Raw genomic sequence first — 144,179 nt, forward strand, 5'->3', positions numbered from 1 at the left:
TTCTTTGAGGGTTTGGTCAATTTCCTCGGCCGCTATCACCTTTTATTTTAGAAATTCTTTTGAGGAATCTATAAATTCTTTCATTTAGGACGTTAAATGGGATGGATCAGCAATTTGTAAATCTAGGCTATATAGCTAGAAGTAGTAGTCTCTGAATGTGTGGGCAATTTTTTTCTTGGGGGGGGGGTCATATACTTGTTTTCCTGTTTAATTTTTTTTGAGGGTTATCTCTTAATTTTTTGCTGGAACGAAAAAAAAAAAAAGGAAATAATACTCACGTGACCGCGGCGCCGCGTCCCTCCTTCCTCTCTGCTCCATTCACACTGACTGACGGGCGTGACCTCATCAAGTCACGCCCGTCAGTCAGTGAGGAGCGGCAAACAAGACCAAGCCAGAAGAAAGAAGAGAAGAAAAGAAAGAATCTAACAAAAGGTAAGTAAAGAAGTGGAGAGGCAAGGGGAGGGAAACAGAAAGGGACAGTGCTATAAAGAAGAGGGAGTAAAAAAACAGGGGAGAGAGGCTGAGAGTAAAAAAAAAAAAAAGGGGAGAGAAGCACTAATTAAAAAAAGAAAAAAGGGGAGAGAAGCACTAATTAAAAAAAAAGAAAAGGGGAGAGAAGCACTGATTAAAAAAAAAAGGGAAGCACAGAGTGAAAAAGAAGGGGGGAAAGCAGCATGGAGGGCGCAGTGTGAGCATAAGGGGGCACAGTGTAGTTGTGATGAAGGGGCACAGTATTGTGTGTGTGTGATGGCACAGGGGGGCTTGTTGCAATGTAGTGTGTGTGTGTGAGGTAGGTGGTGGCTAATTAATGGGCGCTATTTTGTTTGTGGGGTGATGGTGGGGCAATTTAATAGTGGGGATTATTAATTTAAGATGGGGTGGTTTGGGGGCTATTGAATTTGGGGGTGAGTTTAGGGAGAATGAGGTCTATTTATTAAATGTGACTATGAGTTATTTAATGGCAGTGATGATTGCGGGAAATAGGTATTGCTGTTTGCAGGAAGGGAATAGGTTTATTTATTAAATGTGAATACTATTATTTTATTGTTGGGGCTGGAGGAAGGCCTAATTATTAATTGTGGGTGCTATTGATTTAACGCCGGGGCTGGCTGTAATTTTCTAAATGTAGACATTTTTTTTTCCAAATAGGTCCTTCAACATTCCAGGATCCGGACAAGCCGCAAATAAAGAAAGCCACAGGTGGAGAAAGTGAGAAGAACAGGTAGGAGAGAGCAGCACAGTGTGTGAAATGTTGTGATTCTAGTAGGGACAATGTCAATTTTTGGTGAATGTTGTGCCCAATGTAAGGTGCAGGCCAAGACTGAACTCTCTGTACACACTGCATTCTTTCTATACTACACTGTGGTGCTAGATGTCCTGAAAGTCAGGAGTGCTTGCACATATGGGACGCTCCGGCGAATTGAGGGCCTAGTGATTTTGATGTTAGCCACGCCCCAATGGCGCATTTGCCACGCCCCCAAATGCATGACCACATCCCCGAAAAATTTTAATTTCTAATGGCGGCGCAAATTGTTTTTGCATGCTCGACTATAAGGGGGGCCCCATGAATTTGTTGTACCGGGGCCCTGAATTCCTCTTGGTAGCCCTGCGCTGAAGTAGCTAGAGTGACTGCAAGTGTTTGGCAGTAGTATGAACTAGAGATGGTCACTGACCCCCGTGTTTTGGTTTTGGTTTTGGTTTTGGATCTGGATTACCTTTGTGTATTGGTTTTGGTTTTGCAAAACCGCCCTTGCGTGTTTTGGTTTTGTTTTTGGTTTTGTTTGGTTTTGGTTTTGTTTGGTTTTGTTTTGCTATTTTTGAAAAAAAAAAACATTTTTTGGGTCTAAAATAACCTAATTTAGTGCTCCACCAGTTTCTTAGATAAGTGAGGTAATTCTAAGGCTAATAAATTATGAAAAAAAACAGTTTAATCCCTGGTAGGCCATCCTTAATTCGAACACTTGTCTGCAAATTATACAGACAAACCTGGTTGTCTACCTCCTCCATCTTTGATTATTGGCAATGTAGCCATCGTCTTTGGATGTATATTACACCCTCCACTTGTAGTTGAATATAAAAAAAGCAGCCTGCACAGACTGTGGAACTAGAAAGTAAAATTAAATGGACCACGGTAGTTTGGTGGCTATCTATGTTCAAAAGTGTGGAAGAGCCTTGGGGTGCTGGGAAAGGGGGTGAGATAGCCAGGGGGTGCTGGGAGAGGGGGTGAGAGCCAGGGGGTGCTGGGAGAGGGGGTGAGAGAGCCAAAGGGGGTGCTGGGAAAGGGGGTGAGAGAGCCAAAGGGGAAGAGATGCTGTGAGAGGGGTGAGAGAGCCAGGGGGTGCTAGGAGAAGGGGTGAGAGAGCCAGGGGGTGAGAGAGCCAAAGGTGGTGCTGGAAAAGGGGGTGAGAGAGCCAAAGGGGGTGCTGGGAGAGGGGGTGAGAGAGCCAAAGGGGAAGGGGGTTCTTGGAGAGGGGGTGAGAGAGCCGAAGGGGGTGCTGGGAAAGGGGGTGAGAGAGCCAAAGGGGAAGGGGGTGCTGGGAGAGGGGGTGATAGCCAGGGGGTGCTGGGAGAGGGGGTGAGAGCCGAAGGGGGTCCTGGGAAAGGGGGTGAGAGAGCCAAAGTGGAAGGGGGTGCTGGGAGAGGGGGTGAGAGCCAAAGGGGAAGAGGGCGCTGGGAGAGCCGAAGGGGGTGCTGGGAGAGGGGGTGAGAGCCAGGGGGAAGGGGTCACTGGGAGAGGTGGTGAGAGAGCCAGGGTGGTAGGGGGTGCAGGAAGAGGAGTGAGAGAGCCGGGGGGTAGAGGGTGCAGGAAGACGTGTGAGAGAGCCAGGGGAGTAGGTGGTACAGGAAGATGTGTGAGAGCCAGCGGAGAAGGTGGTGCAGGGGTTAAGTGAGAGGGACAAAGGAGAAGATGGTGCAGGGGCATAGGTAAAAGAAAGTGTAAGGAGAGAGACATCTTAAGAATTCGAATGTCAGGGATGCAGCTATCATAAAACACAAGTAGTAATGAAGAATGGAAATGCACAGAGGGGACAAGTGTTAAAAAAAATAAAAAATCAAGCCTTCATACTCCATTCACTTATAGTTTCTATACCCCCACTCCTAAATTTCTGCTTCGACCACTGCCCTCTATTCCTGCTCCCGACTGCCTGTGTGAGCTGACAGCTGATGATCCCTCCTCGCCCAGCGCGCCCAGTAGGAGAACAGAACACAGGATGCCATAATCAGGTAAGTTCATATATTTTCTCGTGTGCAATATGTTTTTAACCATCCTTTCTTGAACTGGGGACACTACAGCGTATCCAATAATGTTTAACACTATGTATTGCTCATTATTGCGCTGTAATGTTTTTTGCATATTTATCTGTACAGAGATTTTTAATTAAGGGGAAAAAAGATTGCTTGTCATAAATTTTATCTGCAATTGTGTCAATATATCTATTTTTGTTTGCATTGTAAATGATGTATTAAGCTGCTCTTGGGACTCACACTCAGTATCTGATATGCTGTACCAATTTTTATTTGTGAATGAGTTTTTGTCTGGGCTTTACTAATGATTTGGGGGCACTACTATGGCATAATGTTATTTGGGGTCACTATTGTGGCATAATATGATTTGGAGGCACTGTTGTGACATAATATGATTTGTGGGCACTACTGTATGGTATATGTTTTGGGGGCACTACTATGCCATAATATGATTTGTGGGCACTTCTGCATGACCAAATATGAATTGAGGGTAATACTATGTGGCATAATATGACCTTGGGGCACTACGATGTGGCATAATATGAACTGGGCACACTACGGTGTGGCATCATATGAATTTCTGCCAAAGGCAAGTCTTTTATTGTTGAATATGATGGGAGCCCAAAGAAGTTGCTGTATTGGGGCCCAAAATTCCTCTTGTCAGCCCTGCCTGTGAGTCAAGGGGGTAGACGTCTCCAGGTAAATAATCTAAATGTTTCCTATCTAATCAAACTGATGGATCACATCCAATTATTTCTCACCCACCTCCTCTATCCCCCTTAATTTATTTACTGTGTTATTTAAAATGAATAGAAAAGACGCATATCCAATTACTGTAGTAAAACAAAAATATTTTTCTCTTACATTTTGCTGTAGATGGAAATACTTTTAATGCGGCTGTGTGGGTTCAACTGATCATTCAATAGTTATGTTTTTTTAGATATATGTTAGTTTTATTTCATGTGGAATGATTCATGAAAATTCTGCCATTACTATTTAATTGAGGGAAAAGGGTACCTGTTACCTATGTAACACCCCCCTAGTGGTGTTTTAGTTAAACCTTTACCTCAGTGAATAGAGGAGGGGTCACCTAGAGGGTAAGATAGAAGTTTCTGAAAAGTTACATAAACTGGTTACCATGGTGATAACCCAGCCCAGCCTGTGAGACTAAGTGAGAGGAAGGAGGGGCTGTCATTAAGGGGGGATAGGAACTGAGAAGGGAGACACAAGAGGAGAGTTGTAGCTGGGGACCTGGGGTGGAAGCTCCCAGGCTCCCCCAGCATTGCCTGGAAGTCTGAGCATGGTGACTGAGCCAGGGCAAGGAATGTGTGCACTGGATGAGGGGGAGAACTCCATGCCACTATAGAGAACCCAAGAGAGAGGGGGACACTTCGCATGGAAGAGGCCCTGGAGTGAGGGCTGCTACAAGAGGCCTGGTAGCTGTAGTGTCAGATCCTGAGGCTGAGAGTACACAGAGTGACGTGTCAGAGCACAGGAGACATCATCCCCGCAGAGGAGGGGTGAGCTGCAGTTGAGAGGTACACAGAGTGTGTCAGAGCTGCATGGAGGAGAGGCTGCCTGCCTATTAGCATCCATGCATGTGCCCCTGCAGAAAGGGTATCTGCAGTGAGTATGGAGTGTAAGAGAGACCAATGATTTATGTTACATAACATCTGGATAACATTAAGAACTGTGCAGGAGGAGTAATGAGATATATTTGCAACCATATTCGTATTGCTCATTAAGAACTGTGCTGGAGAGAGTAAGGAGCTGTACATATATTTCTTTATTGCTGCAACCATTATGATTATCGTGCTGGAGGAAGAGTGTAAATAAAGAGTTGAGTTTGTTATAGAGATGGTCTGGCGCCCAAATTATTGTGACTTCTATTACACTGCACCAAAGTGACATTACCTGTGTCCCACTAACTACAAAGAAACACCTGCATGTGCAGGGACCCCCTGATCATTTACACCCATGCCCATCAGCTAGCCAGGGCTTGAGAAGGAGGTGCACTGTGTACCCTTTGCACCCCACACTACACACAGTGACAGGGGGTTACACCTATATGTGTGTGTAAGTACTCTGTTCGTTGTTGCTATTTTGTGGGAGATTTGAAAAAAGCAAAACATTGTTTCCTACAGTGGCGTCTGTATAATTGGTGGTATTGCTGTAGTATGGGGTGGCGTGCTGGTGGCAATGTTGTAGTGTGTTTGGTGCTTAGTATTGCTAATAAGTAGGAGAGGGTATTGCTATAATGTGGGGGGTGACGCTGTAATGTGGGGGGTGATGCCGGTTGCTGTAATGTGGGGGGTCATGCTGGACGCTGTAATGTGGGGGTGATGCTGGATGCTGTAATGTGGGGGGTGATGCTGGACGCTGTAATGTGGGGGGTGATGCTGGACGCTGTAATGTGGGGGGTGATGCCGGTTGCTGTAATGTGGGGGGGTGATGCCAGTTGCTGTAATGTGGGTGTGATTGATGTAGTATGAGTGTGTGTGGGGGGTTATTTATTGCTGTAATTTGGGTACTAATAATGTATTGTCATGGTATTTATTGATGTAATTGGGGTGCTAATAATGTAATGTTGAGGGTCATTAGGAGAAATAAATACCCCCCCCCTCCACACACACACTCATACTACATCATGTTGTACTGCGCCAGCATCAGTGTGCAACAATATAGTGCATGGAGCCCACAACACGTGGGCCTGTGTGCTTTAAATGCCAGGGCTGAGTTTTAGTCCCAGTCCGGCCCTGGGTACACATCAGCAGAACTGCTGAAAGGGCCATTCTTTATTGGTACACTAACAGAATGCTCACGATTAGACATACCACTGTTGGATGGACTCTCCACAAGGATTGGTGTCATTTGTGAATCAGAGCAAACATTATCCTCTAATGCCTTACTGTTATCTTGCAGCTCGGCTTTGGCGCGTAACAGTAGTTGTGCACCAATTGTAGGCTCAGTAACTTTTTGGGATCTGCCACTAATAGTCAAAGGTGAAGGCCTCATTCTCTCTTTGCCACTGCGTGTGTAGAATGGCATGTTGGCAATTTTTTTTTTATCGGCACTTAACTTTTGCTCAGTAACACTTCTTTTTCGCTTCAACACAGTAATTTTTTTTTTTTGGGGGGTTTTTGGACTGATTTCGAAACACTGTGTAGTTTGACATCGCCTTGCCCAGATGACGTACTGGGAACACTAACATCAGGACTGGTGACAGAACCTGGTTGCTCATTCTGCTCATATGTGGACTGTTTTGAATCCATTCTCAGCCCAAAGCACTTGTAGTGCTAAAAATTATTTGGTAGATACTGCTGACAGATAGTAATTTTCACAGCCAGAAATATTTATGCACAATTATGGGGAACACCCCAAAAGCACTTGGGAGTGCTAAAAAGTATTTGGTAGATACTGCCGACAGATAGTAATTTTCACAGCCAGAAATATTTATGCACAATTATGGGGGACACCCCAAAAGCACTGGGGAGTGCTAAAAAGTATTTGGTAGATACTGCTGACAGATAGTAATTTTCACAGCCAGAAATATTTATGCACAATTAGGGGGGACATCCTAAAAGCACTGGGGACTGCCAAATATTGAAAAAAAAATAAAATCCTCTATCCTCCTCTCTTCTCTAGTGATTTTTGTTAACACAATTGGAATCAGAATATTGTATTCTCTGTCCCTGGTCTAATCAGCCTGTGACTACACCCTGCTCTCTCCCTCTGTCAAATGGCGATGGATTGCTGTGGAGGCGTGTATTTATAATCTTGAAGTATCGCAAGAACCGAGATCAGACGACGTCACGATGACGTTCGGCCTCGATTCGGAGCGGGCGGCAGAGTACCAAGCTACTCGGCTCGGTACTCGGATACCAACGACGAAGATATCTACAAAAAAAAATTCAATATAAACCCGACATGAATGTAATACAGACTTACCTAAAAAGCAACACAGCACATTTCTGAAGAGAGCGCTATGCTAACAGCTACTAATTCCGAGCACACTGATTGCCGGCACTTTAGTTTCACATCAGTTAACAGAGCGACATAGAGAAATGTTAATTTAAAGCGGAAATGGGATGTAGTCGAGTTAGCCATTCAGAATATGTTGCCATTCAGAATGTTGACACAATACTGTCAACAATCAGAATGTCGACACAGTTAAAATGTCAACATTTTAATTTATGACACAACAGATAAAGAAATACACAAGTGCCTATCCCGGAACTACATAAAAATATATAAATAAAACGTCAGTAAATAAATGAAAAAAAGAAAACAGTGTGCGCCACCCCGCACACAACTTACCCCTAGTGCTGCCACCCTAGGCTGGTACTAGCAAAGTCAGGGGGCTAAAAAGTGTGGGGTCCAGCCAGGGATGGAGGCATTATAGCAGGGGAACCCACAGTGTGGGGTCCCCCTGCCACAATGACAAACCAGTACCAGGCTAGATTTCCTAGGGATGATGGGGTCCACAAAAAAAAAAGAAGTAATTCCCCCTACCAAGGATACCCAGCCCTGTGCCTCAGCGCTGAGGACGTGGAAAATATTTCTAGCGGCATAATTGTGTCATTATGCGCCATAAACTTTTTCTGTAAATAACTTGTTAAGCGTCAATCTAAATGTTTTTTTATTTTACAAAGAAATGATCCTTTGGATATTGTTTGCTGGTTTATTGTTTGAAAGTTGGAAGTCATTGGCTCTATTTTGTTTTATTTTGTGGACAGGGTGGTTTATTTAGTAAACGCTTGGAAGACCTTGTATATACTTTCTTTTACTGTTTTTGACAAGTATGGATAAACTGAATTTTTACAGATGATGTAAATGAGTAAATCATTGGGTGTAAATTTATTTCAAATTAAGCTATTCTTTAAAATCGGGGAGGGGGGGGGGGTTTACATTTTGTCATGGTGCACTACAGGTCCCAGCGTGTCCCCAAGTGCCAGCATGCATGCCAAAACAGTTTATGGCAGCCTGGGCTTGCTGGGACATCAGGGATAAAATGGTGTTTTTGCTATAAAATATTTCTTATTATCCCACACTCGCCAGCGGTAGTACTGGCATTGTCGTTTTAAATTCAATGTTTTCTGTGAACATTGTGACTTTTGACATTACAACCTGTCAACAGTCACTATGTCGACATCTTAACCGTGGTGACATAATGATAACACAGAGATAATAGTGGCAGAAGAGGTAACACAAAATGGAATTATAGAAAGAAAATTCTGTCCTGACTCTGACAGCTCAGATCAAGTGGGGAGCCAGAGCCTGTTTTCAGTGATCCTGTCTGAGACAGGTGCAAGACTGTTCTCGAAGTAGAAGAATATAGGCGGCTCTAAAATTATTGAGGTAGTTGCCTTATAGAGCGATTGAACATTTTTGTGACTCCCTGTCAAAAGCAGAGAGAAAACAGGAAGTCATATGAGTGTTGTCAGCAAGTGCAAATGAATAACACGTTCTAATGTTGTCTGATTGCAGTAAAGGCGTGTTTACACAAATGTGGCTAATGCAGACCTGCAGAAACACGTTTATTGGGTTGGGACATATACTCCCTGATGATGATGACTTGACATAATCCAGGCACATATGCTGCTAGTGCGGAGGCAACACATCTCGAGATGTGTACAGCTCTGTATATGGATGCAAGTATCCTATTTTTCTATTCTCTTTTTCTAAGAGTAATTTAGTTCCATTTATCGACCTACACTGCATCGTGTAAAAACAATGTATATTTTGTTAGTATTTAGTATTAATGTCTGTATTCCTGGGTCCCACCATATAAATGTTAAGTTTTTTTATATATCACACATATGAATGAGCTAGTAATAAATCTATGGTCAAGAAAAGATGGAATATGTCTTATGATGATATGTACTTAATTATATCTGACCTTGGTTAAAGTGCTGTAAAATAATCATCTTATAAAATGCGTGGCTCCTGAAGCTTCTTTTAACAAATGTACTTTTCTTTTGGCAGAAAACTGCTCTGTAAATAAGTACTAGAATGTCTTAGTAACCAATTAGATGATAGCCTTTATTTCACCTCTGGACACACAGCACTGTCTGTTTAGTTAGACTGGGTATATTTCTATAGTACCAAGGTTCACACAAACGTCTAGAGGCTGGAACAATGACCACCAAACAAATATTGATTAGATCTTCTTCTAAGCATAAGGAAACATTGTCTAAAGTGTAATGCAGCCAGACAGGAATAATTCCAGAGAGTGTTGCATCAACTGTTTCTCTGGTCAAAACAAGTCCATGATGATAAACTGCAGAAAGGTTTATACAATTTTAGGTTGTTAAAATATATTTTTTTATCATTAGACCAAAAAAGAGACATATGGAAAACTCATTGTATGTAAAACATGAGTATCTAATGACATTTATACAATCTCTGCCAAGAAATGTACTTACAACATTCTGCGGATGTAAGCAAGCTGGGATTTAACTTGTTTGCCCCCTTCTTCTCTGCAATGCCACGGAGCACCATGGTCCCAGCCCCCACCAACTAACATGTCTATGAAGCAAATGTTTTCTATTGGTAATTAAAAATAACAATGGTTTATAATGGCAGCACATTTAATGCCATCCATGCAATTCTGCCATCTGAAGGTACGGGTCTTTTTCACAAATCACACCATTGGCAAACTGAGGAAGTAGATGCCTCATGCCTCTCTCTTGCAATAAACAAAGCCAGCGTAGTTGGAGAAAAGAGAGGGAAGTTGGGTGTGAAAAGAGAGAATGACAAATTTAGTTCAAATACAAAATAAGGCAGAACAATGATAACTACATACCTGTTGGTCTCACATCAATGGTTGGGAAACTAGCAGTTTTTGAAAAATGAATGGTTCACTATTTAGCCGAAATGATAAGACCCAAGGCAGTATGCAGTTGCTACTGGGAGTTCATTTCAAAGAAATTGGGTGGATATGTTAACTCTATAAACTGATACAATAAATCAGGAGAAAAAAAATATTGGTTTTGATTCAAAGATAGTAGAATGGATAAACGGTTGGCTAAAAGACAGGAGATAGAGTATTGTAGTCAATGGTATAAACTCACATAAAGGGTCAGTGACTAGTGAAATACCTCATGGATCAATCCTGTGTCATGTTTTGCTTAATGTATTTATTCATGATCCTACTTGTGCACAACAAATAAGATATGCATTTTGATGATATTGTAATTTCCGTAACTATTGTCACCAATAAAGATTGTCCGATGAAATTAGCGTGGTTCCAAAACACAGAGATTTAATAGCAAAAATATAACAAAGTATGACTGATGCATACATGTGTGCACTGGATCCAGTAACAGCTCATCAATCCCAAAGTCTGTGTTGTCAAAGAGACTGTTACTGTACAAGTGGCCTGTTTATATACAGTTTGGTTTGGAAAGAAAACAGTGATGATGTCACAATGTACACAAAGATAATAATAAAAGAGTTCTTCATTGATTCAGGGTTTATGAAAAACTGGTTTAAAATGACCCATTAACAGAGTATCTCTGCAAATTAATCTTATTTTAATTATAACTAGCGACCACAATGTGCGATTGCTGCTCTGATGGATGATTACGAATTCCTACTGGTGAAATTTGGATTAATATAAGACCAAACACAATGCATATCTTAGGACCTGAAACATAAATATTTTTAATATAGGAATGAATACCAATATGTAATATTAATAATAAAATAACGTGAGTTAGAAACGTTATTAAAAGTAAACTATGTACAGATGTGAATGTGAATGTAAGTGTATTTACTGTGTTTTCATATGTGATTGGTATTTAACCTTCATACACAGATGCGTATGACTTGTAACCATAAAGGTAAGTATAGTAACCAATATTTATTAATTTAATATGACTTAATCCAATTATTTGACTTCGACAATCTGAAGATTACTGATAGACCAGTAGGGATAAATTAAATGAGTAGTGATTTTGAGAAAATAGAATAATGGACTAAACTGTGGAATCATAAATATACTACATCAAATACAAAATACTGTATGTGGGACCCAATAATCTGGTAGAAGAGTAAAGAATGCATGGTGACGTACTGTCAACAACAGAGTAAAGGGAACTTAAAGTTACAGTTTCAAATAATATGAAAGTAAGCAAGCAGTGGGAAAAGTCAGAAGAATACTTGGGGTAAATGTTTTAAGTTCCGATTTCTGCAAGTCGTCGGAAATCAGCGATTTTACAGGGGAAATTTAAAGCGGTGATGGCTTGTAAAGGCAAGTTTGCCTTTACAAGACATTTACCCCTTGGTTTTATAGGAAGAGTTGTTAACAGCAGAAAACAGGAGGTTATATTACCACTTTGTAGGTCACTGGTTTTACCTTACAGTTCTGGAGAACCTGCCTCCACAAATACATAAAATAGAAAATATGCAGAAAAGGGCTGATAAAATGGTTCATACGCTGCCTAACAAAATTTACCAGAAAACACGTAACAAGTTGAACAGTTGGAGACAAAGGTCATAGGTGATATAATAGATGCTGTATCTGGTTATCAAAATTACAATAATTAAATACTAGCACAAGGAACGAATAACAACTGACATAAATATGTAATAGAAAAATTACTGCATAAGTGTTACGAACGCCCAGCCTGTCTCAGATACAGCAATCTGAACAACTGGCCGTGACTGGCATCACCTTAGTGAATTAGCAATGAATACACCTTTTTTGCCACCACAAAGGATTTACTATTGTGTTCTTATGTTCACCAAAACCACTTATTAATGTTTCATACTTAAATCACATACACATGTAGCATGCGCCTCATTGGGCTTCGTAAGTTCACAAAGAATCACGAAGAATACGCTAGATTAAATGTATTTTAATCCGAAAAATGTTTCCAAGACATAGTTACCAAAAATTTAATATCAAGACATGCAATAAGTTGCACAAATAAGTTTCAGAAATAAAATAGGAAATAAAACCACAGTCACTACTTATTAGCTAACATTTCAGTCTTGATAGATGCCCTCATGAAAATTCACAATGTAATGTCTAAAGCAGAAAATTTTAAAGCTTTCTGACATGGCTCTTAACCCCACCTTAGGAATTACATTTTCATTTAAGTCAGATTGATTCCCAAAATGACACAGAGCTTTCAAAGTAAATTATCTATCACTAAGATATATGTTGGCACCTCAGAGAATCTCTCACCTCTGTTCTGCTTGAGTGGCTAGAACTTTGGGGCTTCAAACTCCCCCGAGACGCTTATCTATCCCAGGGCCTGTGTCATGTATACACAAGAATTACCACTGACTGGTGTTGGCGCTGCTAAACTCAGAGGCGCAGAGTCTAACACACCCCCGGTGTTCACCAGGGACCCCCGCAAGGAGGTATGGGCTTTGCTGCATGAGGTGCGCAGGTCGTGGTTCTCCCAGATAGCCACCAGTGCAGTGAAATAAGCGTAGTCAGACAGGCCGGTTCGGAACCAAGGAAACGCGGGTACCACAGAGAATAGGCAAGAGAGTAGTCAGGAACGGTCTAGGGGTCAAATCCAGTATGGGCAGCAAGGTACAGAGGGAGATCCGGAAGAGTAGTCTAGGAAGCCAAGTTCAGTATTCAGGAGACACACAAGTAACACAGGGAAGGCTAGAGAGAGGTATGAACCAATACTCTGGCACCCTAATGGTGCCAGAGTGAGAATTAAATACAGTGGGAGAGGAAGTAGGAGGAGAGGAGTTTTCGGCGATCAGACACAGCTGATCGCCGGGCGAGCATCCGTTGCCATTGAACGGACCACGGCATACTGCGCATGCTCGTGCCGCGGAGGTCAGGTGGACGGAATGACGTCCCATTGCTAAGCAACGGGACAAGGATAGCGATCAGAGGGTGACCGTCTCCGGCACCCCTGAGGGGTGCGGAGACGGCGCCTGACAGTATCCTCCCCTTCTTTCTTGCGGGTGGTCTGAGAGTCATACAGAAATTTTGCCAAAAGTCGTTGGGCATGAATGTCCTCCTCATAGACCCAAGACCTCTCCTCCGGCCCGTAGCCCTTCCAATGGATTAGGAATTGGCGTCTCCCTCAAGCGATACAAGATTTCAGAATGTGTTCCACCAAAAATTCTTCGCCCCGTATGGTCCTAACCGGAGGAGGTGGAGGAGATTTGTTGGGGAACTCGTTGACAACAAGTGGTTTCAAAAGGGAGATATGGAACGTGTTGTGTATCCAAAGAGAAGCCGTTAATTGAAGTCCGTAGGTGACTGAATTGATCATATGTGAGATGGTAAAAGGCCCAATATAGCGAGGGGCAAACTTCATGGTGGGCATCTTAAGCCTGAGGTTGCGGGTGGCTAGCCACACTTTGTCTCCTACCCGTAGTACTGGGAGATTCCTTCGATGACGATCAGAAAAACATTTGTAACAGTCCGAGGACAGTATTAGCTTGGAACGTACTTGAGACCAGATCTGAGAAAAATTGCGAACCATACTCTGTGCGGCAGGTACAGAAGAATCAGAGGGGTTAGAAAAGGTGGGTAGAATAGGATGTCTACCGAAGATGGTAAAAAAGGGAGAATTGTCCGTAGATTCATGCTGGTGTTTATTATGTGTAAACTCCGCCCAGGGCAAAAGCTCACTCCAAGAAGATTGCTTATCTGAACAATAGCACCTAAGGAACGCCTCCAACTCCTGATTAGTCCGCTCAGTCTGACCATTGGTTTGCGGGTGGTACCCGGAGGAGAATTTTAGACTAATACCGAGCTGTTTGCAGAAGGATTTCCAGAATTGGGAGACAAACTGGACTCCGCAATCAGAAATGATCTCCCTCGTACAGCCACGGAGGCGAAAGATCTCTCGATTGAAGAGAAGTGTTATTTGGGAAGCCAAAGGTAATCCTTTGAGGGGAACGAAGTGAGCTGATTTTGAAAAGCGGTCAACCACCACCCAGATGGTATTGAAACCATGGCTAGCAGGAAGGTCCGTGATGAAATCCATACTAAAACTGACCCATGGAAGGTCCTGTATCGGGAGAGGATGGAGATTTCCTAGGAATCTTATGTCGGGCGCAGACCTCACAGGTACGAATGTATTTTTGTACATCAGAAGGCAACGAGGGCCACCAATACAGGCGAGACAAAAGGGCAACTGTTTTCTTGACACCAGCATGACCAGCAAACCTGGCGTTATGAGCCCATCTCAAAAGTTTAATGCGTAAGTGATTCTCCACAAAAGAACGACCAGGAGGAGGAGTCTTGAGAGAAGAATTAGTCATGGCTAAAATCGTGGAAGGATTAAAAATTCCCAGTACCAGGTCGGAAGGTCAAGATCAGTTGGAATCTGTTAAAGAATAGAGACTAGCGGGCCTGGCGAGGGTTCAGGCACTGTGCAGACTGCAAGTAGATGAGATTCTTATGGTCAGTAAACACTGTTATGGGAAAGCGTGCCCCCTCTAACAAATAGTGCCACTCTTCTAACGCAGTCTTAATGGCAAGAAATTCTTTTTTGCCAATCCCATAATTGGCCTCACTGGCCGAGAACCTCATAGTTCCATCGCAGTTCAGCAGCTAAGGTCTGAAATTGCACAGCGTATTGACCTGCAGTGAGAGAGCCTTAACGCAGTCCTAGGAGTCCAGTGGCAGCCGAGGAAACTCTTCCGGGTTCGTCAAACACCTTAAGAAACATTTCAATGAAGACCACGGAGTTCTGAAGCGTGGGGTCATCTCGCTCCCATAGTGGAGAAGCCCAGGCTAATGCTTGTGCAGAGAGAAGAGAAATCAGTTAAGCCACCTTCGCCCTTTCAGAGGTGAAATTCTCCAGAGCTAATTCAAATTGTATAGCACATTGGTTAAGAAAACCGCGGCACTTCTGGGGATCGCCATCATATTTCTCGGGAGGAGGAATGCGAAGGCCTCTGGCGGCAGTAGTGTTGGGAGAAGTGGTAGGAGCAGAAGTAGTAGATGATGTTGCAGCTATCGTACGAGTAGGCAGGTACCCCTGAAGAGAATCCAGTCGGGAGACAACTCCCTGAATGCATTGTAGCAATTGGGCCTGATTGGATTCCTGCCGCTCCCCTCTTTGAGCCAGATGTAATAATAGTTCACGGGCCACAAGAATTACCACTGACTGGTGTTGGCACTGCTAAACTGAGAGGTGTGGAGTCTAATGCATCCCCGATGTTCACCAGGGACCCCCGCAAGGAGGTATGGGCTTTGCTGCGTGAGGTGCGCAGGTCGTGGTTCTCCCAGATAGCCACCAGTGCAGTGAAATAAGCGTAGTCAGACAAGCCGGTTAGGAACTAAGGAAACACGGTACCACAGAGAATAGGCAAGAGAGTAGCCAGGAACGGTCCAGGGGTCAAATCCAGTACGGGCAGCAAGGTACAGATCCGGAAGAGTAGTCTAGGAAGCTGAGTTCAATATTCAGGAGACACACAAGTAACGCAGGGAAGGCTGGATAGAGGTATGAACCAATACTCTGGCACCCTAATGGTGCCAGAGTGAGAATTAAATACAGAGGGAGAGGAAGTAGGATGAGATGAGTTTCCGGCGATCAGACACAGCTGATCGCCGGGCGAGCGTCCCGTTGCCATGGGAACAGACCGCGGCACACTGCGCATGCTCGCTCCGCGGAGGTCAGGTGGGCGGAAGGACGTCCTGTTGCTAAGCAATGGGACAAGGACAGCGATCTGAGGGCAACTGTCTCCGGCACCCCTGAGGGGTGCGGAGACGGCGCCTGACAGCCTGGCTAATTTCAAAAGACTCTTGGTCAATTGCACAGGTCACTTAGGTCAGTCAGCAAAGCATACTTTGAGAGGTTACATAATATATTCACATTGTCATACATGAATTAAACAGAAAATAACAATCAGTTGTTAGATATACTACATAATAGTCACAATAAGGTTACCATGTTACAGCCCTGAATCAGCGTAAAAATCCCAGTTGCAATTCTCGCCATTAGAATAAGCATCACTTTCAAAATAATCTTAATATCAAGACTGCGACACAATTTCTCTTCATCCACCAGATAAATTTCAATGAACTCCCCATACTGCAGTAATAGTTTTATAGCTTTATTAAGTCTCATAGAAATAATTCACATGTAATACTAACTTTAGACAGTAAATGGCAATAGTTCTAAAGTCTAAGGGCTATATTTACTAAGCTGCAGGTTTGAAAAAGTGGGGATGTTGCCTATAGCAACCAATCAGATTCTAGCTGTCATTTTGTAGAAGGTATTAAATAAATGAAAGCTAGAATCTGATTGGTTGCTAAAGGCAACATCCCCACTTTTTCAAACCCGCAGCTTAGTAAATCTAGCCCTAAGTCTAAATGTGAACTGGATGTTCCATTAAGCCTTACATTATAACGATATGTAGCTTACATATTGCTTCTCTTATTATAGAGAAGAACAATATATATTCTATTTCAATCTATTTGCAAATGGTCATGATATTTCATACAAAATCATCTAGGAATGTGCTAAAATTCAGTTACATGTCTTGATTATATGTCAAATGTACAATATGTGGCTTACCATGCACTACAGGTATGTAGTGTACAGTATAATATATGATTGACATGAAGTTCAAACTCAGGTGGTCCAGGTAGCTGAAACAGCCAGGGAAGCAGGGGCGCACGCAGGGCAGAAACCCCTCCCCATCCGCAGACGAACTGGAGCTAAACACTGCAGCAGTGTACTGTACAGCAGCCGCGGCTCTAAGAAGTGTCCGCGGCGGTGCTGTATTGTACTACAATACAGCACTGCCGCGGATGTTTCTTTGACAGCGCCACGGCTGCTGTACAGTACAGCATCGCCAAAATGGAGCTGCTGCGCATGCGCAGCCACATGCGCAGCAGCTCGCTCTCGCTCCTAGTTTTTTTTTGGGGGGGGGGAGCAAACCCCCCCTTAAAAATCCCCTGGGAAGGAGGGTGATTCTTACTGTCAGCAACAAGACATTTAATATATTTGCTGGTCCTTGGGGCAGGGCCAGGCACCAGGAAAGAGTCCAATGCCTATTCATGTAAGGCAACAAAAAATGTTTTTAAAAATGGGGAAAATAAAGTTTAAATAAAGAAATTAAATTATAGAGACTGGTTGTAAAGCAACGGGCATGGTGTATGGTGTTACGACCCCTTAATCTAATCTATACCTGAACTGCACTTTTTAGCCATGTTGTTACAGGAAGTATCAGTGATGAAACTATATCATCTCCTTGGAAAAGTACTTCAGGGGTTAAATTCCCCCTCCACAGGGAACACTCAGGAGTTAAGTGAATTTAGTTATCATTGTTATTTCTGTTTGTTCCCTATTGCACTCTAGTGGGCTCTACAGCCAGCCAGGAGCCTGACCCAGCAGGGGTCCCCTGAGGGAAGACACCTGGGGAGGTAGGGGAGGGGGCTAGATAGTGTAAGCAGCCCACTAATTGAGATCTTTTGCAACTCCCCTGGACAGGCAGATCCCAAGGTGGGATTGGGAGGTGATAAAAGAGGCTACCCTGGGAGCTGGACGCGTGTAACTATCTTTTGGCCAAGAGGTGATGCTCTGCCAGAGGTGCGCTGTGGAGCATATCTCACTGGATTTATTTGAACTGATTTCCTCATTTGTTGGACCTGCTATCGTTACGGGACCATGTTGTATTTAATCCTGTTCTGAGAATAAATCATCCTTCTATTTTTCCCCTAACACCGTGTCCGAGTGATTTGGGAACCACGTATCTTCACACTGGTGGTTTCCAAACACCAGTTACAATTAGGTTTAGGAGTTTCCATCTAGCACATCAAAAAAATCATTAAAAAGGCCTGATGGCTTCCAAGACAATATTTTGAAAAAAAACCCAGAGAAGATAAAAGCCAGAGCTCGGTTAATCAAATACTATACATGGTATACAAAAAAAAGATGGTGTTTAAAGCATATAGGTTAGTGTAAGACCTGCATATAATGATGTATCCTTAACATTAGGGTGCAGGCTTGAATATTTTTATCAAAATATGAATCACTACCTCATGTTTTCAAATATGAGTGTTAAGTGAAAGTTAGTTGACCGTTAAATATTTTTTTATGCTACAGCTCTTTCAGTATTGAATGCTTGTCAGGAACTATTCTGAATTCAATCAGGATTAGACCCAGTTGCTGATAACCTCTATCACTGGCACCCAGTAGCACAGTACAGAATGATAAAAGCTCCGTCTTCAATTTCAATAGCTTGCAGAAGAATGTACTCACAATTGGATCAGTATCTATCGGAAATGAAGTGGACAAGCTGGAAGTAGTTCAGCATTGACCCCTGCAGTGACCTGGATTCCATGAACCAGAACAGCAGACACAAATGGAAAAGCTGATGAGCTATATACAATACTACAATAATATAATACAGCATTGACCCTCTAGTAGGATACACAGCAACAACCACAGAGAGAAAACAGGTCAGGAAGGGAGCATAGCAATAGTTAGTGTAGATAGCAACAGGTGGGACCAGACTTAGCCAATGCAGGAAAGGAGCACAGTAATAGTTCAATAAGTATAGTACACAGAAGTGTAAAGCTGGCACAGCAACAAATAGCAAAAAGATGTCCAATTACTCACAGGCTAGAGGCAGTAAATAAATCACAGTCAAACAATATATGGTCAGAATGTCAGGCAGCTAGCAGCGGTAGTCAGTACAGAGCATGGTCAGAATACAGGGAGCAGGATTGCTGGACACTGCTCTGAGAGACTCAGTCATCTAACAAGGGTTCCTTGCACTGACTGGATTAAAAACACATGTATTTCCTCCAGCACCCTTGCTGTGTTCCTTTTCGAGCCACACCAGCTGCCAATCTAGAAAAGAGCTGGGAATCATAATTACATACTTGCCGACTCGCACTCAGACTCCTACAAGCCTTCAGATCCAATATGTACTCCAAAACTTCCCCACATGCACCTCCGACCTCCGCATATGCCCACAGGACTTCCCACATGCTCCTTACATGCCTTTTAGACATCCCCACATGCCCCTAACATGCCCTTACATGTTCATTAGATCTACCCACATGCCCATCAGAGCTCCCCACATACTTATTAAATGCCTCAGTCCTCCTCCTCCCCTTACAATTGGAGCCAGAGAAGAAGGAGGGAGACAGCGCAGTGCATAGCATAGTGCACTCCCTCCTCCTCTGGTGTGCTACGTGGCCTCCCTGTGTTGTACAGTGGAGATAATGAGACACAGAACCCACAGAGGAAGAGCACATTGAACTCCCTCCTCCTCTGGTATGCTGTGTGACCTTCCTGTGTTGTGCAGAGGAGGTCACATGATGCCAAAGTCGGCTGCTCCCAGTCATTCTTATTCTCTGCTTATTAACAAATAAGATACTATGCCAGATCAGAAGCAGCTGGCTAGGGGAGCCCTGTTATCCACCACTGCTATACACACCATTCAGACCCGCTTAAAATATACTCTTCTTTCGGTTTTTGCTTTTATTGACAAAGTTCACATTGTTTTTCTCATTCGCAATGTATTTGTTGTTTGATCAATGTAACTTAACCTTTACACTGTTTTGAAAAATTTAAAAATCTCCCTAATAAAATATGTTTAAAAATAAATAAATATATATACTCTTCTTTTTGTTATTTCTGATCTTTCCCCCCAAAAAAACATCTCCTGGTCTGACCACACGTGCACCATATTACAATTTGACCTTGTTTAAACACTGCCTCTAACTGGGGATTGGATGTGAATATACTGCTCAACCAACCATATAAAGCGCAGTGGAGATCAGACAGGCCATTGAAGAGATTTTTTTTTATTTAAAATGTCTGAAATACTGCTTTCTACCATATGGGAGGCCCATAAAACCACTATTTGTAGCAAGTTGATTGATTCTGCGGCCCAGAAAAAACACACCAGACGGAGAGTTCCATATCCAGACCATTACTTCTAAACACCATCTCCAGCTAAGTAACTAAGTAACAAACAGGAATATAATTTAATTGCACTTAAGGGGTACCTTAAAACACTACTCTCTGAAAAGCTGGTTAAAAACTTGAAATGGCTCCAGCAGAAGCAGAAGGAAAGACCAGGAGAACACACTGCTTGCCTCCAAATTGAAAGCAAAATGCTCTTCTAATAGGATTAATTCAATTAAGAATAGGCATGGCTGTCTGGTCTATGAGTCAAATAAAATAATGGATGAGTTTTGGATATTTATATAACTTGTTTGACTCATCGCTGTGTTACCAAAAAAGCTATCATCTGCTATAGTCCAATATTTACAAACTTGGCAGCCTGTCCCAAATCTCCCTTGACAATTAGCATCTCTATTTCGAAATTATTACTAAAGAGACTTAAAGTCATTAAATACCTAGATCAGCTTCAGCCCTTGGTACGGCTGGCTTTTCGGCTCATTATTATATAACATTAATACTATGACATACCAGCTCCACTCTTAACATTTCTTTTTAATACCCTTGAGGATTAATACAATTTGCCACAACTCACATCCAAGTTATTTGCAAAGATTTTGGTGACTAGATTGAGTGGAATTGTTTCTTCCCTGGCATCATCCCTGGTTGCCAAACCTTGAATAACACCAAGAAGATGATAAATCTAGTCAATCATGCAAACATGAATGCAGAGAAGGCATTTGACAGAGTGCGATGGAGCTTTATACAGCAGACACTAGCTTGTATGGGCTTTGAAGTTCATTTTTAGAATGGTGTTTAAGCCATCTTTCATAATGCTTCCACTACCATCTCTATCAATGGTTTCTCGATATACCTGTTCAAAATATCTAATGGTAACCATCAGATCTGTCCGCACTGCTCACTTATCTTTTCCTTTAACATATAGCGCCTTGCAGCTAAAATAAAAGCACAGTTTCAAACAGCAAAATTGGGCCTAGTGAACACATAGTTGCTCTGTACACTGAATATTTATTGCTCACCCTTATGTGGCCTATGACTTCTCTTCCTAGTCTGTTATGGAAAATCCAGAGTTATAGATCTATTTGTTTACAAAATAAATGCTGACAAGGCAAAAGTCCTGAATTTGATTTACTAAAAAATTTAAGAAATTAATTTTAACTTCAAGTGGCAGCCCACCAAGGTCAAATACCTGGGTGTTTACATAACTAAACAGTTTGATCAATTGCACAGTACACAGCCAACTTCCCTCCATATTAAATAATACTAAACACAAACGTAACAGGTGAAATAGGCTCCTCATTCCATGGATCGGACATATTGCATCAGCGGAAATAAACACTTTCCCGCATTTTATTTTTATTCCAGTGTCACAGATACATGATTTAATAGTCTCCACAAGCTGATCTCTGGGTTTGTTTGGGCATTTAGGAAACTGGGTTAAAACAAGAACACTGCATTTTCATGCTAAAGATGGAGGCCTTAGACATTACTGTTGCCAAACGATGGGTTAATATAAAATTTACATGTAGGAAGATGGTTACAATCTCTACCTCTTTCTGCCTCCCCAAGCACCTAAGGCCCAATGATTTAAAACTGCAACCTGCTACAGCCTATTTTTATTGTATGGGGGATAAGTCCCTCATCAGTACCAACTACTGACTAATTCTAATGCGCCTTGTCCTAAATAGAACAACCCACAAATTCCTCCTCCCAATGGCTTTCTCAACATTGATCCATTGAACAATAAGATTTTAATGACACAGTTATTGGGTTACTTTCCTGACTTCCTCACTCCAATCTACACTGCTACTTTCCACCAGTTCCACAGAATTAGACATTTTTACCACTCTACAGGCCCTCAGAATACCTCTCATCTGTGATCCACATTAGAAGCACATTTTTTTCCACTTTCAAAGGTCTGATCCTCATCATATATAAGAAATTAAACTACATTGAAAGCCCCTTATAAAATTAAATGTGAACAGGAGAGGGTGTCTCTTGACATTTGGGCCACTATCCACCAGAGACTCTTAAAGAGCTCAATCTGTGTGTGTATCAAGGAAAATACATAGAATCTAGATTGCAGATGGTGTCTGGTCCCCAACAGGGTGCATGCTTCTCTCCAACTACCTCAAATTCATGTTGGTGACACTCAGAATGGCACCTTCCTTCACATATGGTAGCATTATTGTGAGGTAGCCTCTGTGGGCCAAGGTCAGGAACTTGATTCAAACTATAAATAGTGTTGCAGTATCACTATCACCTGACTTCCTCCTTCTAGCTCTCCAAGCACTTGGGTAAATAAACATTTAAATAAATTAATTAGTCACATATGCAGTGCTGCTGCATGTCCGATTATGGCATCATGGACCACCCTGTTAGGACTTGCCTCAATTGTCAATTGAGTGTGGCATACTTATATTATGGAATAGACACAATTACAAGCTGTATCCACAACTCGTCAGTTTTTTGTGCTACTAATTTCTAGCTTCCATGAGTAATCTACTACTGCATATTTGCTGGTTATTTTATTTTTACATCACTTTTTCTTGCCCTTTTTCCAAAATTATTCTGATTTAACAATTTTTAATGACGTATCAGGTTAACCAGTTAATAAGTCTTAGCCAGCAAGCCACTTCTGTTACCCATAGTCTTTATTAATTGGCTTGGCTAATGATGTTGTGGGCAAGCAGAAACATGACCATTAGTGAAAATCAACACTATAACTAGAGAAAAGTTACAGAGAGGTAAGTCATTTTTAGTGTATGAGTAGGGTTGTATTATTTATGTTTTCTTTAAAAAAGGACTTATCTTTTAACAACTGGCTTAAATAATGATTACTCTTGATTTTAGCCTTTCTGTTGCCAGTGGCAACTTGTGGTATGGCGTACCCATCCACACTCCACAACCATTGATTCTCATTTATAAAAATGTGGCCAATCTAGATAAAAATATACTTTCCCAATGTTGGCCTATCGGAAAGTATATGTTGTTTTGTGGGAATGTGGTTGAATGGGACATGATTTCAAAGCAATGGGGCAGGACTTATTTTGGTTTGCCCTTTGAGAGGTATGTACATGCCTTTTTTAATCTGTCATATGGGTATTAGGAAAAACAATTGAGACAGAAACATGTATCCATTCAAATGCATGAAACATTGCAATCTATTCCTGCATAAGTCTCTTGTCTATGTTTGCTGCTAATTATATTCACTTTATTTTTATAAAGCATATATTGCTATTAAGTTTCAATAAATGTTATATCTTCATATTTATTTAGTATTTGGTTATTTAGCTAAATCTCTCAGAGTTAGCAAGGGATGTCGTTGAAAACAGATGTCTCCTGAACACCAGATCATTTTCTTTGTAAAGGAGTTCAAACTACTGTGGAGCAATTCTCAGTGTAGAGCAGGCAGTGATTTTATACGTGTCTGTCAGATACATTTTATTTGCTGTCTAACCTGGCTTAACCTGTAACCTGATAGCAAAATCCATACACTTCTGTCTTGTGCCAATAATGACTCCGTTTGCATAAGCAATCATGCTCTCAGCTTCCTATAAGATACCTGACCTACTCTTTTAAAACACAGTCTATTCGTCCTGTCACTTGTCACTAGATCATATAGCCATGAAACATGAGGTCTTCAGAGCGTCTTTTATCTCCCTCCAGCACGAACTACACGTTGAAATGAGCAATCAATCAAACATTTTTTGGAAGACCACAGAACATCGTAGCACACACTGGTAAAAGTATTTCCTTTCTAGCAACCATATGGATCCAGGTGAAGTACAGATTGGTTGTAGCTTCATTACCCTCCCATGAATACAGGTATGACGCAAAGGCTTCGATTTGTCAGCTTCACTATCTTTGTAAAGAAAACCATATAAAATCAAGGAACCCATTTAAGTGGTAAATGACAAATGTAGGGGTGTTTGTATTTAATTACATTTTATATGTAAAATGTCACATTTATTAATAAGTCTGGGAACAAACTATTCTCTCTTGTGTATTTAGCCCCCAAAACCGGCTCTCACAGTAGGGGACTCAGGATGTGATGTCAGAGTCCACCAAAATTAGGGAAGAATGGGAGTAAGAGAAAAAGAAATGTGTTAGATGGCAGAGGTAGGTGTAGACAGTCTTCCCAGTTGCCATACCCTGAGAAACCAAAGCAAGTGTCTGCACAGCCACTGAGTTGGTTGCAGAGGAGAAAACATTGTTAGAGTGTAAAATACGTGTTTGAGAGTTCTTGAGTCAGACAGAGGAGCAGTGAGCCTCCACAGCCAGGCCCGGCGCTCCCATTAGGCAAGGTAAGGCACTTGCCTAGGGCGCCGGGCTCTGGAGGGCGCCTGGAGGGCACCACAGATTAAAAATTTCTATAAGACTGTGCGGCGACTGCTGACCACACCTTTCACGGCCACCGCACAGCTTCACATACATCCACAGGGAGGGGGGGGAGGGACTATAGATCATCATCACCACCGCCGCCTCTCTGCTCCGTCTCCTCCCCTCCACTCACTGACTGTCGGGCCGTGACACCATCATCATGGCCCGACAGTGTCAGTGAGTGGAGGGGGCAGACGGAGCAGAGAGGAGTCAAGTTAAGGTAAGAAAAGACGGGGGGCGCCGATTTTGAAAATGGGGCGGGAGGCGCCGATTTTGAAAATGTGCATAGGGCGCCAAGGACCACAGCACATAGAGGCTGAGGGTCTGATGCAGAGTGGAATGTACACCACAAATAGAAAGCAAAAGAGAACAGAAATGATCATATGGGGCACTCAAATGGACCAGAAATTGTCTGAAAATTACTGTTAAATATATCTTTATTGAATAAACTTGACATAAAAATTCTAATAGCGAAATATTAAAAAGTGTAGATGAGATACAATTGAAGAAAAAAATAAACTGATAAAATAGACAATACAAATTGTCAGGCCGCGTCACTGCTTTAAATCATATTAGTACCATATATTAGGTCATGAATACGTGTCCTAAATATTCGATATAATTATTTGGATTTAAAGCCTCGTATACTGGGAATATACCTTCTTTTGATTCTCCACTATAATAGACCCTTCACTGAGGGATTCTAAATACTCTTCATGAACTATAGAGATAATAAATGCTGTTTATTCATGATACATAAGCAGCATATAACTCATGCATTTACACATCTGCTAATCGATTTAATATTTAATCAAGGTGATCATATTGTAACGCCCCCTGCGGGGAAAGACAGGGACAGACGCAACAGAAAATAACTCACCTTGTAAACGATGGTCACCTCCAGTCCGCTTCTGATTTTCCAGCTGCGATCCGATCCCAGCCGATCCGCAGCCACCTCCAATCACGTCCCTCTAAGATAGAGGCAGAGATTACGGCCGTGCCTACCAGGTAAGGGCTGTCCGAGACTACGGCAAAGGACAAGGACACGGTCAGTCCAAGCTCCTTGCCGCCTCCTCACTTTGTTCTTGCCAAGACGCGGGGGACTACAGGCACTGAAGGCCAAGACTAATCCGAGGACTAATCCCGCCTCAAGTACCTCACACACCTGCCGGTGAGGGCCTAACCGAAAGGGGGAATCGAGCGTGATACTCACCGGGACACTCCCACTTCCGATCCGGTTCTCCTGCACCTTCCCAACTCCTGCGGATGACAAGACCACACAGCCTCCCTCTACGCTCTCCGTGAACTAAGATGGCACCCACAAAACTGGACTAACTACAACGGCGACCCGACCCTAACAACGTTCTAATGGTCGGCAACGCAACTAAGTCAACCACTAGGACTAACTAAATGTGGTGCACTAACGGAACTACTAGTTACACGCTACGGGGAACACCAGCCGGTGTTCACAGCCTAAACCGGAGGGCGGTTCCTAACCCCCTCACCCAGGTCGTACCAAGAAGCTGCCTTCTTGCTATGGAGTCACACACAGGCCCTAAGTACAGGTTCTTTAAGCCCGGCTGAGGCTCAGTAAAACAGCACACTAACCCGCGGGCCGACTGCCGCACGGAACAGCCGATCGAACTGAACCGCCCGACTGCCTGTACTCGGGTATCTCACAAGTGTCCCTACGTCCGGAACCACAGGTCCACCTGCACGGAACCGGCCTTGAGGACCCTTGATCAGAACCACGGCCGCCCCTGGAACTGCCTCAAGGTGTGCTGTACTGCCACCAACTCACTCAGCCACCCCCTCTGGGTACCAGTGTGACCCCGGGGACCTAAGGGACAGGGAAACTACATGTGTTCTCCCCTGACTATGTGTATGCTGGTACTTACACTTATCCCCCACAGCACGGGTTAGCACAGGAAAACCACAGGAAACAAGAGCCTACCTTTAATGGGGGCCTGACGTCTTGCCCCTGGACACAGTTAGAAAGCACACCAAAATACTGTAATGTAAACTACACTCGCCACACAGACAGAATAAATAGATACAGTATACAGTACCTTGCCCGCTACTTACCCGAACACACCGCTGCTAGCCAACCAGCAGGTTGCTACAGCACCACAGGAGCCTACGCTCGACCGTACCTCCTAACCACGTGTGCTCACCTCACACAGGACCGCGCCTACTCTCACGAGGCTCCTACGCCTCTACCTCTCACCACCAGGGCCTTATGCCCTATACACCATGGGTCTCTGCCCAGCTACACACAGAGCCTTCTGCTCTGTTTCCTGGGCCTCAGCCCCCTCTCTACCTCAGGGCTCTGAGCCCACTCACTAGGGCCTTATGCCCTACTACCTAGGGGGTCCTAGCCCCTGCCTGAGGCCTGTGGCCTCCCTAACTAACTGAGGGCCTTGTGCCCTTAATAACCTACAGGCTACCAGCCTCTAACCAGGCCCTCTGGCCTTCCTATGGCCTCTAGGCCCCTAACTACCTAAGGGCCTTGTGCCCTTGTACCTCCTGGGGCTCAGAGTCCCCCTCTCTAACTAACAGGGGCTTGTCCCCTTTATATACATATACTAATGGCCTACTGGCCCACTAACACGTTGGGGCCTAGTGCCCAGGTCCCTGGGCCTTGTGCCCCTACTTTATTGTGCCACGGGCCTTGTGCCCGACGGTGCCCACGGGCCTAGTGCCCGACGTTATCGTTGAGTCTACTTACCTGCTCTGCGCAGGATACTCAACTTGACACGCCGTCTTCTTCCTTTCTTCTCCGGGTCTTCCAGACCCTCCAGCCGGCGGCGCCTCTTCTCCGCTTCGGCGCTGGGTCTCCAGTTGCAGCTGGGGCGGGGGCGCTCTCAGCCCTGACAAGGGCTCCCCGCCGGCGATCTCCGCTCCGGCGGCTTGCTTGGAGTCTTCTGGCGGCAGGGTAGCTCACGGCCCTTACAAGGGCCCCCTGCCGCCGCTGCTGCTGCCTCAGTTGCTGGACGTCTGGACGAGACGTCCTCTCTCTTCCCCGCCGACGGACTTCTGCCAAAATGGCGCCACCCGGCGACTTATATAGTCGCCGGCGTGACGTCATTAGCCGGCGCGAGCGCTGATTGGCTCGCGTCGGCGCCAATCTTTTGAATGGCCGGGCGCGAGCCGCGATTGGCTCGCGCATCCGGCCGCTGATTGGCCAGCGGGGAAAGATGAGCCCTGATTGGCTCATCCTTCCCCCGCGCACAGGACCTGCAAAAAAGAAGTTATACTCACCGCCGCTGGATCGATGGACGGGTAAGTTCTTCTCCTCTTCTTTCTTGTAGCTGGGCACCATCGGGGACCTCTTCAGCCCCTCCAGGGGCACAGCGCTGCCGGATATCTTCGCCCTCTTCACGGGCACCGGCTCCAGCGTCTTCTGTCCCTCCACATTATGAGCATGTGAAGGTCTTTATGCAGCAAAAGTGTATCATCCTCAAATGGTCCCATTCATAAAGATGGATTAGATTAATATTGAGTATTATTACATTAAATTGAATTGAGGGAAACACTGTTTAGCTGTTCACATTTACACAGGCAACATAAGAATCAATAAGCAGACATGAGATCAGTCTGCCAACCTCATTTGCATGTGTTAGTACACAGATGGATTCTGGGTAAAATGTAAAAGACGTTATTCAGAGCTATTTGAGCCCTTAGTGACAAAGTGTGACTAATTTAGATCATTTAATTATGAGCCACATTGAGAATTTCAGGTCTTGTGGATAAACTACCCAAAGATTAGCATAAATATAACTATCGCTAGTTTAGCCCTCCATATTCATTTGCATACGTTCAGTCCCTTTATCGTGAGCATGATCACTTGCAATGGACACAGTGAGTTGTAAATTTCTCACTGAAATGACTGCGTGATAAATGGACAGCTATATACTCTTAACGGAAATGGTATGTTAAGGCTAGTGGGTTAGAAGTCTAAAAACGAGCTATGAGGATTTGCTGGTCATAGTATTAAATAAATTGTTTGTAGGAGCACTAGCAGTGAATGCGGCGTCCGCCTCTCTGCTCCGTCTCCTCCCCTCACTGACTGTCGGGCCGTGACACCATCATCATGGCCCGACAGTGTCAGTGAGTGGAGGGGGCAGACGGAGCAGAGAGGAGTCAAGTTAAGGTAAGAAAAGACGGGGGGGCGCCGATTTTGAAAATGGGGCGGGAGGCGCCGATTTTGAAAATGTGCATAGGGCGCCAAGGACCACAGCACCGGCCATGTCCACAGCACATAGAGGCTGAGGGTCTGATGCAGAGTGGAATGTACACCAGTTTATGTAGCTTATCATGAGTGAAATAGCTCTGTGCGTGCCCAGAAATTGGACACATGCATATGCAGACTTGCACGTATCCGCCACTGTCTTGAGAGGTGGAACACAAGAGAAAAGTGGCTCTCTTACCCTTTATGTTTCTGCAGGGATGTACAGCAATATGCAGGGCCGCCGAGAGGGGGGGGGGAGCGGGTACTAATTACCCGGGCCCGGCATGTCAGGGGGCCCGGCCCGGGCCCTTGCGCTGCTGATTTTTTTTAATTTTTTAATTTTTTTTTTCCAAACGTTTTTTTTCCTTTCCTTTTTTTTTTTTTTTTTGGCGGGGGGGGGGGGGGGTGGGGGGGGGGCTCGGTCGTTGGTGGGGGGAGCAGGCTAGTTTAAAAAAAAAAAAAACATACTCACCTGATCGCGGAGCCGGCATCCCTCCTCTCTGCTGCTCTGTGCTCTATTCAGACTGTCTGAATGCTGGGTGTGATGTCATCATGTCATGCCCAGCATTCAGTCAGTCTGGAGCACAGAGCAGCAGAGAAGACCAAGAGAGGAGAAAAGGTAAGTGAAGGGAGGAAAACGAGGGGGGCACAGAGGGGTTAAAAAACGGGGGGGGGGCAGCATGACAGAGGGGTTAAAAAATGAGGGGGAGCACAAAGGGGTTAAAAAACGGGGGGGCAGCATGACAGAGGGGTTAAAAAATGAGGGGGAGCACAAAGGGGTTAAAAAACGGGGGGGCAGCATGACAGAGGGGTTAAAAAATGAGGGGGAGCACAAAGGGGTTAAAAAACGGGGGGGCAGCATGACAGAGGGGTTAAAAAATGAGGGGGAGCACAAAGGGGTTAAAAAACGGGGGGGCAGCATGACAGAGGGGTTAAAAAATAAGGGGGGGCACAGAGGGGTTAAAAAACGGGGAAGCAGCATGTCAGAGGGGTTAAAAAATGAGTGGGGGCACAGAGGGGTTAAAAACGGGGAAGCAGCATGTCAGAGGGGTTAAAAAATGAGGGGGAGCACAGAGGGGTTAAAAAATGGGAAAGCAGCATGTCAGAGGGGTTAAAAAATGAGTGGGGGCACAGAGGGGTTAAAAAATGGGAAAGCAGCATGTCAGAGGGGTTAAAAATTGAGGGGGGAGCACAGAGGGGTTAAAAAACGGGAAAGCAGCATGTCAGAGGGGTTAAAAAATGAGAGGGGCACAGATGGGTTAAAAAATGGGAAAGCAGCATGTCAGAGGGGTTAAAAAATGAGTGGGGGCACAGAGGGGTTAAAAACGGGGAAGCAGCATGTCAGAGGGGTTAAAAAATGAGGGGGAGCACAGAGGGGTTAAAAAATGGGAAAGCAGCATGTCAGAGGGGTTAAAAAATGAGTGGGGGCACAGAGGGGTTAAAAAATGGGAAAGCAGCATGTCAGAGGGGTTAAAAATTGAGGGGGGAGCACAGAGGGGTTAAAAAACGGGAAAGCAGCATGTCAGAGGGGTTAAAAAATGAGAGGGGCACAGATGGGTTAAAAAATGGGAAAGCAGCATGTCAGAGGGGTTAAAAATTGAGGGGGGAGCACAGAGGGGTTAAAAAATGGGAAAGCAGCATGACAGAGGGGGTGAAAAAATGAGAGGGGCACAGATGGGTTAAAAAACGGGGCAGTATGGCACAGTGGGGTTAATAAACAGGGGTCAGCATGGCACAGTGGGGTTAAAAAATGGTGGGCAGCATGACACAGTGGGGTTACAAAGGGGGGGGGAGGCATGGCACAGTGGGATTGAAAAAGGGGGGGAGCAGCATAGTATAGTCTGATGAAGGGGAGCCAGATGAAGGGGGCAAAAACAGCATGGAGGGCACAGTGTGATCATAAGGCATGGCGATGATGAAAGGGCACATTATTGTAATATTGGAGCTGGAGGAAGGCCTAATTATTAATCGTGGGTGCTATTGATTTAACGCTGGGGCTGGCTGTAATTTTCTAAATGTAGCCATTTTTTTTTCAAAATAGGTCCTTCAACATTTCTGGATCCGGACAAGCCACAACTAAAGAAAGCAGCAGCCACAGGTGGAGAAAGTGAGAAGAACAGGTAGGAGAGAGCAGCACAGTGTGTGAAATGTTGTGATTCTAGTAGGGACAATACCAATTTTTGGTGAATGTTGTGTCCAATGTAAGGTGTAGGCCAAGACTGAACTGTTTGTGTACACACTGCATTGTTTGTATACTACCCTGTGGTGGTAGATGTCCTGAAAGTCAGGAGTGCTTAAACATATGTGACGCTCCGGCGAATTGAGAGCCTAGTGGTTTTTATGTTAGCCACGCCCCAATGGCACGTTTGGCACGCCCCCAAATGCATGACCGCACCTCCCAAAATTTTTGCACTGCCGTTTGGCTAGCCACGCCCCTGAATATATGACCATATACCTAATCTTTTTTGCGCCGCCGTAAGGCGTCGCAAAAAAATTTTGGGGCTTACTTCACTATGAGGGGGGCCCCATGAATTTGTTGTACCCGGGCCCTGAATTCTTCTTGGCAGCCCTGGCAATATGCAGTTATATATCATATCCAGGATGAAAATCGATTACCATACGTGGAGTCAGGAAGGAATTCATTCCCCCCTTTGAGAAAAAATGGTGAAATGTCTCTGGGGTTGTTCTTCACCTTCCTCTGAATCTATAGATCAGTAGCTCTGAAACCAGGTCACAGGCTGCTGCAAACAGGACCAGAGTGATAACTATTATTACAGAAACACTGGTTAATTTGTCAAAATGACTGCACCTATATTTGGGATTCCTTGCGGGCTGACTATTATTTAATAAATAAAACTTGAGCATTATATTTCTGTTGCACTTATGCAAATTGTTAATAAAATCAAAAGATTTTAACCTATGGAGAGAAGTTTTGCGACTATTATATCTTATGGTACGACTGGATAGAATTTAAGGACACTCCCTTGTGTACTCAATTTAACAGGTGAGCCAGATCCTCTTCCCATCTGAATAGCATGTCACTTCCCTAGAGCTACCTCATTTTTGATCCATCATGGACTGCACCCCTGGCTTTCTTCCTTGTACCTCTTTCTACCTGATCCCTCTCTCCTTCATCATTCTCACTCTCCTAATATACAGTCGAGTGATTTACTGGTTCTCGTCTATTGCAATTTATGCACCAGTACTTCAGAATTCCATCCTACAGTTGAGCTAATGTTATTTTGCATCATGATAATTCTGTATTGTTGTTGGATGTTCACTTTGTTTTGCCGAGGCTGTACTACTTTCAATAAAAACAGATTTATTTATTTTGTTATACAAAGATTTTAAAATAAACTCTGTGTGATTTTTGTTTAAAATAAACTGCAAACACTCAAACACAATTCTCCAATTAGGCAAATAATGGTCGGTCAACTGTGCTCCCTATTTGGGAGTCAGTGTTGCTGGCAGTCAGGAACAGTAGTGGGGAGGGGGATTCTTTCCTCCCCAGCGGTAACCAGTAAAATAGTTTTTTTTCCAGGCGCAAGTGTTATAGTGGATACGCATTGTTTTAAAAGTAAACATTTGGTATATCAACACTCAAATGTTCAGGTATAAAATCAACAGATATATTACACAATTCTGGCCAGAAACATCTATATATACACATAACGAGCAAAAATGCATACATATATCATATAAGTCGCTGCAGTGCTGTGCATAACCGTTATATATAGAATTAAAGTTGTATATATGTCACACGGCGGTCCTTCAGCTTCCATAACCGAGGTTCGACACACTCACCTGCCTTGCGCTGATTCCATGCTCCGGCTGCTGGCGTCCTGTCTCCGGCTCTGCGCATGCGCAGACTCTATCTGTTATGTCCTCTGCATGCTTCCTATTGGATACCCCATCTGGCTCCAAACTTTAAAAGGCACTTCCCCCTTCTCAGTGCCTGTTGATCATGTTACCTGACTGGTATTAGACGTTCTGTCTTTCTCCCTGCATGTTCTGTTTGGTCTTCAGAGCTTTTTGTCTCCGCTGTGCCACTGGCTAAAGAGCTTACGCTCCATCTGTCTCCTGTGTGCCGCTGGCTAAAGAGCTTACGCTCTATCTGTCTCCACTGTGCCGCTGGCTAAAGAGCTTACACTATATCTGTCTCCGTTGTGCCGCTGGCGAAAAAGAGATTACACTCGCTGTGCCGCTGGCTAAAGAGCTTACGCTCCATCTGTCTCCCCTGTGCCGCTGGCTGAAGAGCTTACTCAGCTTACTCAGCTTACCTTACTCATCTCTCTCAGCTATACCGCTGACCACAAGAGCTTATGCTTCATCTCTCTCAGCTATACTGCTGACCACAAGAGCTTACGCTCCATCTTTCTCCACTGTGCCGCTAGTTCTAAGAGCTTACGCTCCATTCCTTCTCAGCTATACCGCTGACCACAAGAGCTCACGCTCCATCTCTCGCAGCTATACCGCTAGTCACAAGAGCTTACGCTCCATCTCTTTCCACTGAACCGTTGGCCACAAGAGCTCCCACTCCATCTCATCCCACGGTACGGCTAGCCTACAGAGCTGACGCTCCTTCATTCCATATCACTATTCTCCACAAGAGCTTACGCTTTACCATTCAGCTACAACATTGTCTACAGAGCTTGTGTTCCATCTTCTCTGCTGTACTTTGTTCATCTCACTCCACTCATTCCCCTAAAGGGTCTCACCTGACACTCCTGGTAAGGGCCGCGACCTGCGGGCGGACACAGCTAAGACCAAACCACTTTGCTGCAGTCCCTGGTGAACAATGTCCGTTCATTAGACTCCGCGCCTTGCTAGGAGTAGCGCCAAGTTGGGCATATCAAAGAATCCAATCCACCAAACCGTGACAATATAGCACTAGAAAAGGTCTACTCCTCATTTTTAGGAACCCATTGGTAGTCACTGAAGTTCTGTAAATTTGCAGTTACTGACCCAAAAGAAAGTTCAGAAAACTCCATATCCCAAGTCAATTTAGAACTTATCAAATCTATATTTATACCAATAATTTTGCATGATTAAACTCTGGAGTTCCCTTTAGTTTGTGTCATTAGCTCCAGCAATCTGCCACTGCCATTAAGTAAATGCTAAACCCAGATTTGGAGCACACATAAGACAGATAAATCACAGTCTAACTAAATCCTCATGAAGACATGGGAAAACATTTCCTTGTTGTATCAATATACAGTATGGCACACATGATACACTTTAAACTAGGACGAATGGATGTTCTGTCTCTACATCTTGTATCAATTTAATTTTTGAGCTACAATGTACAATTTGTACAATGGATACCTCATGTTAATAGATCTGATCAAATGCACAGAAAAGCTCATATTCAATAAATTATAGCAAATAATAGTGAGAATGGTTTTAATCTGCATTTGAAGTTTATTAGATACGCTATATGATGTTGGCTTTTATTACACAGGAAATAATATGCTGTAATACAAGAAAATAAATTATATTCACAGAGTTACATAAGAATATGTTACCACTTATTTTTGTCAATTGAATTTGACATATCTGCATAAATATGGCTGAATATTGATTGTCATATTTATCAGTTCAGTTATGTAATTGTCTGGTAGATATTATTCACTGTGGGATACAAAACAAAAACACTGTAAATCTGAAGTACGTTTACAAATACATCATGAACACATGTGTAAAATGGGTGAGAAAATGGTTTGCCTCAGGAATGCCACCAACAGTGCTTCTAACATACAGAATTCAAGTCAGGTATAGTACTTCCTCTCGTTCTTTTTGTTATTTCCAGGACAGGGAATAGTCTATTGAATATATAATTGTTAAAAATAAGCCTGTAACAAGAAGAGCACTCTCACTGCAGTACACCTAATACGCCCCATGTCACTAGGTGGTGCAATTTATGAATCCGCAATACAAAATGTAATTTGAGCATGAAGGTGCAATAGGCAAAATTTGCACCCCCTCTTAGGTGCTTCCATCTGGGTGCGCAAATCCATTTGTTACCTCTAGACCAAATGAGTAAAGGGACCCATTTGTACTTCTTTGCTAGGTGACTTTGAGGATAGATATGGAGGGCCTGATTCATTAAGGATCTTAAATGAAGAGGATTCTTATTTCAGTCTCCTGGACAAAACCATGGTACAATGCAAGGGGTGCAAATGAGTGTTCTGTTTTGCACATAAGTTAAATACTGACTGTTTTTTCATGCAACACACAAATACTTGATAGCTTATTTGTACACTGAAATTTAAAGTTGATATGTGTGTGTTACATGAAAAAACAGTCAGTATTTAACTTATGTGCAAAACAGAACACTCATTTGCACCCCTACATTGTAACATGGTTTTGTCCAGGAGACTGAAATAATAATCCTCTTCATTTAAGATCCTTAATGAATCAGGCCCGGAATGCCTACAAATGTTCTGTCCAGGCGCGGGCTGGCAAGTTGCAGCCCGGGGGGCGCACAGGCGGACGCATCACATGACACGCGATGCGGCCACGTCATAATGACACGGCCTCATCGCCTGTAATATTAAGCCAATATTGCATCCCCGGGGGGAAAGAATGGGGGGCGGCCGGCCCGAACAGCCGTTAGACTGAGTGGCCTATACAAGCAGGTAAACTGTCAGTTACAGACAATTGTCATGTGCACTTTGTTTAGTAAATGACCCCAATGAAAATGTAAGCAAATAATAAATAAACTGGAATGTAAGTCCCCACTATTACATTGCCCCACCATCACCCCACAAGCAAAATAGCACCCATTAATTAGCCACCACCTACCTCACACACACTACATTGCCAAAAGCTCCCTGTGCCATCACACACACATTATTATGCCCCTTCATCATCACCATGTTGCCTCCTTGTGTTCACACTGTGTCCCTTCATCACAACCACGCTATGTCACTTTATTATCACACTGCGCCCTCCATGCTGCTTTTTCCCCCTTCACCTGGCCCCCCTTCATCACACTGTGCCATGCTGCTTTTGCTCCCCCTTTCATCACCCTGTGCCATGCTGCTTTTGCCCCCCTTCACACTCTGCCATGCTGCTTTTGCCCCCCTTCACACTCTGCCATGCTGCTTTTGCCCCCTTCACACTCTGCCATGCTGCTTTTGACCCTCTTCAAACTCTGCAATGCTGTCTCCCCCTTCATCACTCTGTGCAATGCTGCTACCCCCCTCTTCTTCATCACCACACTGTGCCATGCTGCTCCCCCCCTCTTCTTCATCATCACACTGTGCCTTTCTCTCATTCCTCCCCTCTTCTTCATCACCAAACTGTGCCTTTCTCTCTCTTCTCCCCTCTTCTTCATCACCAAACTGTGCCTTTCTCTCTCTCCCCCCTCTTCTTCATTCCCAAACCAAACTGTGCCTTTCCCCCCCCCCCTCTTCTTCATCACCAAACTGTGCCTTTTTCTCTCCCCCCTCTTCTTCATCACCAAACTGTGCCTCCCCCCCCCTCATCTTCATCAACAAACTGTGCCTTTCTCTTCCCCTCCTCTTCTTCATCACCAAACTGCGTATTTCTCTCCCCCCCCCTCTTCTTCATCACCAAACTATGCCTTTCTCTCTCCCCTCATTCTTCATCACCAAATTGTGCCTCGTTCTCCCCCCCTTCTTCATCACCAAACAGTGCCTTTTTCTCTCCCTCCCTCTTTGTCATCACCAAACTGTGTCTTTTTCTCCTCCCCCTTCTTCATCACCAAACTGTGCCTTTCCCTCCCCCCCTCTTCTTCATCACCAAACTGTGCCTCCCCCCCCTCTTCTTCATCTCCAAGCTTTGCCTTTTTCTCCCCCCCTCTTCTTCATCACCAAACTGTGCCTTTCTATCTCTCTCCCCACTCCCCTCTCATCACGCTGTGCCTTTCCTCCATTCCTTTACTTACCTTTGTATTGCCTTCTTTCATCTTTCTTTTCTATTCTTTTATTTTCTTCTCTTCTCTCTTCTTTCTTCTGTGTGGCGCTCCTCACTGATGACGTCCGACATTCAGTGCAAACGGAGGAGGGAGGACGCCGGTGTCGTGGTCATGTGAGTATTTGTATACTCACATGATCGAGGCGCCAGCGTCTACACGCACACGTTCCGAGCAAAAAAAAAAAAGACAAACAAATGAAAAAAAGAAAGATAAAAAAAACCAAAAAAAACAAACCTGTCGGCAGTGAGGGCCAAAGCCGGGCCTCCTGGCATGCCCAGGCCCGGGTAAATAGTACCAACGAACCCTCCCCCCCCTACACACACACACTCGGCGGCCCTGGGTATATGATGTGACCAGACGACGGCATTATAGGAATTACTGGAGTGTGGGAGGACACCAACGCAAATACAGGGAGAGCGTACAAATTTCACACAAATAAATACTAATGCTATTAATATATAGATACAAAAAAGTGTAGCATAAATTAAAGGAAATAGACTATTTAGTTTATCAGTCAAATAGGTGACGTTGCCTTTGTAAGGATCATCATAGAAATTTGGCAGTGTGCACGTAATCATTTATATATGATTTTCCTAGTAGCGAGTGCTGTTTTGAATCATTGCTCCACTGAAAAATCGCTGGCACGCGTTTTGCAAATGAGCTTTGTCCAGGCAAAAAGACAGCAGCAGGGGCTGGCTTGCAAGTGTTAGGCTGTGTAAATGAGACACTGCCCATCATCCTATAAGAAACATTTTAAAGAGAAGAAACTGCAGGTTGTCTACTGACCTGGCTCAAGACAGCCTAATGTAGCTTAAAAAAAGTGAAAAAGTAAAATGGTATCAGCTACTTTTGAAATGAAAACTGTGCCAACTATACGCAAAATATATTACATTTGTTTGACTTTTAGCAATTCTCGCAAAGATCAGCTATATTGATGTCTTTACCTAGATTCTAAGACATTTCAGGATCTAATGTGATCTGTCAAGACCTGCTGGACTATTATTTTTACAGCAAGGCCACTGTAGATCTGCACAGTTAGGTCTATAGTTATATGAGGAGGGGGCTTTCACTATGCTCCAGTTGCCACATATACCTCACTTCAGGTATATGGAACAGCGGACAAGGAGAAAATATCATATATCACAGTGCACCAAGCTGCACATCATGATCTTAATGCCTTGGATTTCATATCTTAAATGATCAGGCAATTCATTTATACACCTTTCTTCTCTTACACCTCTTTATTATCATCACATCTGTCAGAAGAAGGTATTATTAGTTTGTATGTTGCTGTGCCATCCTAATGCTTTGAGCACATCCAGAGACTTATAGCAGGATTTTATAGTGCTTGGAATAGGAAATAGCCAAGTAGCCCCCTGTCAAATTATGGTCACTTCAGTAACGAGCCTCATTTGTTAAGTGAAAAACAACCAAGGAACAACTCAAAATGCTCTTTGCTGGTGCTGTGCGATTTGATTTGCACAAGTTTGCCTAGAAAAAGCATGGAGGTCAGCAGTACAGACAAAGATGGTGGTCTTTGCAGAGGAGCAGAAGCTTGCACAGGCCAATGGGAAGAGTTGGGTGTTCCATGCAAAATATGTCGTTGAAGTAGTTTTGCAAAACAGTCCAAAATATGATTTTATTTTTGAGATTATTGTAAATAAGGGTTAAAGTGAGCACCTTGCCCATCAGCAGAGTAGCACATTTACAAAATGTTTTGCTGGGGAATTCTTTGCTCTAACTGGTGATATTCTTCACTAGCCTTTGTTAAAAGGGAAGAGGAAGAAGCCCTAAATCCAGCGAAAACGTGAAAAGGCTTTTCTCCCATTGTTAAATAGACTTCTTATTGACTAGACTATTGGCCTGACAGCCATTCTGAAAGGGCGCAAGTTCGTGGAGCTCCGGCTCAATCCCCCTGTTTTCCCCGTTCATAGGGCTATATTATCACCTAGAAGAGCTGTTTGCCTTCCTCTGGTGAAGCAGACAGTGCTGGGAGATTCCCCTCGACTGCGGGACTCCGGACCGCGGGAACACAGGCCGGTAACAATACCGTGGCCTTCCCTGCCTGCTGACTCCCACGCCCGGATCATCCCCTCAAGTGACTGGAGACATCTGCACCCACTGATGGCGGACCCTCTGGCGGGAGCTGTGGGCGCCTGGCGAGTTTCCGGCAGCGCTGCAGAGGAGGACCGCTGTCCATCTGAAAGGAGAACACCTACGGTGGATACAGTGAGTTGAAAAGGGCTTTACCCCAACCTCCCTCCTACACCCGCGGCAGTACATGCTGCATTCACTGCGGTTGGAAAGGGTGCTTTGCCCCCCCCCTTTAGGCGGAATAATCTACGCCTAAAGGGCATTCCGGAAAGGGTCGAATCTGCGCCCCTGGACCAATACCTTAAGAAGTTTTTCCCACAATTGGCCCCTTAGGTCCCGGAGTAACCATAGGGCCCTAAAACCCAGGTCGTCCAACCAGAATCAGCCTAGGGATGTCATTCTACGGCTTCATTTCTATACTGCCAAGGAGATGATCCTACGTGGGGCCAGAAAACTGCATACCCTAACATATGAAGGTCAAAACATACAGATCTTCCAGGACTTGTCACCAACCACCTTGGCTAGACGTTGGGAGTTTGCTCCAGTAACACAAGTCTTATGAGATCATAATGTGCGATATCGGTGGGGCTTCCCCTTCCGCCTCTTTCTCTGGCATCAGGAGCGCCAGATCTCCGCTGGCACACTCACGGAGGCTCAGGCTCTTCTTCATCGATTGGGCCTAGCTCCTGGACCCCCCCTCAAGCTCTGCTCTACCATCTACTTCGGGTACTCAGGATACTAATCCGCAACCTCAAAGAGCACCACAAGGCGAATGGTTCATGGTTCAGAAATCCTCCATTCCATGCAAGACTTCTTCTTCAGAATTTTCTGACTACCTTCCATGTTAAGGGAGCTCCTCACCCAAAGTGGGTGCATCTGGAACAGGCTAATTGTAGCTGTCTCTGCTTGCTTTCTGCCTACCCCTACTGCATGATGTCCAAGAAGTTGAAGATCTCCGATTACTAGTCCTTCATGATGTATAAATGTTGTTTTGTTTTCATTGTAATGTTTACATGCTCTAGGTCATCTGTTGTTTTTTCTTTTTTTGTTTTTGTTTGTTTAACTGTTTTTGCTCTCTCCTTTTTTTCTTTCTCTTCTCTCTTTCCTGTCTCAAATTGCAGGTTGGTTTTCATATCCGCTTCCTCAGTGCCATATCGTACTACCTGCATTAACCCCTCTTGGAATGTCATTCCTCTTCCATTGCCATCAGCAGACCTGTTTGTTTATTTTATTTGTTTTTTCTTTTCATGTTTACACTGGTATCTACTTGCATATGTAAAATTTGCCTGCTATCCTTGTTCCCTCTGGCTAGACAATGTACTGCGGTTATTGTGTGGTCCTATGTTACAATAATGCCCAAACCTGTCACACCCCCAAAGGGCCCACTGGGAGGCTTGTACTCACCTCCCCCCCCCTGTCCGCCCTCTACCTGTCGTCCTTTCGATTGGTAACTGCCAGCCATCTCCCCCATAGAGCTTGTGTGCTCTCAGCTGGTCCCCGGGGACATTTTCTCCTGGCGGACCCTAATCATTTCGTGGCTGGGCAGGATCATTGCACCAAAAATGACTATTCTCCCTCAACTTCTCTACCTTTTCAGACACTGCCTGTTAAAATACCTCTGTCTGAATTATATTCTATGCAGCGACACCTAACTAAATTTGTTTGGCGGGGCAGGTCTCCCAGGCTCCGACTGGCGCTACTTAAAAAATGAGCCGTGGAGGCCGGGGCTTTTCTGACCTTAAGGCTTTCTACTGGGCTGCCCAGCTTAGCTCAATGGTTTCCTCATTTTCACCTCCCGCCTCTTATGCATGTGCAGACTTAGAAGTTGCGTCTCTCTCCTTGCCTGACCTATCTGGTCTTTGGAGAATACCCCCTGATACTAGGAGGGCTCTAATCAAACATTTTCCAACCTTGGAATTTGCTGCTCGGATCTGGGAGACCTGTAAGCGCCTTCATACTGTCTATTCTAGCCCTCTTCCCATTACACCTCTGTGGAATAACCCCACCTTCCCTCTGGGTATGTCCCGATCTTTTTCTCGGATATGGGCCACAGCGGGTTTTCGATTTGCAGGAAACCTCCATGAGCGAGGAAGGCCCATACCCTATGATGTTCTCTGACTTTCATCCGCCTTTCTACCAATATCTGCAGGTTTGGCATTTCCTCCTGTCTCTCCTGTCGGACAGCTCACACCACCTCCCCTTCCCATTTGAATCTCATTGCCTCTCTTCCCCCTTGTGAAGAGGTATGATTTCCTTCTTGTATAACCTTCTACTGGAGAAAATGTTGCCCTCTGGAAATACACATGAGAGGGAGTTGGAGAGGGACCTGGGACCACCCCCAGAGGAGGACTGCTGGGAGACCATTAGATTGAATGTGGCCTCTAGTTCCATATCCACATTAATTAAGGAAAACGCTTACAAAGTTTACTACAGTCTAGCAGCAGCATTTAGAATGGATTGAAGTGGGGATACAAGGGTAAGGGGACTGCAAGATAGCAGGTGCTTGCAGTTGTCAAGATGGGAGAGGAGTGAATGGATAAGAGTTTTGGTAGTGTGTTGGGTAAGAAAAGGGCGTATTCTAAGGTGGAGTAGACAGGCTTGGGATAGAGACTGGATGTGAGGAATAAAGCAGAGGGGAGAGTCCACATAGCAGGCTTGGGAGACACTGAGGAGATTGTGGTGTTATTGATGGTAAAGGAAGATTTGAGCAGAGGTGAGAAGTTCTGTTTTGGACATATTGATCTTTAGGTAGTGTTGAAACATCCATGTGGAGGTAGTAGAAAGACAGTTGTTCACACAAAATAGTACAGAAGTCATATACGAGTCCTACACGAATACTCTGTTTACACGTACAGCTGACATGTTTCGTTCATTGTCCACTGACTTTTTATTAGCTGGTCACGAATATTAAAATATGCGCAATCCATGTAATTTAAAACATTCAATCCACGTTCCCATATAGGATACATATCTTGTTAAAATTATTCAGACCATTGTTTTAGCCAATTCCCTTTGAGAGATACATATTATAGAAATAAACATATTTCCATAGGATATATATGTCAACAAGCACACTTTCTCTTAAAATTATAAATAATTCATTATATATGAGTTCCAGCCATTAAATACGCAGTGGCTGCACACATATTGGGGAAGGTTGTGTGGATGGAGTAATGGAAAGATGAGGCTCCTAATTTCCTTTATTATGACCAGCAAATCAAGGGAATTCTTCCACTTCTTTTTCTCAGATTTCATGGGAGTTGATAAGCAGAATCCAATGTTCAGACGAAAAAATTATACCTCGGGGCTATATAGCTGTCAGTCAGAGCTGGATTAAGGAGCCCCTATGATATAACATGGTTATCATTTTAGACAAATACACAGGCGATACTGTGTGCACTACTGTTAGGTGCACGCAGCTCTACCATAACGAGCAGTACAGAGGGATATATCTCCCAACTGTCCTTGCAGTCAGACCAAATCCTAACAAAGCGAGACAGCCACCCAAATTTCCGGACTGCCCCACTAGATTCAGGATAGTTGACAGACTATCTTCTCTCTCCTATCTATGCTTGTCACTTTCACTACCGTGGCTGCTGGTGTCTTTAGTTACTACTTGTCTGGATCCTGGAATGTTGGGGTCCTATTTGAAAAAAAAATGGGTGCATGTAACTTAGAAAACTCCAACCACCACTGGCAACAAATCAAAAGTACCCACGTTTAATAATGAGGCCTCCCTCCAATAAATAGACCTATTTCCCTCCAACCAACCCCAGCAAAAATAAATAGCATTTACGTTTAACATCAACAGCATTAAATCAAAGGTCCCGTCATCCCTTCCTAATTTAATAGGCCCCACTATACTGCTTTCCCCCGCTGGTACCCTTATAGAGTACCTAGTCCGGGAGAGCCCCTGACAGAGGGGGGCCCATGTCACGTGCATCCCCCTTATTCCAGCTCTGCTGTCAGTGCATAGGTGAGCAAGGATATCAAAAATGATCCATTCCAGCAAGTGATCACATTATATAATTATTAAGAACCACATTGGGGTTAACAACATTATAGAGCAATAAAAAAATCCCTCAACCATTCCCAGCGTTCAATGACGTATCATGTATTAAATACACTGAAAATGGCATATACCATTCCATATCTCCATCACAGCAACAGCTTAGAGGAACCTACCACAAATACACATCTAGTACTGTTTTACTGCATGTTCTGTTGGTGGAACTAACTCAGATGAACAAGTCCTAGTGGAACTATATAAATTACAAACAATTGTCTAGTCGTGAAAATTAACTAATAACTTGCATAGTCTCTTCCACCTTAATTATTTAGAACCGTTATTTTCAGGATCCTTTGTTTTTAATATCATCCGATGGATAATTAGAGCATGTGACACTAGTACCTTTTGGGAACATAGGTATGGTTAAAGCAAGCACAGCCATGGTCGAGAGAAAGTGGAGAGTGATTGCTTTTATGTTTCTGTAAAACTAGTGTGAATGACAAACTCCTTGGATATATTGTTAGTACAGTAATCATTTTTGTCACACCCAATGTATATTTGATATGTTGTATGCCACATGCTACATGCCATTATTTCAGTAGTGACTGTTACACTATGCATCATAGATTTTTTTCCACATTTCTGCAGCTTATTGTGCAGTATTTCAGCATTTAAAAGTGTGATACAATATGATATAATACTGTAAACCATGAACATTACCTATACTGTAAAACAATTGTGAATCTAGTATGTTTTTCACAAAAATGAAAGTATAAACCATATAGTAAGTTTTCCTATCAAGCATTGTTCATATTGTATCATAGCTCCCTCTGCTGTTAGCTGTTTAAACAAGTGTCGTGTATTTTTATTAAATGGATGTGAAACCATATGTGCACAGTTTCTGCATTGTCTGAATATTTGCATTATATGCATGAATGTGTCTCCTTATGGGAAGATCCTTCAAACTCAAGATCAATAGAAAAAAATATTTTTTTTTTTATCATTCAATATGGTTTCACTAATTATTAGTCCACCCTTATAATCTTTTAGAAAAAATATGTATTGGGTTATAAAAAGGTGAAAAGACTACGTGTGTGTGTGTTTAGCCTGTAAGCCCCAATGGGGCAGGGACTGATGTGAGTGAGTTCTCTGTACAGCGCTGCGGAATAAATTGCGTTATATAAATAAATGGTGATGATAACAGGTCCAGATAATTTGGCCAACAAGATGGGTTAAGCTGGATACACACAACAAAATTTTCCACCAACTTTTTATGCTGATTGATTTTACATGCGATCGATGGTCCGATCGCTCAGTCCATGGACTGGATACACACTAGCCTTGTTTTAGAAGATAAAGGGAAGAGCGGACTTCCCTTTAGCGACTTTTTACAGCCATGTTGTCGTGAGCAATGATTGCAATTTGGTACACATCGGTCGGAAGTTTATACACACTACACAACGGAAACGAGATTGGAACGAAAATATTTAACAGTACAACCAACCAAATGAGGCGACAATTGTCCATTTGGGCACACTTTCGACCATCGTGTCACTACACACACTGACATGGCCGGATTAAGGGGGGGGCACAGGGGGCACGTGCCCCAGGCCCCCCTCTCTCCGAGGGCCCCCCGCCACCCGCAATACCCTCTCTGCTGACAGCTCAACCCCGCCGCCCACATAACCCCCTCTGCTAACAGCAGCCGCGGTGCTGCTGACACAGAGTGGGCGCATGCGTCAGTGTGGACCCCACCGACCGCCGCATCTGACAGCTGTCAGTTGCAGCGTTTGCTGTCAGACAGCAACTGACAGCAGGCTGTCAGATGGCAGATACGGCGGCCGGCGGGGTCCACTCTGACGCATGCGCCCACTCTGTGCATTTTACTATTAGAGATCCTCTGCTGCAGACTGGGTATTATTTAAAGAGTGTGTGGCATTAACATCGGAATCTTGACTTTTAATTACATTGTTACTACAAAATAATCCAATCCAGTTTGACAGGCTTCAGGTAAGTAGTGTCCTATGCTTACCTGAAGCAACTTATACCTCCATACAAAATAATGTTATAAACTATTCACATTCCTCCTGTATAGCTGTATAGCTATGTACTGTTTGTATGAGACCGCAGTATGCACAGATGCCAACATATAGAGTGGGTAATTTTTTGGCTGGCTGCTATATACTGAAAGTAAATTAACATAATATTGGAAAGTTGTCTAGTGCTGGAGTTTAAAATCTGACTTATGCCTAGTCACACATGCACTATAAAATTAATAGCATGCAGATATGCAGTATGGATCTAAGCTGAATTGTATGCAGAGCCGCTGTATAGATCTAAGCTAAATAGTAGCAGAACTGCAGTATGAATCTAAGCTGAATAGTACCTGACATGCAGTATGCCCCTGGACTGAATAGTAGCTGACATCAGTATGGACCTGGACTGAATAGTAGCTGACATGCAGTATGCCCCTGGACTGAATAGTAGCTGACATCAGTATGGACCTGGACTGAATAGTAGCTGACATGCAGTATTCCCCTGGACTGAATAGTAGCTGACATCAGTATGGACCTGGACTGAATAGTAGCTGACATGCAGTATGCCCCTGGACTGAATAGTAGCTGACATCAGTATTGACCTGGACTGAATAGTAGCTGACATGCAGTATGCCCCTGGACTGAATAGTAGCTGACATCAGTATGGACCTGGACTGAATAGTAGCTGACATGCAGTATGCCCCTGGACTGAATAGTAGCTGACATCAGTATGGACCTGGACTGAATAGTAGCAGACATCAGTATGGACCTGAACTGAATAGTAGCGGACATCAGTATGGACCTGGACTGAATAGTAGCGGACATCAGTATGGACCTGGACTGAATAGTAGCTGACATGCAGTATGCCCCTGGACTGAATAGTAGCTGACATCAGTATGGACCTGGACTGAATAGTAGCTGACATGCAGTATGCCCCTGGACTGAATAGTAGCGGACATCAGTATGGACCTGGACTGAATAGTAGCGGACATCAGTATGGACCTGGACTGAATAGTAGCAGACATCAGTATGGACCTGAACTGAATAGTAGCGGACATCAGTATGGACCTGGACTGAATAGTAGCGGACATCAGTATGGACCTGGACTGAATAGTAGCCGACATGCAGTATGCCACTGGACTGAATAGTAGCTGACATCAGTATGGACCTGGACTGAATAGTAGCGGACATCAGTATGGACCTGGACTGAATAGTAGCGGACATCAGTATGGACCTGGACTGAATAGTAGCAGACATCAGTATGGACCTGAACTGAATAGTATCGGACATCAGTATGGACCTGGACTGAATAGTAGCTGACATCAGTATGGACCTGGACTGAATAGTAGCTGACATGCTGTATAGATCGATTTCTACAGTGTTCTATTTTTGTTACTTTTTTGCATAAAACATGTGGGGGTTTAATCACTAGAACGGAAGACTCTAGGAGGTACATTTCCTAAACTACGGGTTTGAAAAAGTGGAGATGTTGCCTATAGCAACCAATCAGAAACTAGCTGTCATTTTGTAAAATGTACTAAATAAATGATAACTAGAATCTGATTGGTTGCTATAGGCAACATCTTCCCTTTTCAAACCCGCAGTTCAGTAAATATACCCCTAGGATGAAAACTTACTAAAGAGCATTTTTGTTGCAGTATACAACATACAGTATATTAACAAGCGGTTTGAGGGTAAAAATTCAAGCCGCATGCGTGGTGTGGCTGTTTGCAAACACCTAAACCAAATGCAGTGCAAGAGAAACTGCCAGAAAAAAAGGAAAAATTTTTTAGGCACAGTTTTGATAAATGAAACAGCTCAAACAGCATGTTGTTTGAGCTACAGTATCTGACTTTTCAGAACAGAGAGGAGACAACACTTATTAATTATTGGGCGATAAATACTTATTAAGGAGGCAAAATTAATTTTCTACTTTTAGTAAGGGCAATACTTTATGATGGGGGCAACTATATATATATATATATATAATATATATATATATATATATATATATATGTGCACAGGTACATATATATATATATTTATATTTATTTATTTATACATATTTATGTAATCTAATTAAAACTTTAATGTAAGTGGCAGGCTTTGATAATTACTTTAAAAATGATTAATAAAATAGAGGGTCCTGCATGATATATATATATATATATATATATATATATATATATATATATATATATGTGTGTGTAGTGGATGCAGAGGGGACCATAGTGTGTGGATGCAGGGGCACAGAGTGTGTGGAGATGAAGGAGGGCACAGAGTGAGTGGAGATGAAGGAGGGCACAGAGTGTGTGGAGATGAAGGAGGGCACGGAGTGAGTTAGCTGTAAATTATTCTTTGACAGAAATATAATAGAAAAAAATATATAAAAATATTATTTTCACTTGGATTTATGTGTATTATTTTTGAAAACAACTTACTAAGTATTTCTGTTCTGACCTAAATACTTATTACGTTATTTTGACCCAACTACTTATAAAACGGGACTGCTCGGTAATTATTTTGGAGGGGTGCCTTGAAAAAATTATGGAGACTAAGGGTGCCGCAAACTGCAAAAGTTTGGGAACCACTGCCTTAATTTTAGATCTTAGGGGCCCCCCAAAGCCTTAATCCAGCTCTGCACACTGACCCGACTTTTGAATGAGCGGTCGTATGTCGGCTGATTGAGCCGATTATTGGACGAAAACCGTGTAGTGTGTACCTAGCTTAAGTGGTAGCACTACTGATCTGGGGTCATGAGTTCAATTCCCAACCTTATCTGTGTGGAGTTTGTATGTTCTCCCTGGGTTTGTATTGGTTTCCTTTGTGCTCTGGTTTCCTCCCACACTACAAAACATACTGGTATCAGATCACTTATGGAAGGAAGGGTATCATGTTTGTAAAACACAAAAGACCTGTAGGAGAAAATTGCTGGGCATGCAACAATCAAGCCTTACCATGTAAATTAGTGTGTGCACTATGCATTAAAAAGACTTTTAATTTTGATTAAATGTAACCACTAATCATTTCTAATTAAAATGTATCCAGTGTTGAATAAAGATATGATTCATTTGGCTTACATTAAATGTTGGACACTCCTATAACCTGCTTGACCAAGCATGTAGCATTGCTAGATTTAGGCTCTTTAAAGGAATGGTGCATTCATACTTGCCAATTTTGGCAAGTTAGCCTCTGCAAGATCCGGGTGACGGTGGGTGAGGGGGGGGGTTGGCTGGAGCTCGGCAAATTGCGTCTTTTGGGGCCATAGTGATGTGTGAATCTCGACCAAAGCCCCACCCCGCCACTTAACTAATGAAGTAGCCAGGAACAAAGAGGTTGCCCTCTTCTCCCGGGAGTCCGGGAGGATTGCCAGAATTCCAGGAATCTCCCGGACATTCCAGGAGAGTAGACTACTATCAGTGTACCTGAAACAGTAATTTAATCTGAAAAATATACTAGAGTTGGCTCTGGCCTCCTGTCATTCACCATCAGCTCCGCTTCTAAGGCCTTGAAAATTTAGATGAATAATGTTGAAAAATACTAAACTCATGGTTGGAAATTAGAAGGTATTATCAAAACAGCATATGACATTTTTTCGAATAATTGGATGAAAGTATATTGATTAATATTGTTTTACAGTGCGATTGCATTCAGTACGCCACGTGTCATGATGCAATCGCACGATAAATGACGCACGCATACACTTACACATTCACTTATATATAGTTCATATTTATTAAGGTTCCAATCCACATTTATTTAATAGTAAAATGTATTAGATTGTTTATTTATGCATAGATAATACTGTAGTAATGGTATTTATGGTTCAGGTGTTTTAAAAGGTAACGAGTTTGGGCTAATATTAAAGCTTATTTCACCAGCATTAACCTGGTGTGGACAGAGTAGCGATCGCAAGATACAAGCAATATGAGATTAATACTCAAACGTACTTTTGTGTGGGTCAGTTTGAACTGGTCATGAGTGAAAACATGTGGCCAATGGTTGGGGGAGGTTTCCCCTCCCCCCTTTGAAAGGATCAAATGAACTGACTTATAACCTGCAAGGAACTGGAATATCATTAACCCTGGACCAATGAAGACCTCACTAAGTGTTATCTGTATACTATATACAAGCACGCTGGCTTTTGTTCTAGCTCTCTTTGATCCTGGGAACATGAGAGCATGGCTGCATTCATTGAACCTGGGTGAACACTATAAGGAAGATGTAATATATTCGGTGCTTTTATACTTTCCTGCTTTATTGTAACATCTTTAATGTGTAATAATGGCTTGCTGTAAAATCCTGCTATATTTTGCAAATAAATATTTTTGTGGGACCACAACAATCGCATTGGACAACAATTTATTTGTAAGCAATAAAATAACTTTAATAATTTGGGGGCTCATAGCGGTGAGGTTATGCTACCAGATGAGTCGCAAAGCCTACAGATTTCGGTTCCTCAACAAAGGGTGGAGAGACGCGTCATATACGGGTAAGAACGCAATGTGTTCAAAACATGTTTGTCATTCTGTGTTGTGAAACCGAATGTCCATTTTTGTGTAATCCAAGGAGCGCTAACTTGAATCTAGGGACAAGAAAGAGAATTGCTTCTTTGTATTGCCATTTTGCATTTTAAATGTGTTGCATTGGGTAGAATGGCATTTTGTAGCCCAATAATTACATTTTTACGAACCTTCTGATAGAGGTGAGGAACAACTTTTCTAGTAAAATGGTGTTGTGATGGAATTTGGTAACGGGGACACAAGACCTCAAGTAACTGTCTAACACCAGCTGCATTAATAGTGGATATTGGATGCAGAACTAATACTAGCATAGTCCCCATGGCGCCTGTGATCCACTTTGCGACTGGGTGACAGCTTTCTTACTTTCTTCCTCTAGCAAAAGAAGTTATTAGGCAGCCTTCCTTATGTTTATCAACTTCCTGATATACCTCCTTTAAAAATGGTATCTGGCGTAATTTCGGAGCATTGATGAAGGTAAGAGTAACTAAGGTATTTTCCAGAAGGCCGAGTATCAGGTATCTACCCGCTTTGTCAACTCTCTGCTTTTTAAGAGTAAAAGTAATTTTAGAGCTAAACAGAATGGCAACTCCGTTTTGTTTTAGGAGACCATTCGCCATATAAATTGTGGGATAATGGTTATCTCTGAAAGTGGGGGGAGTGGAAGCTGAAAAGTGAGTCTCTTGTAATGCACATTTACTTTTTGACTGCTGAAGCCAATGTATTCCTATGCTTCATTCATGCACTCTGACCACCATATGCTGCAGTTTCTCCTAAACCATCACAGACTTCTATTCTTCAATCCTTTGAAGAAAAACTCACCAGGGCTGCCATGGAGACAGGCAGGTCAAACTTCTTCTGTCCCTCTTTAAGGTCCCTTGCCCTCCTGCTTACCCACATTTCTAGAGGAGACAAAGGCGTTTCCTACAGATGGTCTAGTATTTATTCAGTATCTTGTAGCACTGTAAGTTCTCCCTGTGTGACCCCATCTCCAAAGACCCCTCAATGGAGGTGACCAGGTATAATCCAATGAGATGTGTTACTTTGCAGACTCTCCTGCTCTCTCTTTTTTTTTTTTTTTTTTTCTTGAGTTCAAGCACATACCCTTCTCCTTACAGTTATCAAATCCCACACATCAGCAGCTGTCAGGCTTGACAACATTTTTTTGAAGAATGCATATTGTCTCTCACTTTTATAACCTCTCAAAAAATAACCTCTTGGCCATCATTGGGACAAAAATGTGAAAAATCTCCTTACTTCTCTGCAGCTAAAATCACTACCTTGAGGTTCCTACTTGGGAACTGTCTGTAGCTTCTTACATGTATTTATTGTTGTGAGGCCTAACCATGACCAGATGTCCAATATGTTTTTCAGCTAGGCCTATCCTGTCGTAATCATACCTACTTCAGATAATTATGAAATTAGGTAATCCAGCTCGCTCCCTTTTAAACGAAGTGGCTTTAAACCTCCTGGTCAGCGCAGGGCTGTGCCATGTGCACACCTAAGTGAAGTTAAAATAGCAGGCCGACTGTAGCTAGGATTATCAATGTTAAATGATTCTCCCGTTGGGAGGCTGATTTTAGTAAGAGGTCGGTCCCTCATCTCGTCTCTCTTCCCCTCCCCTACTGCTGTACGAGGCCCACCTCATACTGACAGTGGATAACATACACACCATTTTATAGTGTGTAAAACTAATTTCTTACCAGTGGTTAGAGGTGTCGGAAACCAAACTTTGTCCCTATAACCATAAATAGGATGCATTTTGTACCTGCCAGCTGCACTTTTGTTAAAAAGTACATTTATAGGTGCAATGTAACCAATCAATGTATTATAAACATTGAACCACACAAAAAAATGACACAAACTATACAGTCCTGATGTCCCCTCACTCATAATTAACTTAGGACATAAATGAGGCTAAACCAGGTTATATTTAGGAGAAAACCATCTTTTGTGCTTCGTTGAGTTAGGGAATTGTGTCTACCACCTCTCTACTTGGTCTCTGCCATATTTTCAGACCTTGTTACACTCCCAGTGATGACACACATACCCATTGCCACTAAGCTACTGTATTGTGATAGGTTTCACAACTCAATTACAATGGCAGGAGAGCTATGGAAGGAGGTATAGTAATTATAAGGAAAAAGAAGGAAACAATGGATATGTTGAAATGGTAAGCTTGGCAAACAGACTTAAATGCATGGTCATAGAAACGAGGTATATTCCTATAGTAAAACACTTCATACACTCTTCCCTAAGCATTTAATGACAGGAATACAAAAGATAATAAAAAAACACAGACATAAAAGATCACTGTAATTTAAACAGCTTTAATCAAATTATTTGTTGCTCAAAAATGTTCTGTGATGAAATGCAGGCCTGTCAAAAAAGACTCCTAACTAGTTCAAATATTACACTTTCATCTATCTATCATTGTTAGTATTCTTAGGATTATAGATCCTAAATCAAAACCAAGTATCTTACTTTGGGACTACAAATGAGTTTACAAAAAAGTGCAATGTAAACAGTGATGGTTCACTATTTTAGGTCTTGAAAAGTGTACATAGGGCTAGAATTAAGCCATGCTTTTCTCATTCATTAAATACAGCCATTCTGGGTTATCAATGGTAAATCTGGCATAAACATAAAAAGCAGGTCCTATACTGACTGTGATCGATTTGTCTGTGTATGACATATACTTAAATGGAAATGTCACAAGCTCTGCCAATCTCTCAATGCTCAGCATTTAATAAACAGATCATCATCTGCCTCCTTTTTATATAACATTTCTCTCTGGAGAAGAGCTATCTAGAATATATTACTTAGACACCAATAGGTGTAGTAACATATTATATGATGACTTGTCAACACAACCAGAAATAAAATCTAGATTTTCAAGAGATAATAGCAAACTTTATTTTTGTTAATGACTCACTAAAATAAATCACAAGCCCCAGAGTGGTCAGTATAGGCTCTGTAATAATCTCCTACTATTTTACTGATGATGTTTTTAAATTATATGTAATTTAGCCATTTGTAACATTGATATATTTATGTAAACCATTAAAATTGAGAGACAAAAAAAAATAAACTGTTAATTTCTTTCAGTCTTCAATTTCTAAACAAAATATGTTATAACTAACAGCAATGAAAAGTACAGAGAATACAACCAGAATATGGCAATTTTACAAAACATTATATCATTTGGGAATCAACTTATATTGCAGCTATACTTCTCCTTAATAAATGTAAAAAAAAAAAAAAAAAAAAAAATCTTACATTTTTTATTGCAGCGAAAAGCGGCAATAAAAGATGATAATTAATGCCACGATCTGGTGGACACCGATAAATAGACCCACTAGTATTAGATAGATTTATCCCAGTTATCACTCAAATCTAAGGTGTACTAATTCTCTATATACCAGGTCCCCCAAGTCTTCCAATGGTCTGACTCTGCTGTTTTGTATATAACTACTACTCAATGGACTCAAACTTTCTTTTGGATAGAACGATGGTAGTATAAAGTAGAGAAGAAGTTGACCACTGGAGGCATCGATGGACTAGATGTATTGGATGAATCAGAGGTAAGTAAAACTAAAAATGGAATGTAAAGTACTTTAAAGAATGAATTTGTGGTAGAAACATGTTTAAATATTAACAATAAATAAATATTTTGTAATATGCAACACATTTATTTGTGCCATTTCCAATGTTTTGTTTTGTTTAAATGCATCAAAATGTTATATATGTCTGTAATCAATTTTTTGTTGCAATAATAAATTGAGTCGATAACAGGCTTGGCGAAAAGAGAGGCTTACATTAATCTGTATATACAGCATCTGGAGCATCATAACACATCAGAACACATGGGAGTGGAGATAAAAGCTCATACACATTGATTTTTGTAACCACACCATACACAATTATATTTCAGTTCTCACTTTTTTTCATATTTCTCTATATACACACATTTCAATCTAATTAACACATATACATACTAAAACGTTAAATATATTATTTTAAAAAAAAAATCTGTGCATCTCATTCTACAATCTGATAACTGTTGGAATTAAAGTGAACCTGTCACCATGTATTCAAATTTTTTCAGTCAACACCACATAAGAAACCAAGTATTAGATAGACTTTTTTTCAGATAATTTTCATCAGGTGCCTCCCATCTCACTCATGGGAATACACGTCAAACAAAAGAAAGAGGCAAATTATTTAGAAAAAAGAAGAAAAAAAAGAAAAAGAAAAAGATGGTCCCTGTCTCTAAGGGATTGAATAAAAACAACATTTTAAAACGTTACGTTTCATTGCAAAAACTTTCTTTTAGTGAAGTGACATGATGATGTTTAAGTGAAGCAAAATCACTGGATTATGCTGCACCAGCTACAAATATAGATATTCTTCAGTTTCACTGCGTTGCTGCTAGAGACAGGAAATGCCACTCGCATGCCATGTGACAAGGACTTCATTGCCCTGCCGGTCTACAAGAAAGTGGCTCCATTTGTTCAAAGACCCAATGTGATTCTGTATAGAAATGACAGATACATTTTAAAAACAAAAGCTTAACAAATGTCACAGCATTCCAGTGGCACATGACTTACAGTCTAAACAAAGAGAGGTCATACAGATCAGTGCTTAAATCTAAATAGCATAAAAAAAAAATCTGGTAGTGATCTTCACCAAAACAATAAAAACAGTTACCCAGAAATTGTACACAATTGAAATAGTTTCTGTAAGGAGGACTGTATACATAATAGTTTATAGCAGCAATCAACAATATGGTTTCCCACTGATTTAGGTAGAAAGTATTTCTAATAAGTAGTCCACTTTCACCTCCTCATCTCTTATTTTTTGAGATGACAGCTTAAAACTGGAATTGTACACATGCATATAAGGTCTAAAATGGAACTGTTAAGAATTTCTGAGATGGATGGTATGCACAGGATGGACTGGCTGAGGGGGGGGGGGGGATTGGAGTATATAGAAACCAAGAAAATGAAGAGGAAGGAAATGTCACCTCTCAATACTCTGAGCACATAGATACAGTGTATATGTACTGACATTTCTCATATGATAAATGACAGGCTCGTATATGTATCTAGTAAAAGAATATTTGGAATAAAACAGAGTTTAAGATAAGGACTACCCAATATTTATACTCAAGAAGACATATTGATTGTTTTGGATTGGATTTAGTGAAAAGAACACTCTGAAACTTACACTGATATGAAGAGAAAAGAACCACAATCATAACATTAGATTTGTGTGTTGAATTTAGGGCTTAAATTCTAGACAGTGTAATAGTTCAGTCATAGGGACAATATGCAGAATATACAATTCTGTCGAAGTATCAATGCTGCAACCTTATACTCTTAAATCAAATTCCTTTTAGCTGGGATTTTAATTTCAAGCAAAATGTTATGGAAAAACTGTTCATTTATCTCCAGCAACAGGGAATGTGAAAAGTAAATTAAGTCGATTGAACCATCAAGTAAAAAGACCATGTACAATGTAAGCTTGTTATACATAGACAACTTCATTGACCGTTACTCATGACTTCAATTCCTAGGTTTTTTTTCATGGTACAACTAGCCTGATCTTTAAAACGAAACAGGTGAATTACATCAACGGATAAAAATCTGATGTAAACACAAGGAACTGTTACAAAATCCACAATGAGGAGAAGGTCAGAGTAAGAGTGGAGAGTTCTTGTTTTATTCAGTGCTTCTCTTCCGGTTGTTCCTGGGTTGATGGCTGAGAGAAGGTAGAAAGCCAGGAGGACATGGCGGACTTTGCACTGATGAGAGCTCCTCCAACAGACTGACCTGCACAAGTAGAAGGAAGATGGGATTAGCTATATGGGCAGGAAACTAGTCAGCGGACAGCTTATATCCAGGATGGTGTTGCAGTAATGTCTTATGTAATACATCTTATACTATGGAGGTAAGTTATTGATACAAACTTACTGTAACAACAATTAGTAATAAGAAAACACACCCAAAAGAAAGGCTGCGACTACCATTTGCTCAAAGACATGGTCATCCTGTTCATCCATATAGTTTTCTCTGGAGGATATGGATTGTGGGAAAAGGAATATTGATTGATATAAAGATCTATATATAAATATGATAAGGTGGTGCAGCTGCACCAGAAGAAAAAAAAAAAAATCTTCCCAATCCCAAAATGAGAACTTGAAAAATTCCTTGGATCAGCCCAATTATGTTATTTACCAATTAATCCCTATTCCCAAATTATCTAAAGTCTTCATTCCTGAGACCACAGCTTCTACTGTCTACTGACCACAGAGTTATCAAATCACTACTCATCATTCCCAGAGAAGCTCTTTGGTGAAGAGAACCATGCCTCTGCCTACTACCCCTGCCAATGTGCCTCTTCCTGGGAGTGAGAGTACTCGCCAGACTTCCAATGAGACAGTATTGCGAAAATTAATAAATCCTTGCAAGTTCTGATTTCCACACTTTCATGCATTGTGGGCTATTTTAAACTTAATTTGCAACCCCTCTATTTGTCAAAATCTGTGATCCTCTACAGTAATAAACTTAAATGGTAGGCTCTCTCTCTCATATATATATATTGAAAATGACAAATCCATACAATGATCCATGTGGTACTTCACATAAAATATTATATAAAGATCATATGGATTGGTCCACATCTCTTTCCCTTTCTTCAGCCAATCTGTTATCTGTAACAGTATCAAATCATTCTTTTATTCTCATACTAGACATGTGTTTATCCAAAGCATGTTCTATTTTCAATATCGCATATCAGATTTTCCCTCACTAATTTTAAAGTGAGTTACGATTTTTTTGTAATGTAATGTATTCTTGAAACCCCCCTTTTTTGAAAATTGTGTACACCATTAATCTGTCCTTCTTTAATTTATCGACTAGGCTTTACACATTAGTAGCACAATGAGTCTTTCTTGGCAAATTTTGGTTGATTTTTTTTATTTTCAATACAACTCTACAGTCCATTCTGGTCAGAATCATCATGTTTAATAAAACCTACAATATTTTTTACTTCATCAGACACGGGATGGTCATTTTGTGATTCCATGTTGGCAGTTACCAAATCTTTGCTTCTAGTAAAAAGAGGAAGTGTCATAAAAAGAAGCTAATTTGAATGATGGCATGGGCAAAAAGCTCTTTATGTATAGTGCTTGCTACTTAAAGACTACTTTAAAAATACAGTAAAACATAATATTTTCCTTACTATATATTTGCTTTCATATCAAATTGTAATGTAGTCAAGTATTATTCTCTTACCTACAGCTTTTCCAGTCTGCACCATGCTTCGACTTGTGGTAACAACGGCATTGCCTATCTTCTTGCCCCTCTCACTGTTCTGTACGGAGCTTTAAAATAACACATTTTAATCACACTAATAGTAAGAGATTTGTAATCACTCTATCACACTTAAAATAACAAAACAGTAGAAATCATGAATTTGTCAGGATATATTTGTTTTGTGATAATCTATGGAAAAACTACATAAAGAACAGAGTTTTCATTGAAAATAAAACTATATGTATATATATATGTATACTTACTGCGAAAATCTTAACTTCACGTCTGCTACACTGTATTGGCCCTGGAATGGATGACTGAAAGAGAAAGAATGCTATAGCTAGAACATTGTTTGCTTATTAAAAAAAGTTGGGAAAAAATTGCAGACAGAAGCATAAAGTATAATCAGGGACCACACATTTGTACATACACAAGTTAAGAGTAATGAAAGGAGGAAGGTCTGTTGTTACCTAGATATTTTGGAAGATCAAAGCGCTACAGCTGGGTTTTCCAACCTTTTCTTTTTAACATGTACTCCATTTCCCATTAAGTGTCAAACAAGTACCCTTAAAAGCGTGTATATTAGTTTATACTAAGTACCCTCTAATTTGTGTAAATGTATCCAAAGTACCCTTTATGTGAATATGTATACTAACCCACTCCTTATGTATTTAAATATTTTGGGAATACCCCTTCTGGTTAGTTTTGTTTATGTTTATCATTGATGAGCTACCTAAAGCTCAACATATCCAAAACAGAGCTTATTATCTTCCCTCCTGCCAGAATCACCACCTCCCCTCAAATCTCCCTCACTATCAGTAACACCACAATTTCCTCAGTCTCCCAAGTCTGCTGCCTTTCGACTCCACCCTCTACTTTATATCTCTCATCCAGAGTCTCTCCCAGTCCTGTCGATTCCACCTTAAAAACATTGCCAGAATGCTCCTTTTTCTTACTCATCATGCTACTAAAACTCTATCTGGTATTCCTGACACCCATATATGCAAACTTCAAACCATCCTAAAAGCTGCTACAAGACTGATCTTCCTCTCACACTGCTCCACATCTGCTCTCCCACTTTGCAAATCCCTACACTGGTTCCATATTCTACAGAATCCAATTAAAATTACTCACGCTTACCTACAAAGCCCTTACCTACAAAGCCCTCAACAACACTACCCTTGCATACATCACAAATCTTATATCTAAATACTCTCCCTCCCACCCTCGTAGATCTATCTCTGACCTGCGCCTTGTCTCCTCTCTGGTAACCACCTTTCACTCGCACCTACAAGACATCTCCAGTGCTGCTCCCCTTTTGTGGAGCTCCCTGCCACACGCAATTAGCCTTTCCCACAGTTTTCAAATCTTTAGAAGTTCTCTAAAAACCCATCTCTTTTTTAAAGCTTATCTTATTCATGATGATACTAGTCACACTAATACACCCTCACAGGTGTCCCAATCTTCACTCTGAGCCACACTCGCTCCTCTTGTTCCAGCTGTGCCCTCTTCCACCTAGAATGTAAGCTCTCTAATGAGCAGGGTCCTTCATACCATTTGTTTTCATGCCTGCGTTTATTTTGTCTGCCTTGTATGTCCTTGTTTTAAGTATGTCCTGTTTTCCCTACTGTATGGTGCTGCAGAGCACTTTGGCACCTTACAAACCTACGATAATAATAATGTTATATGTGATATTAAACAGACTGAAGTACCCTGTGGGGTAAAAGTACTCTAGGTAGAGATTATGGGATCTACAGGTCTAGCTAAAGGACTGGATTACAGACCATTTATTCTTTCCTACAGGATTATACAATTATAGTATAGTACCTGGAACATAAAAAGTTTAGGTTTTATTAGGTAGGAGATTCTAAAATTATTACTATATTTATTGATCTCAGATTAATACATGCATCTCCAATGCATTTACAATTAAAATGTATCTGGTTACCAGCTGCTGCAGCTATTTGTGTTGTAGAGATGAGATATGAACTTATTGATGCTTTACAAATACATTAAAATATTCTTAAAACATTCTATCCTTTAAGCTCTGTCTATGTTACACATACAATACACAATGTAAACTGTGCATTTTTACAGTATTTTAACTGTATAACACACATATGAATTCTCTCAAGGTTTGTGGCTGTAACATGCAGAGTGGACAAGTGACGTTAGAACAGCTATAGGGATATCACTAGAGATGAGCGCTTCAAAATCAGAGAAATACAACAAATCAGAGATTTAGGATCCAGAGTGAAACGGAGTCATGACTCGGTTTCACGTCCCAATTTTGGATCTCACCTAATCCCTGAGCCTCTCAATGAGATTGGAGAAGGAAGACAAAGAGTAGCTCCAGGAATCAGCTATTCTGGCTTTTGGGTGATGTACTGGAGATTTGGCTGTCATTGAGGAAATCTAGAGGGGGGGGGGTTGTGCAAAAAGGGGACATCATCTAGCTGGAAGAACTAATATCTTGGCCACTAGACTTTGTCTAGCTCAATCTTCGAATATTGAATGGCAAATCCTTAAACACAGTGGCATTTAAATAGTTACCCAAAATCCACCATATTAACGGTTTGGTAGTTTAGCCTTAACATACTCTCCACTGATTTCTGCCTGCGAAATGCCCCAATAATAATAACCATAGTCTAAAAGCACCCTAAAAATGCTTTACATATGCCTGAAACTCTTACTGCTAATGATAAAACAATGCATTGAAGTGCCTGCATGCTTTTGAGGGGCAGGGCTGCTGCCAGGATCCTTAGCAACACAACGGCTTCTGTCCCTAACAACAGAGGCGCTGCGGGCCTCTAACAACAGACCGGGTTGGAAAATATTTTCCTGTTCAGGTGAACAGTCTCAAGTGTGCAAAGATGCACAAGATTGATTTTGAGGAGTGACAGAACTCTGGGTATATGTATATATTTTTTATTTATTGTGGAAGAAAAGAGATAAAAGGGTTGGTTGCCATGGCTGTAGGAAACAGGTACCATGCAGAAGAGTTAGAGGCTTTCCAGCCCAGGTGACTAATTTACTGGCATGACTTTTCTAAATACATTACTTTTTCTTTCTATCATCCTTTTGCACTTGTAAACATATTTACTATATGCATATACAGATGCAAAAATAGTTTATTACCAAACAAGATATAATGCGCTCAATTGCCTACAATGATAATTGCCTACTAATGATTAACACTGAATGGTAAGTATAATATATGACTACACTCCAAACTTGCTGGTGCATAATATCTATCATATATCGTGTGATCAATAACAGGCCCCCTGAGGAAAATTGCTGTTGCAGATGAAACGCATTGGGGAACGCCCCATTTGACATCGCACAGGAAGTTCCGGTTTGCGTTCCATTGTGGTACGCACGACACTCTCCCATAACGACAGCTGGTTCCCGATATTTGTCGTTTGCGGACATCTAGGCAACTGTTGCCCACACCTCTCCAAGGGCCCCACCGCTAGCTACAGATTATTTACCTCTTCCTCTGGAGCCATCATTTTCAGCATCAACTGCCCTATAGGGCATAAGGTACTTTAGTCTCTCTCTCTTACCTATGAATTCCGGCTGGAATTAGGATCTATCACATGGACAACGTTGAAAGTTGGCCTGTTGGACATTTATTAACTTATGATTTTATTGGTGTTCAGTCACCATTTGTAGGACATTCTTAGAGGTTGACAGATCAACTATATTTCCATTAATGCACAAGTGAACGATACGTACTTAATATTTATTTGATTTATTTAATTGTTTTTATGGTACTGATTTTAGGCTGTTCAAGTGTTTAGAACATTAATAAATTTTATTCTCTTTATCCTTATCCAGTGAGTTTACACTTGTTAGTTTGTGGTTTCCATCAACCGTTATTGATCACACGATATATGATAAATACTATGCACCAGCATGTTTGGAGTGTAGTCATATATTATACTTACCATTCAGTGTTAATCATTAGTTGGCAACTATCATTGTAGACAATTGAGCGCATTATATCTTGTTTGGTTATATAAAGGAAGGGATTCCCTTATAGTGCAGCTCTTGCCCACTTAGAGTTGAGCGCAGTAATATACTTTTTTTAAAAAAAATAGTTTATTGCACTGAAATATGCAATAATGTTTTTTGTATAGTTAACAAACATTCCTGCATGGAAAGGGTGTGATTATGCACAAGCGAACAGGTATTGTACAGGAAGTACAGTAGGTGGTGAATTGTATGTAGTTACAGGGTGGATATTAATATGATAATGGATAGCAAAAGGAGTGAGGCCAGAGAGTGAAAATGTAATTATTATGGGGAAGACACTAATGATTTGTTGGACTGTCAACCTCCAAAATGACACTTCAAAATATTCACAAAATGGACAAAAACATGCTAGGTGATAAATGTGTAAATCTGATTAGTGTCATTTGCCAAGTATATGCATATATTACAACAATTTTTAACATTTATACGTTTGCTTTCTATGGTCTGAAATCTTACCTTGGGTTCACCTCTGCAAGAGCTGGGTGTTTATTGCTGTTCCATACTCTAAAGTTGTGGGTAATTTTCCACATTCCTACAAAAGCAGAGCCATAGTCGGATAGCATCTTCTCATTGTCTGTGAAGAAAAACAATTGTGCCAATTTAGTGGTAGCATGGGATCAAAAATATTTTATAATCCTTTATATACATACACAGATACCTGCATATATACACACTTACACTACCTGGTTGTGCAGTGGCAGAGAGCAAAGAGTGCAGATAAAGAGCAAATTGTGCCCTGATCCATTCGTCTCCTCCCTCCCAGCCTGTGCCATCAAGGAAGACATCATCCCGGTTTTCAGTAACATGCTTTACCAAATGGTCAATGAATCTGAGGTCAGCAGTTGTAGGATTCAGTATCTTCCTCAGCTCAGGGTCATGAATATGAATTCGAGCCTCATCTACCTTAAATTGCAAAATCCAAAGAATATTACAGAGAAAGATTTATTTTGACTCAAGACTAATTCGGACACCATTTCAAAATTAGGCTAATGCTAGAAATAAAAAAAATCTTGTTCAGATATGAGCCAAGTAAAATACATTACTTAGTATTACCCGGACATCCCACTGCAGCTCTGTTAAAGCTTTACCTCCCCAGTCCATTACAAACAGCTGAATCTCTACCCAAATCTTATGCAGGTCAAAATTGTAAATGATACAAACATTTGAGTTCTTGTGACATATTGGCCAATCACCTTGCTATAACTGCACTGTGGAGATCCATAGGTATGATGGCTAAGGCCTGTATGACCATAACGGTAGTATTTCCTCAAATCATCTTTACTTCGCTTCTGGGATCATTCAAGACCAAATAGAACTTGATCACAGCAGATATAAAGAGCAATATATAATGTAGAGATGCATGGAGAACCATACAATGCCCTATTAAATGGCAAAGTAAGTTTCTGGGATGCAGGGTGTAATGTGTGCAGCATATGGCAGGCAACTGGTAGGTGTCTGTACATCATATGTTGTTACAACATATTATCTGGTGATTGCCATTTGCTATTTGTAAGAATGGCGTCATTGTTTGGCAAGATGTGTTCTATATGCTGTCACATACATAAATGCGTCCTTTTAAAGGATATGAAATAAATACACAACAACAAAAAAGCCACATTCAAATAAAGCCACACCCAATATTCTGCATAACCATGCCCATATAAAAATGTTGCCTGCTACATGGACCGTACTCTGCCCACATATGGACTTGCATTAATAGCCCGATCACTCCTTCAAAATGAAAAAAAAATAAAAATAATGAGAACCTATGCAGACTAATCCTTTGGGTAAATTAATGGAATTGCACAGTTTACAAAATGACAAAAACAGAATTTTAAAAAAGTGCTTTTTCATCTTAATTTTGCCTACAGTCCCCACTATAAAACATACTTAAAATAAAAAAAAATATATTTATTCTGATGTGCTACCAAAATAAAGCCTTTCCTTTTTTTCTTAATAGAAAGGATGGTATTCCTGATGCAATGAACATATCGTAAACCTGATCATGAAGTGATTAAAGTGTGTAAGGATATAACAGGGCAAACAAACTTGTCTTTTGTAAAACGCACACACACAAAAAATGCTTATTATATAAAGTAAACCTGCAAATTGTGGTAGCTCAATTTTGATCTACGAGAGAATGGCAGAATGCTAACAAATAGGAATACCAATCATTAGTGGATTGTTAGCATACTGAGGTTTAAGATTATGAGCAAACGCACAGCTCAGGAACTGGATCAAACTAAGCATATTTTTATTTAGTCAGTTTTATTATTTGTAGCCTTGTCACAATACATACTGTAAGAAACATCACATACACCAAAGTCCCTAAACTGACTCAAAAGTCATACTTTTCTAAAAAACTAATCAATACCTACATAAAAAAGTGATCATTTAAATTTACACTACCACCTAGGTAACATATCTTACTATCTGGGGCTTTGGTGAATTCTACACACAGCCACTTTTCCTGGCTCTGCTGGTTCTGTAATACATAACTAGTAAAAAAAAAATTATTAAACTGACCGACTTTACTAATTGCAGTGGAGGCGGGGTGCAGAAAGACCAATCATTAACCGCACTGTCATGATTAGTAGCTTGCGATTGGTTCTCCTGCTTAGAACTCCCCACCTCCCCTGTTTTGGGCTAGGGCTCTTAGGGGAATGGAGCAGCCCCAGCTAGGGAGGGGCAAGAACCTTAGCAAAAAAAAAAAAAAATGTTACTATGTGGTAGTGCAGCTTTAACATAAAAAGACAGACACATTTGTGAAATCAGCTGGAATATAGGTAAATTACCCACCTCAACAATGGCATCACTGAGGTGTTTCTGTTGCCGAAAGAGGATGTTGGTGGCACCTGCTACAAAACCACGAATGCTCACATCAGAGAGCAGATGATGCTGCTGCAGCGCCATGTATGGTAAACACAAGTACCCCTGTAATTGTATCATAACATTATATTTAACAAACTGTACGAGAATCATGTCTACAGAACAGCAGAAAAACAAATTGGGCACTGTGCAATAACATGTAAATTGATGGTGGTGAGATGTAAAAAAAGAGACCACAAATTCCTACTACTGACCAAGCAAAATGTACTTTTTTTTTTTTTTTTACCACCATAAAGATCAGATGCATCTTGGTTTATTTCTATTAAAATCCATAGCCCATCATCAGTTTACAAAAAATACAATATGCACAGAGTTTTCCACCCTCTGTTACAATCTATTAAAGCAGTTCTCCCCAGATTTAAATGAGTGTATGTAAAGGATCTTCAGCAAAATACGCTTACACAACAAGTTTATTTTCTTGTCTGTGACCCTTCACCAGTATTCTCTCATTTATCCCAAAATGTTGTGCACCATAATAAATGCTACAGCTTCCAAAACCGTTCGCCCAAGTTTTAGTCCTCTGGCCACATTTATGAAAAACATTTGTCTTTTCAAAGATTTGCCATTCTTCTTCACCAAGAAAATTATTTACATTAATTGTAAAGGACAACAGCAAAATAAATACATATTCACATGTGAAAACACCTTCCAGAAAGGGTATGTTCCTGAAGTCATGCTTTTGTACATGCCTGCATTTTGTCATTTTTTTCTCTCACTGGGTATATAGAGCTGAATATGGAGCGTTGTATGACTACAAACAACATATATTATTCAGCAATATTTAACCCGGGTGACAAGCACTAATTTAAAATGCAATTATGGTGTAAGGAGAAAGTGTTATCGATCTTAAACATTCCTTATGTATCTTTTGCAGGAAAATGATCACTGGCGTAAGGGGATTCCAGAGTCCCTTTCATAGTTTTCACCTGTAGAGTTTATGCTTGTATGTAACGTTTCCAATCTTTTCTATACCTTATGCCAGTGGTTCCCAAACTTTTGCAGTTAGTGGCACCCTTTGAGTCTCCAAATTTTTTCAAGGCACCCCTCCAAAATAATTATTGAGCAGTCCTGTTTTAGAAGTAGTTGGGTCAAAAAATTGTAATAAGTATTTAGGTCAGGACAGAAATACTTATTTAGTTGTATGCAAAAATGCCCCCTCTGCATCCAGGCACGCTGTTACCCTCCTCTGCCGCTGTCACACTCCTCTGTCCCATTGTGCGCCCCTGTCACACTCCTCTGTCCCATTGTGCGCCCCTGTCACACTCCTCTGTCCCATTGTGCGCCCCTGTTACACTCCTCTGTCCCGTTGTGCCCAGCTGTCACCCTCCTCTGCCCCGCTGTCACCCTCCTCTGCCCCTGTTACACTCCTCTGCCCCGTTTGTGCCCCGCTGTCACCCTCCTCTGCCCCTGTTACACTCCTCTGTCCCGCAGTGCCCCGCTGTCACCCTCCTCTGCCCCTGTTACACTCCTCTGTCCCATTGTGCCCTGCTGTCACCCTCCTCTGCCCCTGTTACACTCCTGTCCCATTGTGCCCCGCTGTCACCCTCCCCTGCCCGTTACACTCCTGCCCCGTTGTGCCCCGCTGTAACCCTCCTCTGCCCCTGTTACACTCCTCTGTCCCGTTGTGCCCTCCCCTGCCCCTGTTACACTCCTCTGTCCTGTTGTGCCCCGCTGTCACGCTCCCTCTCACTCCTCTGCCGCGCGCCAGCCATAGCAAAAAAAAGAAAGAGCACATAAACTTACCAATCCGTCGGGCGCCGGGACCCAGCAGCCTCCTCTCTCCCGCAGCTGTCACTGACGTCGATATTCAGTGACAGCTGCGGGAGAGATGAGGCTTCTGGGTCCCGGGGCCCGGCGGATTGGTAAGTTTCTGTGCTCTTTTTTTTTTTCAATGCTTGGCCCGCGGCACCCCAGTGACAGCGCCGCAGCACCCCTGGGAGCCGCGGCGCACAGTTTGGGAACAGACGCCTTATGCCAATGCAATTTATGTGTCTCTGTTCCAGCAGATTAAAACAAATGAAAACAATATAAAAAAAATAATAAGTGTACACTACAGTTTTAAAATATGGTTTTCAAATTTTGGAACTATAAGTTGTCCTCTCCTATTAACATTGCATACATTTATCAAATCCTGGTCCTCTACATCTTAGATGCACAACTTGCCGTTCGTAGGAAGCAGAATAAAATACAGAAGGACCTGGGACACTAGTCCCCTCTATCTATCTTTCCCCACATTGCATCAGGTTTCACTGTGGCAACTATGAAGTCAGACAGTCTGGTAGCAAACCAGACTAATTGGCTGCCAAATTCATAGTCAGACTGTCACTAGGAGCTCAGCTTAGTGAGACATGCATGATCAAAGTTTATTCCAATGACACCAAGTTTCACTGCTGTTTGGGAGCCATCTTGGCCTCATAACGTAACAGGTAAGTAGAGTAATACAGACAGCAATCCTGGGAGCAGGAGAGAAGAAATGTGTTATAGAGGTAGGGGAGGGATGAATACAGACCTGCCACAGGTAAGGGTTTGGGGGGAAGAAATGTGTTACAGAGGTAGAGGAGCGATGAATACAGACCTGCCACAGGTAAGGGTTTGGGGGGAAGAAATGTGTTACAGAGGTAGGGGAGGGCTGATTACAGACCTGCCACAGGTAAGGGTTTGGGGGGAAGAAATGTGTTACAGAGGTAGGGGGGGGCTGAATACAGACCTGCCACAGGTAAGGGTTTGGGGGGAAGAAATGTGTTACAGAGGTAGGGGAGGAACGACTTGGGGAAGGTATGGCACACCCCCAATGTGACGTGGCCATGCCTACTTTAGTAGCATGCGGCTTTGCTATTCTATTCCCAGAGGCACTTTCACAATCTGGAGCGGTATGGCTCAACTACAAGGATGGTTCTTTTTTTTCTTGTAGTAAATACTACGTATTTGACATTTTTAAGCAATTTATACTCATTGAAGGGGCTGCAAATAAAGCAAAACTACCAATGTGGTCCTCAGACCATGCCCCGTCTCCATATTATACAAACCAGCTTAACTTCAGTTTTAGCTTTTTAGACTATTTAAATGGGTTTTTTACATTAAGTGGACTTTGCATTACTGGATTGTACATGGCCACCAACACCTTTTACTACATATATTTTCTTTCTAGCTTCCATCTATGCTTTTTAGTGTAGTGACATTTCCTGCTTACACAGTCCTTCTACCTGCACTCGGCAGGCAGTATAATCACAAGATTCTGGCACAAGCGTCTTCGCTAGTGTCTGAAACATTCAGAACGTTTATCCTGGCTGGTGGGATAGGATCTCTGCATTTACAAAATCTGCTATGTGTGCCACTGTGTCCTTACCGTATACTTCTATAATCCGACATAGTAATTATTTTTTGCCTCCTTGAGGTCTAGCTCAAAGCTGCCCTTTGGATACAAGTGTATCTAATGCAGGGAACACTGCAGAACTTTCCAAATAAGTACAAGAAAATAAATGAATACATTGATTTTCCGTTTCACTTATGCTGCTACATGTAGAATTCCAATATTGTCTCTAGTTTCATTTTGGCATAACTAGTTCCAGGGGGCTAAAGCCTCTGAAGTCTGGAGAGAACTTTAAGAATACAAAAATTGTTTATTAACCTATCTATATAAACTAAGTGTGGAGATCTGCTAAAGGGTAGATTTTCAAAACTTTTTTTTCTTTAGCATTCATGAGAACTGTTAGGAATCACAGGAAAATTCAATGTCCCCAACCCCATCTTTCAGGCAGCAATTTTTAGTGATTTCAGTAGATTTTAAAAGGTGAATTCACCACTGATGTTTGAAATTAAAGGGCACAATGATATGAATGGGGGGCTTCCAAGATTTTTAAAGTGTGCACTATATAAATAAATGTAAAAGCTCAGTCTAGTTTTCTAGACAAATGGATTAGTTATGGAATAGTCATACATTTGGACATTATGGTGGAGATGTCAGGTCTATTCCAAATGACAGCATTTTTTTTGTGTGTTTCCATCTACTAGGAGTCCTAGCAGATTTTATCTGCTCAATAGAAATCCTGAAGTGTTTAATTGAGAAATGAATTAATTTGTCAACATTGTGTTATTATGTTGAATATTATGGTTGTGCTAACAAATCAATTAACCATTAAAAGAATTCTGAATTTATGTTGATGTGGGAAAAAAAACAATTCACCTAATGCTGGAGAGTTCTGGGGATATTAAACCACAACAGAATATTATGCAGGATCACTTGGAATTCGGGATACAACTTCAAAATCTCTTGGCCTCTCTGGATCTGTCCCTGTCTGGTTCACCTCATACCTCGCTAACCGCTCCTTTTCTGTATCCACGTCTGGTTGTTCCTCCACTCCCTCCCCTCTCCCTGTTGGAGTCCTTCAGGGCTTTGTTCTCAGCCCTCTACTCTTTTCGCTCTATACCTCCTCCCTTGGTGCTCTCATCTCCTCCTTCGGTCTTCAGTATCACCTTTATGCTGACGACATTCAACTCTACATCTCCTTGCCCGATCTTTCCTCCACCCTCCTCTCTCATGTATCCAACTGCCTCTCCGCCATCTCCTCCTGGATGTCCTCGCGCTCTCAAAATTAACATCTATAAAACTGAACTCATTGTCTTTCCTCCCCCTAAGACTCCCCTCCCACCATGACCTCTCTATCATTGTTAACAACACCACCATCTCCTCTGTCACCCAACTCCGTTGCCTGGGCATTACCCTCGACTTTTCTCTCTCCTTCACCCCCCACATTCAATCCCTTGCCCAAGCCTGTCGCTTCCAATTACACAACATTGCCCGCATCCGGCCCTTCCTCTCTCAAGATGCCACCAAAAGTATCATCCATGCACTCATCATCTCCCGCCTCGATTATTGCAACTTCCTCCCTACCAGCCTCCCCCACTCCCATCTCGCCTCCCTCGGCTCTATACTCAATGCGGCTGAAAGACACATTTTCCTTTCTCGCTGCTCCTCCTCTGCCTCGCCCTACACTGGCTCCCCATCCCCTACAGAATCCTTTTCAAACTTCTGACCATCACTTACAAGGCTCTTTTCCAGTCTACTGCCCCCTATATCTCTAACCTCCTCTCCATTCACACTCCTGCCCGCTCCCTGCGCTCGGCCAATGACCGTCGCCTCTCCTCCACTCTGATCACCTCTTCCCACTCCAGAATCCAAGACTTCTCCCGTAGTAACTTTAAACCTTGGCAAAACCATGTTACAATGCAAGGAGTGCAAATCAGTTTATTATTTTGCACATAAGGAAAATACTGGCTGTTTTTTCATGAAGCATGCAAACACTTGATAGCTTTATTTTTACACTGACATTAAAAGTTAATCTAGGACATTGCTCTAGCCCAAATATAAATTTTCCCTCACATTTTAAATTTACCTCCCCAACAATGCAACATGGTTTTGCCAAGGTTCAAAGTTACTTCTTTTTTTTGCTTTACCTTTCCTAATAAATCAGGCTCATTGTCATGAAATATAATCTAGAGATGTCACGCATAGGTCATATATGATTTTCTTAAGCAAATTATATTTAATTTTTATTGCTAGCTCCTTTATGGCTATGGGTCATCTAAAAAATAGTTATTTATTACTTATGCTTAAAAAAGGCCATTGTAAAATCTGGTTGTATTTTTTTAAATATTTTAGACCTTCTGATGTTATGACTTTGTTGCATTGTCCACATGTAGGGGCACTGAGACCCGTGAGCAGAAATCTGCATTGAAATTAGCATACTAACGGTAATAGTGTGTGAAGTCCGTGTTTCTCTCACGAGTAATGCTGACAATTGAATCCCCCCTTGAATGTTTTACTTATTTCTTATTTCGTATTCAGTTTTGTTGCCATGTGTTTTGAGAGATGTATTCATTTTCCAGAGCTCAATAGTGGCTTTAAAATGGCAATGTCAGCTACTGTGTTATGACACTGACTTATTTAATAAGTACCCTCTCCTTCGTTATAATGGTTAAATGGAAGTGATGCATGCAGGCAATCCTTTAATATTTTCAGACACTTATTTGTTTTAGCAAGAATTTCTGCATCAGTGGTTATAAACACAAAAATGTTGTTACATGCACACTGGAATTATTCATTTATGAACTTTTCTCTGAGTAGCATAAGCTTTCTGTGTCTTCCAATTAATCTGAACACAGAAACGGTTACTGTTTCCTGTACCTTATGAACAAATTTTGTTAATAGATTTATACTACTACACAGCTAACAGCAAATCTAATCCCACCCCTTGACAGGTGCCGTTGTAACAAGATAATCAATTTTATTCACTTCACCTGTCAGTGGTTTTAATGTTGTGGCTGATCAGTGTATATTTCTGAAGTAATAGCAGCTGTATATATCTGTAGTCTCTATCTTTCCCCACCCTTGTCCGTGCGTGCAGATCTATGTCACCATATCAGATTTTTTAGCTCAATTCTCTCTCAACTCCTCCTTATATATATATAACCCTTTGCCATTACATAAATACAACGTGAAAATATATAGGGTTAGAGTATTTTTTTTTTTATTACAATAAATCAAGGACTGGTTCAAAAGTGGACACATGACCAGGTTAAAGCTATCCTAGATGTAAGGGAGGAAGGATTGCTCAGTACAAGATTGTAAAAATGACAAATGCGTACAAATTACATTATGGCTATGCACACACTACCATTAACACTTTATGTTTTGTGTTTCTGGAGCAAGTTAAGCGTGTGTAAACTGAAGTGAAAATAAAAATCACTGCATCTAATGGTGTTTCGTTATATATTTGCAGGGTGTTTTTAAAATAATTATTTTTGCTTTTTAAGGTGCCCACCCATACAGATTTTCATCAAACTAGGACATGTCGGACTACCAACCTTGAACAACATCTGATAGTGATCTATGTAGAACTTCTAAGTCACTGTTTGTATTTGCCGAGAAGCTTCCTTCCATGGCTAGAGAACCAAAATTAAAATACTTATATGTACAATGAAATAAACCAACCAGAATCAGCAGGTTTCAGTGTATATATACAAATATAGAATCTTAAAAATACCTTTACTGTAAAACTGACTACTCTAGAAAAAGCCTGGCCAACCTGTGGCTCTCGAAGTGTTGTGAAACTATAAGCCCCAGCATGCTCTGCCAGCTAATAGGTTCCAGGGTATGCAGAGACTTGTAGTTTTACAATGCCTGGAGAGCCACAGGTGAACACATTCAATAGCCATGGGTTAATTTTCTTGCCTGTGGCTGAGCTTTGTGCAGTAGATCCTATTGCTATCCATACTGACCTTAGTAAAAATGGCCAAAGGCATTCCATACTTGTCTTCTTCTAGTCCAGATATTAGTCCTGGAACGAATACAGCCTGCCCTGTTTTAGACTGAGGCTGTACTGTTATGGGGACACTTCCTGAAGTTACTGTGTCCTTGGTAACAATTTCAGAATGCCCTGTCGCTAAATTCCATACTTCCACTTCATCTGTTGTAATGCACTCTTCTAGTATGCTTGGATCCAATGTCTCCCAGTCACTTTCCACAGACTCAGGAGATGTGTGAGACGGAGGCTTGAGATGCTCCACACTGCCATTAGCATCCACTTCAGGTTCAGAAACGGGAATTACTGATTTGCTGTACTCTATTAAACAGTCGTTTTTGGCTGTTCCATTGTCTTCATATTTTTCACTGGAAATGTGAGAAGGAGCTGGAGGGCCAAAGTCCTTTAATGGTGGAACTGCAGACAGTTCTCCCTCATCTGCAATGCTCTGTCGAGGCCTATAGTGTGAGCTGTCTGTGAGTCCATGCTCAATCATGCCTGCATGATGGGAAGATAAATGTATTAAAACAAGCACTTTAAAAAAAAATAGACAAATTAAACCTATTCTCATTTAAACAAATGCATCCGATTTAAAAAGGAAAAGACACTGGCCCTGGTTTACTTGGCACAATACAAAACTCCCTGGCACCTTTTTATGCACAGACATTCCCCCTCTGTATAAAGGCTTGGTTTATGTGTCAGCTTTGAGCTAGCGGTGGTCAGGTCTCTTCCTATATTTCTAATGGGACAATTTTTTGCGTCAATGTAAAAAATAAAAAATTGCTGCAAAGACACAAAAGTTCTACATGTCGTTATAAAGGTAGTCCCAGTACCCCCTAACCATCATGGTTAACACAAGACACAAATGAGACTAAACAAAGCAGTATCATAGGAGAAAACCTGAAAAGTTGTGTTCAACAAAAGGGGTGGTTCTAATCTTAAATGAGATTGTATTTTTACACTTTTGCACAGCGCACCTCTTCAGACTCCCCATCTCTCTACACAACTAAGCACATTTCTAGTTTGTGGAATCATGTCCCTAGAGTGGAGAATAGGTGTGTACTTCAATGTGTAACACTGTGTGTTAGGGCGTATTGGTGCAAGACTGCGGCATTCTAAATGATCAGTCCAGTGGGCTTCGCAAATGAGGTCCACAATGTATTAAAAGAACTGCAAAAAATGATCTGCTAAAATGTGTAAATATTGCCTGAGCGAACAGCAATACTAGGTGGAATAATAACAAAACACGGAAGTAATATTAGCCTAAATTGTACTAGGTGATGAATCTTTAATTAAAGACTGTATAATTATTATTATTGTTTATATAGCGTCAAGCATATTATGAGCACTGGACAGGGAATATGTAGTAATTGCCATCAGTCTGTGCTCCATGGGATCTTATAAGCCAAATTTCTTACCACACACACAGACTAAAGTTAATTGGCTTATGACATAATGGACCCATCAGTGTGTTACTGGAATGTGGGAAGAAACCAGATTACCCAAAGGAAATAAACACAAACAAGGGGAGAACATAAAAACTCCACAAAGGGCCCTGATCTGAATCACAGTGCTGTCCATTGTCTATGCAATGTGAAAATACACATATCATAACTCCTCAAAACAAAAATATGGTTAAATGTAGAAATTAAAGTTTTAATGACATCTGACCTGGGAAGAGAGACAAAACCGTCATCAATGCCCCCACTAATCTGTTAACGGGAGAGACATAAAACAGGACCTTGGAGAGACATGAAGAAATGTTAGTGAATCAAATGTAGCCACTAGTCAGATACATTATCTCAGACCTTACACTTCAAAGTACTACATAGTAAAGCTAGGTACACACTACAGAATTTTCCACCAACTTTTTATGCCAATCGATTTTACATGCGATCGATGTTCCGATCGTTCGGTCCATGGACTGCATACACAATAGCCTTGTTTAGGACGATAAAGGGAAGAGCGGACGTCCCTTTAGCGACTTTTTTACAGCCATGTTGTCGTGAACAATGACTGTAATTTCGTACTCACTGTTGTGGATCGGTTGGAAGTTTATACACACTACACAACGGAAAGGAGATTGGAACGAAAATATTAAACGGTACGACCAACCAAATGAGGCGACAATCGTCCATTTGGGCAGACTTTCGACCATCCTGTCATTACACACACTGACCCGACTTTTGAACGAGCGGTCGTATGTCGGCTGATTGAGTCGATTATTGGACGAAAACAGTGTAGTGTGTACCCAGCTTAAGTATAACATAACATTTTTTTGTTATCAAGTACAATGATGTAATAATGTTGCACATGCTCATTAGTTTATTAAGATTATTCTTTTTATTTTATTTTTTTCTGCTATTCTCTAAACCAGCACAGCATTGAACACAGTGGTCCTAACACCACTGCCAACTCCTTCCAAGTTGCATTATGTAAAGTAGATAAAAAAAAAAAAGAAAAATAATAAATAATAATAATAAAACAAAATTCAGACATGGTCACAGTCAAACCCTTCATTGTTTTGGTCACACATTTTGTTTGTGCAGCTGGTTACTGAATCTGTGTGCAGTTGCCACGTTTAGAGGGAAGAAGCTTTAGACATGGAAAACTCCATGTTTAAATAATATCTGTGAAAAACCATATTTGTCCAAGGATGTCTGTATTTTTGATTATTTTTTATTGTGATCCTGTAAACAATTCTATGAATCTCAGTAGCAGTTGTTTAGCTTTGTGGGTTTTTTTTCAAAATGCAATGCTAGTGGGGGGAAGGACAGTTTGCAGTGACATCACAGCACTATGTGCAATGATATCCATGTGCATGCATCCATTGTCATCACTAAACAGTATATGTCTCTATCCTCTGAGATCCCCACAAAACTGCCTGTAGCTTGGATACATCAACTAGTATTGTATCCTTCAGAGGTGTAGAGGAGACAACACAAAATAAAGTCTGAAGTGGGAGGTGACAGGCCAGGCAGTTCTAAGTATACATAACAGTATCTATTATCTAGAACAACTACACTAAACAATATTCCTCTACAAGAGGCCAGACATTAATGTATATTCAAAATGTAAGCTCATTATCATCATCTATTTATTTATATAGCGCCACTAATTCCCAGCGCTGTACAGAGAACTCACTCACATCACTCCCTGCCCCAATAGAGCTTACAGTCTAAATTCCCTAACATACACACACAGACAATTTAGGGTCAATTTGATAGCAACCAATTAACCTATCAGTATGTTTTTGGAGTGTGGGAGGAAACCGCAGCACCCCGAGGAAACCCACCCCAAACACGGAGAGACCATACAAACTCCACACAGATAAGGCCATGGTCAGGAATTGCACTCATGACCCCAGTGCTGTGAGGCAGAAAAGCTAACCACTAAGCCACCGTGCTGCCCACATATCTTGCAGTAATACAATTTTGCATAAATATATTACTTTTATTGTTATTATTATTAATAATATTATTATTATTATTGATAACACAGCTCATTGACTTGGAGGTTGAAGCTCAGCAGTATTATAACGTATCATAACATATTTGGATCCAATATATTTAAAGGCAGCCACTTGTTTGGAAACAGACATATCCTTTAACTGTGTCAGACTTGGGAGTACGAACTAACAATGTGGGGTAAAATTCTGGGGGTTGGACAAACGGCGCAAAAGAGCTCATCCTAATTTTCCCTATATATATTTGAACATCACAAATTAGAAAACTGGTCTGCTTATAAAGTGGCAAACACCCTGACGCCATAAGGAGGTTAAATGTGACTGTATCATGAATATCTTTTTAACATCTTTTTAAGATGTTTTGGGTATACAGGGTAGTTTTTTGTAGTATTAAAAAATAAATAAATAAAATAAATGCCACATTAATGACAAGTTTCTCCATCTCACTAATCCATATTTGCCAACATTTTAGATTTGGATTCCGGGAGCTGCCGAGGGGAGGTGGGCGTGCAGGGGGCGGGGCTTCGAAAATCACGTCGAAGTGGGCAGATCAGGGAGATTGCCACACTCTCGAAATGCGGGAGTCTCCCGAACATTCCGGGAGAGTTGGCAAGTATGCACTAATCTGTAATCCCTGTGTGGAGGTTTACAGTGTCTACACAAAAAGCAATTTCCAATAGGTGACCGACAAGAGAAAACAGATACACAGATAACCACCTCTATTCCATTAATATGTAATAAAATGTGAGTTCTGCACAATATTTTATCCAAACCAAAAGAAACTAATACTCTCATTGAACCTATTCTACACCATGATGTATACAGAAATGACATACATTTTTTTATGACAGTTTAAACAAAGATTGCTTATTACAATTTACTAGCTTACCTTTTTCTCAAGAAGGATTAGTTTAAACAAAATTAAAACCTGTATCAAAAGGAAACAAATAAACACACGATAATTTAATTTAATTACATTAAATGTGGTTCATTTTATTGGTGGCATTAGATTTTTAATCAGTTTGTTTTATATAGAAAGACCTGTCACTTACATACAGTGGATGCAATCATTTTGTGGACTGAACCAGTACATAGCCTTTCAATCTGCTGGTAACCATTGACATCACAGAGGCACTCCATGATTAATATGTGTAAGGCCTGCCTTATTATTGAGAATTTTCTCTCTTTAGGAACTATTCGTTCAATCCACAAAATTAATGCTTCCACTTTACTGTTGGTCAAAGGTCAACTTTAAGCTACTTTTAGTTATTTCCAGTGGTCAAAGTAGATTAGAAGTGGTGGTATGGAAAATGTAAGTGACTGAAATGTGATAGTTTTACAATCAAAGCAGTAGGAGAAGTGACTATATGGGACACCATCATATACACCCCCATTTCGACCACAGATTACTCTTACAAATATTACTGTGTCATCTATTGCATGGTGTATCCTAGATCTAGCACCTGCAAACAACAGACAACTGCCACCTCAAACCCTTGAGGCAGTGATTGTATGTTACTATTCAAATGTCATAGCAGAAGTTTCTGTCAACTGTCCTCATTTACAATACTACCACTAATTGCTGGATTAGCGCCTCTGTTTTTGTGCATAGTTATTGTTTTACCTTTTTTTTTAATTAATGTACTAAATCAAGCCTGAAAATATCTATAAGTTATGTGCATTGTGTTCAAGTCATAAATTGCCATATATCAAGACCACATGAGGAGACAATGGATAAGGACTGGAATATCACAGAATGTAAGAAATATTATAGAGTCCCATTAAAACAAGTTCATTCAGGTCTCTGCATTTATTACACACTGGTACAGAAATTAAAATTAAATAATATTAAATAGTACCTTAAGTCTAAATTGAAGTATCAGATCCCGTGGAGAAAGACCTAGAAATATGTGAAAAGCGACATTGTATGGTTTAAGCTGTGAATAACATGTCATTCAAGTCAAATTATGTGTCATTTTTTTCTGAATTTTTTTCTTCTGTGAAGATGTCTCTTGTACGGTCATAATAAGGACTGCATATCACCCCAGTCTATTGCACCTATCAACAGTGTGCAAGATTTGCTTATTCCAGTAACTGCAGCAATATAGTACATCACGGCACGTGCAGTAAATGTCATGTTGTGGTATCAGACTGTTTACATTATAAATTTTAAACAGCAAACTTACATATTTGTTTACCGTGAAAGTAGAGTGATGCTGCCATGAAACAAAAGTATTTACGTCATGCTTACTGTTACAAATGGAAAGTAAGTAAATGAAGGAGTGATTTTCTGCATGTTTACTCGTTTCTCAATGACATTTAATTAGACAAATCTGCATTGTTTGAATGGATATATTTAAATAGAAACAGGTGTTGGGTCTATGGTTCTGCATGACTGGCTAGATCTTCATTTAATCCAATGGTTCTGGGGTACATAGTTTGCTTTAATGAAATATAGGAAGAGGTTTGAAAAGATGTTTGCAATTCTCTCTTGGCTTTGTGAAGAAATTATATTTCCAATTTTACAGGATATGTACGCGAATCAACATAATGTAGGAAATAAATATAATTGATTTATAATGCAGATGTTGTGACTTTGTGCACATTTTCCATGGACAGGGATGGCCTGGAGCATTAATTAGTTTTTTAACTTGTAGTTTGTATTTTTATAATATGACCTTTAGGGATATTGTGCACTATTTAGATTATGTTTGCATTATTACTTGAATGCTACCAAGAATCAAGGAATTTTTTTTTGCCACCTTTTAATAGTAGCAGAAGGTTTGTGGAGTACAAGTAAAAACATAAAAATAAAAATGATAAATGTATTTATTGCATGGAAGTTGTACATATAATTTGTAAAGTTACTTGTCATCGAATATGCAGGGAGACAGGCAGAAACATAGAAAAGTATTTAACTGCATGATAGTCAGATAATCAAATCATATGGACAGCAGAACAGGGTGAGGCAAGTAATCTGCTGTTAGCAATTCCACAATACACTTGTCATATCCTGGTAATGGACATTAGAGATATTAATCAAATGTGGCTGCACAAACCTTCCCTAATCTTGGTTACCATGGAAAAATACTTAATTCCAACAACAGAAGAGAATTTGTTGTACTATTTCAATAATGAGAAGAAAAAAACCAATGAGATAATAGTAATATCTTTCTTTCTTTACATACTAGTTTTGGCTATTCTATAAAAGACCACAAAACACCTGCCAGCCACAATATCTCTGCATTTGTGTTTGGTGCAAACAATGCCTGTATCATGACTGGTATGATTTTTTTTTTTTTTTTTTTTAGAAAAGGCAACTTACCCAGATATAACTGAGAAACTTCCAATGAACTTCCTCCCAATGAGCCATTCATGTGTTCATATAACTCCTGTACAACAAAAAAAATTGGTATGAAACGCATTGTGTATGTCATTTCAGTGTAATAATTTGGAGACAGAGGTTAGGAGGGGTTCTCATCTTGCGTAAAATATATATTGAAGAACACAGATTATTTTATAGATCATAAAAACATTAGGACACAAATGATTTGTTAAGAAATACACTGCCATTCACAAGATACATTTAACCATGTGTGTAAACTCAAGTGTAGTGTAGTCATCCTTAGTTTTGCTGGTATATTTTTGCAGAAAACTAAAAGCCTGCAAAAGAGGAAATATTTGACAAGTCTACTGCAGTGCAACCAGGTAAATAACTCAGGCAGGCTAATATTTACTTACTGTGTTTAAGAGTCCCACCCATATGTAACCTATCACAATAAGTTGCCAGACTACCTGGATCAGACAGGAGAAGACAACAGCTAATGTATAGCACAGTAAGAAGTACATTCAGAATGTTAAAGGAGCCATGTACTGTCTGGAGACCAAATGGTCTTAGTACAGAAATTGAATCCTCTGCCAATTGTTTTGTTATCCTTCCCAGGTTCAACATATGCTAGTGCATGTGTATCACCTGGCTTGTACTGCATAATAAATACACAAAATATATTAATAATTTATTATATTAATAAAACATTTTAATAAAAAGAGAACATAATGCTGCAGACATTTGAGTTTAGCAGTGACAAATGAAAGAGAGGGGATTCACAAAGTCCCATAACCACCAGATGTCTGCAGACTAAGTGGATCTTTAAAGCAAAATTTTATCTACTTTCTTTTAAAGCTACGTTACCACCTTCTGTAAAATTTTACTAAGGGGCTGCTCTATGCTTTAGTTTTTTTTTTTTTTACACATACTCTGGTAATAAATCTTTTTTATAATGTCCATTTAATAAGCTCATACTTTGAGTTGGAGGCCTCCTAGAGATGTCGGAAAGGGGGGTTTGGCGTAGTCAATCACGTTATTTGGCGGGGCTAAAATTACGCAATTCACCACGAATCGCGTCATTTGGCTGTTGAACTGCAGGATACAAGAGACCTGCCCGGAATTCCGGAATCTCTCGAACATTCCGAGAGAGTGGGCAAGTATGAATAAGCTTACTGAGAAATATGGAAACATAGTTCAAATCTATGGCAGTATAACATGACAATACAGCGTGAAAATATATGGAATTTGCCAATTTCAGTTCTTTACAAAATTATGTGCTGCATGCAAAAATAATAGGGTGGAGCTCTGAAAATTAGCATATGATGCTAGAAGAAAAATTGGACATGTGCATTTAAAAGCATACTATTATAGCAGGTCATGATGAACAATGACATTAGTGACATTGTCCCCCACTGCACCACATCAGCCATGAGCCACAATATCTAGTTCACAGTATTTGGAGCTACCAGACACAATTTATAAAAGGCTGTGTTATTACAGCAGCTAGGTCTACACAGAATCCCCAGTTACGATTTCTCCAGTTTCCAGTAAGGGCAGCCATGCAAGTATATCTGTGGCTCAGACTGCTGCAAAACACTGTGCTTTAAAATACTGTGTGTAGGAGCCACAAGGACCGCCAGCTTCCATAGTAGGGAAATGATGGAAAAAGCTGTAGGCAGAAAAAAAGACATGCGCTGTTTGCTTGGGCACATATCTTCCATGGTGACAGATTTGTACTGCACTAAATCATGGCAGATCCCTATAGACAATGGATGACAATATAGAGCTAATAGGAGAAATAAATGTTTAGCAAAATGACAGACATCTTCCATATACATGGATATCTTCCACTAGTCTACTTTTAATACATGCATATCCTGGGCCTGATTCATATTTGGACTTTTGCCCGTTTGCATGCCGAATCTTGCGTGAAATAGCTCTGTGCATGCTCAGAAACAGACCTTACACCAACGATCGCAATTGCACTGAAAACATGTCTGAAGCAAAGGTCACTTACAACTGCATATTACATGAAGGGTGGAACAGAGACGGTAAGGGGCGGACCGGACGCAATGCACAGTATGGGTGCCGATGCGGACGATTTCAGTCATGTGTTTCTCAAAAGTACGTCTGGTTTCAGCCGTTATCACTTGCACAAGCTACAAGCAGGTGTAAGTGCCGGCCGATAGTGATGACTGACATGGCGTTGTCTTTGTTTCAAAAACTACACATATGCGTGCCACTAGTGAGCACAGAACATGTGTATGCAAGTAAGATTGACTATATTAGATTGTTGTATGTACAATATGGATTAAAATAATCTTTATTTATGTAATTAATGTGTAAAAAAAATGGATGTTTATACTATTAAAAGGAGTTACTAATTTCTTCTATAATTAGAATTATTTTTTTATTAATTTTTTATGTGACCTTTTAGTGAACAGATACTTGAGCATATACTGCAGTCTGTTATGTCTACATACAGCAAATAATGCTTAGGGAGAGTGCACTAACACCCAGGATCAAATAGAAATGTATCTAGAGATACGTTTGGATTTGTATACAGTCGACACTCCACACAGGTTCCACGCTCTTTTTTTAAAAAAAACTCACATTGTGTACAAGTTGCGTCCGGACATGAATTAGGCTCCCTTTGTGTAATTAGTCTCATTATAATCTACTGAAAATGCAATGCCTTAAAAGGAAATAAACAAAGTAATTTCAAAACAACCAAGGTAAAAGCCCTTACATTCAAAAAAATTTGAAAACATAAACCATTAAAATATTACATGCTATAGAAATCAGCAGAGCTGTTCTGTCAATCCTGGAAAAAGAAAGGAGGGTAACCGCACTAAATGAAAAAATAGTAAACTAGGTACTTAACCCCAATGTTTTTACTCCAGATTATTTTTAATATATTATAATGTTGTAACTGGAGGGTGCTCCCTTATACTTATTTATTAGAATAAGAGCCAAGGAAAAGAGAGTATATGTAGAGGCACTCCGGGGTGTTTTAATTAAAATAACTTGTTTTTATTGATATGCATTAAAAGATATCAGTACAGCTTGCGAAAGTATAAAAACAGTGCTGAGTGAAAAATAAAATGCAGATTTAAACTGCAAAATCGCTGTGTTCTCATGCCATAATACAAAATATAATTGAAATAATATTGTTATTTGTATGTTGATATTTTAATTATTGTGCTGATTACATAACACCTTGTTGGCTCGTTAGCTAATAATATTAGAATATATTAATGCCTAATAGCTCAATATCTCTGTGTAGAATGTCAGGCAGTGATAAAACTGAAACAATGTCAATTGGTATTGTATGTCTTATATTATTGACACGCATCTATACCACTCCTATAGCTAATGAGTCCAAATTAAGGTGTAGTATTGTCAGATAGTTGATTGTGATAATGATCCTATCTAGGATCCTCTAATATCGCTATATCACTGAAGTACAGATAGCGTGATTAGTTAGCATATAATAATGCCATCAAACGGCTGACCATTATCTGATAGTAATATCTATAACAGGTTGATGGTATTTATATAGTTTCTTGAGGTCAGCATAATGAGGCTGTGTCGATATAGTACAATTATATTGGTAATGTTATCAGGTAGCTAACCGTAGATGTCTGTAAAAAGTATCTGAGTGACATCTGAGGATCAATGACTAGTGTGATACAACTGCTAAGCTGCCTATTCTGGCTAAGTCTATTTGCAGTAAAACTATCAAGGCCTTGAAAAAGCACACATGCGAAACGCGCGTCGGCGTTCGCTGTGTTTCTCATGCCCTGCTGATTATAAAATGATTTTTATTTAGCCAGATAGTTTTACTGCAAATAGACACAGAGATATTGAGCTATTAGGCATTAATATATTCTAATATTATTAGCTAACGAGCCAACAAGGTGTTATGTAATCAGCACAATAATTAAAATATCAACATACAAATAACAATATTATGTCAATTATATTTTGTATTATGGCATGAGAACACAGCGATTTTGCAGTTTAAATCTGCATTTTATTTTTCACTCAGCGCTGTTTTTATACTTTCGCAAGCTGTACTGATATCTTTTAATGCATATCAATAAAAACAAGTTATTTTAATTAAAACACCCCGGAGTGCCTCTACATATACTCTCTTTTCCTTGGCTCTTAATCCTGGAAAAAGAACAGTTGTGCTTTTTACTTAATGCTACATAACATAATTAATGCATTTGAACAGTAATTTCCCATGTAAACCTCCTATCCTAGAAATGTTGAACAGTAAATATCCTTTATGGATACAGAAAGTAACAAAGTAACAGCATTTCACACATTTGCTGGCATTTAGGAAGAAGCCTGAGGACAGGATTTAAAGCTCCCCATAATATACAATTTTTTACAGCATTTTCCAGGATTCAATGAGGCATCATCCTGTGAATTGTATGTAGTTTGTACATTAAACCATGCTGAAAAAAAGGGTGTTAACCACTGACCTGCCCAACTAAAGCAGTGAATCATTTTTGTTCTCTGCCTAACGGAAAATTTGTTTAATCGTGAAAATGTGCTTTTTCTAAGTAACATCTCTTCAAAAGTAACTGGTGCTTGATCTCGGTCACTCATTTGTCTAGGGATTGCGCTGCATACCTTGAGAATTGATATTTGTGAAAAATCCTTCTCTTCAAAATAGGCATGGGTGATTAACTGAAGCTTTGCTTGAAGTAATCCATACAGGGGCTTTAAGGCAGAAAACAAAGTTAAACATTACAATTTGCAATTTCAAGACATTTGAAACATTAAATAAATGTATGTGAGTTACTAATGTCATTACTATCATTTTCCCATGATTAGCTCCAGTAATCTACTGATAAAACACTGCCCTATTCTGACTAACATTACTGTCCATGCTACCGATGCTTTAATACGGCTGAACTAACTTAGTTTCTGGATGCAGTACAAAACTAGTGTCTTACCAGCTGACTCAACACACAAACACTTTTCTGCACAGTTTCCCGGGTCACATCAGCTTGACGCACTTTCAAGATCTGTGGAGTACAGAATAAAATCAAATAAATTTCAGCACTTAGCAGTAGCTGTTTCAAACACCTAAATGAATACAATACAAAAATAAACCATCAACATGAGTGTGTACAATTTGTTAATATGTCCATGCTTGAACACATGGGAATGTAATACTCATTTTTCACACACATGAATTTTGCTGGTACATGGAATCAAGCCTACTGTTGACAATTTACTCATAATAAACAAGCAGCAGTAGAGAGTCATGGACAAACCCTTTTCTTTTAGAAAACATCACAGAGCAGCAGAGAAGACAAATCACTAAGCAATATGTAGACAAAGAAGATGGGTCACTTTGGACAAGTCTGTTTTGAATAGTTTGAACACAAGATGCGGTGAAGGAGGGTATTAGATATAGAATCTGCCCCTTTATAAACTCAATCCATGAACTTTAATGTGGTCTCAAATGGAAGATAGAGTCAATGTCCACGCAAACCGCTCAGCACCATCTCACTATAATAGATGGACACTGGCCACACGTGGAAAATGCACAATAACATATTTCACAACCAGTGATGTCATATATTCTTTATATTACTGGATTGGTAATCATTTTGTGGACTGAGATCATGGTGTAATATTTGCTAGAAAGAAGATCCGGCCCTATAGTCTTTAATGTTTAATTATAATTTATTAATGTCCCACAAAATGACTACTTCCATGATAAGCTGGAGAGATGTACATTTTTAAAAAATAATAAGTATGATATGACAAGTGCTGCATAGGGAAAGAGAGGCGGGTGTATTTCAGAATTATTTATAGATGCAGGAGAGAGCTGGATTGGTACTGATAAGCTCCTCCCCCATCCCAAACATGAGGAAGTCCCAGTGATGTGAAACTCGTATATTTGGGTCAATTTCCAGGGCAATACCAATACAAAGAAAAGCACTTGTTTATGTACTGGGAGACACAGCATTCATATTGAACACAGAGGGCCTGATTCACAGCGGAACGCAAGTGTAAGGGTAACTTGTATTTGAAAAAGTTGCACATAAGTGAATGCTGAGTTGAAGATGTGTCCAGGTCTGAATAAGTAGCAGATGCGTCTGAATGACAACAGACACAACCCTCATTTGCAAACATGTACAATAACCTTTCATTTTATGAAGGTATTTGCTATGAATGATAATTTTTCCTAGCAGATGCTCAGCAAAAGCAAATCCTAATCTATGATGAGTGACTACTGAAGTCACTTATAAGCATCTGCGAATCATTCACAATCCTCTAATTACAAGCAGTTCGCTAGCTTGGGTGTTCATCATCATCATCATTATCAGTTACTTACACCAGCCCCTGACCACATGCTTTTTCACCGGTATCTGCAACTACGACCCAGCCTGAATCCGAAAACAATGTCACAAACACACCCTTACTGTACACTGCCTACATTAGGACACGCAGTCACGCCTTGTCAGGCGTAATTAGTCGTTAGTGGCAAAATGTTGCAGGCCTGAATAGCCTTAGCTGGTTACTTTCACTTTCTGAACATGCCTAGTGTGAAAAAAAGATATGTTACGCAAATGGGCGTATGTTTCTCTGAATCAGGCCCTAGTACACAGTGATAGGGTGTCCAGTTCTCAATCAAACTGAAAAGTAGATAAGATATATACAGGCAATACCTTGGCTTCAATCTGTCTGTAACAAGAGACACCATAAACAGTCTTCCGCTCTCCACTTCTTGGTGGGAGGTGAAAAAATACTGTATCTATGGAGAGTAAAGTGAAGTTTATCAAAAATGGGCAATGGTTCATCTGCAGATAGATACATGAGTGAAATGTCCTGTTTGCGATCACTTGAAAGGTCCAACTTTATTATTCAGTAAATTAGTTTTGCTCTCAAGTACAAGTTGTAATTAAAATAGAAATACTGTGAGATAAAAATGAGGAATGGGTGCAACAGTGTTAAAAGGACACATAATAAGTAAGTGAGCAGGCATAGCTGTGGCTAATAGTTTGCTGCCAGTCTTTTGAATTGCCAGTGACATCTTATTGTATGGTACTGGTCAGCCAAATAACCTCTTATATACCTGAGGACATTTTTTTTTTTTTACACAAGATTCTACTTCAGGGGAGATACATACAATGCAAACTATGTTTTAGGCATTTAATACACACTAACATAAAAACATTACACCCAGCAGAGAGGACATATTGCTTGGCTCTAGCGGTCAGCATATGTCACCAGCCTTGGCTCTGTCTTTTCTTGATTTCAACGCCACACGCTAGACAGCTGGAATTGGGAGGAATTAGGTATTTTGGAATAGAAGCTATTTTAATGGATACTTTAAAAATCAGGTTGATTTAGTGGATTAAGAGTAAGAAGCTATTTAGCAGTCATTTATAGGGCTATATATTTAATGGTATGAGGGCACATGAGGGTGAGAGAGAGAGATGGCGAGAGAGAGAGAGAGAGATGGCAAGAGAGAGAGAGAGATGGCGAGAGAGAGAGAGAGAGAGATGGCGAGAGAGAGAGAGAGAGAGAGAGATGGCGAGAGAGAGAGAGAGATGGCGAGAGAGAGGGAGAGATGGCGAGAGAGATGGCGAGAGAGAGAGAGATGGCGAGAGAGAGAGAGAGAGAGAGATGGCGAGAGAGAGAGAGAGAGAGAGAGATGGCGAGAGAGAGAGAGATGGCGAGAGAGAGAGAGAGAGATAGAGAGATGGCGAGAGAGAGAGAGAGAGAGAGAGAGAGATGGCGAGAGAGAGAGAGAGAGAGATGGCGAGAGAGAGAGAGAGAGAGATGGCGAGAGAGAGAGAGAGAGAGAGAGATGGCGAGAGAGAGAGAGAGAGAGAGATGGCGAGAGAGAGAGAGAGAGAGAGATGGCGAGAGACGGAGAGATGGCGAGAGAGAGAGAGAGAGATGGCGAGAGAGAGAGAGATGGCGAGAGAGAGAGAGAGATGGCGAGAGAGAGAGAGAGATGGCGAGAGAGAGAGAGATGGCGAGAGAGAGAGAGATGGCGAGAGAGAGAGAGATGGCGAGAGAGAGAGAGATGGCGAGAGAGAGAGAGATGGCGAGAGAGAGAGAGATGGCGAGAGAGAGAGAGATGGCGAGAGAGAGAGAGATGGCGAGATGGCGAGAGAGAGAGAGATGGCGAGAGAGAGAGAGAGATGGCGAGAGAGAGAGAGAGAGAGATGGCGAGAGAGAGAGAGAGAGATGGCGAGAGAGAGAGAGAGAGAGATGGCGAGAGAGAGAGAGAGAGAGATGGCGAGAGGGAGAGAGAGAGAGATGGCGAGAGAGAGATGGCGAGAGAGAGAGAGAGAGATGGCGAGAGAGAGAGAGATGGCGAGAGAGAGAGAGATGGCGAGAGAGACGGCGAGAGAGAGAGATGGCGAGAGAGAGAGAGATGGCGAGAGAGAGAGAGAGATGGCGAGAGAGAGAGAGAGAGAGAGAGAGATGGCGAGAGAGAGAGAGAGAGAGAGAGAGAGATGGCGAGAGAGAGAGAGATGGCGAGAGAGAGAGAGAGAACGATGGCGAGAGAGAGAGAGATGGCGAGAGAGAGAGAGAGAACATGAGGGAGAGAGAGAGAGAGAGAGATGGCGAGAGAGAGAGAGAAAACATGAGGGGGAGAGAGAGAGAGAGATCGCGCGAGAGAGAGAAAACATGAGGGAGAGAGAGAGAGCGAGAGAGAGAGCGAGAAAACATGAGAGAGAGAGAGAAATGGCGAGAGAAAGAGAGCGCGCGAGAGAGAGCGAGAGATTAGATTAGTGTGAGACCTTTATTAAGAAACATTGGATTAAAACCATATTATTGAGAGTGCTGTTTGTTACATTTATAATCCTGCTGCATATGTATGATGCAGAGTGATGTACTTTTAATACACCAAAGATTTGAATTTCGTATACTGGAAAATATATAACCTAACAAATGAAAGCCTCTTTCTCTGAGGTAGACATGACCATACCTTCCTGGAAGTTGTGTGCACCATCTGGCAATGCAAGAAACGGCAGGTATTTCCATTCCTCCGGTAAAATGTGGCTATCATGTCCCTCTCCAGAGATCAAGGGAGGGTATGAGAACTCCACCTGTACAAATACATAATATTACATTAAACAATTGTCATGTATGCCTGGCTCAACTAACCAATTTAGGTCCTTTATGCTGTATCTGCTTTTGTAAAAAATTCAATAAAACATGTTTATTCAAAAAAAAACTATATAAAAAATACATTAAGCAATTTAAGAAAAAAATACAATAGATCTGATGCTATCTTCATATAAACAATTTGTACTGCAATAATGTTTTCCACAAATTAACACTTAGGGATATTCAATTGTTTGCCAGATCGGGAAAGTACTCGCACTCTAAAAATATTACCGTTAATATCTCGCTGGATTTCAGCTCGCAGCTCCCTGAGCTGCGAGCTGAAATCCAGGGAGTAAATTACCATATTAACGGTATTTACACGCAATATTACCGGTAATATTTTTAGAGCGCGAGTATTTTCCCGACATAATCATATTATGCAGAACATATATTTTCCCCCAAACCGTCACCACAAAGTTGTAAGTACACAATTTTCTAGAATGTCACTCTATGCTGCAGCATTACGATTTCCCTTCACTGGAACTAAGGTGCCCAGGCCAATACGTGTAACACAGCCCAGACCATTGTTTCTCCACACTTTACAGTCAGTTGGCAATATGCATTCTTATAGGAAGCGTCCTAGCATCTGCCAACCACTGATTCGCCTGTCAGATTGCCCGAAAGTGTGATTTGTCATTCCAAAGAATGCGTCTTCACTGCTCCAGATCCCAATGGTGGTGTGCTTTACACCACTCCAGTTGACATTTGGCTATGTGCATGGTCGCGTGAGGTTTGGCTCCCCAGTCCATGAAGTTCCTAACTTTGCTCCCAGACGCAGTTTGGTAGAGAGTGCTGCAACAGAGGACAGATGGGTGAGGGCTATGGGTTTCAGCACTTCAGCGGTCCCGTTCTATGGGCTTGCGTGGCTTACCGCATCGATGCTGAGCTGTTGTTGGCCATAGATGCTTCCATTTTACAACAACAGCACCTACAGTATCATGGCAGCTATAGCAAGGCAAATATTTGACAAACAGACTAGTGGAAAGGTGACATCATATGACAGTGAAAGTCACTAAGCTCCTTAGTATAAATCATTCTTCTGCCAAGGTTTGACTATGAAGATTACATGGCTGTATATTTGATTTTATGCACCTGTTAGCAATGGGTGTGGCTGAAATGGTCAAATTCACTAATTAGGAAGGGTGTCCACATACTTTTGTCCATGTACTGTATATCTACAGATTGCATTCGTTTTTACACATAGTGATCAATAAAATTAATCGAATACATATTTAAAAATTATAAAAATGTATTTATATAAAAATTACTATTGTGCATATATTACCTATTGGAAAACATGAAGTTCTCTGAATAGTATATATTAACCATACATTATATAATACATACAATAGATCGTATGGCATATTAATGATCCCTTTTTTATACCAATGCTCCGATAGTGCGTATAACAAAAAATAAGTATCAGTAGGACACAATATACACAGCTCCGACGTCTGTGCCAAACTGAACAATTCTCCATAAACTATTGCACCGGAGCCAATTAAACCACATGTATTACATAAATAATTTGAAAGTAATATAAAATGGGGGGCAATTCAATTTGGAGCAAAGTTTCCGTTGAGCTATATTTTTACACTATTCAATTACAAAATCTGGGATAATTTTAGTGGGTGAAAATATACTTAATTCACTCACTTTTGCCTTCAAAAATGGCGATACATTTTGAAAATTATGAATTACATTTTTAATCTGGATAGGTCAGAATATAGTACAGAACAACAAATAAACACCTCCTTAAAAATAAAGTATAGAAAAACGTTTTACAGACTAAAATAGTGCATGGTGGCTTAGTGGTTAGCACATCTGCCCCACAGCTCTGGGGCCATGAATTTGATTCCCGACCATGGCCTTATATGTTTGTAAGTTCTCCCTTTGTTTGTGTGGGTTTCCTCCCACACTCCAAAAACAACCTAGTAGGTTAATTGGCTGCAATAAAATTGACCTTAGCCTCTCTCGGTGTGTGTGTGTATATTATGGAATTCAGACTGTAAGCTCCAAAGGGGCAGGGGCTGATGTGAGCGAGTTCGCTGTACAGCGCTGCAGAATTAGCGACGCTATATAAATAGATGATGATGCCGATGATAATACAGTTTTTTATCCACAGTCATTTTAATGTATAAGATAGTGAGACGTGTTTATGATTGGAGTTAAAAATGGAGTTAAGAAGTAAAAAGTGGTCTGTGGTCCAATTTTATACATGTTTTATTACAGGTATGAAAGACACCCCTTGCTCTTGACTTCTTTGTTACATTAATGCCACCTGCACATTTTCACTCTTCCAGTATCCCTCAGTACTCTAAAGCTGGTTAAAACACCTATGCAATCTTACTTCAGATGAAATTTCTGTAACAATTTCAACAACGATTGAAAGTCTCTATGAGCATGCCGATTCATGCGTACACACCTATACAATTTACCTTCAGATCTGTGATCTTTATCTTTCATAACCATCTGAAGAAAAGATTGCGAATCTGTACACACTCTACAGATATCTGCCTACACTGCTGGACATGAGTGCGTACACACTTACACATTTGTCAGACATCGTTGATCATGATTTTTTAGGAAGTTTAGAAAGCCAAATCAACAGATGCAATGTGTTTTGGGACAATAAAACATGATTGTGAGAGTTTTCACACTCTTGCAATATCTGAACAAAACGGTCATGAATCGTGTGATCTGCAGGATAATTGCATTGATGTGTACCCAGCTTTATGCACACCTGGCGGCTATAAAATCCAAATTACACATATCCTGCAAACTCCTCTCTCAAACATTATATTTTTCCTCCTTAATATTTGATGGCAAGCTCTCATGCATGCTCTTTTTGTTGCAGTTACATACACACACACACACACATATATATATATATATATATATATATATATATATATATATATATATATATATATATATATATATATATATATATATATATATATATATATATATATATACACACACACACACACATTTTTCTTTAAATGTTCACTACTTTGCCTGCTGTTTAGCTTTCTGATATGCTGAAATTCAACAATACAATATTGTAACATTTTATTTTTGAAAAGAATAATAATAATGGAAAACAAACCTATGTAAATAGTCTTTGCTGCATTACGAATGGAGGTTGTAAATCACTCTTGATTAGCAGCAACAGGTGTCAAGAAAAACCACACAACACAAATCTCCGACAGGCTATTCTGGCAACTTGCTATTAAGAAGTTAACAAAGATTCACACCCATGTACCTTGCAGAGGACATAGCTTACTTAACACCCGATACAGATTTAAAATTGAATTGCATGTGTGGCGTTAAAAATATCACGTGAAGTCTGTAGGACATTATTGCACGAGGCAACAACATACAATTTTTTTCTAACTGAATCACCTGTATACTGTTCACTGATAAAGACATGCTGGAAAGAGGGATTATAAAAAGAGCACTAAATGCTCCTTCAAATGAGCAGACACCTGTCTTACCCAAAGTGTCTTACCTTGCACCTCAACAAGGAGATTCTTTCACTGTAATGCAGCCTCAGTGCGGGGCGAATGAAAAGATCTGGCTTTGCTATGAGGATGACTGAATGGAGGGTGATGGTCAGTGTGGTCTTTGATTGTAGCAGGTCAATTTACAGGTCAATGAAGGATGAAAATAACCATGCAAATGGCCAGACTACCTTACATAAAATAAACAACTCTGACATGCTTCACCACCTGTTAAGGTGGTTCCTTCAGAAAATTAGAGTGAAAGAGACCCACCAAGTTATTTACTTTAAAAATAAAATTTACTAATCATGTTTCCAGTGAGGAGTATATCCCAAACGGCAAGGCCCCAGGAAAAAACCTGTGTCATTCTCCTAGCATGAGGGATGGAAGTTTATCTGAAATTATTTACTAAGGGTAGATATCTCCTTTAATATAACCCAACTATAAAGTAATCTAACCTTTAATAGTGAAACAAAGGAACTAATTGCCTACCTCTGGGGCCCATTTTGCATAGTGTTATATTGGGGATGCAAGCATTGGGCATTATTCCCATTCATTAGGTGCGCTGTGATCAAGCCAAACAACTCAGTAAAAAGTCAGCATGCTCACGGTTTGCATTAATCTTGCACTCATTCACTGGTCATTAATGTCATTTGACAGAATGGAAAAGAAGAGTAATTACCAAAAAAAAAAAAAAAAAATAAAAAAAAAAATAAAAAAAAATAGACAAATTGTTATATGTTAATGTTCCAATGGATTACTTCTGGTTATAGTATCTCTTAATAAGGTATGAATGGCATACAAACTCTTCCAAATCTGGAAAGCAACTTTACAAAGTAAATGGCAAACATAAGACAGCCCCAAAATGCAAGAAACATATAAATGGTACTTGGTACACTGCCATTCCCCCAATCATTAACTAGAAGTAAATAATGGTTAAAGTTTAAGAGAATGTGTAATTATTCAATGCCAACAGATGTCAGAATAAAGAGATAAAATGTCAGTTTCAGATCACTCATTACACATAACAAAATGGGGAACATGAGATAAATACCATTATAAAATGTTTTACAACTCAAAAAACAGTCAGTGTTTTGAGTGTACTTTGCATTTACGAGGCATCTTCTATTTCGGAGCCTAAAGCTGGGTACACACTACACTGTTTTCGTCCAATAATCGGCTCAAACAGCCGACATACGACCGCTTGTTCAAAAGTCGGGTCAGTGTGGGCAGTGACACGATGGTCGAAAGTCTGCCCAAATGGACGATTGTCGCCTCATTTGGTTGGTCGTACCGTTTAATATTTGCGGTCCAATCTCGTTTCCGTTGTGTAGTGTGTATAAACTTCCGACCGATCCACAACAGTGAGTACGAAATTACAGTCATTGCTTACGACAACATGGCTGTAAAAAGTCGCTAAAGGGACGTCCGCTCTTCCCTTTATCATCCTAAACAAGGCTAGTGTGTATGCAGTCCATGGACCGAGCGATCTGACCATCGGTCGCATGTAAAATTGCTCGGCATAAAAAGTTGGTCGAAATTTCTGTAGTGTGTACCCAACTTTAGTTGTATACGATACTGGCAGATGCCTATTGTATTATAACAGGTGTCAGCAGATGTGAGTAAGGATATGAATCCACATGCTAAAATCTTAACCAGAACATTGGTTTCCTGAACACAAGATACAAGTTTCTATATGCAGTAAACCGTTTTGAGAAACAGAGTAAATGCACAAGGAGGCAAGTACTCCACATTTGTGCTGTACCGCAGCACTCACATGCAGTATGGCAGAAGAATGATGCATGCGCAGTAGACACCATAGGAAGACCGCATTGCGTTACTTTAACTGAAACATGGGATTAATGCAACATATTATGTCAGCAAAAACATCAGTTGTCATTACATTCAAAACCATATTTTATATGAAATGCAATCAACACTTGTGATAGAAGTCCTTTCGAAAGCATATCAGCTGCATTCTACTCCCTGGCAATGTAGCTCACACTAATTAACTTTTTTTTTAATTAAGTTCTTCAATGAAATGATGTCTAATAGCAATATGCTTAGACCTTGCATGATGCTTGGTACTTACTGACAAATCTATAGCACCTCTGTTGTCACATATTATGTTGATGGTCTCAACTCTACTTAAACGATGTAGTTCACACAAAGGGCTAGATTTACTAGACTGCGGGTTTGAAAAGGTGGAGATGTTGCCTATAGCAACCAGATTCTAGCTGTCATTTTGTAGAATGTACTAAATAAATGATAACTAGAATCTGATTGGTTGCTATAGGCCCCCAGTTTAGTAAATATACCCCAAAGTCTTTTAATCAATAGGGCTTCTTTAGCTGCTTCTAACAAAGCCATATACTGTGCTTCAGTACTTGCAAGAGCAACTGTAAGCTGCTTCCTACTTGCCCAGCTGCACCTGCTAATTCAAACTGAACTTTTCTCCCAGCAAACTTTTTTACATTCCATATGTGATTTCTCTGACCTGCAAGCAACCAGTCATCCACATATACAACATTGATGAACAGCTTCCCATTATTTTGTGGCATAGACAGTGGTCAATCTCTGACAGTACAAAGTCTATTTCAATCAACATAGTGTTTAGCTTAATGTACCAACACACTCTCTAAACACACTTTTCCTTCCGGAAACATATTCTCATCATAATGCTATGAAAGCTCCATAAAGCTTAATTCCTAATTTAAGAAAGCAGAGTCAAAATCTAACTGGCAGAGCAACAAATCATGCAAGTAGATACGGCAATAACTGGAGTATACTGTATCTAGCCACAAGCTAGAATATTTTCCGGTAATCGATTCCAAACCTTTGAATAGATTCCTTTGCAGCAAGCTGAGCTTTGTAACGGGCAAATAATCCGCTTGTATCTAACTTTTTACAGAAAACCCATTTGTTTTTAACTGTTTTACAGTGGCTTGGCCTATTGACAACAGTTCAGGTTTTGTTTTTATTCAAATATGTAATTTCTTTATCTATAGCTGATTTCCAATATTCCCATTCATCACTGAAGTTTTCTTCCTGCTAATTTTGTGGTTCTGAAAACGCAATATTGACATATTCCTCACTATATCTCCTTGGAGGTTTTCCTTTATTACCTCTGTAAAGCAACGGGCATGGTGTATGGTGTTACAACCCCTTAATCTAATCCATACCTGAACTGCACTTTTTAGACATGTTGTTATCAGGAAGTATCAGTGATGTAACTATAACATCTCCTTGGAAAAGTACTTCAGGGGTTAAATTCCACCTCCACAGGGAACACTCAGGAGTTAAGTGAATTAAGCTATCATTGTTATTTCTGTTTGCTCCCTAGTGTCCACTAGTGAGCTCTATAGCCAACCAGGAGCCTGACCCAGCAGGGGTCACCTGAGGGAAGACACCTGGGGAGGGGGCTGGATAGTGTAAGCAGCCCGCCAATTGAGGCCTTTTGCAACTGCCCTGGACAGACAGATCCCAAGGTAGGATTAGGAGGCGATAAAAGAGGCTACCCTGGGAGCTGGATGTGTGTGACTAACTTTTGTCCAAGAGGTGATGCTCTGCCAGAGATGCGCTGTGGAACATATCTTATGGATTTATTTGAACCAATTTCTTCATTTGTTGACCTGCTATAGTTACGTGGCCGTGCTGTATTTAATCCTGTTCTGCAGAATAAATCATCCTTCTATTTTCCCCCTAATACCGTGTACGAGTGATTTGGGAACCATGTACCTTCACAATTTCTCATAGAAGTTCTTATCTCTTGCTGGTTGTCAAGTTTTAAAGTATTTGATATAGATGTACTGGAGGATGTGTGTATGTTAAGTATTACCACCTCTTCTTGAACTTAACATTCTATTTTTCTATTAAGTGATGCTGTTTCATGAAATATGACATCTGTGGATTTGATAATTTTCTTGTTTACAATGTCCCAAAGCCTGTAGCTTTCACTCTCAAGACAATATCCAAGCAAAATACAGTCCAATTTACACCTTCTCTCTCTCTAGGGATGTGCACATATGCTTTGCATCCAAACCCCCTAAGATGACTGACAGGCTTTCTTCCAGATCACACTTCAATTGGTGTCTTGCATTTTATCACTACAGTGGGTGCATAGTTTTTTTTAAAATAAACCGCTGTTAGTATTGCTTCAGCCCAAAATTTCTTTTTCACTCCAGCATTACTTAACATTGGACGTGCTCTTTCAACTATAGTATGAGTTGCATTTTGTTCAGACGTGTGCAACATAGTCAGCTGGTGCTGAAATCCATGATTTTTTTAGAAAGTTATTATTAAAGTATTCTCTTCCGTTATCTATCTCAAAATCTTTAGTTTATGATCTGTTTGAGTCTCCAAAGTTTTGCATTCCTTGTATATGACTTCACTTTTTGCTTTAAGATAATACACTTGAGTCATTCTCGTATAATCATAGTCGTCTAGTCATCAGTTAAGGTCATAAAGTAATGGTAACCACTTACTGATTCAGTCTCCACAGGACCACATACAATCATGTGCACCAATGCTAATGGCACCTTAGCTCTTATCGCTGACTTCGGGAAGAAATGTCTGGTTTGATTAGTGTTGATGCAACTTTCACATATCGGTTTATCAGGATTATTTGCAGCCATTCCTGTTACTACTCCATTTAGAAGCTTCTGCACATTATCATACCCAAGATGTTCTAAAAGCTTGTGCCACAGTTCCTTTCATCAGAGGCACTTGGTAGATTGTGGCCATTGGAGACATTTTAACTGTGATTAAATGCTTTAAACACAAATTGCTGAATACATTTTAATTAGGGAGTTTTAGTCCACAAGGTATATTGGAGACTTAAATACCAATGAAATTATGTTTCTTAAATATTATTAAAAATACACATAATGGACTGGATACATATAACTAGCACAGATCAAATTCAAAAAGCAAAAAAAATTTACATAATGAAGCATGTGTGCAGATTCTGTTTAAAAATGAGATATTTAAAAAAAAACATTAAGCAAACATTAAACAGCAGGACGAGAATGTTAGGAACTCCCAAGTCAGTACAGTGAAACTCGGGAACTACTCTGAAGGCCCGGTGTTTGCTGGAGCCCCTAGTGGTGGGGACAGACTTGGCTGCGGGCCGACCGAGGGTCGAGTAACGTATACTGACTTAAAGGAGTTCCCAGAAGTGGAGTGATTGGTGGACTGTAGTTAAGAGGAATCCTAGGTCAAAGGGTCACAAGCACAGATGCAATATCCAAAGACAAGCGAAGGGTCAAACACACAGGCAGAGAAGCAAAATCCGAAGTCCAGGCAAAAGGTCGAGGTCAGAAGAGAAGGGTCACAGGTCCAATAACAAGCAGGGGTCAAAACACGGGTAGTCAAATCCAAGGTAGCAGGAACCAAAACAGATAGCACAAGCAGGCAGCAGAACCGAGGACAGAACGCTATAACCGGCAGTGAGGCTGCAGACCTCACTGCCTTAAATACCAGTAGTGGCCAATCAGAGCCTAGCTCTGAAATCACATGGGCAGGCTCACCCCTACCAAATTAATCAGCCCACAGGCTTGTGGGCGCTTCTGCGCATGCGCCCGGCTGTTTCCGGCTGCCGGGATGCAGCGCCCCTGTAGTTAGTGTCCGACCGTTGCCCTGGCAACGGTCGGGTAAAGGCAGGAAGTGACGTCCCGGTCGCCATAGCGATGACCGGGACGCCTACAGGAACCAGGTGAGAGTCGCGGCGGTGCCTGCGGCCGCAGCGACTTCTAACAGAGAAAACAAAATTAGCGCACACCAGCTTTAAAGCCACACAATAAGTACTGAGATTTATCTTATGTCTCTCAAACTTAAAGGGTGTAAACAGTATGATATTGAATAAATAATAAAATAACCCTAAGACTATTCAATATTAGCCAAGTTTAGATCATAAGTAATGAAGTATTAATCAGAATGTAACACCTACAATATTTTTATCCCTGAGCTGAATTCTGAATGGAGCACATACTTGAGAACAGCGCAGTGAACATGAAGCAAGTACATGCCTCATTTACAGTTTGTCGTCTTTGTGTCTCATTTCAATTTAAAATGGCTAATGTGTCTGGCTTTTTAGACAAAGACAAGCTTAATATATTCCACAGATCACCTACCTAATAAATCCATAGAAATATGATAGGTAACACAAACCTATAATTATCTGTAGTATGGCTTTCTGCAGAATAGTGTGATTACTAATACTTGGAAGCGATACAGTAGGACATGAGAGATGGAGCAGTGTTCTCCCCAGCACCTATTTCCCGGGTGCTCCACCCGGCTGTTTTTACTTGCTACCTGACTCTTAGAGCCCAACAGAGTCCTATTATAATAGAATAAGCCATTGTTTCTCCTATTAGAACAGACACTATGTGAGCAATACAGCCAGCAGTGTGTGTTAGACCACTGATCACCAGTCTGACCAGTCCAGGTGTGGGCAATAATCTCCAACATTTTTCAATATTATTGCAAAGTATTACAACTGCCCCCACCCGAATGGCAACATTTTCTGGGGAGAACACTGTGGCAATTATGAAAATGCAACTGTAATCCAGTACTGAGAGAGTTAAAGACTAGAAACAGAACACAGACAAAAAGCAAATGAATTCCTGAAATCACACACTGCAATTATTGTTACAAGGAGCTTAGCATACCAGATAAGTGAGGTTTAGGAGTCATGTCAATCATGTGTTCCTCTATAGCCATTAAGTTTAATACTATTTTATTAAAAATACACATGGTGTGGTTCAACTGTAACCATTGTCATTGATAGCATCATTACAATATTTGGGAGTCATATTTAAAAATACTTGATCAGTAAATACTAATGTAGGTCAGATGTCTTTACACACTTCAGTAGGTCAGAAAACAGCTCCCTAAACAAGGGATTAATAGCCTGTAACATGTTGCCTGTGTTTTGACAATACCGTAAACATGCTTTGTGTAAAAGAAGCAACAAAGCAAAGTGATGCAGTTATGGCCATTTTTTTTACCATATATTTGAGATGGTTCTGCCAATATTACTGCATTGTTTGCATTGCCTATAATAACAACACTATAGGCAATGCAAACTCTGTAGCAATATTTATATATATAATTCTGCAAATGGATTGGGGAACAGTTGCCATCTCCTGGGGTAGATGGTAGTGTACAGCAGCAGAGAAGTCACACAAGTCCAATATTTTGGTAAATTGGCCTCAGACAGTATTATTAGACAGGAAAAAGACAACAAACATCAAAATAAACACTTTGGGGTATATTTACTAAACTGCGGGTTTGAAAAAGTGGAGATGTTGCCTATAGCAACCAATTAGATTTTAGCTTTTATTTATTGTATTCTACAAAATGATAGCTAGAATCTGATTGGTTGCTATAGGCAACATCTCCACTTTTTCAAACCCGCCGTTTAGTAAATCTAGCCCTTTGTCTGTCCAGCACTAACTAAACACATAAGAACACCCTCTCTCCAGAGATGGACCTTGTGTCCCACACATATACAGAATATAGAGCTATTTAGTCACCATTTGCAGAGTCTCTCAAGAGGCATCCAACCTCCTACCCAGGTCTAAGAGAAAGAAGAAAATGAGCAGCTTTTTATCAGCATCTTGCAGGTGCAAACATTAATCGGTCTACTGTAAGACTGGGAGATCAGAAGACCCATACTGGGCCTTGTAAATGGAGTTCACCCTTCTCTCTCCATTTCCTTCTTCTTCTTTCTGCTTTCACAGTATCAATGTACAAAATTGTATAACCTTTATATAATAAAGAAATGTAGACACAATAAGCAAGGAGGATAGGATAAAGTCAACATACTTCATGCATCAGCACAACTTACTTCATGAACAGGTACAATTGACTCAGTGCTTATCTGTTTGTCCGCAGTAAAATAGATTTTTCTATTAACCCTGCATGGGACTGGGTCAAGAAAAGCTTACATAGGCAAGGAAGACAACACATCCTAAACACTGCCATCTGAAACAGCTTTTTAATTCTCTATTTTTGTTAGTTCAAGCACCAATTACATTTATTGTAGGGAATAGCTCACCAGACGAGTGAACACATTATGCTTAGAACTAGAATGTAACCTCATATAACAGCACTTTAAGAGAGTTAATGCTAATTAGAATCATGATTGCATATAATTATTATTAATAATAATAATAATAATAAATAATAATAATAGTAATTTATAAAATAATAAATAATAAAGCTAGAATGGATTTAGACCAATTCCAGAACTGACTTGGTACAAGCAGGGACACTGTTGAAATTATCTACTGTACTGCTCTAGATTACAACAAATAAATAAGCAGATAGAAAACTTTTAGTTCCAGTAATGCACTCTTTTAGCACAATCTACTTTCCCAAAATTAAAAATCAACATTATTCCTCCATAAAAGGTGTCAAAGTACAAACAGATGTTGACAGTAATCGAAGTACAGAATCCACACCAGTATACATATAGAGTTCTTAATCATAGCAACTGCAATGAACTTTTAGGAATAGTTGGAAGTAGAAAACAATGCTATTACTACATTCTGAGATACAGTTTCACAGTCATCAGAGGGTAAAGGTTAGGATCCAATTCTAATGGCTCTTGATTGATACATTGGAGAGGTGACTATAAAAAAAAATAAAAAAAATCTGGGATATCACATGTTGGACATTTTTATATATATATTGTGTACTGTTGGTAGTAATGTGTTGGCCATGTATTTTACATGTTTTCTGTAATGCTGGCATAATATGGTGGCCATTGCTAGATATATGTCCATTATTTTGTATAAAATAACATTATGGGCTTTTATACGATTATTGCTGTGCAGTGCATTGACGGATATTCAAAAGAAAAAATATAGGTAGCGATCAATTTTTCTTTAGTTTATATTATACTAATTTCAATATTTTAGAGCAGAGGTGTTTGGATTCCTTGATGGTCATATAGACAACACATCACATTGTGAACTGCCTCTTTAGTGGGTTCAGAAAAGTGCATACTGATACTTAGGGGGGTATTCAATTAACGGCGGGATAGTCGAAAATCCCGCGCTCAAAGAATATTACCGTTAATACGGTAATCCTGCGCGGGGAAAACCGTTTATACGGTAATTTACTCACTGGATTTCAGCTCGCAGCTCCCAAATCCAGCGAGTAATTACCGTATTAACGGTAATATTCTGTGAGCGCGGGATTTTCGGCGATCTCGCCGTCAATTGAATACCCCCCTTAGGGGCAGATTCAATTCCAGACTGTGCACTATTACCGTTACTACAGTAATAGCTGTGCATTATTACAGCTACTACGGTAATTTCTCAGCTGCTTATTCCTATCAGCTCTGTGAGCCGCAAACAAAAATCCGCATAGAAATTAGTCACGGTAATAATGCACGGTCCACATTGTTCTTTAGAATTGAATCTGCCCCTCAGAGTCCCAGCTTAAAAAAAAGAAAGAAAAGAAAATTCAACTAAATCATGTGTATCAGTAACAAAATATTTTTTTTGAGTTTTGAAATCTAAAAGAAAGAAAACATTTCATTCAAGAGTTAATTTACCAGAAGAGTGAAATTATTAGGACTTATGGAGCCTGATTCATCAAGGCATGTATTCAACCCGCGTTCAGTATTATACGCATGTATTTATGCTTTGCGCCCGCCCAAATTCAGCCAGGCATGGATCTCAAGATGAGTGTGCTTTTGAAATCAGGAACAGGTCTGCTGTACTCTACTACACCGGACGCAGCAAGATTATTATTATTATTATTATTATTATCGTTTATTTGTTAGGCGCCACAAGGTTTCCGCAGCGCCGTACACGGCACAAACAGTAGACTATACAGGGTAAAACAATACAGAACAATAAACACAAAGTACCAGAACTTCAGAAACTCCAGGCAGGCAAATACTGTAAAGACGGAGCGGAAGAACAGGTGTGGAGACAGGAGGGGAGAGGGGCCCTGCTCATACGAGCTTACATCCTAAGGGAGGGTAAACAAAATCAGGCACAAGAGGGAGTCAGTGAAGCAAAGGGGAGAGAAAAAGGAGCCAGGGGAGAAACAGAAGAGGTGAGAGGTTAAGTGGATGGTTGTAGGCCTTAAGGAACAGGCGAGTTTTAAGTGCCCGCTTGAAGGAGCACAGATTGGGTGAGAGACGGATGGAGCGAGGGAGGTCGTTCCACTGAAGGGTGTGCAGCTCGGGAGAAGTCTTGTATTCTAGAGTGGGAAGAGGTGATCAGAGTGGAGGAGAGGCGGCAATCATTGGCCGAGCGCAGGGAGCGGGCGGGAGTGTGAATGGAGAGGAGGTTAGAGATATAAGGGGCAGTAGACTGGGAGAGAGCCTTGTAAGTGGTGGTGAGGAGTTTGAAATGGATTCTGTAGGGGAAGGGGAGTCAGTGTAAGGCAAGACAGAGAGGGGAGGCAGAGGAGGAGCGGCGTGAGAGGAAGAGGAGTCTCGCAGCCACATTAAGTATAGAGCGGAGGGGGGCGAGGTGGGAGCAGGGGAGGCCAGTAAGGAGGAGGTTGCAGTAGTCGAGGCGGGAAATGATGAGAGCATGGATGACAGTTTTGGTGGCATCTTGAGAGAGGAAGGGACGGATGCGGGCAATGTTACGGAGTTGGAAGCGACAGGCTTGGGCAAGGGATTGAATGTGGGGGTAAAGATGCATTCAATACCAACGTGGAATATAAATTCGCAAAAGAACACACAGGGAAATAAAAAAAATATTGCATTATTGTTCCCTAATAATAATAATAATAATAATAATAATAATAATAATAATAATAATAATAATGGCATTCATTTTAAAACAGAGAGAAAAAAAAGTGTTCTTTGGTATATTTTTTTCTTCCATGAAATACTTTATTATTAGAATGTTGTTAATGTCTGCGGAGCATAAAATACATTTTTCCAGTTGCTTGTGATTGCAAACACATGTTATAACATGCATATGAGACTGTCATCACTACTAATCAGGACCCAGACTAGCCCTTTAGCAGGACAAGAGAAGGCAGAAACAAAAGTAACTTTCAAAAGCTCAGAGTTTGATTTGGACGTGGCTGCATGCACTTGAGTTTTGCACTTCCCTACTATAAATTCACAATGGCAAAACACCCCTTCCCCACCCAGTTCACTCCCCGAAATCGTAGGCTGTACTAAGTGCCCCCTGCTCTTGCCGGTGCACGGAACAGGACTGCGGTCACGGACGTTTCTGACAATTGTGGGCATGTGCAGAGTGATTTTGCATACAATACACTCAAAATTTATTATGTTCTGGTTTACCCCAGCTAACTGTTGTAAAATAAATTATGGGTTATAAATACTTCAACATATATTGCATACCAATTGAAACGTACGTATGCATGGCGGGTATTATCCTTAAGGAGAACTTCAACAGAGACCTAAGGGCGATCCAGTCCCAAAAGAGCAAGGTCTCTCAACCAAAAGAATAATGGCACACCCTTACTTTTGTGAATTTATGTTCTTGAAAAGCTCCATGGAAATTAGTCAGTAAGTATGGACAAGTATGGACAGAATCATCTACTAAAAAACAAATGTACATTTTCCAAGAGCTGTTGCATAAAATCAAGCACACAGGTATACAATCTCCATACTCAAACATTAGCAGTAAAGTGGTTCACACTGAAGAGCTCACTTTCAATGTGGCACTGTTATAGGATGTCACCTATCTAACAAGTCAGTTCATCAAATTTGTACTCTACTAGAGCTGCCCCGGTCAACTGTGAGTGCTGTTATTATCCATTGGAAAAATGCAAATGTCTCGGAGCAACAACAAATCACACTTCGCCATCTGGGAGTCTGACAGACAAATCTGGGTTTGGCGGATGCTAAGAGAACGCTTCTTTCTGTCAACTGTAAAATTTGGTAGTGGAGGAATGATGGTCTGTGGCTGTTTTTCACGGTTTGGCCTGGCCCCTTAGACCCAGTGAAGTGACATCATAATGTTAGAGCATACAATGACATTCTAGAGAATTGTGTGCTTCCAACTTTGTGGCAGCAGTTTGGGAAAGGCCCTTTCCTTGTTCAGTACACCAATGTCCCATACACAAAGTGAGGTTCATCACAAATGGTTTCACCAAGTTTGGTGTGGAAGAACTTGCTTAGCCTGCACATAGCCCTAAACTTAACCTCACTGAACATCTTTGGGAAGAATTGGAACGCCAACTGTGAGCCAGGCCTTATCGCCCAACATCAGTACCCAACCTCACTAATGCTCTTGTGGTTGAATTGATGTGAATCCCTGCAGCCATGTTCCAAAATCTATTGGAAAACTTCCTAGAAATGTGGAAGCTGTTATAGCAGCAAAATGGGGACAAACTCCATATTAATGCCCATGGTTTTGGAATGAGAGGTTCAACAAGTACATATGGATGTGATGTTCGAGTGTCAACATACTTTTGGCTTTCTTTAAATTCATCCCACAAACATCCTATCCTTCTGGATGATTATGGGAACACTCAACTGTAACTATGTCAACCCTTACAGTTGTCTACGATCATTCTACTGGAATCTCAACTGGATACACAAAGACAAGGCTATTTGGTTCGAGATGGTGACTTTAATACATTCATGGATGCTGCTGTGGACAAATCCCATTCTACTACAAATTTCTCTATCTTCAAATGCTCTGTGCAAAGCTTTCCAGAGCCCCATCCACACTTGAAGGCAATTATATTCCACTGCAAAAGATGCTACATTTTATTCAGCCTCTCACCATCTGCACAGCCAGCCATACATATTACATTTCTAAATAATACATCATGTCTTTTTTTTTTTTTTTTTTAACAGCTAATCTATACATCCAATTACTTAGACAGATCATACCACAGTAGATACAGTGATTACAAGACAAACTTATGCACTGAACCATTTGCCCAAGAAATACAAAACAAAAACTAGAAGAAAAAAAAAATCTGTAACTTGAGATTGAACTAGGATAATGTTGTGGAATAAAGTGGAGAAATAGGCTAAACTCTGCACATATGATTGTGATCCTATAGCAACCAATCAGATTCTAGTTATCATTTATTTAGTACATGCTACAGGATGACAGCTATAATTTGATTGGTTGTTATCAGGGCCGGATTAAGGGACGCCTCCATTCCCCCGTGAGGGCCCCCCCCCGTAATCCGAGCCGTCCCCCCCCGTGATCCGAGCTGCCCCAAAGGCACTTACCTCCTTCTCCTGGCATTGCAGTCCTTCTCCGGCGCGCTGTACGCTCTTTACTGAGGAGATCTCATGAGAGTTAGACTCACGAGATCTCCTCAGTAAGGAGACTACAGCGCGCTGGGGAAGGACAGCAGTGAAAGTGCTCAGCAGCACTGATCGCGCCGGGGGCGCCCCCGACCGATCAATAATGCTGTTGAGCACTATCAAGGGCCCGAGGCCCCTGGGCTGTAGCCCAGTTAGCCCTATGGTTAATCCGGCCCTGGTTGTTATAGGCAACATTTCTACCATTTCAAACCCGCAGTTTAGTAAATATACCCCCTGGGGGTAAATGTATTATGGTCCGATTTTTGCAACTCGCCGAAAATTGGCGACTTTACAGCTAACATTTAAAGCGGAGCTGGCATGTAAAGACAAACTTGCCTTTACAAGCCATCGCCACTTTAAATTTTAGCTGCAAAGTCGCCGATTTTCGGCGAGTTGCAAAAATCGGACTTTCATACATTTACCCCCTGGTCTTTAGGAAAAGTAGTATATTTTAAGCATTATTTTTAGTTGTGTTTCTTTGCTGTATTTAATAATCTGTAATGTTTTAATAAATATATAATATTTTATATGTGCAACCTAGGTGATTTTCAGCATAATTCTGCCAATTTTATGGTATTATATTTTTATATATTAATATTATTTATGTTTTGGCACTCCTTCATATTTATTTTGAAATGTCTTATTGTATGCTAAGAACAATGCCACTTTTTGTACACAGTTATGTCTAGAATAGTTCTCATTAATAGCCCCCAACATATCCAAAATGCTTCAAAGTGTTATTGAGAAATTAAATTCACCAAGACATACTCCCCTCAAAGGATTTAGCCACAATAAAATACTGTAACGTGAGAAATAATAAAAGGTTTGCATAGATTGCAGACATGCATAAATGCCCGCTGCAGCACCATCACCCTAATATCGGCTGATTTGAATACAACATGAATGGCGCATATAACGGTTAAATATACTCCTATACTAGATATATACTAAACAACACTGCGAGATATGTAAGGGGTTATACCAAAATAGACCCTATTGGTCTACTACAAATGAAGTGTATAACACAACTTCCTTTGTCCTGATTACCTTGTCTTCTTCCAAAGCAGACAGTCTGTTGTGCACCCACAAGACTGGGCAAACACAGGATGCCCGGTATCCTGCAAACTTCATTAACGCCAAATATCTAGTAAGTAAATTTTTGAAATTGGGCAGAACTGTGATAAACCACCCAAACCTAGAGTAAAATTATGTTTGCCAGATGATATATAATTTGATGAATGATGACACATACAGTGGGTATCAATATATATAGTAGAGGGAAGACCAATGAAGGAAAGTGAAGTATAATCATATACCTGTAAATAATATGTCTTAGCTAGATTTATGTTATTATTATTAATTTTTATTTATAGGGCGCCATAAAGTATCCGTAGCGCCGTACAAGGACAAACAATGGCACAGTACAAGGTGAAACAGCACAGTACAAGTAACAGTAAGCACTATAACTCTGGGAGCTCAAAGCACAGCTAGAAAGAGAGGGAGGGGAAAAGTCAGTACAGGCAGGTAACTTGGCCCAAGAGGGTGGGCACGGATGACAGGTTAAGAGCCACTGAGCGGAGAAAAGCGAGAGGAGTCAGAGGGCAGAGGGACCAAGAGGAGGTGAGCTGAGTAGCTGGAGAGCGCAGTTAAAAGTGATGGAAACAGGAGGTAGGAGAGCCCTGCTCAAAGGAGCTTACACTCTAAAAGGGAGGGGAAGACAGACAGACACAAGGATGAGACAGAGAGACGGGTGAAACGGAGACAGAGTCGAGGAGGGGGGGGGGAGAAGGGAAGAAGGGATGAGAGGGAGAGGTAGCTGACAGGTGGGAGGTTAGGCATAAGACTGGAAGGCTTTTAAGAAAAGGTGGGTTTTTAATGTTCGTTTAAAAAAGGACAGATTAGGGGAAGTTCTGATGGAGCGGGGGAGCTTGTTCCAATGGAGGGGAGTGGTGCGGGAGAAGTCTTGGATATGTGCGTGAGAAAAGGTGCATGAGAAGAGGTAATCAGAGGGGAAGAGAGGTGACGATCGTTGGACGATCGCAGTGGGCCGAATGGAGTGTGTTGTATTGTATTGTTGGGAGTTTGTGTAATTCATGAATTGTAATTAATATTGTATCATGCATACAAAACATAAATATATAATGTTTATTACTACTGTGTATTTTTCATTCTGTATGATATGTATGATCTATAAATAAATATAGAAACATATAGAGCTTTATACATCTAGAACTTACATATAGTTAAGTTAGTGATTCCAATGTATATGAAATCTGCAATATATGTCAGGCTGTGCAAGCCTGGAGAGTACAAACTAATCCACATAGTCAGAGAGCCATTAAAATACAAACTGTATTTTGAATATTTAGCACTTGCATGGTTGCATTTTGGACAGTATAGACATATTTTCCCATAAGATATATGAACTAATCATATATGCAAGTGGACATTTAGAAGAGGTGGTATGAAAAATGTAATGTGAATGTAAGTGAATTGTAGTGTTACAATGAAGGCAGTAGGAGAAGTGGAGGTATCATCAATATTTGTTTATACAGTGCCAGCAAATTCCGTAGCGCTTTACAATTGGGGACAAACACAGTAAATAAACAATACTGAGTAAAACAGACAAAGAGGTAAGAGGGCCCTGCTCACGAGCTTACAATCTATAGTATGGCATACCGATCTGTAATAATATTGAAAAATGTTGGAGGTTATTGCCACACCTGTCATGACTGGTCAGACTGGTGTTCATTGGTCTAACACACACTGCTGGCTGTAGTGCTCACATAGTAGCTTAGGAGAAACAATGGATTGTTCTATTATAAAGGGACTCTGCTGGGCTCAAAGAGCCAGGTGGCAAGTAAAAAAGCTGGGTGGAGCACCCGGAAAAAAGGTCCTGGGGAGTACACTGTATGTATGTATATGTGTATGTATGTATGTATGTATGTATGTATGTATGTATGTATGTATGTATGTATGTATGTATGTATGTATATATATATATATATATATATATATATATATATATATATATATATATATATATATAGAAAGCAGGATGTAAACACTGGCGCTCAAGACAGTATTGTATGAGTAAAGTAATCGAATTCAATCCCACATATACACCTCTTCCATGTGAGGAGGCAGCCTTCCTTCAAAACTCTGGCTGGTAAGGCCGAAAATGAAATATCATAGGTACAACAGAACGAGGGCGCAACGGTGATATTGACAGATAATACTGAACAAGGTGGGTAAAATATAAATAAGCAGATGGATTCAGTTCAAATCTCTGGGTTGGTATTCAACGAGATATACAAATAATCCAGTCTTAATCCAAATGCAAGACAGAGTGACCAGTCATATCAAACATGAACGTGCAGAATTCCACTCTGATAACAGGGTGGAATAGAGAAGTTAAAAGTGCAACTTATACAAGCTTTGCCAGGCCGCTGTGACACAGCTTACAACTCTTCAATCAATTGTCATCAAGGACAGGAATGTACAGGAGGTGTATAGAATAATGCAGTTCATCAGATAATAAATACAAATCAATAGATGAAGGCGTACCAGAGAGTAATATAAAACCAGCTTATCTGTATCGGGGTCTCCAGGAGGGAATCACAGCTCCGCCTAGTGAATCAGGAACGGACAAACAACGACCGTAGAACACAATATTTCTTGAATACGGCAGACGTCCCAATGCAAACACTGCTCTCAGGCTCCAATCAGCCACAATAATAGAGATAAAGAGCTATATAGTGTAGTAATTTATGTACACCAGGTATTTGAAACAAATCAATAAATAGGAGCGTACCAGAAAATAATATAAAACCAGCTTATCTGTATCAGGGTCTCCAGAGGGGAATCTCAGCTCCGCCTAGTGAATCAGGAATGGACAATACAGCGACCGCAGTATACGATATTTCTTTAACCACGGGCAGACATCCCAAAGGGTATTATCGGCGATCTCCACACAGAAGTATCAGGTATATAACATCAAAATGGTCAGGGTGGCAGTTTGACCTAACTAGCATATACAGAAATAGTATTGCCTCAACGCGTTTCGTCTAGGTAGACTTCATCAGGAGGAATAATCTTCACGCAACAAAAAAAAAAATGATACAATGGTGGCGTGTTACTTAATTTTGAATAGTAATGTCCGTACAGTCTTTGCACTTTCCAATGTGCAGTTGGCCGCCAATCCCCAAAGACCAGAAGGTGTCACTGGAAAAAAACTAGAAATGCAAAGAAAGGGATAAGGCGCACAATAGTGTAGTATTCAAGGATATAATTCTGAAATCCTTTAGGTGAGATAGATGTATACATACCAGGCTGCTATGTTTTTCAGACTCTTCAGAACCTCTTTCCCAAGAATTCAGGATCATCCAGAATTAGGTTCCACCCGAAAAAAACAGAATAAACCAGAGACAGTGTTTTATCTTTTAGTAAAGAAGTGAACACCGTCCCCACTCCAGTGTATAAATGCGTACCAGAAAAAAATATGCACAAGCTTATCTGTATATGATCCAGTAGTCTGTGTAGGATCCACTGTTCCTTATATCCACATACCAGTTGTATATCTCACCTAAAGGATTTACGAATTATATCATTCATATATATATATACACATATATATATAAATATATATATATATATATATATATATATTACTTTAACAATTAGCACAACAGATGTGGCAGGTAGAAATTATCGGTATTCATTGTTTAATTACATTATTTTCAGAAGCATAAAGGCTGTGAACTGGCGTGCAAATTACAGGACCAATATATGATACATTTATTGAAAGTTAAAAAGGCCTATGATAAAGTGACGTGAATGTTAGAATTTAAGTTATCAGAGCTAACCAAAAGATAAGGGACAATATTGCACGTAAAATATCAAAAAATTTACATTCTGATAAAGAAAAGTAATACAAGAATGTAACCTTAAAGCAGCAAACTTATGAAAAAAATTAGGCATGTTGCTTTTTATAATATAAATCACTGTGGCAGTCTATAAGAAGAATATTTGCATTTACTATTTCTCTCATTTTTTTTTTCAGTTGGCTATTAATAATGTGTGATTCTGGACTACTATGGCAACCAGAGTCACATGCCACATGATGTGGTGAGCAGAGAAGCTTTGGAATGCAATTATGAGCTCTGTCTGCACTGTGAAAGCCTCACCCTCTATCATCACATGACATGCGGACATCTGTGGGCCTGTGTCTGTTTTGCAGACTGACTATGGCCGTCAGCCATTTTTGCTTTGCAACGAGAGAGAGGTTCAAAAGAAGAAAATAATTTGTAGGAGGCTAGCTTAAAAAAATGACAGATAAATGTTTAAAAAAGTATTTAACTTGATATGTAAAGAAAAACAAAAAAACATCTATGTGGAATTGCTGATTTTAGACAAAGGCAATATTATGGGAAGTATACATGAGTTAAAGCAAGGGAAGAAATAACACTGTAAAATTAATCTCTCAGATATGTTGTTGTAGCAAAAAAAACAACAACATGCATGAGCGCTAATTTGGCCAAAGTGGCTGAACAAAAATAAGAAACTGAAAAAGACCTGACAAATAATGCAAATATACGTAAGTCAGTAAAGTCCTTTAAAGATAAAAGAAGGAAAAGTAAACAGAAACAATTAGATGTTCAAGTAAAAAGCCTGACAACTTTTAATTAATTTAAGAGCTCAAATAAGAAATGCTAATGAGAAATTAGTTAAATACAGTAGTAAATAATGAGGGTCTAATAAAAAATACATTGTTACCAAAACAATTTATTTATACAGATTCTAAGGGGATTAGAGGGCCCTCTAATCAAAAACATACACAGCTTCACTCTGCAAACCCCACAAAAAAATTATTCAGGGTAACAAACAAGGTTACCGAAAAAAAGATATGCCTTTGCTCTGCTGTTCTATCCATTTTGTTGTAAGTCATAAAATTAAAGACCCGAGACATATAAAAGTCATCTGGCCCAGGTTAACAAGCTTCTCTCTCCACAAGAATATTTTCTGGGTTTCCAGAATTCTTCAAGGTAAAAGAGCCACACTCAACAGCAAAGTCTTATTATCTAAATATCGGATCCTGATAAAAAATACTATGCAGTATGATCTCAAACCAAAAGGCAATACAAAGTACGTGTCAAACTAGATAAGGCACACATCATGGGGATTGAAATTAGAAACTGCCATAGAGATGTCACACACAGGTTAAAACAATTTTGTATTTCCCTGCTAAGCACAACTGTCAATTTATTTACAGAGACACAGAAGGTGCACGTAGAGGGAAAAGAATGCCACAGGTCACAAACAATTTTGCATTGCAAGATGTGCACACAGGTGTGCTATTTAAATACACATATCAATAAATTCTGTTCCTGACATAACATGCAAAAGAGAAGGCAGAAAGTACAACAAACAATACTAAAATCTCCAAAATAGATAGAAAATTAATTTACATACTTTCTTCTTTCTTTACATATTAGTTTACAACTATACCTTCTGTTGTACAGTGCCATGATGCCAGTGACCCAAGATCTGTTCACTCCAGTAGCACAGATGGCAGAACTTGACACGTGGAAAAACCCTCAAAACTTCTAACTATTGACGCAAACCATTGAGAGCAATTTACATTGCCCTGTCACTGCAACTATGCAAAAATATTTTTATTTTATTATCCATGAATAACGCCCCCGTTTCTTTTGTGACAACACCATATTTAGTACATATTTATTTTTATATCTCAGTAATATATTTTAGTTTCCTTGTGTGTGCAACAAACAGAACAAAATATCTGTTTGCAGCATGTTATAGCAAATTTGGACACAATTCTTGCATGGTTGAAATTACTCTCTTAATTTAGATTGTATTATGTCGAAGAAAAGTAGTTTCCACACAAACCGAAATTCTAATCATATAAAGATTGCTTAATTCTAAATGGGGATATACATTTGTATATTATTCCTGAAATATATTGAGTATCTGCATGAGGCATAATCATACTTATTGTATTGCTAGGATGCTGCCATACACACTCCAAATCAATTCAAATAGTATTTTTAATTTCAGTGTAAGTAGTACAGGAGTCATTAATAAGCAATGGAAATTATAGTTTTACTTTAATGTAATAAAAAAGGGGCTATAAGCATGGTAATGAAGAAACAGAAACCTAATTATATGGTGTTGGGTGTCAATCCTCTATAAGGAGTGAGGACGTTACAGTAGATAAATATAGGCATTCCAATATCCAAACATTGAGATACCACATCTGAACTATTAATCTCTACAAACAAGAAACAGTTGTTCATTACAGAGCAAACTTTATTTGTTTTGTGTTATTAGTTGTTTTGGCTGAAACACAGCAAAGATGGCTATAATTTTATATATATATATAATATATATATATATATATATATATATATATATATATATATATGAATATATAGAATTATGTAACAATTATTCATAGCAGGGAGTCCTTAGTATTTAATCAACAACACATAAGTCACAAAATGACTTCTGCGACACCTTTGTAATAATTTCCAGATGAATTTGCTGTTAGGAATAAAGTTACATATATTATATAATTGTTTGTGTGTTACAATGGAGGACTGCTGAGGGAAATGGCTCCTTTAAGAAAATGATCTGAAAACACACAAGGTTAGACAGATAGCACCAGACCTCATTGGATAAAAAATAAAAATGACATACGATATAAACATAGGCCAGATGTAAAGTCATAAAATGTATCCCATGATAATGTGGTATAAAAAAATGGAACATGAAAAAGTGCGAGAAAGTGACAGCAACATAAACATTTTAATGTAATACAGTATGGTAACAGGATACAAGTCAAAGGAAACGTGGAGATCCCGCATACTCACTATATAGCTGTGCAAGAATCCACAATACAAAAGAACACAGAATTGTGCAATAAAACTCGTATCTCATTAGCAGGTGCTAAATATTTACATTAGTGTTGCTGTACAGCAGACATTACATAATAGTGCAGTGCAGTACCTGGGCAGGATACACTATGACCAGAGATAACAAGGATCAATAGGTGTCAGACGATAAGATCTCACCTGGCAGCCCTTCTTGTGGTGAAAGCCTACCACCACTATGTGCAGTACAGGTCCCCCTCTGCCACCGCTCCCCGAGCTCTCCTGCCCAGCCTGGACATCCATATGCGAGACACAGCCTGTTCGGCCGCGGCCACCAGAGGGAGCCCACCAGACTTTATCTATCTGCCCTCGTGTGATGCGGCGACAAGATGGGTCTATTTGGGCAATCTCTGGGGACACTCCCCGGTGACGAAGGGACTCCAGATAATGCTGCGTTACAGGTCCTTATCTGACAGCTACAATGTATTGTCCAGTCCACGCCTTTCTCTCCTCTCCATACAGGATTATCCTGTGATTCCTGTCAGTCCCCTATCTCCCTCCTTCCTACTGGTACTGGCTAGATCCCCTTCACTAAGGTACCTTCAGACGTCACTGTGATATCACCAGGTCATGTGGCTGCAGCTGTCACATGGTACACAGTGAAGGCGGACTGATGGAGCTCCATACTAGTCACTGTGCAGGAGCTGCAGAATTTCTATCTGTTCCTGGAGTCACTCGTCTAGAAAAAGGTGAGAGGAGGGGTAATGTGACAGGGAGCTAATGTGTGTGTGAGATTGATGCTGCAGTGTAAGGGGGCATGTATGAAGGTGCTGGGGTAGAGAGGGGGCATGTGTGAAGCTGCAGGGCAGAGAGGAGGGCATGTGTGAAGCTACAGGGCAGAGAGGGGGCATGTGTGAAGCTGCAGGGCAGAGAGGGGGGGCATGTATGAAGGTGCTGGGCAGAGAGAGGGGCATGTGTGAAGGTGCTGGGGCAGAGAGGGGGCATGTGTGAAGGTGCTGGGGCAGAGAGGGGGCATGTGTGAAGCTGCAGGGCAGAGAGGGGGCATATGTGAAGCTGCAGGGCAGAGAGGAGGGCATGTGTGAAGCTACAGGGCAGAGAGGGGGGCATGTGTGAAGCTGCAGGGCAGAGAGGGGGGCATGTATGAAGGTGCTGGGCAGAGAGGGGGGCATGTGTGAAGGTGCTGGGGCAGAGAGGGGGCATGTGTGAAGGTGCTGGGGCAGAGAGGGGGCATGTGTGAATCTGCAGGGCAGAGAGGGGGCATGTGTGAAGGTGCTGGACAGAGAGGGGGGCATGTGTGAATCTGCAGGGCAGAGGGGGGCATGTGTGACGCCGCAGGGCAGAGAGGGGGCATGTGTGAAGCCGCAGGGCAGAGAGGGGGCATGTGTGAAGGTGCTGGATAGAGAGGGGGGCATGTGTGATGCAGCATGGCAGAGAGGTGGGCATGTATGAAGGTGGTGGGCATGTGTGAAGGTGCTGGGCAGAGAGGGGGGCATGTGTGAAGGTGCTGGACAGAGAGGAGGGCATGTGTGAAGGTGCTGGGCAGGGCCGTAACTAGGGCTGTGCGACAGGGGCGATCGCCCAGGGCGCAATGCTGAAGGGGGGTGCAATTTAGGAATATTTTAGGTTAATTTGGTTAAAATTGAGTGCTAGGGGGGTGGCATTTGTCGTTCTCGCCCCTGGCGCTAGAATTCTACGTTACGGCTCTGGTGCTGGGGCAGAGAGGGGGCATGTGTGAAGCTGCAGGGCAGAGAGGGGGGCATGTGTGACGCTGCAGGACAGGGGGGGGGGGCATGTGTGACGCTGCAGGGCAGAGAGAGGGGGGCATGTGTGAAGGTGCTGGGCAGAGAGGGGGGCATGTGTGAAGGTGCTGGGCAGAGAGGGGGGCATGTGTGACGCTGCAGGGCAGAGAGGGGGGCATGTGTGACGCTGCAGGGCAGAGAGGGGGGCATGTGTGATGCTGCAGGGCAGAGAGGGTGGCATGTATGAAGGTGCTGGGCAGAGAGGGGGGCATGTGTGAAGGTGCTGGGGCAGAGAGGGGGCATGTGTGACGCTGCAGGGCAGAGAGGAGGGCATGTGTGAAGGTGCTGGGGCAGAGAGGGGGCATGTGTGATGCTGCAGGGCAGAGAGGAGTCATGTGTGAAGGTGCTGAGCAGAGAGGTTGCATGTGTGATGCTGCAGGGCAGAGAGGGGGGCATGTGTGAAGGTGCCGGGCAGAGAGAGAGGAATGTGTGAAAGTGATGGGCAGAGAAGGGGCATGTGTGATGCTGCAGGGCAGAGAGGGGGGCATGTGTGATGCTGCAGGGCAGAGAGGGTGGCATGTATGAAGGTGCTGGGCAGAGAGGGGGGCATGTGTGAAAGGGGCTGGGGCAGAGAGGGGGGCATGTGTGATGCTGCAGGGCAGAGAGGGTGGCATGTGTGAAGGTGCTGGGCAGAGAGGGGGGCATGTGTGAAGGTGCTGGGGCAGAGAGGGGGCATGTGTGACGCTGCAGGGCAGAGAGGAGGGCATGTGTGAAGGTGCTGGGGCAGAGAGGGGGCATGTGTGATGCTGCAGGGCAGAGAGGAGGGCATGTGTGAAGGTGCTGGGGCAGAGAGGGGGCATGTGTGATGTTGCAGGGCAGAGAGGAGGCATGTGTGAAGGTGCTGAGCAGAGAGGTTGCATGTGTGACGCTGCAGGGCAGAGAGGGGGGCATGTGTGAAGGTGCCGGGCAGAGAGAGAGGAATGTGTGAAAGTGATGGGCAGAGAAGGGGCATGTGTGATGCTGCAGGGCAGAGAGGGGGGCATGTGTGATGCTGCAGGGCAGAGAGGGTGGCATGTATGAAGGTGCTGGGCAGAGAGGGGGGCATGTGTGAAAGGGGCTGGGGCAGAGAGGGGGGCATGTGTGATGCTGCAGGGCAGAGAGGGTGGCATGTGTGAAGGTGCTGGGGCAGAGAGGGGGCATGTGTGATGTTGCAGGGCAGAGAGGAGGCATGTGTGAAGGTGCTGAGCAGAGAGGTTGCATGTGTGACGCTGCAGGGCAGAGAGGGGGGCATGTGTGACGCTGCAGGGCAGAGAGGGGGGCATGTGTGACGCTGCAGGGCAGAGAGGGGGGCATGTGTGATGCTGCAGGGCAGAGAGGGGGGCATGTGTGAAAGTGATGGGCAGAGAGGGGGCATGTGTGATGCTGCAGGGCAGAGAGGGAGCATGTGTGAGTAAGCATGTGGGCAGAGGGGGTCATGTGATGGAGAAGCCTCTTCCCCACACGGCCCTTCCTCAACCAACAATACCCTGACAACACTCGCCATATTTTCTCTGATATTCCCCATGACAAGTGCTCATTATCTTTTCCCTCACATGCCCCTCTGCCTCAATCCCGACACCTCTCTTACTATCTTTAGTCATTTTACTCAGATGATATTTTCATTACAGGCCATGAGTATAATTGATTTTCTCACAACACCGTATATCAGGGTTTCCCAAACCCAGACCTCAGGGCTCCCTAACAGTGCAGGTTTTCTGGATCACATGTGACTAAATTAGGACCACCTGTGGATCTGTTACAATGTGTCGGTCAGTAATGAATACACCTGTGCTCCAGCAAGGAGATATGGAAAACCTGCACTGTTGGGGAGCTCTGAGGACTGGGTTTGGGAAACCCTGCCGTATATAAAAGACTTTTATCAATTATCTCACAAAAATAACAATACATCCAGTTTTCTATGCACATTTTTTAGGTGTCATACTTCAGCCTTCTCACTTCTCCATAACTTTTAAATTTTGCTATTTTTCAGGCATTCATTGTGGGGCGCCAGGAACCATTGAAGAATAGTGTAGGGACCAGGCGAAAGGGCAATATAAGACATTCTGGAAGTTCACTGACGCTCCTCCTGCTCTATACCCCTCTCCTGTTAGGCCTTCAGTTTAGATTAATTGCCCAGCGTGGCAGGGCATTGTTTTTTATTACTGGGATGGTCTCCAAAGTCTGCGACTTCAGTGTCACAGCGCGGATGATTGTGTAATGCTCTGAGCGGAAGAATGGAGGTAACGAGGTGGTGTTTACGCTAATGACCCTACTCACAGTGCTTGATTCCTCTGCAGGACCTGGCCAGAATCGCTGCAGGATTTCCCAGGCAGTGATTGCAGGAATGGTAGTCACTGCTTCACAGTGCTCTGTAGGATGGCAAGACTGTGGGTGTTACCCTTCTAGCTCTTCATAGAGCTAGAAGATAGGTTTAGCAAGATGATGTGGGCCACAGGAATGGATACCTCTTAGTTGGGGCAGGATTCATGTTTCCTTAAGGGGCCTGGGTCAGGTGGGCGATACTGGGTATATGTAAGCCCCCACTAGGCACTGGACTGGTGGAGGGTGCGTCCTTTTGAACAGCTACCAATGCATTTCTGGAGGGAGGTGCTTAAATAGTGTCCCTATGACTGGTCCCTACACTATACCCCAATGTTTCCCAGTGGACTATGACTATGTATAAAAATCCTATTATTTCTTCAGTGTTTTATTTCCCTGATTAGTATTTCAGAAATAAAACATTTTTCCTGGTACTACAAAGCAATTTTTGTTACATACTGTCCAGACTGCTGCAACCTCCATCTTGCTGTAATGATATCTTGATCCCCTGCAATCCATTCAAATAGTTGCTATGGAATAACCTCTCTACTCTCCATCATTAATTACTGTCGTCCTACTGAAATCATCAGGTCTTCCATTTTAATTATATTTTCACTACAAAAGTATTTAGTGCTGTCATATCCATTTCCACTTGTTATATCTATTATCACACTCTGTACATACCAACCCTCTGCTCACGCTGACGCTTTTTTTATTTGCTTCTTCCAGGTTACCTCCGCTCTCAGGACTACAACTCTTCTTGAATGCTGTCCCTGGAAATCTTCAACAGAATATCTGTCTGTCAAGTATTGTCTCTAACTGCAGTACCCTGCTGAAAACTCACCGGTTTAACAAACCTTTCAAATAGTGCTTGTGACTTACTTCTCCCAGACCTGCGCTCCAGAGGGAAAAAGGACACGTTCTGGAGTGGACTGTTATGGGTTTTCTTTTTTAAAGTGTCTGTTCATCAAGCGATATTCACAAAGGAGAACGCAAGAAACCTAATAGAGACAGTTTATTATTTTATCTCTACTCTCGAACTTCATGTTATTATCCCATCTGATAATGCCTGATGAATTTACAGTGAAGAGTGATAGTTATGTTCAGGGCCGCCGAGAGGGGGGGGGGAGCTGGTACATTTTACCCGGGCCCGATCTTTTTGCGAGGGGGGGTTCGTTGGTGGGGGGAGCTGGAAGAAAAGAAAAAATACAAAAAACAATACTCACGTGATCGCGACGCCGCATCCCTCCTCTCCATTCACACTGACTGTCGGGTGTGACGTCATCAAGTCACGCCCGTCAGTCAGTGAGGAGCGCCGCAGCCAGACACAGCATGAAGAAAGAAGAGAAGAAAAGAAAGAAGCTGACAAAAGGTAAGAAACTGAGAGGCAAGGGGGAAAACAGAGAGGGACAGTACTATAAAGAAAGGGGAGAGAGGCACAGAGGAGGAAATAAAAAGGAGAGAGGCACAGAGGAATAAAAAAAAGTGGGAGAGAGGCACAGAGGAGGAAATAAAAAGGAGAGAGGCACAGAGGAATAAAAAAAAGTGGGAGAGAGGCACAGAGGAGGAAAAAAAAGTGGGAGAGAGGCACAGAGGAATAAAAAAAAGTGGGAGAGCGGCACAGAGGGAAAAAAAAGTGGGAGAGAGGCACAAAGGAATAAAAAAGGAAAAGAGAGGCACAGAGGGAAAAAAAAAAAGGGGAGAGAGGCTCAGAGGGAAAAAAAAGGGGAGAGAGGCTCAGAGGGAAAAAGAGGGAAGGCAGCATGGAGGGCGCAGTGTGAGCATAAGGAGGCACAGTGTAGTTGTGATGAAGGGGCACAGTAATGTGTGTGTGATGGCACAGGGGGCTTGTTGCAATGTAGTGTGTGTGAGGTAGGTGGTGGCTAATTAATGGGTGCTATTTTGTTTGTAGGGTGATGGTGAGACAATTTAATAATGGGGACTATTAATTTAAAATGGGGAGGTTTGGGGGCTATTGAATGTTGGGGTGAGTTTGGGGAGAATGAGGTCTATTTATTAAATGTGACTATGAATTATTTGATGGCAGTGATGGTTGCGGGAAAAAGGTATTGCTAGGGCTGTTTGCAGGAAGGGAAATAGGTTTATTTATTAAATGTGAATACTATTATTTTAATGTTGGGGCTGGAGAAAGGCCTAATTATTAATCGTGGGTGCTATTGATTTAACGCCGGGGCTGGCTGTAATTTTCTAAATGTAGCCATTTTTTTCCCCAAATAGGTCCTCCAACATTCCAGGATCCGGACAAGCCACAACTAAAGAAACCAGCAGCCACAGGTGGAGAAAGTGAGAAGAACAGGTAGGACAGAGCAGCATAGTGTGTGAAATGTTGTGATTCTAGTAGGGACAATGCCAATGTTTGGTGAGCCCAGTGGGCGCAGACCAAGACTGAACTCTTTCTGTACACACTGCATTCTTCCTATACTACACAAGGGTGCTAGATGTCCTGAAAGTCAGGAGTGCTTGGACAAATGTCGCGCTCCGGTGAATTCAGGAACTAGTGATTTTGATGTGCTAACCACGCCCCCATGTCGCATTGCCACGCCCCCAATCGTGTGACCACACCCCTTAAAAAATTTGCTCACTTAACTATAAGGGGGGCCCTATGAATTTGTTGTACCGGGGCCCTGAATTCCTCTTGGCAGTCCTGGTTATGTTGTAGCTTGTTATGATGAGGACCAGCAAATGGAATATATTACCTGATATTGTAAATGGACGTTATCAGACATTTGTGTGTGCTGTTACATATTACAGACAGCTGAACTTTGTTATATACTGTATATTTGAATAATTAGTAAGAAATACATATTGTGATTTAAACAAAACCTACTGAAAGCAGCTTTTTTGTATATTTGAGAGATAAAGGTTGTAATAAACTAGTTATTTATTTCACCATTAAAATTACTACATCTTTATTGTTTTGCCTGCTAAACTTTCTCAAAAAACATTTCAATTTTTAGTATATCAAGTGTGTACTTTACCTGTAATTGCTAAGCCAACAAAGGTTCTCCCCCAGCAATGGAGGACCCAGGAAGGGGTAACTGATCCAGGCAGCTGGCCGAACCAGTACACTCATGGGGGTATATTTATTAAACTGCGACTTTGTAAGAGTGCAGATGTTGCCTATAGCAACCAATCAGATTCTAGTTATCTATTTAGTACATTCTACAAAATGACAGCTAGAATCTGATTGGTTGCTCTAGCAACATCTCCACTTTTTTAAACCTGCAGTTTAGTAAATATACCCCATTGTCTTGCACTGTGTGTAATCTAATTATTTCAATAACCTATTTAGTGCTGATACCATGCCATAAGCCTCTCTGTGAAAATGGTGCACAATAATTCACAATGTACAGTAACTTATACACATAGAACCATTGGCCACAACATGGGCAGACACTCTGCTTTATATGAAGCACATTTTCTTTTGTTTACAAGCCACCAAAGCTGGAAGATAAGTTTCGACCCAACACACCCCCCCCTGTATGTTAGATATTTGTTACATGTCTATATGTGACCCATGTGGAAGAGACCTTCACGCTTTCCTCTTGTGTCTTACAAGCATGTCAAAATATTAGATAAATGCATAAAGTATACCTGCTGAACCAAGCATTGTAAAACAAATAATATACTTCTGTCTATTCTCTTAATTATCTTTTGGAAAAAAAGTAATGACATAATTTACCAATATATTATGAGAACCATCTGCCACATATTAGGACTTTTTTATTGAATGCCTACATTACTTTTAGCCTGACAATCATTGCATTTTCACAATTGTTATGATTAAAATATGTCCAAATTTGGGGAAAAAATGCATATAGCACGCCACATCTTATTATAAGAAGGGTCCCCGCATAATAAACTTATTTTTCCACCTATATCAGCAAGAAGTAACTTGTAATGCAATTTGCAACTAATCCATCATAATCCCACAGGTGTTTAATTGTACAGTGTGCCACTAACTACATCTTTATTCAGTCCAGGTAATTTTAAATTAGGTGTGTGTCTGATTCTAAATTTGCTGTGCACAAATGTGGTGCACTCTAATTTTCATTGCATGTTGTACCCTCCACAATAAGTGCTAACAGACAAAAGCTGTGGCATTGAAAGAAAGACAATTATGCAAATAATTTTAAGAATAAAGATCCTGTTTTATTAATTACTAGCTGAAGTACCTGCCGTTGCCTGGGTTTAAATCTTCAAGCTATTAAGTTATCAATGCGTTGGATGTAACTGTCAACCTTTTCAAAATAATTAGAAGCTTATCAGATCTTCCAACACACCCTTTTGGTGGCTGCCCAGTGTCTCTTTTGTTTTTATATTAAATGTCATTGAAATCCATCTAATGGAAGGACCAGGACAGGCTCGCCAGGTCAAAGTTCTGCCCAGTGTACACCAACGGGAGGTTCTACTGGGACCCTAACCTCCCTAAAACCTGGACAGGATCCAACTGGACCATCTCGCATTGGTTTCATCCCAATCGGTGCAGGGGTGTCTGAATGCATAACTGGACAGACAAGCAGCCCAATGATTTATATATATATTAGGGGTGTGCACCGGCCACTTTTGGGTTTTGGGTTCTGATTACCTTGAGGTTTTGGGTTCGAATGTGTTTTGGAAAAACACCCCACTCAAGGTTTTGGTTCTGATTTTAGGTTTTGGGTTCTGATTTTTTTTTTTTTTTAAAAAAAGTGCTAAAATCCAGATTTTTTGTTTTTTTTCTCACTCCTACGCTATTATTAACCTCAATAACATTCATTTCCACTCATTTCCAGTCTATTCAGAACACCTCACACCTCACAATATTGTTTTTAGGCCAAAAGGTTGCACCGAGGTAGCTGGATGACTTATATGGCAGGATCAGTGCCTTGCTTGCAGTCTCCTAGGTAACGCAAATAATCTGTACAAATATGCACACAGGGGCATGGCCAGTAAAATATGGAACACATACTTTATGGATACTACCATTGTAGCAGAGGGCTGTAAAACTGGAACATGAAAGCTAATCATAAATAGCTATAACATTAACTGTAACACAGATTAATAGATATTTACAGGATCTGGTTCATAGTTCATACACATTAGTTATGCATATAGAATATATGGATTACAATTAATAAGCAGCAAACTCACACAAAGACTAACTTGTCTTCCCTATAACAGTTATGGGAATTTAATCTGCCCCTAGATATCCGTTTTCAGGAAAGCCAGTTAGTGAGGGTGAAGTCTTGCTGACTAGGCTTACCAAGTGTAAGTGTAAAAGCAGTGCTTTTAGCCACTCAATGAGACTTTAAGACTGACTCCTACCCCAACGCATACTGTACTGCCAAGCCTTACCTAAAACCACCTACGCAAAGGAACAATGCACAAAGTGGACTCTCCATGGAGTAAAACATTCACACTTATCCAGTACGTTATGGTCAGCAAATAAAACTCAACCAAGTCAACCATATTACAATATTCACAGAGTTTACTTTTATTCTTCGCTCCAATGAAGTTATCCAATACGCTCCCCATCAAAGCCCACATCACTGCCATTACACACCAAGCAAAAAAGGTGTGTTATAACAATTATGTTGCGGAAGGTCAAACCACCACAAAATGAAAGCAGGTAAACTGATAAAACACCCTTCACGTCTGCTCACCTGTACAGGTATATACAAAACCAATGGTTACCACTATACAAGGAACAATAAAAAAAAGTAATGATCCTGAAATCATTGTATTTAGGTGGTCTATGCATCTAGGTTTTTCTAGACACTAAAAATGTATCTTGCTGTAATATGGAATACAATCATGATACATACATAGAGAAATACCATTAAAGCAGAAATCACACATTGTTTCCCCCACCCCCTCTTAAAACAGTACCAAGTACCTATTCTTATTTATCCCAGCTACAGATCAATATCTTGTTTTTAAATACACCTCTGGAGGGAACACACGTGTGGCTGGCAGGTACATGCAAAGAAATGTTGACCAATAAAGAGGATCTTACAGTAGTTGACCTGAAGCGCTTTCTACAGTCCCATATCAGAGAATGCTAGGCAACAGGAGATCTCACGAGATCTGACGGTGGGATGACGAGGTTTTGCCTCGTTCTGAGTTTTGTGATCGGCGGGAATACCCGAACAGTGCTTGGATCCGGGCTCGGATCGGCACTGTTCGGGGGGGTTCTCATTTGCCAAATCCGGACCCTCTCATCTCTAATATATATAATATTTTACTGTGATAGGGCATCCTCAGAATCATTCCTCCTCTTGTCTGCCTTACTTACATTGTTCACCATTCTGCGCTCTTGTTATGATAATTGCTATATCTACTCCCAATGCCCTTTTTGAGTATGATTCCAGTAGGATTAAGGATAGGGAAGAGGTATCCCAGTACATGGGCAGGAGCCAATGATTGGAGAGTCACCAGACCCATTGTGGTTAATAATGCCACATAAGTACCCCTTGAGCAAAATTTACAGCATGGGTATATTCAAGTACTTTTTTAACTTAAAATGTTAATACTAAAATCTGAACATATCTTGGAGGGGTGGTTAAGTGTGAGGATGGAGGGGGGGCAGGGAATTGTGTCATTTTGGTACCACCCCCAACTATACATTTATGCAGCTGCGTTAATATGACCCAGGTGGCAAAGCCTACATTACACTTGCGTCATGGAGGACCCCATCCTGACCACTTCACTGGAAAGTGACAGGATGCTGGAAAACCAACCCGGTACTGCGGGAGATCTATGCAGAATTAGGGAGTCTCCTGGACAATCTGGGAGAGTGGGCAAGTATGATTAAAACATAACCTAAAGCATCCACTACAAAGCATACAAGTATAATATTCAACACCTATAAGAAAATTTACATGCACCAGACATAAAGAATACTAAGTAACACCAAACAAATGAGCTGGCAACTATAATTATCATTACTCTTGAAAAAGTTCTTGAATAGAACGAAACGCGTAGAGGTGTATTTGTACATTGTTACTGTTGTTTGCATTGAACTTTTTATTGACTGCAGCGTACAAGCTGTCATTAGAATTGATAGGAATAAAGTTATTTATGTTTGAACCCCGCCTCCTTACTCCGTGGAACAGCATGAAGGGTAATAATAAGGAGAGTATCTGATTTATGCAAACCTAAAACTACTCGAAAGCACTGCACGCTGGAAATGTGTGCCTAGAAAACGCTCCCATGACGGGTTATTGAGCGGTATTGGACTTTTAAATATTGACATAGGATCGTGGTCATTGCATGGTAATTATCCCTCGGAGACCGCGTGTCGACAGTGACAGGTCCTTCTGGTACTGGATAGCGGACGTTATCGTATCTACTGAAACATATATGTAAGTAACGGATGTTTCAGTTTCTGGTCTATTGATTTAAAGGCTTATGGTGTGTTTCTTTAACCTGCATGGAACGGGAGTGTTATCAGAGAGGTCTGAACATATGAAGTTACACATGAGATGACATGGAACATGGCAGAACATAATTAAGGACTATTCAACATTTGGACATTGTCAATGCACATGTAGGATTTGTATATAAGTTTTAAGTGAAGTTGTATAATTGTGAGAGGTGTGTTGGGAGTTGGCTGAGCGCTGCAATATCTATCAGTGGCAACTATAATTGTCTGCTGGTGAAAACAAGTTGTGTGAATAGAGAGGGAGAGGGGGGCTTTTTACATATGTGTAATGCATGCTGATGTGCATTAAGGTTCTAGCATAAAATAATAATTGTAATAACTTTTCTCATGGGCTAATATCTACACATTATCCTTTACTTTGAGTTGACCTTTCAGTTTGCATTTCTTGCTGTTACTTCTAATTTATGACCCTGTATCTTCAGTTTCTCTATTTCTCATTCTAAAATTATCTTGTTTTTAGATCTCTACACATCCATACGGATCATTTATGAGTAGCCACAAGAGAAATTAACTCTTAAAAGGTTGTCCCAATAAGTATATTTTATCTTTATCTTTAAAAAATAATTAGGGGATTTTCTCACGGTCGTGGGAAAATCCCCTAATACTATAAATAGACCTTGCGCAAGACCTAAGCTCATTGCGTATCGGAGCTTCTTGCTAGTAGAACCTGTTTGCGGTGGTCCAGCACTTTTTTTGTTTTTCTTCAATCAAAACTAAAGAATCGGGGATGTTACAATATGGAGCCCTCCTGGCTGAAGACAAGAAGACTGCTATCAACAAGGGGCCCTCCTGGCTGAAGATTTCAATCAACAAGGGGGGCTTTGGCCCCAAGAAGAACTGAAGAGATTTCAAGCATGGACTTTTGGGAATCACAAATTTATTTTGAACATAGTCAAGCCGGACTTTGGATACAAATTTAATTTGGACTTTGGTGACAGTCATTTTTGGATTGAAAGCTGCTGACAACAGAAGAAAACTTCATTGGTAAATATATTGGGGACCCCACGCTTTTTTTTAAAAAAACTTTGATCTATTATTAACACTTTTTACAGCTGACCTCCGGCTGTATTGCAGAACAGTGATGTGTTTATACAACTCGCTGCTACAACACAGGAGAGTTAGCTAACACGGGAGTGTTTTACATCGCAGCAAAGCACCAGAGATGACCAGCGATTTTGAAGACCAGGGTAAAAATCGCAGTTTGATACATCTGAGAAATTTTTGACTAAAATCGCGGGTTATCACCCGCGATTTGCCGCGATTTTAACACGCTGAAAAAATCGGACCTTGATACATTTACCCCCAGATCTATGCCACACCTCATAACAATGGATATTTGAGACAATTTGTAATTACCTTGGCTAACTCAAATACCTTAGGTAACACAACTTTTCATGATATCATGAAATATGTCTTCTGCTATTTTCACACCATATGGCAACAATCTTTTATATTTCTAATATATACAATATTGCAGGTAATAGCAAGGGCAAACTACCTATTTCCAAGAAATAGCAATACATATAATACACCAATATTCTGGTGCATATACTTAGACTGGGCCAAGGATTAAAAAGTACAATAAACTGTGAGAAATGGGTGATGAATAAAAAGTCATCAGTCCAGTGGGACCCTGTTTCATCACACAATGAAAGAAAGATAATTATGCAAATCATCTTAACAATTAAGATTCTAAAAAAGGGATGTAACTGATATCTGTCTTTTTAATTATTTTACTGTGATTGAACATAGTGAAAGAGCTCCAATATCGCAGCTGCTGCATCTGCAAAGATGCAATCGCGGTGGGCGGAGCTTGAGCCACGCATAATGGCCACTAGTGTTTCAATGCTTTCTGCCCATGCCGAACTCATGCGCAGATAAAGAACTGTGTGGAAACATGGGCTCCACCGGAAGTTAGATCCATGTGGGAAAGGTCACCGCCCCCCACCTGAAACAGTGCATTCTGTGTAAAGGTTTATAAGCTCTAACACAACCTAAATTAGCCCTCCTTGACCATTCTTTCTCACACACACACCTGGAAGCTGGGACATTTCACTGGACATCACTAACTTTTGCATTTCCACTTCTCTATATTCCTGCAATTTCTGTCTGCATAATCTTACCTTACATGTATTCTGTCTGCAATTTGTAATATACTTTGCTTGCATGTATATGAAAAGTGTCTACCTATTTCTATTAAGTTTCTTAATCTTATCATCTATTTCCCTTGTATGTATTCTGCCTGCAATTTGTATAATATACTTTGCTTGCATGTATATGTAAAAGTCTCTATCTATTTCTATTAACTAAAGCTGGTTACACACTACACTGTTTTCATCCAATAATCGGCTCAAACAGCCGACATACGACCGCTCGTTCAAAAGTCGGGTCAGTGTATACAGTGACACGATGGTCGAAAGTCTGCCCAAATGGACGATTATCGCCTAATTTGGTTGGTCGTACCGTTTAATATTTTCGGTCCAATCTTGTTTCCGTTGTGTAGTGTGTATAAACTTCCGACCGATCCACAACAGTGAGAACGAAATTACAGTCATTGCTCATGACAACATGGCTGTAAAAAGTCGCTAAAGGGAAGTCTGCTCTTCCCTTTCTCGTCCTAAACAAGGCTAGTGTGTATGCAGTCCATGGACCGAACGATCGGCTGAATAAAAAGTTGGTCGAAATTTCTGTAGTGTGTACCCAGCTTTACTCTAATTATGCCTTCTTTTTCTATTCACAGGCATGCTATTCTTTGCAAGCCTGCATACTCTCTATGGCCTGATCACGTTTCCTACTTGCACATGTTCTCTTCAAACACATCCTCTTATACACATACATGCAGGCATTTATCTTACTCTCATTTATCTCCCTCTTAAACACATCCTTTTTGCACAAATACATAAATGCTTCCTATTTAAACACACACATGCTTGTTTTCTCTCTCTATACGTACACACATCACAAAGACCAAATGCTGATAATGAACTCATATAAATTATTTTTGACTTGCAGCATACACACTCGTATACACAGATATATGTGTGTGTATATGTGTATATATATATATATATGTGTATATGTGTATATATATATATATATATATATATATATATATATATATATATATATATATATATATATATGTGTGTATATATATATATATATATATATATATATATATATATATATATATATATATATACTATATCAGCAAGCTTTCAGCATGGTTTTCAGAAAAGGTACAGCTTGAAGTACTAAACAGGCAATGAAGATCGGGATTCAGGAAATGCAAAACAAGACTGTTTGATCAGATATCATTAGGTTTAATTCCCCTTTCACTTGCCTGAGTTTCTTTAGGATATATGGATCTGGAGAGTATTTATGTTGAGATTTAAGCTCTTGGAGATGCCTGGTTAGTTATTTAATTTTAGATCATTTTGGCCTTAGGAGCCATATTTCTTAGATTTCCTCAAATGAGAACTTCATGGGCTCCCCACAGAATATTAGGTGAAGCATTGATAGTATGATTAATTGTAAAGAAGTCTGTTAATTATTTTCTTTTTAACCTTATCTCAGGGCTATCATCATCATTTATTTATATAGCGCCAGTAAATTCCATAGCGCTTTACAATGGGGAACAAACATAGTAATAGGTGTAACCCCCTGTCACTGTGTGTAGTATGGGGTGCAAAGGGTACACAGTGCACCTTCTTCTTATACCCTGGCTAGCCGATGGGCATGGGTGTAAATGATCAGGGGTCCCTGCACATGCAGGTGTTTCTTTGTAGTTAGTGGGACACAGGTAATGTCACTTTGTGGTGCAGTGCAATAAAAGTCACAATAATTTGGGTAGATAATCCCAATAAGGGTTAGGGCGAACACTGGAGAAAAAATAGGGGTTACACCGTAATAAATTGGAGGGAGATCGGAGACGGAGAAACCTGATAATAGGCAGACTTTCTCGCTGCTGCAGACCAACAGTGGGCAGCTCAATCCCACTAATAGTAATAGATAACACAAACAACAATAAATGAGGGTCGCGCTGCTAAAAAGGCAAATCAGTATTGGCTAAATAAACACCACCTATTATAGGGTTTATTTGATAGACCTAGGAGCACTATCTTAAGTCTAATTGATTGTGGATTACTGACAAGTTTATTAAATGCAGTGTTATATTTACCTGGCAATTTGTCAATAAGCGTTTCGTCACTAAGACTTCGTCAGGGGTGATCCAATGGGGGTCGAGCCACACTTTATATAGAGAATCTCGAGTGAAATAAGCTCTTGCAAAATTAACTCATACATTGCCGCTGTTTGGATAAAAAACATTTCTATAGCGGAGTAAATAACAAGCACTTGTTGTTCAGAGAATTGATACTAATGGTGCTGATTGATATACAGTCCCTAGCTAAAACAAACATTTGGTGCAAGTCTGGTTTAATAAAAGCAACGGACTGACATTTCTATAGCGGAATAAATAACAAGCACTTGTTGGTACTAATGGTACTGATTGATATACAGTCCCTAAATAAAAACAAACATTTGGTGCAAGGCTGGTATAATAAAAGCAACGGACTGAATATTGTTATTATGAATATCAAGAACATACATTCAAATGCTTATTATAAAGTGCATGCAGGGTACAATTAGGGGAAAAGTAATATTTAGAGAAAAGAGGTAAGTTCAAAATCAGAATTTAGCCCTAATGGGGTCAAAGTGCCCAAATTAAAAATCCACTTTGCTTCTTCTTGATTAAGTAGTTTATTAAAATCTCCTCCTCTCCAACGTTTCTGAACTAGTTTGATTCCCACAAACTTAAATCCAGATGGGTCCTGGTGATGTACTTTCTTGAAGTGATTAGATAGTGGGTTTCCAAACCGATTGTGATGCTCACATGCTCATTAATCCTTGTTTTAAGTTTTCTAAAGGTTCCACCTACATACTGTAGACCACAAGGGCAACTAATGAGGTAAATCACCCCCATAGAATTGCACGATATGTGCTCTTGTATGCTGAAAGATTTTGATGAGGTATGTGAAGTAAATTCAACTATCCCTTTTGTGCTATCAGGTTTCGTAATATTACATGCCTTACAGTTGAGGCAATAAAAGAATCCCTTTCTTTGTTTTGCATTTGTCAACTAGTTGGATACATTGCTTTCTACCTTAGGTAGATGACTAGTCACCATCTTCTGCTTAAGATTTGGTGCCCTTCTGAATGTAATAACAGGATTAGTCGGGAGAAAATTTGCTAGTGTCTCATCTTTTCTTAAGAGGTGCCAATGCTTTTTGATGATCATCTTAATATCTTTTGCCAATTCTGAGAATTGGGTGATAAATGGAACACAGATCGTGCCCCCAGATTCACTTTTTTCTTCCTTTTCTCTGTATTTTAAAAGATCCACTCTGGTGAGAGTACGGACTTCTTCCATCGCTTGATCCACCTTGCTATTGTTATAGCCTCTCTCATAAAATCTGGATTTGATCATTTTTCCTTGTTCTTAAAAATATTCAGATTGGAACAGTTCCTCCTTATTCTTACAAACTGTCCTCTGGGAATGTTTTCCAACCAATTAATTGGTGATGGCTGTTGATTGGTATATAGCTGTTACAATCTACTGCTTTAAAATGCGTTCGCGTCTCTATCTTACCACCTTCAATGAATATGTCCAGATCCAGGAAGGTTACTTTCTCTTGGCTGAAATTAGTGACAAATTTGAGGTTCTTGAGTGGAGTGTTCATGCTGTCAATGAACTCTCTCAGTGATTCCTCACCTCCCCTCCAGATGAAAAAGATATCATCTATGAATCTTCTCCAGAGGACCTAGTTTGACACCAAGCTACGATTTGACCAGATGTTTTCCTCCTCCCAATGACTCATAAAGAGGTTGGCGTAGCTTGGTGCAAACTTGGTCCCCATTGCTGTTCCTCTTTCTTGTAAATAATGAGCATTCTGGGACCAGAAGTTGTTATGGGTGAGTATAAAATTATTCCTTTCATAATAAATTCAATCTGAGTAGGTGGAATGTTAGAATCTTTATCCAGAAAGAATTTGGTACTGCCCATACCATCAGAATGGTTTATACAGGTGTATAATGTACGTACATCGCTGGTTACTAGAATGAAGTGATCTTCCCACTGGACCTCACTAAGAAGGTTCAGTATTTGAGTAGTGTCTCTCAAGTAGGACTGTTGTTGTTGAACTAGAACTTACAGAAATTTATCTATGTATTCGGAGAGTGGAGATGTATGGGAGTTTATCCCTGATATGATAGGGCGACCTGGAGGTCTTTTTGTGTCTTTATGCACTTTTGGGAGATGGTAAAATACTGGCAAGATGGGATATTCCACTTTCAGACATTTGTATTCCTTCTCAGTGAGGATTCCTTGTTCGAATCCTTCTTTCAGTATTTGAAAGAGTTCTTTTTGATAATCTGAAGTGGGGTCCTTTTGTAACACTCTATAGGTGTTCGTGTCTTGTAGTAGATTTAGAGATTCAGCTACATATAGTTCTTTACTTAATATGACCAAACCACCTACCTTATCGGCCGGCTTAATCACAATCGAGGTATCTTTTGATAAGTCTTTCAATGCCTCCCTTTCTTTGTATGATAAATTCATTTTTATCTTCTCTGTGTTGAGGGCCAGAATTTCATCCTCAATTACTTTATGAAATGCATTGATATATTTACCTTTTGCATACGTGGGGTAGAAGTTGGAATTGGGTCTAAGGTCCGTATGTCTATATTTGAGTGGGTCGTGAGTGCTAATAGGGGTGGTAGTTCTTGAATCTTTAAGAAAGTATTTCTTCAATGTCAGATTTCTAATTAATTTCTGAATGTCGATGTATGTCTGAAATTTGTTCATTTGGTGAGTAGGTGCGAATTTCAATCCTTTCTTCAGGAGAGAAATATGCGCTGATGAAAGTACTTTATTGCTAAGGTTGTGGATGCCTTTCAAATCATTATCTTCCTTGCTACAATGTTTGTTAATATTGGTGTTTATATTTTTGTGCTTTTGGACTTTTTTACCCCCTCTGGTTCCTCGTCTGAATGTGGTGATCTTCTTCTCTTTAAAGTGGTTTGCATTTGCCACGGTATTAGTGGAGTTTGAATTAAATCTAAAAAAGAGACCGTTGGAGGAGTATTCAAATATTCATTGCTGCTAGTATCTTTGAGGTTAACTAGGTCATCAATCTGCTTGAGACGCATATTTTCAGAATGACATGATGGTGATAATGATATCGGTATGGATGTAATAGCTGGAGTATCCGATTTTTAATCTCCAGTTGCATCAAGTGTAATGAATTGCCAAAGATCTTGTATGCTGTCTTCAGTAGCTTCCTCACTACTTACATCCATTAGATCTGAATATAGATGATAATGAATATTAATTTCTCCTTTATAGAATGAATCTTTTACTGTTTGTGTACAGAGTTCCATATCTAATGTGGTGTTATGTTCATCATATACGTGATCTTCTTTATGTAGTAATTTCATATACTGTTGATAGGAAAGGTTCAATCTTTCATAAATCTTTCTATTCTGCTCTTTAGAATCTCGCAAACTTCTTTTAGAAATGTTCCCCACATTCAGAAATTTATTCTGATCTTGTTTATCTCTCACAATCTTCTTTTTCTTCTTTTCAATCACTTCCCTCTCTAGCCTTTCTAATTTTCTACTAACTAGTTCTTCTAACTCTCTAAACTCGCGATTATTTTTTGCATAATCCAACTTCTTCCAAAAGCTCTTTTATTTCTAGATCAATCATTCTTAGCTCATATTCTCTTTTTTCTACAAGCAATTCCATCAAGGCTGTAGAGCATTTGTTTTTAAATTTCTATTCCATTTTTCCATAAAATCTGGATTTTCCATACCATGTGTAGGGGTTTTGAATAATTTAAGACCCCTGGGGATCAAGGAATTAGATATATATAATTCAAGAGAGGTTGCGTCCCACCACATTCTGATTTCTTTGGTTGAAAGTTTTTCTAGCTTTAAAAATGTATCACAAAAATTGGTCTCTTGACATGTGAAAGTGGGGCTAAGAATAATATGATCAAACATCGTCTGTGCTGTTTCTTTTCTTGAAGCTCTAGTCTGGAATAGACGATCTGGCATTGTGAAACTGAAGATAAGGGGTTAAGTATGCAGCTGGAGGGACAGTAGGTAGAAATGGTATGCAAATAGTACCAAGTCTCTCCTGCGCTCCTATAGAGTTGGGGATAGGATGGGGAATGCAGCCTATATTCCTAGGAAATACCAACTCAATGTCCCAATAACAGAAAAGTATACACAGAAAACAGAGTAAGGTGCAAATAGGATGGGTTGGAATGAACGGATATCTTGAGTATCAAACAATGCCTGAATGTCATAAACCTTCAAATTACCATCAAACAAAACCAAACAAAAATGAAAAATAAAATGATAAAATATAAAATGTTCATAGTCCCAATATCAATGTTATGAATCCTAATGTCCAAATCACAACATCATCTCAATGTAATTCGCAATGGTCATCAGATGTGTCTTCTTTAGTATTCTTATCTTCCCCCGAATAATTTGTGTATGCGGAAGACAGGAAGACAAACATCGATTCTCCAATGGTGTGGTAATCCAATAATATGTTTAATACAACACAGAATAAAAATCCACTTACATTTAGCAAGAAGATCGGTACATATAAAGGTTTCTTTAAACACGCAGCCAGGATCCTGCTCCTGCTCCGTATCGCGGTCAGGTTTTGACTGACTTCCGGGTACGTTGTCACGGTAACCAAGCTCGAGCTCCCATTGGAGGCCTACGCGTTTCGTCACGAAGACTTCGTCAGGGGTGATCCAGTGGGGGCTGAGCCACACTTTATATAGAGAATCTCAAGTGAAATAAGCTCTTGCCAAATTAACTCATACATTGCCGCTGTTTGGATAAAAAAACATTTCTATAGCGGAGTAAATAACAAGCACTTGTTGTTCAGAGAATTGATACTAATGGTGCCGATTGATATACAGTCCCTAAATAAAACAAACATTTGGTGCAAGGTTGGTATAATAAAAGTAACGGACTGACATTTCTATAGCGGAATAAATAACAAGCACTTGTTGGTACTAATGGTACTGATTGATATACAGTCCCTAAATAAAAACAAACAAAAAACTATTTTCTCTAAATATTACTTTTCCACTAATTGTACCCTGCATGCACTTTATAATAAGCATTTGAATGTATGTTCTTGGTATTCATAATAACAATATTCAGTCTGTTGCTTTTATTATACCAGCCTTGCACCAAATGATTGTTTTTATTTACTCCGCTATAGAAATGTTTTTTATCCAAACAGCGGCAATGTATGAGTTAATTTGGCAAGAGCTTATTTCACTCGAGATTCTCTATATAAAGTGTGGCTCGGCCCCCATTGGATCACCCCTGACGAAGTCTTAGTGACGAAACGCGTAGGCCTCCAATGGGAGCTCGAGCTTAGTTACCGTGACAACGTACCCGGAAGTCAGTCAAAACCTGACCGCGATACGGAGCAGGAGCAGGATCCTGGCTGCGTGTTTAAAGAAACCTTTATATGTACCGATCTTCTTGCTAAATGTAAGTGGATTTTTATTCTGTGTTGTATTAAACATTTTATTGGATTACCACACCATTGGAGAATCGATGTTTGTCTTTGTCTTCCGCATACACAAATTATTTGGGGGACGATAAGAATACTAAAGAAGACACATCTGATGACCATTGCGAATTACATTGAGATGATGTTGTGATTTGGACATTAGGATTCATAACATTGATATTGTGACTATGAACATTTTATATTTTATCATTTTATTTTTCATTTTTGTTTGGTTTTGTTTGATGGTAATTTGAAGGTTTATGACATTCAGGCATTGTTTGATACTCCTATCCGTTCATTCCAACCCGTCCTATTTGCACCTTACTCCGTTTTCAGTGTATACTTTTCTGTTATTGGGAAATTGAGTAGGTATTTCCTAGGAATATAGGCTGCATTCCCCATCCTATCCCCAACTCTATAGGAGCGCAGGAGAGACTTGATACTATTTGCAGAAGAAAGTCTTATTGTGCGAGGTATAGAATTCCATAGAGTGGGAACAGCTCAAAAAAAGTCCTGCAAACAGGAATGGGAGGATGTAATGAGAGTGGGAGATATTTTGAGGCAAGTGAGGAGATGTATATTGGTGCAGTTTTTTTGATAGCCCTGTAGGTTAGTAGAAGTATTTTATATTGGATTCGGTAAAAAACAGGAAACCAATGTAGAGACTAACAGAGTTGCTCAGCAGTAAAATAACGATTTGCAAGGAAAATCAAATTAGCCGCTGAGTGCAAAATAAAACGTACACATGAAAGTCTGTTTTGGAGAAGAACGATAGGGAATTGCAATAGTCAATGCGGGAGATAATGAGTGCATGAGTTTTTGCAGTGTCTTGTGTATTATATGTGCGTATTCTGGAAATGTTTTTTAGTCATGGCCAAAAGTTTTGAGAATGACACAAGTATTGATTTTCACAAAGTTTGCTGCTTCAGTGCTTTTAGACCTTTATTGTCAGATGTTTCTATGGTATACTGAAGTAAAATTACAAACATTTCATAAGTGTCAAAGGCTTTTATTGACGGTTACATTAAGTTTATGCAAAGAGTCAATAGTTTCAGTGTTGACCCCTCTTTTTGAAGACCTCTGCAATTCGCCCTGGCATGCTGTTTATCAACTTCTGGCCACACATTCTTACTTATCAATGCTTGGATTAAGGTCTGGGATTAAGGTCTGGGATGTTTCCTGGCCATGAACCCAAAATTTTGATGTTTTGATCCCCGAGCCACTTAGTTATCACTTTTGCCTTATGGCAAGGTGCTCCATCATGCTGGCAAAGACATTGTTCGTCACCAAACTGTTCTTGGATGATTGAGAGAAGTTGCTCTTGGAGGATGTTTTGGTACCATTCTTTATTCATGGCTGTGTTCTTAAGCAAAACTGTGAGTGAGCCCACTCCCTTGGCTGAGAAGCAACCCCACACATGAATGGTCTCAGGATGCTTTACTGTTGGCATGACTCAGGACTGATGGTAGCGCTTACGTTTCCTTCTCTGGACAAGCGTTTTTCCAGATGCACCACACAATCTAAAAGGGGATTCATCAGAGAAAATGACTTTACCCCAGTCCAATATCTGTTCCTTTTGCAGAATATCAGTCTTTCCCTGATGTTTTTCCTGGAGAGAAGTGGCTTGTTTGCTGGCCTTCTTGACACCAGGCCATTCTCTAAAAGTCCTTGCGTCACTGTGTGTGCAGATGCACTCACACCTACCTGCTGAAATTCCTGAACAAGCTCTGCACTGGTGGTGCCCCGATCTTGCAGCTGAATCAACTTTAGGAGATGGTCCTGGCACTTGCTGGACATTCTTTGGCACCCTGAGGCCTTCTTCACAGCTATTGAATTTCTCTCCTTGAATATTCTAACTCAATCAAATTGACAGAGTGATTTCCAGCCTTGTCCTCATCAACACTCTCATCTGTGTTAACGAGAGTTAATCACTGACCTGATGTCAGCTGGTCCTTTTGTGGCAGGGCTGAAATGCAGTGTAAATGTTGTTTTTGGGATAAAGTTCTTTGTCATGGCAAAGAGGGACTTTGAAATTAATTGCAATTCATCTGCTCACTCTTCATGGCATTCTGGAGCATATGCAAATTGCCATCATAAAAGCTGAGGCAGCAGACTTTGTGAAAAATAATATTTGTGTCATTCTCAAAACTTTTGGCCATGAAACTATGTGATTTAGATATAGAGTCGATGTGGGAACAAATGATATTTCTAAGTCAAGCATTACATCTAGGCAGCAATCTTGCGGGATGGGATTTATGGTCAGGTTGTCAACAGAAATAGAAACATCAGGTAGGTAACTTCTGTTGGTGAGTAGGCATATTATTAACTCTGTTTTTGAGAAATTGAGTTAGAGTTAGTGAGAGGACATCCAAGATGAAATGGCAGAAAGACAATAAGCAACGCAGGACAACACAGATGGCAAGAGATCAGGAGAGGATATATAAATCTGGGTATCAGTCGCATAGAGATGGTACTGAAATCCAAAGTAGCTTATTAGTTTTCCAAGTGGTATAGATAGAGAACACCAGAGGACCTAGTACTGAGCCCCGTGGTACTCCAACTGATAAAGGAAGTGGAGCAGAGGTGGATCCGGAGAAATTAACACAGAAAAAGTGATTAGAAATGTAGGATGAGAACCACGATAGGACAGTATCTTGAAGACCTAGGGATTGTAGTGTTTGTATGAGAAGAGAGTGTTCAACCGTGTCAAATGCAGCACAGAGATCCAGGAAAATTATAAGTAATGGCCTTGAGTTTTAGCAGTGATCAAATCATTGACAACCTTAGTCAACGTAGTGTCTGTAGAGTGTTGAGAACGAAAGCCTAACTGAGGAGGATCCAATGCGTTGTGGAAAGGAACCGTGTTTGGCGAGTATAGGCAAGTCTCTCTAGAAGCTTGGAGAGGCATGGGAACTGAGAGATGGGATGATAATTTGAGAGAGTTTGGGTCAGAATTTTGTTTTTTCAGAATAGGAGTAATCACTGCGTGCTTGTATAATGACGGAAAGATACCAGTAGAGAGAGAGAAACAGATTACAGATTTTAGTTAGAGGTGGAAGGAGCACAGGAGACGGACCTACAGATATGTGAGGGATTAGGATCAGCAGGTCAAGTAGGAAGATACTTCATCTTCATTTGTGGGATCAAATGATGAGAGGGTTTCAGAGGGTGCTGGGAAGCAATTGAGCGGATTGCTTGTCAAGGAGGATGATACCATTTCTAGTCCTATCTAATCAATCGTGTCCTTGAAGCAGGAAGCAAGATCCTGGGCACTGATAGTAGTCAGAGGATTTGGGGTGGGAGGATTGAGAAGAGATGTCAATGTGTTAAACAGGCACTTGGGGATAGATGCCTGAGCATGGATGAGAGATTGGAAGTATGTTTGTTTTGCAGTGTCCAGAGCATTTCGATAGGAGTGGTAGATAGAAGTATATGTGAAGAAATCATTAGAGGTACAAGATTTACGCCAGTGACAATCTTCTTTATGGTAAAGTTTGTGAAGATTTTGTGTTACTTTTTGCTACGACTGACATCGAAGTCGACATATAGTATGAATATTCACTGGAGCCGTTTCATCGAAGGCTGTTTCTAGGGTTTGGTGAAAATGAAGTACTGCCTTATCAGGTTAGGAGACTGTAGGGATTTGGGAGAGAAAGTGTTGGAGGTGATAAAACTGTTGAAGATTAATAGAGTTAAGATTTCTGCAGGTATGAGGAGGCTTGGTAGTGGGAGTGAGCATTTAGCTGATAAGGAGATGATCCGAGAAGGGGAAAGGTGTGTTAAGGAAACAGAATTGGAAGGTGAATTAGCAAGGTGAATGTGGAAATCACCCTGGATGATGGAGGAGATGTAGAAAGATAAGAAGTGAGGGAGCCAAGAAGAGAAAACCTCATGAAATTGTTGGTGTGCTCCAAGGGGGCGATTGATCACGGCAACATGCATAGAAATGTTGTGGTTTTCCGTGTACCAAACAGTTTGCATCTCTTCTGTTGGCTGTTTAGTCTTTTGACATTATGAGATAATATACGTAATGGCATTAAGATTTGTATAGAGTTTCAATTAATATGTCCTGCAAAATTTATTTGAATAATAGCTTAATCTTGGGATTTACTTGTCTGTCCTGTAGGGGTATGAAGGGGAAGGGTCGGGGAGCAGTGAGGGTAGGGATAGGGTTAGTAACGCCATATGGTCCAGTTATCACTGATCTAAGTTGCTGGTTAATTAGAAAAAAGAATAGTACCAATGGTACCTGTGTACCAGCAAAGGGCATTATACCCAAGAGGGAACATGGTAAAACAGTGTCTCTCCTATTTATAAAGAGAGAAAAATAAATAAACAATGGTCCTTGAAGTTCGGACCAATTATGCTGAGTTCACATTGCAGCTGACGGAGCCTCCCACCCCGACAAATTGCTGGGTCGATTGGGCTCACACTGAACCTGGGTCTCCTTGGCAACATCACAAGAGGAGCTTTGATTGGCTCATTTTCTGATGTTGATTTATTTTATTTTTTTTAACTTTCAATAGTGTTTAATGGGACCTGGGCTGAAAAACTCAGGTCTCACCGTTCAGACTGGCATCTACCTGGGTCGGACCCAGGAATAAATTTGCAGAAGACGCAGGCCTAATTCCCGGGTCATCTGACCTGGGTAGAGGCAGGGGACCCGTTCACACTCAGCCTCTACCCGGGTCGTCGGGGCTCCCCACGGCAATAGGTTTTTGAGGCAGTGTGAACAGGGTATTAGTTTCCAATACAGAGTAAGAAATATGCATCAACAATAACCGTTTCATAAATCAATAAAAAACATTAGTTATAAACTATAGGTATCTTAATTGCTGCAGTCAAGTTTTGGAAGGTACTTTCTTAGGTTTTCTGGTTACAGCTTTCAAATCTTTTGTTTGAAGACATTGTGGCAGTGACAATTGAACTAATGAAGACGTAGAACTTGTGTCTCCTGCAGGTGTTATTTGAGTGAAGCCAATATTGGTAAGAAGTGTATTGGCTTCTTTTAGATTCCTGGATATGTGGTGTTTATTCTCCTGCCATATGATTAAGAGAAATGGGAAGCCCCAATTGTATTTTAGCTTTTGTTTACATAGTTGGTTAGTAATGGATTTGAATTCCCTGGTCTTCATTAAGGTTATGTGCGAAAAGTCACTATGAATTTATAGTTGCATATTATCAAAGGTAATTTATTGCAATTTATGGGGCTCTTTTATCACCATTTCTATTGCTGTAAAGTAGTAGAACCACAGAACTAAATCTCTCATCTGGGAGGGATTTTGGCAGCGAGGACTTAGAGACCTTTGTGCTCTAACTAGTAATAAATGGTCTTCAGTGCTGGATAACTGTCTCTTTAAGTAGACTTTGAGCAAAGGTGAATTTTCCTTTAATTCAGATATTTCTCCTTGCCCTATTATCTTGATCCTTCTGATTCTCATGTAGTTGAAGGATAACTTGTTTTATTTGAGTTAGGTCTGATTCTGAATATTGCTCATAAGAAATGAAGTCACTCATGTTAATTTCCAATTGATCAGTCAGCTCACTGATTGATGCTATATCAGTTTTTAAAGGTTGGATTGCTTTCTGTACTTCCATATGGACTGAGGAAGTAAGTAAAAATAAAAAATATTTTGTGTAATTTCAGTTGGATCATTGTCTTCTGAATCAGACTCTAAAGGGTGGTGCTATTTTTTTCTGGAATTGTCTTTCTGGGAGAGTGAATTTGGCAATGAATTTGGAAAATTCATCATTTGAAATTTTCTTCCCTCATTTATGCATGTTATCAATCTGAATTGTTTAAGAGTTCTGAGGAGTAGTTATTTGTGGATGAATAAGTGTAATACTGGTCAATATCTGAAGGTGCCATCTTTTTAATTAGTCATTTTGTACATTACATTTTATGATCACCTGCAAAGAAAGAGAGTTGCAATTTTGCAGCCAGAGGAGCTTTCTTATTGTCAGGTTCGATGTGTTATTAATTGCTCGTAATGTTAAAGAATCTGGTCCGATTTGATAGTGATCCAATCTGTTGTAGATGGATAGCTGTGGTTGAAGCGAAGTGTAGTTGCAGAATTGAAATGTGCTATATAAAGTTTCTTATTATCCAATATTGAAATAGGTGTAAGATGGCTGACCCTTTTGGAAAATATTGGATTGGGTATATCAAAGTGGCCATTGAAATATCTTGTTTTATTTCAATTTCACGCTACGTAAAAAAAAAAAAAATTCACCACAGAAATGGCTATGCAGTACTTCCTTTTCAAAAGAAAGCTTTTCACTGCTTACTGAAATTGATAAAACACAGTCACTAGTATTGAAAATATGGGTTATTTACTTGATGGGGCATTAGTGGTGCTGTAAGGTAGAATCAGAGGTTTCTGCTTACAGAGGACCTCATTTCAAGTTAGAAGCAAAGCAAAATAAAGGAGCAAATTTGAGCCTTGGAAAAACCATGTTGCACAGTAGGGGGTATGGGTAGTGCGCTGATAGATTTAGCCTTGCAGAGTCCTAGCTTAACTTAAAATTGCATTGTAAAAATAAAGCCTTTCATTATTTGTATGTGTTCATGCAAAAGCTGTATTTTCCCTACCTACAAATAAAAATGTATTTACACCCCTTACTACATTGTTGAAATGCACATTTGTCTGTTTTGGCTGTCAGAGGGGCTCATTTAGAGTTGGACCTATGCGTCTTTTAAGGACATGTTCTCATAAATGCGACTGAGTCAGACCTGGTTTCATACAAATATGCAACTGTCAGAAGTTGCATCTCTTATAGGTTCTTGACCCCTGGTGCAAAAACACACTGATGATGATCGAAAGCCATGACTGGCTGATTGTATCTTGATCCCTCCCACTGATAGTATATAAATCATTTTCACTGAATTGATATTTGAATTCAGTACAGAGCAAGAAAGAAGAATCCCATTTAATTTAGTAAAGGAGAAGACAACAGATGCTTGTGATAAATTGAATTTAATTTATTCTTTTATATTTGCGTCTGTACTTAATTGTATTTTACAAAATACTAATGAGTCAGATGACTAAAATAATTTATTTCGTCTGAACAAAGATCATTGTTGTCAATCTATGGGTATAATATAGTTAGAGCATTTTCTTTTAAATAAACCAAGACATGCAGGTCTTTATATTTATTGGAAAGGTAAAGGAAATAGATTAGACAAATTCAAAATGTAGGTAAAGGTTTTTGTTCTTTTATAACAAGCAAATTGTCTCATTATGCAAACATGACAGACCTAGCAGCAGCACCATCTTGTGGTCTTTCTCATAAACATACACAAATAGTGAACAGTGTAAATACTAGAGATGGTCACAGACCCCCGTGTTTTGGTTTTGGATTCGGTTTTGGATCTGGATTACCGTCGTGTTTTGGTTTTGCAAAACCGCCATTGCGTGTTTTGGTTTTGGTTTTGTTTGGTTTTGTTTTGCTATTTTTTGGGAAAATCCATGTTTTTGGGCCTAAATTAACCCAATTTAGTGCTCCAACTGTTTTAGAGACAAGTAACCTAATTGTTGAGGTAATAAATCATCCAAAAAAACAGTTTAATTCTTCGTTGGTAGGCCTATTCTACACACAAAACAGATTGTCTTCCTCTCCATCTATGCATATTGGCAATGCAGCCATCGTCTTTGAATGTATATTACACCCTACACTTATAGTTAAATATGTAAAGAAATGGAAAAAGCCAGTTTGGTTTCTGTCTCTCAAGGCCCCCCTCCACTTGTATAAAATACCAAAAAATTCAGCCATTATAGACTGTACAATATTAATTGACATGGAGAAAGCCAGTTTGGTTTCTGTCTCTCTAGGCCCCCCTCCACTTGTATAAAATACTAAAAAATTCAGCCATTATAGACTGTACAATATTAATTGACATGGAGAAAGACAGTTTGGTTTCTGTCTCTCTAGGCCCCCTCCACTTGTATAAAATACCAAAAAATTCAGCCATTATAGACTGTACAATATTAATTGACATGGAGAAAGCCAGTTTGGTTTCTGTCTCTCTAGGCCCCCCTCCACTTGTATAAAATACTAAAAAATTCAGCCATTATAGACTGTACAATATTAATTGACATGGAGAAAGACAGTTTGGTTTCTGTCTCTCTATGCCCCCCTCCACTTGTATAAAATACCAAAAAATTCAGCCATTATAGACTGTACAATATTAATTGACATGGAGAAAGCCAGTTTGGTTTCTGTCTCTCTAGGCCCCCCTCCACTTGTATAAAATACCCAAAAATTCAGCCATTATAGACTGTACAATATTATGAAAAATGGACAAAGCCAGTTTAGGGTCACTCTGTCTATGACACCCTACCCTTAAGGATAAATTGCCCTAACAGCAGCCTTTCAAGATGGTATGTGATATGGAAATGCCACAAGTCCCTTTCCTCTTTGGGGGTAGATTGCACCCTACACTTACATAGAAAGTTTTAAAAAGATGTTATCGGCATCATCTTCAGCTTAATCCTCACCCTCATCAGTGTGTACGTCATCATCACAGACTATCAATTCATCGCCGCTTGAATCCGCCATTAGAGAACAGTCAGTGCTTGGATGTCTTGGATGGTGAAGGCCTTCCTCGTGGAAGATGTAGTTCATTTTTATAAACATCATTTTCTCCACATTTTTGGGAAGTAACCTTCTACGGCGATCACTGACTAAGTTCCCTGCTGTGCTGAACACTCGTTCAGAGTACACACTGGAGGGTGGGCAGCTTAGGTATTGCAAAGCAAGTTTGTACATGGGTTTCCAAATGGCCTGCTTTTCTTCCCAGTAAGGAAAGGGACTGTCTGACATTTCCATATCAACTACCTCTTGAAAGTAATCCTCCACCATCCTTTGCATGTTTATACTCATATTGGATGGAGTTATGGGCAAAGTGACACATTTTTTTGAAAAATTCTTCAAACCAGCCCAGATGTTAAATTGTTCTGGTCTGCCCCCTGTGTCTTCCCTGCTTCTTTTTTGGAAATTTAATTTTTTACGAGCAACAGCTTGAGAAAGTGAAGGAGGACACGTCGTCAAGCCGAGGCCCAGTTCAGCGGCCAACTTGCTGAGCAATAGCTCCTTGCAAAAGTTCACATCTCGCTCATTTACAAGTAAAGACTCAATGTAGGTTTTAAACCTTGGATCAAGCACAGTGGCCAAAACGTACTGATCCGAGTTCAAGATCTTAATAACTCGAGGATCATTGTGAAGCGAATTAAGTACTTGATCGACAAGGCCAACATACTTTGCTGAATTGCTTGCTTTCAGCTCCTCCTTCATTTTCTCAAGCTGCTTTTCCAATAGTCTAATTAAAGGAATGACTTGGCTCACTTGCACTGACCTCACATGTCACAACTTCAAATGGTTTCAGCACCTTGCACAGCACTGAAAGGATTCCCCACTGTGCAAGAGTGAAATACATCCCCCCTCCTTTCCCAATGTCATGACTTGTGCAATATGCTTGGATGGCTTTGCACTGTTCCTCCATCCTCTGAAGCATGTACAGGGTGGAATTCCACCGAGTTACCACCTCTTGCTTAAGTTGGTGGCAGGGCAAGTTAAACTGCTCTTGGAGCTGCTGTAATCTCCTACATGCTGTGGCTGAATGCCTGAAATGGCCTGAAATTTTACGGGCCACCGAAAGCATCTCCTGCACCTCACGGTTATTTCGTAGGAAGCTCTGCACCACCAAGTTGATGGTGTGAGCAAAACAGGGAATATGTTGGAAATCACCCAGCTGTAATGCTCGCACTATATTGTTGGCGTTATCTGAAATGACATACCCTGGGGGGAGTCCAAGTGGTATAAGCCATGCATCAATCACATCTCTCAGTTTGCGTAACAAATTGTCAGCCGTATGCCTGTTAGTGAAGCCGGTGATACAAAGAGTGGCCTGCCTGTGACAAATGTTACGTAGTGGTGTACATGCTGCTGCTGTTCCTGCTGGTGAAGGTGAATGACCAACCCAGTGGGCTGTCACAGTCATATAGTCTTTGGTTTGGCCACATCCACTTGTCCACATATCTGTGGTTAAGTGAACAGTGGGCAGAATGGCATTTTTCAGCGCAATCTCTACATTTTTACACACTTTTTGGTATAGTTGTGGAATAGCTTTACGGGAGAAATGGTGTCGCGATGGAATTCTGTAACGCGGACACAAAACCTCAATTAACTGTGAAAAACCAGCTGCGTTTATTGTGGAGATTGGACGCAGATCTAACACTAACATTGCAGCCATGGCGTCTGTGATTCGCTTGGCGACTGGGTGACTGCTGTCATATTTGCTTCCCCTCGCAAATGATTGTTTCACAGTTAATTGCTGAAATGTAGGACTGCTCATTTTATTAACCTGCCTCTGGGATGACGATTCACCCCCAGCAGCAGCAACAGCAGCAGCAGGAGTAACGCTTTCTTCAGAGGAATCAATAATAGTGCCGGAGTCATCCAGCCTTAAGTGGGATGCCGGGCTAACTCCGAGCGCTACTGAGGATATTGATGAGGATGGTGTGGTGGGTGTATTTTGTAGCCGTCGGTATGTCGGTGAGCGGAGGGTCTTAGCTGATGAGGGAGTGCTTGTATTCTTTTGGGAAGAACTTTCAGCTTTTCCCAACACTTTGCCATGAACTCTCGTTAAATGGCGTAACATAGACGAGGTTCCAAGATGGTTAAGGTCCCTCCCTCGACTGACTGTGGCTTGACATACACTACAAATGGCTATACAATTGTTGTCTGGATTTGGGTAGAAATAATTCCACACATAAGAAGTGGATTTTTTTGTTTTATGCCCAGGCATGAAAATGGCCTTTTTCTTGTCACGTGCCAGAACTGCTGCCACTGGTGCAGGACTTACACAAACAACCTCATCCTCATCAACATCCTCATTAGCGCCCTCGTCGCCTACACAAATCTCCCCCTCATCCTCTTCTAATTCCAAAGTGGCATCCTCAATTTGGGTATCACCGGCTACACTCGGGCTATTAAGGCACACATCAGCAGAATGCTCACGATTAGACATTCCACTGTTGGATGGACTCTCCACAGGGATTGTTGTCATTTGTGAATCAGAGCAAATATTCTCCTGTAATGCCTCACTGTTATCTTGCAGCTCGGCTTTGACGCGTAACAGTAGTTGTGCACCAATTGTAGGCTGGGTAACTTTTTGGGATCTGCCACTAATAGCCAAAGGTGAAGGCCTCATTCTCTCTTTGCCACTGCGTGTGTAGAATGGCATGCTTGCAATTTTTTTTTTATCGTCACTTAACTTTTGCTCAGTTACACTTCTTTTTCGCTTCAATACAGTAAATTTTTTTTTGTTTTTTGCACTAATTTGAAAACACTCTGTTGTTTGACATCGCCTTGGTCAGATGACGTACTGGGAACACTAACATCAGGACTGGTGACAGAACCTGGTTGCTCATTCAGATCATATGTGGACTGCTTTGAATCCATTCTGAGCGCAAACCACTGGG

The 144,179-nt window shown here is 40.7% G+C and overlaps 1 protein-coding gene across 1 annotated transcript; it reads right to left on the minus strand.

Moving 5' to 3' along the window:
• Positions 1-51,651: 51,651 nt before the first annotated feature.
• Positions 51,652-112,093, minus strand: AVL9 (AVL9 cell migration associated). Its single transcript, XM_075212598.1, has 16 exons — positions 111,720-112,093; positions 86,660-86,780; positions 84,381-84,466; positions 82,653-82,724; positions 82,327-82,416; positions 77,680-77,746; positions 76,214-76,254; positions 75,244-75,282; positions 72,560-72,629; positions 70,866-71,386; positions 63,498-63,632; positions 61,382-61,601; positions 61,155-61,272; positions 56,924-56,977; positions 56,640-56,728; positions 51,652-55,175 (listed from the first exon to the last, which is right to left on the minus strand). Exons 1-16 carry the CDS (start codon positions 111,819-111,821, stop codon positions 55,069-55,071), a joined length of 1,932 nt encoding a protein of 643 aa, XP_075068699.1. The 5' UTR covers positions 111,822-112,093; the 3' UTR covers positions 51,652-55,068.
• Between the last annotated feature and the right edge of the window lie 32,086 nt (positions 112,094-144,179).

This window comes from Mixophyes fleayi, chromosome 5 (assembly GCF_038048845.1).
Source record: "Mixophyes fleayi isolate aMixFle1 chromosome 5, aMixFle1.hap1, whole genome shotgun sequence".
Taxonomy (NCBI): Eukaryota; Metazoa; Chordata; class Amphibia; order Anura; family Limnodynastidae; genus Mixophyes; species Mixophyes fleayi.

Coding starts and splice junctions, on each gene's coding strand:
- AVL9 (XM_075212598.1), bottom strand. CDS start 111,821: ATGGATGTCCAGGCTGGGCAGGAGAGCTCGGGGAGCGGTGGCAGAGGG. Junction 76,255..77,679: donor AGTTTCTCAGTTATATCTGG/GTAAGTTGCCTT, acceptor ACATATTTCTAG/GTCTTTCTCCACGGGATCTG. Junction 72,630..75,243: donor TAATCCTTCTTGAGAAAAAG/GTAAGCTAGTAA, acceptor TGTCTCTCCAAG/GTCCTGTTTTATGTCTCTCC.